The sequence below is a fragment of the Oncorhynchus gorbuscha genome, linkage group LG21 (genome assembly GCF_021184085.1).
Source record: "Oncorhynchus gorbuscha isolate QuinsamMale2020 ecotype Even-year linkage group LG21, OgorEven_v1.0, whole genome shotgun sequence".
NCBI lineage: Eukaryota > Metazoa > Chordata > Actinopteri > Salmoniformes > Salmonidae > Oncorhynchus > Oncorhynchus gorbuscha.
In genome coordinates this window covers 40057877-40202055 of record NC_060193.1, presented here as the reverse complement: position 1 = coordinate 40202055, position 144179 = coordinate 40057877, and the positions used below count along the sequence as shown (strand labels likewise).

Sequence of the window (144179 nt, the reverse complement as noted above, 5' to 3'; positions counted from 1 at the left end):
GTTTCCACTGCTCCAGAGTCCAATGGCAGCGAACTTTACACCACTCCAGCCGACATTTGGCATTGCGCATGGTGATCTTAGGCTTGTGTGCAGCTGCTCGGCCATGGAACATTTTATGAAGCTCCCGACGAACAGTTATTGTGCTGACTGCTTCCTGAGGCAGTTTGTAACTTGGTAGTGAGTGTTGCCACTGAGAACAGATTATTTTTATGTGCTCTGTCGTTCTCTACATACTTTAGTCTGAGACCACAACTTACTTCAATGATGGCAAAGGGGCACGGAGGGTGTTGTACAAAACAAAGTAATCAGTGATAGGATTGCCTTTAACCAATAAGCGTATCATCTTTGAATCGCTGTTTTGCCCACGTGTGTTCTGGCTCTTGTCCAAAACATCCGTTTCTGGACCAATCAGGTGGTCCCGAATGTGTTTGCATTCGGTGAAGGGTTGGGGAAGTACCAGGGATACTTTTGAGGAGATGGGAAACCATTGTAATTGTATTAACGCATATTATGTACGTTGCCCTTCCGTCTTCAAGAGAGCGAGAGTTGCACCCCTTCTGAAAAAACCTACACTCGATCCCTCCGATGTCAACAACTACAGACCAGTATCCCTTCTTTCTTTTCTCTCCAAAACTCTTGAACGTGCCGTCCTTGGTCAGCTCTCCCGCTATCTCTCTCAGAATGACCTTCTTGATCCAAATCAGTCAGGTTTCAAGACTAGTCATTCAACTGAGACTGCTCTTCTCTGTATCACGGAGGCGCTCCGCACCGCTAAAGCTAACTCTCTCTCCTCTGCTCTCATCCTTCTAGACCTATCGGCTGCCTTCGATACTGTGAACCATCAGATCCTCCTCTCCACCCTCTCCGAGTTGGGCATCTCCGGCGTGGCCCACGCTTGGATTGCGTCCTACCTGACAGGTCGCTCCTACCAGGTGGCGTGGCGAGAATCTGTCTCCTCACCACGCGCTCTCACCACTGGTGTTCCCCAGGGCTCTGTTCTAGGCCCTCTCCTATTCTCGCTATACACCAAGTCACTTGGCTCTGTCATAACCTCACATGGTCTCTCCTATCATTGCTATGCAGACGACACACAATTAATCTTCTCCTTTCCCCCTTCTGATGACCAGGTGGCGAATCGCATCTCTGCATGTCTGGCAGACATATCAGTGTGGATGACGGATCACCACCTCAAGCTGAACTTCGGCAAGACGGAGCTGCTCTTCCTCCCGGGAAGGACTGCCCGTTCCATGATCTCGCCATCACGGTTGACAACTCCATTGTGTCCTCCTCCCAGAGCGCTAAGAATCTTGGCGTGATCCTGGACAACACCCTGTCGTTCTCAACTAACATCAAGGCGGTGGCCCGTTCCTGTAGGTTCATGCTCTACAACATCCGCAGAGTACGACCCTGCCTCACACAGGAAGCGGCGCAGGTCCTAATCCAGGCACTTGTCATCTCCCGTCTGGATTACTGCAACTCGCTGTTGGCTGGGCTCCCTGCCTGTGCCATTAAACCCCTACAACTCATCCAGAACGCCGCAGCCCGTCTAGTGTTCAACCTTCCCAAGGTCTCTCACGTCACCCCGCTCCTCCGCTCTCTCCACTGGCTTCCAGTTGAAGCTCGCATCCGCTACAAGACCATGGTGCTTGCCTACGGAGCTGTGAGGGGAACGGCACCTCAGTACCTCCAGGCTCTGATCAGGCCCTACACCCAAATAAGGGCACTGCGTTCATCCACCTCTGGCCTGCTCGCCTCCCTGCCACTGAGGAAGTACAGTTCCCGCTCAGCCCAGTCAAAACTGTTCGCTGCTCTGGCTCCCCAATGGTGGAACAAACTCCCTCACGACGCCAGGACAGCGGAGTCAATCACCACCTTCCGGAGACACCTGAAACCCCACCTCTTTAAGGAATACCTAGGATAGGATAAAGTAATCCTTCTCACCCCCCCCTTAAAATATTTAGATGCACTATTGTAAAGTGGCTGTTCCACTGGATGTCATAAGGTGAATGCACCAATTTGTAAGTCGCTCTGGATAAGAGCGTCTGCTAAATGACTTAAATGTAAATGTAAATGTCAATTGAGCTCGCTGTGCATTCTGGACGATTCTGGGACAAGGAAAGCTCTCCTTCAAGGAGTGAATGGGAGTCAATTGGGTGGAGAAGAAACTATGTCTGTGGACGTGGTGTAGCGTTTGACCGGAGCAAGGAGTCTGTGTAGCCAGGCAACCTAAATTGGGCATGCCTACGAGGCAATTGATCTCTGCCTTCACCTGCCCGCCCGTCCAACATCACTACTCTGGACGGTTCTCACTTAGAATATGTGGACAACTACAAATACTTAGGTTGGACTATAAACTCTCCTTTCAGACTCACATCAAACATCTCCAATCCAAAGTTAAATCTAGAATTTGCTTCCTATTTCCTATTTCACTCATGCTGCCAAACATACCCTTGTAAAACTGACCATCCTACCGATCCTCCACTTCGGTGATGTCATTTACAAAATTGCCTCCAATACCCTACTCAATAAATTGGATGCAGTCTTTCACAATGCCATCCGTTTTGTCACCAAAGCCAAAGTAAGAATTGCTTTTGGTAGTGACCAGAGAGATATACCTGCTGGAGCATGTGCTACAGGTGGGTGCTGCTATGGTGACCAGCGAGCTGAGATAAGAGGGGACTTTACCTAGCAAGGTCTTGTAGATGACCTGGAGCCAGTGGGTTTGGTGACGAGTATGAAGCGAGGGCCAGCCAACGAGAGCATACAGGTCGCAGGGGCTGGCCCTCGCTTCATACACTAGCTTTAAGCACTTTATTTAGCTCCTTTGCACCCCATTATTTCTATATCTACTTTGCACTTTTTTCCCACTGCAAATCTACCATTCCAGTGTTTTACTTGCTATATTGTATTTACTTCGCCACCATGGCCTTTTTTTGGCTTTACCTCCCTTATCTCACCTCATTTGCTCACATTGTATATAGACTTATTTTTCTACTGCATTATTGACTGTATGCTTGTTTTACTCCATGTGTAATTCTGTGTTGTATGTGTCGAACTGCTTTGCTTTTTCTTGGCCAGGTCGCAATTGTAAATGAGAACTTGCCAACTTGCCAACCTGGTTAAATAAAGGTGAAATAAATCAAATAAAAATAAAATACCATTTAATTTAATACTTAAAAACAACTGCAAACATTTATGGATAAGATATTTGGCTACAGAAATGCCACTTATCGATCTCTACAGCTTCCGTCCTAAATTAAATCCTCTGAAATAGCGTGAACAAATATTGGAGGAGTCGGCACAGCAGACTCTGAAAAGGGAGAGATGCAAATCTATCTTTCACATCTCCCTCCCTGCCCAGATACTATAGTGGAATCAGCTATGTTACAGTAAGCTCATCTTCATAGTATTAGCTACTAGTGCTATGTTATCTTACGTAAGCTAACTGTAGCTACAGTGGATAGCTACGATAGAAACCCTCCACTGTCAACTAATACAGTTACTTCCACTCGTCAGAAAAAGTAACTTATTGTCATCATTGATCAACCACCGAAAGCACACCCCAATTTCTATTTCAAAATAAAGAGGTGGAGTTTGACTGTTTTTCATACCCAAAGTTGACATTTAATAGAGTAAATAAAGTGAGAGAAAAAAATAACATGTAGACATTAATAAATGTACACTGCTCAAAGTCAATCACACTTCTGTGAAATCAAACTGTCCACTTAGGAAGCAACACTGATTAACACTGATCCTTCCTGTTTGGCCCTGTCCGGGGGTGTCCACGGATGGGGCCACAGTGTCTCCTGACTGCTCCTGTCTCAGCCTCCAGTATTTATGCTGCAGTAGTTTATGTGTCAGGGGGCTAGCGTCAGTTTGTTATATCTGGAGTACTTCTCCTGTCCTATTCGGTGTCCTGTGTGAATTTAAGTGTGCTCTCTCTCTCTTTCTCTCTTTCTTTCTCTCTCCCGGGGGACCTGAGCCCTAGGACCATGCCTCAGGACTACCTGACATGATGACTCCTTGCTGTCCCCAGTCCACCTGGCCGTGCTGCTGCTCCAGTTTCAACTGTTCTGCCTTATTATTATTGGACCATGCTGGTCATTTATGAACATCTGAACATCTTGGCCATGTTCTGTTATATTCTCCACCCGGCACAGCCAGAAGAGGACTGGCCACCCCACATAGCCTGGTTCCTCTCTAGGTTTCTTCCTAGGTTTTGGCCTTTCTAGGGAGTTTTTCCTAGCCACCGTGCTTCTACACCTGCATTGCTTGCTGTTTGAGGTTTTAGGCTGGGTTTCTGTACACACTTTGAGATATCAGCTGATGTACGAAGGGCTATATGAATAAATTTGATTTGATTAACAATAAATTTCACATGCTGTTGTGCAAATGGAATAGACAACAAGTGGAAATTATAGGCAATTAGCAAGACCCCCCCCCCCCAATAAAGGAGTGGTTCTGCAGGTGGTGACCACAGACCACTTCTCAGTTCCTATGCTTTCTGGCTGATGTTTTGGTCACTTTTGAATGCTGGCAGTGCTTTCACTCTAGTGGTAGCATGCAACGGAGTCTACAACCCACACAAGTGGCTCAGGTAGTGCAGCTCATCCAGGTTGGCACATCAATGCGAGCTGTGGCAAGAAGGTTTGCTGTGTCTGTACAGCATAGTGTCCAGAGCATGGAGGCGCGACCAGGAGACAGGCCAGTACATCAGGAGACATGGAGGAGGCCGTGGGAGGGCAACAACCCAGCAGCAGGACCGCTACCTCCGCCTTTGTGCAAGGAGGAGCTGGAGGAGCACTGCCAGAGCCCTGCAAAATTACCTCCAGCAGGCCACAAATGTGCATGTGTCTGCTCAAACGGTCAGAAACAGACTCCATGAGGGTGGTATGAGGGCCCGACGTCCACAGGTGGGGTGTATGCTTTACAGCCCAACACCGTGCAGGACGTTTGGCATTTGCCAGAGAACACCAAGATTGGCAAATTCGCCACTGGCGCCCTGTGCTCTTCACAGATGAAAGCAGGTTCACCCTGAGCACATGTGACAGAGTCTGGAGATGCTGTGGAGAACGTTCTGCTGCCTGCAACATCCTCCAGCATGACCGGTTTGGCGGTGGGTCAGTCATGGTGTGGGGTGGCATTTCTTTGAGGGGCCGCACAGCCCTCCATGTGCTCGCCAGAGGTAGCCTGACTGCCATTAGGTACCGAGATGAGATCCTCAGACACCTTGTGAGACCATATGCTGGTGCAGTTGGCCCTGGGTTCCTCCTAATGCAAGACAATGCTAGACCTCATGTGGCTGGAGTATGTCAGCAGTTCCTGCAAGAGGAAGGCAAGATGGACTGGCCCGCCCATTCCCCAGACTTGAATCCTATTGAGCACATCTGGGACATGTCTCGCTCCATCCACCAACGCCACGTTGCACCACAGACTGTCCAGGAGTTGGCAGATGCTTTAGTCCAGGTCTGGGAGGAGATCCCTCAGGAGACCAACCGCCACCTCATCAGGAGCATGCCCAGGCGTTGTAGGGAGGTCATACAGGCACGTGGAGGCCACACACACTACTGAGCCTCATTTTGACTTGTTTTAAGGACATTACAACAAAGTTGGATCAGCCTGTAGTGTGGTTTTTCACTTTAATTTTGAGTGTGACTCCAAATCCAGACCTCCATGGGTTGATAAATTTGTTTTCCATTGATAATTTTTGTGTGATTTTGTTGTTCAGGTATGAATGTCAGACATTCTTTTTCAGTTATATAGAACTCCATTATTTGAATGATGCTGTGTCTGGATGTATGTATTAAAATTACACAGCAACAGTGTTTACCACTCCTGCTCCTGGGACATCAATGATTACACATTGTAACTATGCAATAGACTAGAAACATGATTGATTTTTAATTCATATATATGGTTTTGCCTACACCTAGTGACCTAGTGACCTATAAACAAAAAATATTCAATTTTATTTAGAATGGCAAGCTAGACAAAATTAAAAGGGCCTATTTATATAACGAATATGAATTTGGAGGACAGCAATGATTAACTATTAAACATTAGACCTCTCACTAAAGGCATCAGTCATACAAAAGATATACATATATCCAAACTGGTTCTCTAGTAAATAGCATGAGACATCCCTACCAATGTTCAAGAATGGCCCTTTTCCCCTTTATTCAGATTACACCTGCTCACTTTCGGTGGTTTGAAAAATAAATCTCCAAAATCTCGTTATTTTTCAGTTTAATCCGCCTGAAAAGACAGAACAAATAATACACCAAATATTGGTGGTTAAACTCAAATATACTAAATGATTAAAAAATATATATTTTTTGAAGAAAAGTTATAAAAAGGTACCATTTTTGCGAAAGTATTCGGCCCCCTTGAACTTTGCGAACTTTTGCCACATTTCAGGCTTCAAACATAAAGATATAAAACTGTGTTTTCTGGTGAAGAATCAACAACAAGTGGGACACATTCATGAAGTGGAATGACATTTATTGGATATTTCAAACTTTTTTAACAAATCAAAAACTGAAAAATTGGGCGTGCAAAATTATTCAGCCCCTTTAGGTTAATACTTTGTAGCGCCGCCTTTTGCTGCGATTACAGCTGTAAGTCGCTTGGGGTATGTCTCTATCAGTTTTTCAGATCGAGAGACTGACATTTTTTCCCATTCCTCCTTTCAAAACAGCTCGAGCTCAGTGAGGTTGGATGGAGAGCATTTGTGAAGAGCAGTTTTCAGTTCTTTCCACAGATTCTCGATTAGATTCAGGTCTGGACTTTGACTTGGCCATTCTAACACCTGGATATGTTTATTTTTGAACCATTCCATTGTAGATTTTGCTTTATGTTTTGGATCATTGTCTTGTTGGAAGACAAATCTCCATCCCGGTCTCAGGTCTTTTGCAGACTCCATCAGGTTTTCTTCCAGAATGGTCCTGTATTTGGCTCCATCTATCTTCCCATCAATTTTAACCATCTTCCCTGTCCCTGCTGAAGAAAAGCAGGCCCAAACCACCATGTTTGACAGTGGGGATGGTGTGTTCAGGGTGATGAGCTGTGTTGCTTTTACGCCAAACATAACGTTTTGCATTGTTGCCAAAAAGTTCAATTTTGGTTTCATCTGACCAGAGCACCTTCTTCCACATGTTTGGTGTGTCTCCCAGGTGGCTTGTGGCAAACTTTAAACTACACTTTTTATAGATATCTTTAAGAAATGGCTTTCTTCTTGCCACTCTTCCATAAAGGCCAGATTTGTGCAATATACGACTGATTGTTGTCCTATGGACAGAGTCTCCCACCTCAGCTGTAGATCTCTGCAGTTCATCCAGAGTGATCATGGGCCTCTTGGCTGCATCTCTGATCAGTCTTCTCCTTGTATGAGCTGAAAGTTTAGAGGGACGGCCAGGTCTTGGTAGATTTGCAGTGGTCTGATTCTCCTTCCATTTCAATATTATCGCTTGCATAGCGCTCCTTGGGATGTTTAAAGCTCGGGAAATCATTTTGTATCCAAATCCGGCTTTAAACTTCTTCACAACAGTATCTCGGACCTGCCTGGTGTGTTCCTTGTTCTTCACGATGCTCTCTGTGCTTTTAACGGACCTCTGAGACTATCACAGTGCAGGTGCATTTATACGGAGACTTGATTACACACAGGTGGATTGTATTTATCATCATTAGTCATTTAGGTCAACATTGGATCATTCAGAGATCCTCACTGAACTTCTAGAGAGAGTTTGCTGCACTGAAAGTAAAGGGGCTGAATAATTTTGCACGCCCAATTTTTCAGTTTTTGATTTGTTAGAAAAGTTTGAAATATCCAATAAATGTCGTTCCACTTCATGATTGTGTCCCACTTGTTGTTGATACTTCACAAAAAAATACAGTTTTATATCTTTATGTTTGAAGCCTGAAATGTGGCAAAAGGTCGCAAAGTTCAAGGGAGCCGAATACTTTCGCAAGGCACTGTACATGCAGTTGAAGTCGGAGGTTTACATACACTGAGATTGGAGTCATTGAAACTAATTTTTCAACCACTCCACACAATGCTTGTTAACAAACTATAGTTTTGGCAAGTCAGTTAGGACATCTACTTTATGCATGACGCAAGTAATTTTTCCAACAATTGTTTACAGACCGATTAACTCACTGTATCACAATTCCAGTTGGTCAGAAGTGTACATACACTTAAGTTGACTGTGCCTAAAAACTTCTTAAGGATGACGCAGAATACAGTTCCCATGCAGGAACATCACTCAGCGGAATTTCAGAGCGCCACCTATAGTTTTTGATAAAACTCAAACTTTCATTAAACTTTCATTAAAATACACATTCAATGTAGTGAATTAAAGCTACACTCATTGTGAATCTATCCACCAGGTCAGATTTGTAAAATGCTTTTCGGCGAAAGCATGAGAAACTATTATCTGATAGCATGTACCCCCAAAATACTGCAACGTCACCTAACACGACAGATTTTGCGGTAGCCGGTGCTACCCAAAACGCAGAAATAAAATATAAAACATTCATTACCTTTGACGAGCTTCTTTCTTGGCACTCCTAGATGTCCCATAAACATTTATTTGGGTCTTTTTTTCCGATTAAATCGGTCCATATATAGCCTAGATATCGATCTATGAAGACTGTGTAATCAAGGAAAAAACTGAGTTTGATAACGCAACGTCATTTTTAAAAATTAAAAAAGTTGACGATAAACTTTCACAAAACACTTCGAAATACTTTTGTAATGCAACTTTAGGTATTAGTAAACGTTAATAATCTATCAAAATGATCACGGGGCGATGTATATTCTATAGCTCCACGTCTTGAAATCATGTCCGGATATTTCTCAACCAAAACATCCTGTCGGAGACAGGAAGAAATCGGCTGCCTTGTTTCGGTTAGACCAAGAAACAAATCCAAGACAAATGACAAGACTGTTGACATCGTGTGGAAGCTGTAGGTATTGCAACCTCGGCCCCATATAATGTGGGTCACTTTTAACAATTGGTTGAAGTGGCGCATGGATATATTTTCCCATTTTCAGTGATCAGATTTTCTTGCACTTTTCGATGAAACGCACGTTCTGTTATAGTCACAGCCGTGATTTAACCCGTCTTAGATACGTCTGAGTGTTTTCTATCCACACATACTAATCATATGCATATACTATATTCCTGGCATGAGTAGCAGGGCGCTGAAATGTTGCGCGAATTTTAACAAAAAGCTGCGAAAATTCGCAGCCTCCCTAAGTTAAACAGCTTGGAAAATCCAGAAAATGATGTCATGGCATCAGAAGCTTCTGATAAGCAAATTGGCATAATTTGAGTCAATTGGAGGTGTACCTGTGGATGTATTTAAAGGCCTACCTTCAAACTCAGTGCCTCTTTGCTTAACATCATGGGAAAATCAAAAGACATCAGCCAAGACCTCAGAAAAACAAATGTAGACCACCACAAGTCTGGTTCATCCTTGGGAGCAATTTCCAAACGCCTGAAGGAACCACGTTCATCTGTACAAACAATAGTACGCAAGTATAAACAACATGGGACCACGCAGCCGTCAAACGGCTCAGGAAGGAGACACGTTCTGTCTGCTACAGAAGAACGTACTTTGGTGCAAAAAGTGCAAATCAATCCCAGAACAACAGCAGAGGACCTTGTGAAGAGGTGTAGAAGACAGAAAGGAAAAGAGGTAAGAACAGCGGCAGACACAATATGATTCATGAATTACAGTGCTACCCTAATATTCTCTCAGTTCATCACAATTGCGGTGATCAGATGCAGGAGGGGTTCACCTAAACAGCTGATATAACCTAGAGGAGTTAGAGAGAAGGGGGACAGGGATGAAATGAAGAAGAGACTGTTATTGTGTGTGTGTGGGGGGGGGGGGTCTTACCTGGTGTCCACGTTAGTGGCTACAGAGTACTTTATTCTGAAAAACAGACACATGAGGACAAACAATAGAAGATAATGTCAGTAGAAGATCCTGTATGTGATGTAGACACCTATCAGAGTGTACCTGAAACATTTTAAAATAGAGGGCTTTGTGTCTAACCACTTGGTTATTGCAAGGCTAACCCCCAGGAAAATCATGACTTGGCAGCAACAGATAGTCCAGTGAAAATGGTTGTGTTTATGTGGTGTAAATCTGAAAATTAGCATCTGACATCTTAAGTTTTTTTTAAAATTAATGCATGCGAGACAGGTTCCATGTACAACAAGACAGGCAGAGATGGAGAAAAAAACTGGCGCAGTACTAGTAGTAGAGATGATAGGAACACAGACAATTTTCAGCAGTTGGCAACTTTGAAATATAGTTATAAACAGTTTTCAATAAACAAGGTCTAAAAATTGACATTTTGGAGATATGACAACGGAATTTATCGAACAAAAGGACCATTTGTGATGTTTATGAGACATTTTGGAGTGCCAACAGAAGAAGATCTTCAAAGGTAAGGCATGAATTATGTTATTTCTCAGTTTTGTGTCGCTCCTGGCGGATTGAAATGTGATTTAATTGTTTGTATGATGGGGTGCTGTCCTCAGATAATCGCATGGTTTGCTTTCTCCATAAAGCCTTTTTGAAATCTGACATGGTGGCTGGATTAACAAGAAGTTAAACTTAAATTTGGTGTATTGCATTTGTGATTGAATGAAAGTTAACTATTTCTAATAAGTATTTTTTAATTTTGTGCTCTGCAATTTCACCGGATGTTGTCAACGTTCCGCTAGTGGAACCCCTAGCCGTAACATTCACGCAATTTGTAAGTACAAATTTGTGCAGTACTGGTAGTCGAGATGATTGGAACAATACGAGACAATTTTCAGAATGTTGCAACTGTGAAATATAGTTATAAACAGTTTTCCATAAACAAGGTCTAAAAACATGTTTGAAGCCATTTGTAAGTACAAACTAATAATAATAATAATAATATATGCCATTTAGCAGACACTTTTATCCAAAGCGACTTACAGTCACGCGTGCATACATTCTATGTATGGGTGGTCCCAGGGATCGAACCCACTACCCTGGCGTTACAAGCGCCATGCTCTACCAACTGAGCTACAGAAGGACCACGGTACTGCTACTCTCTGTTCATCATATATGCAATAGTCACTTTAACCATATCTACATGTACAATGTACATACTACCTCAATCAGCTTGACTAAACAGTGTCTTTGTAGCCTTGCTACTGTATATATCCTGTCTTTTTATTGTTTTATTTCTTTACCTACCTATTGTTCACCTAATAAATTTTTTGCACTATTGGTCAGAGCCTGTAAGTAAGCATTTCACCTGTTGTATTCGGCGCACGTGACAAATACTTTGATTTGAACTAGCAACCCTCCTAACAGGATATTGATGCCTACCTCACATGCCCCGTAAACACTCAAGTTGTACAACAATTTGCTAACGTATTTCATACAACAGAAAGTTTGTCTGCACAGAAATGTTTAAACAGCCATTGTGCAATTACATTTGTTCAGAGAAAATCTCCATTGTATCACAACTGTTGTGTTCATAGTCAGTCATTACATTTCACAGTAAGCGAAAGAGCTGTGTGCTTAAATACTCTGTGACATTCCCAATAAACCAAATGCATAAATACAACATCCATTTCACTGGAACAAGGGTGGGGCATGGCGCCTTGATGATCTGATCGATATACAGACGGAATCTTTATTTTTAAAGCCCATTATCATGGTCCATCAGGACACATTTCAGGGTCAGAAAACCTCACACAACCAATAGCAGATCTATTCCTCCCTGGCATGCTTGCCACCCTCTGCACACAGCTACTCCAAAACAGAGAGCCAGGCAGTATACAAGTCACAACAGAGACTTGTAGATAATTCTCAACCCACAGGTGCACATCAAAAGTGTTCAGTAAAGCTGAATGTATTTCTCCTGAGGTGCAATGAAGGTGTAATTTGTTGTTTTGACAACAATGGGTTCAGCGAAGCAGAATCCTGTTAAATTGCTCTTCACTGAGCTAGATTCCTGCCCTAACAGCTGGCTCTGAGGCCCTAATGTTAGCCCTCAATCCCAACCTTGCTTTCCCTACTCTGCCAGGGCAGCCGCACAGAGCAGAGTACATCTATCAGGACACGCCATGCAGAACAGACGTCTTAGCTCCGCTGGTTCAATTCAGTGCCTCTGCCATGCTGTCACACACAGACACAAGCACATATAACTGGTAGAAACAACCAACATGACTGTCAGTTCTCACACAGGCACCCAATCCCCAATATACAGTAGTGCACTACTTTTGACCATAGGGGTATGCTCAAAAGTAGTGTACTGTTGGGAATAGGGTGTTATTTGAGGCATAGCCCTTGGGATTGGCCTAAGCATTTCACATTAAAACATTGCTTTCTTGATTTGCGTGATTATTTAATGTTCAAAATGAAGGGAAGTGACACGAGCAATTTTTACTTCTTTCAAGAACTACTTCTAAAATGAGTCAGACAGTTTGAGAGATCAATAGTGTTCTTGATGCACTTAGCTGTTTTCCATCCTTGAAGTGGTGGTACAGTACAGCGTGAGAAAATGGGCTTTCATCATGAATGACAAGAGTTAAAAATAATCAGTATGAACACTTAAACATTACTTGTTGATTGCTTTTCCTTTGACTGCAATATAATAATAAAATGTGAACGGAGCAAGTACTTTGAGGTTGCTCTAAAGCGGAAAGGTGGAATAAACTAGTCGGGAGCAGGATCTCTTACATTGAACAAAGTTCTCTATTGAAGTATTTCTTTCTCCTCTAACAATCCCACACAATCAAGGATGATCTCACAAGGAAAACACCAATCTTCTTTTTTTTTTTACACGAACAAGGAACACAAGTTTTACAACTTTTAACTATAACATAAATTACAGGTGTGTCACTGCCTTAACTATCCGATCGTGGAGAGCTCCCTTCAGGTGGTGGTGCAGATCTGTGGTTGCCATTCCCAAGAGGAAGTTTGTCCTCTTCTTCTCCCTTCCCGTAAGTCCCCTCCTTTGGAGACGCAATCACTCTTTTCTTTTTTTCTCTCTCTGGTCCACGCTTCTGGTTCCCTCCTCTCTCTTTTCGGGGGAAGAGACCAGGTCATTCGTACTGTCAGCTGTGCTTAATTGCCTCTGATCACCTTGACTCGCATTCTGAGCTGGGCTACTATCTGTGGGACCAGACTGCCCCCTGGTGGTTCTTCCACAAATACCAATAACAGGTATTTCTCTGTCTTTCCTACTAAGCACAGACACAAGTCATTAGAGTCTTGATGAGTGGATGTCATTACACTGCATTACAGCAATAACCAAATTACAGAAATGGCTGAATGAGGAAATGTCTCGCTCATAATAATTGTCCATGTATTCATTGCTTCAAAGCACTATCTTAATTAGGACGATTTCTTAGAATTGTTCCCGATATTTCATACAGCGTCATTATATAATCACTGAATCAGCTATACAGTTCAGTTTGGCTCCTGAACAAATTGACTTAATCTCTGAGACAATCCTCATTATGTTTGGTCTACACATTGTCTTTTTGTCTCACTCAAAGGCCTTCATTCTGATCAAGTGCTGCTGCCTATGATATATCAGTTTTTTACCCATACCCTATGGCCCTTCAAATTAAAGGTATTTATACCTAGCAAAAGCAACATGATCTACAGTATGTCATTACAGTAATTGAAGGAAAGAGCTAATGAAACACCTCTTGCTTTGTGTGTGAGTGTGAATGTGTATGTGCATGCATGTGGGAAGTGTGCAGGCGCCTGTGGCTGTGCGTGTGCTAGTGCAGTGTATACGGCTGCAGGCAGGTGTCTGTAGTGACAAACAGGGTGAATGAGCTGCCAGGGACAGACTTATGGGCTAGGTATCATGTTTGCACTGAGATATTGGTTGGGGTGAGATGGTGCTACTTACAGTTGAAGTCGGAAGTTTACATACACTTAGGTTGGAGTCATTAAATCACATTTTACATTTACACTTAAGTCATTTAGCAATCACTCAAGGAAAGACAGACAGAGGAAGGAAAGACAGAGAGCACAAATTATCCTTCACTCCACATTTACTACAAGGAAGGAGGAGTGAAAGATTCCGTCTTGTTATGGAAAAATTCGTACACAGGGACACTGGAAGTCAATCTTAAATGAATCATTGTTTGTCAGCGCGTTGGAGAGGTTCCAACCAACTCAATGCACCATAGTACACATGTCAATCAGGAGCTCTCCTTGGGCAGACCCAGCAGTTGTCTTGTATACGGCTATACACAGACAAGTTATATTTGCATGATTTTGCATAATTAATGAATCATTAAAGTGTTGTTTCATTCATGTGACCAACCAATACTGTTTCATAACATGTGACAGACCAACACCTCACGAGGCTTCGCCTCTCTAAGCTGAGACCGTGAAACTGAGATATCTTTTGTTTGTTCTCAAAACATGGTCGTTCGTTTTCAAAACACGGTCTGGGCGTACTGCCAAAATGCAGCTACTGATAGGTGTGATTTATACAGTCAGCCTCTTGCATGAACACAGAAATTGGTTTATAGAACAGCACATGAATAGAACACCGAAATTCGATATAAGAAATTCCCATTACATTCCATCCTCTATGTGTGATAATAATCATTACATTTTAATATAAGCATTTAGATGTTAGCTTCTATATCAAGATGTTCTATACTCTATTAAAGTAAGGGAAATCAACACAGAAAAAAACAGACATTCTATTTCAGACCCTTTCATTCTGGGTTGTACAATCCACTTAGTATGGTAATACTATAACCATAATAAAGGTATACTTAATTCATGGGAGTGTGTTAAAACAATACACACGTACACAAGGGTTCTGTAGATTCAGAGGTGAATAAATATCTCAACGTTAAGCATTGTTTCCATATTTCTTACCACAGTCGGGTTGCATTGACCTGTTTTCAGTAACTGTCCCTGGGACATCCACCTAGTCAAAATATAAAACCCAGTTGTTTAACGATTCTGCTAAGATCTTCAAAAGGTTGATGCTTGTTCAACTGCTCAGGGTTCCACTTAATGTAAACAAGTTAAGGGTTTAGAACTCTCAATTTGTTAAAAGAAAACATCATTCAATCATTACTCATCGTCCTGTATCTACAGAGGTAATGGGGCTCGTCCAGAATTGGCATCTAACTGTTTCACATCCTCTGGAGGAGTATAAAACAAGATAACTACTGAAATCCTATCAGCCAGAGAGGCACACCGCCATGCAGCATGTTAATAACATTTCACAGGGAAGAGAAAGAGAACACGTTATAACAGTTTCACACCAACCTTGCTGCAAGGTTAGCCCAAGCTACAATCTAGTGTCTCTTGTTGCATTTTTTTTAGGGCACAGCTCCGTCTCTAGAAGCCTTGCCTTTCCAAATCATAATTATTGATATATTATCCAACCCAAATTTAGAATGAATCAACATGAAGCACTAAGGACTCAATCACTTTCATCTAAGACCCTCACTTTTCTCATCACTTTTGGTAATGACAGATTGGTATTTCAATGCATTCTTAGTCTAAATTACTATATTCTGTAGTGTGCAGATCTTCACAATAAATCTGATACCACAAATAAACAATTTTGGATAAGCCAAAATCAATTATGGGCACGGTTGACCAACCCCTTCACTGCACTCATTATTCTTTCTTGCCGTTTCATGTTCTTCTTCAGAACGGTTTCAGTTCGTCCTTTTAATGGCACATGTTCAAAGTGGATGGGCCTTGATAATGTCTCTCACTATCCTTTACATACCATTATGTCTTTGGCCATTTTTCTACCAGTACACCAGCAGCATGAGAGAAGTTTGGCCTGGATCTCTCTCCCATGCTCACTCCACATGCACCCCATGTCGCTCCGAAGAGAAAAAAAAACATGAGAGAAAAGGAAGTTGATATCGTCACCTGCTGTGTATAGGTTGTTGGCTTGGACTCACGGTAGAAGTGGTGGACCATACTGAATGCCATTTTTGCCATTTTCTGCCGGTTAGAGGGGTGTTGAGGTTCACACTGTCCTTCGATCGAATGATCTTCCATGCATCTAGATACCATCTCCGCCATTACCTCGAGAGAGGACAGACCAGAACAACAGTTAAGATTAGGAATTTTGTAATTCAGGAAAACTATTTATTCCCCCCCCCAAATTGGCTTATACTCCCCTACCATCTTGGCGATCTCATTGCGGAGTTACAGGTCAAGGAGTCAGAGGGCTAATCCTTAGGGAGAAATCCCGACCATCCAGCAGACCCAATATGGTGAGATTTGTTATTGAAGCGAGACAAAAACAAATATAATAAAACAACAACAGCAATACATGTATATCACTCGAGGTGGAGAAAACCAACATCTCTTTTTCTCTTTTATAGGCAGACGTGTGAATAAAATACATTTTTGTATGTAACAAAGGGCCTAGTGAAGGGCCCGGAAATTCCCCCTTTGGACACATGACTCACATGATGATCTATGCGTCCGGAAAAAAAACACTGCCTGTTAAATCAAAAATAACATATCAGAATAAATCAAATCAAATGATCTGTGACTCTGTAAGGAAATAATTGTATCCCCTAAGGTAATGGTAAAATAGACTAGAGACAGCACTCCATCTATCTGTCCTTCTTGTTGTCCTAACCACACACAGGACTACTGATAAATTATAAACTTCTTAATTATTTGTTTTTTCATAGCATAATTTTATTTTTTGGGGGCTATCTTCCTAGTAAGGGTGATCAGGCCTCAGCAGGAAGTCAGAACAGAAGTCAGTGAGCCCTGTTAAGTGAGTGTTTGTTTTCCTGTTCCTCAGACATTATTTAAAGATATTTCATACATTTTGTGTACCAGGTTTACATTGGGTTTTTCAGTATATTTCGTCTAATAAAGAGAATGTACATGTGTGCAACCAAAACTCTGACAATAGAAACTTTCATTTGTGTACAGCATCCTTTCTAACCCGTGAAAAATGAAATAAAAATACTTCTAAATCAAACAGACTATTAACCACTAACATGGAGGGTTGTGATTGGGTATTTGTATTTATTATGGATACCCATTAGCTGGTGTCCAACAAAATTAAGGCTGTTTTAATTTTAAAACAATTTAAAAAAACATAACATTTAAAAAAAAAAAACAAGACATTCACAGACTGTGTGCCCTCAGCACCCTACTGCACCACTGCCACATACAGTGTGGAGAACAAGTATTTGATATACTGCCGATTTCACAGGTTTTCCTACTTACAAACCATGTAGAGGTCTGTAATGTTTATCATAGGTACACTTCAACTGTGAGAGACAGAATCTAAAACAGAAAATCACTTTGTATGATGTTCAGAAACATGTCAAACATTTTTTTACAATCAAGCCTCAGGTTGTTTTTACAATATATAATCAATAATATTTCAACCGGGACTGTAGCTACTTCAATAGGAGAGAGAGAGAAAATGGCTGCTCCATGCAGTTGCGCATGCAAAACGCTGCTGGCACCCAGCCATAAAATGACGCGATGTGATCTTTCTTGCTCATTTTTCAAAATAAAAGCCTTAAACTATGTCTAAAGACTGTTCACACCATGGGGAAGCCATAGGAAAATGAATCTGGTTGATATCCCTTTAAATGGAGCGAAGGCAGGCAATGGAACAGAGAGCTTTCAGGAAAAACAGCACTTCCGGGTTGGATTTTCCTCAGCTTTTCGCCTGCGATATCAGTTCTGTTATACTCACAGACAATATTTGGACAGTTTTGGAAACTTTAGAGTGTTTTCTATCCTAATCCGAATTGTATGCATATTCTAGATTCTGGGCCTGAGAAATAGACAGTTTCATTTTGGTACGTTTTTCATCCAAACATCAAAATACTGCCCCCTACACTCAACAGGCTAAGTGAGTTTCAGAAATAGTCAGAATATGAATGTCATCTGTTACTGGCAAATTATTGATTTCATTAACCTTGTTTCTTAACGTGAGCTATTTTGAAAACTTTTCTTCTGGGTTTCTTACTTGTTTCACTGGGAAGCTTAGCAATAGTAGATGTGCTCATGTTCTTTATGTTAGTGCAGGGTGAGCTGCTCACGGTATAAATATGGTTCAGGTACATGATTACTGCATATAACAGCTGTAGGATCAGTAGAGCCATTCAGGGAAGTTAAAGGGACATACATAAAGTTACTTATTTTGTGTCTACTGACGCCCCTGGTGTAGTTTACTATTGCTGAAGCATTATGATAACTGCGTCACAATGTTTGGGATTAGCTGAACTGGGTTTGAGTCATTGATAAGTCATTGTCTCAATGCAGGCTTACAGTGCTGTGAAAGGATCCAGGATCCCAAATGATTTGGGTGGATCCATCCTCCTTATAAAACATGTTTTGTTTCCAAACTTTATCGAAATTGTCAACAGAAGTTACACCCATTGAGCTGCAATAATCTCATAGCCAGTTGTGAAGAGAAAGAATCCTGCTAAGATATGATGGGTATTTTGTTAGTGTTTAGGAGAGAGTCAATCGTCTCTAAAATCCAGTTTCAACTTTTCAGAATTGCCCTTCATAATGTCATCAAAACTCACATGGACTACGATAGAATCGATTTCCATGTCCCGGCGTAGTACATTCGGGAGTAGCTCTGGGATAAGACAATGTTTTTGCAACAGGAATGGTCACATTTCTTACCATGGAGCTTACCACGGTGGACAAGTAGGACGAGGAAATCCGGCCACTGCCACGCTTTTCATGATTAGGAGAACCCTTTATGTACAGGCGAGAGGCAGGATAACTTGAGCCCGTTGCCCCCGGCGCCTGTGGCAGGCCTCTGACAGTTGGAGAAGCCCTGCTTAATCCAAAGCAGGGACGGAAGGTTGTCCACATCAACTTCGAATGCGTAGTTGTAGGCGCTATGGCCATGGACATAGGCACCCCCACAATGAAGGTGCAGGAAGATAAGGCTCCAAGACAGTGAAACTATTTGTTGTTTGTATCCTCTCCGGGCCTCTTAGTGGGAGTGCAACATTTCAGCGTCCTGCTACTCATGCCAGGAATATAGTATATGCATATGATTAGTATGTGTGGATAGAAAACACTCTGACGTTTCTAAAACTGGTTAATTCACGGCTGTGACTATAACAGAGCCTGCGTTTCATCGAAAAGTGCAAGAAAAACTGATCACTGAAAACTGGAAAAGTATCAATGTGCCACTTGCATGTATTGTCTATTGGAAAGCAAATTAGATGGGGCTGAGATTGCAAGTCCTACAGCTTCCACACGATGTCGCCAGTCTTGTCAATTGCCTGCGCTTTGTTTCTTGGTCAAATGAGTAAGAGAGAGCCCATTTCTTCCGGTCTCCGACAAGATGTTTTGGAGTAGAAATTTCTGAACATGATTTCAAGACGTGGAGCTATTGAATACACATCACCCCGTGATCAATTTGATAGATTATTAACGTTTACTAATACCTATAGTTGGATTACAAAAGTATTTCGAAGTGTTTTGTGAAAGTTTATCATCAAATTTTTTAATTTAAAAAAAGGACATTGCGTTCTAAAAGGGTCTTTTTTCCTGGTTCACACACTCTTCATAGATCGATATTTAGGGTATATATGGACCGATTTAATCGGGGGAAAAAAAAACCAATAGTAATGTTTATGGGACATCTAGGAGTGCCAACAAAGAAGATCGTCAAAGGTAATGAATGTTTTATATTTTATTTCTGCGTTTTGTGTAGGCTGGCTATGCTAATTATTTTGTTTACGTCCCCTTCGGGTATTTCGGGGTGTTGCATGCTATCAGATAATATCTTCTCATGCTTTCGCCGAAAAGCATTTTAAAAATCTGACTTGTTGGCTGGATTCACAACGAGTGTAGCTTTAATTCAGTACCCTGCATGTGTGTTTTAAGAACAAATTCTTATTTTCAATGACGGCCTAGCAACAGTGGGTTAACTGCCTGTTCAGGGGCAGAACGTACATTGTCAGCTCAGGGATTTGAACTTGCAACCTTTCGGTTACTAGTCCAACGCTCTAACCACTAGGCTACCCTGCCACTTGGAATTTATTATCTTCATGTGAGAAAATACAGACTCACAGAAGTAGTTTGATCCAAAAAGTGCTCATAAGTTGAGAGCACATCTTATGTTGGGATACTTCCCCTCTAGTAGTAGCTCCCAGAACTCTTCCTTCAGCTCAGTGGTTCCCCTGGATATCTGCTGAATGTCATTTTGAAGGGTGAGAATTTCAGTTTCTGCTAAGGTTGTGTCCAAATTTGGTAGGCAATGACTTCCGCATTTATGTCTGTGCCAAACGAAAAGCACATATATGTACGTGGAAATAGGATCAAGTGATGCAAAGTCAGTGAAACGACTGTCAAACTCAGATAACATGCTCTGGACTTGCTCCACGTAACGTGCACCGTCAAGCTGTGCTGTAACCATGCCCTGACGAGCAGTTATAGGTGCATTTAAAGTGTACACAGAGCTGATCACGACGATTATGTTTGCCTTTTCCTTGCAGCTCTACATTCAATTCATTATTAAGCATGTAAGTTAGGTCAATGAGAAAAGCTAAATCCAGGAGCCACTGTGTGTCCTCCAGCTGTGCATATCCTGCTTGTTTGAAGACCTTGAGCAAGTCCTTGATTTCAGGCAACAACTCGCTTAATCTCCCAAAAAATGTACATCGGCTCAGCCACCGCACATCCATGTGCAGCAGCAGGTTTATGTGCTACGCTTCAGTCTCTTCTAAGTGAGCACAAAATAGACTCCGCTGTAGGCTTCTTGCTCGAATAGAACACAAAATCTTTATTGCAACATCCATCACCTCTTTCATATGTTTAACATCTTCACGCACAAAGTTTACTGATGAATTACGTAGTGATAACTAAGAAAGTCCGGGAAAGAATAATCTCGTTTACAAAATGCAACGAACCCACAAATGTGGCCTACCAGATCGGGTGCCCCATCGGTAGTAACGGAGACAAGACATCGAAGATGGCGCCAACGGAGATGGCAGCATCGCGACTAGCTCTTAGGAAACTTTGCAATATTTTGTTTTTTTACGTATTCTTTTTTACATTATTCGCTCGGGAAATGTTTTGTGTCATTACATACAGCCGGGAAGAACTATTGGATAATAGAGAGGCGGTAATTCACCAGAACCACCAGCATTTACCACCAGGAATACGACTTCCCTGGAGCAGATCCTTTGTTCACTCTCGCACACCACCCACCACTTCAGAGTATATTACTCGCTAATGTTCGGTCTTTGGATAACAAAATTGATGAGCTTAGAGCAAGGATTTCTTTCCAGAAAGACATGTCACACTGTTTCACGGAAACATGGCTCTCTCGGGATACTCTGTCAGAGTCGGTAAAGGTAGGAGGGGTGTGTTTCATGATTAACGACTCATGGTGTAATTCTAGAAACATACAGTAACTCAAATCCTTTTGTTCACCCAACCTAGAATACCTCACATATTATGTCCCAAGAGAATTCTCCTCCGCCATCGCCACGGCCATTTACAACACACCACAAGCTGTTAGCTTGACGGCCCTCAAAAAACTTCACGGGACTTTATGCAAAGTGGAAACCACATATCCTGAGGCTGCATTTATTGTAAATGGGGATTTTAACAAAGCAAATTTGAGGACGAGGCTGCCGAAATTCTATCAACATATTGACTGTACCACTCGCGCTGCTAAGACTCTCGACTATTGCTATATTCAAACATCCAGAATGCTTACAAGGCCCTCCCTCGTCCTACTTTCGGCAAATCTGACCACGACTCCATCTTGCTCCTCCTGTCCTATAGGCAGAAACTCAAACAGGAAGGACCTGTGCTTCAAACTATTCAACACAGGTCTGACCAATCGGAATCCACGCTTCAGGATTTTTTTGATCACGTATACTGGGATATGTTCCAGGTAGCTTGTGAAAACAACCTAGACGCATACACGGATACGGTAACTGAGTTTATAAGGAAGTGCATAGAAGATGTAGCACCCAATGGGACCATTAAAACCTACCCTACCCAGAATCCGTGGATAGATGATAGCATTCACGCAAAACTGAAAATGCGAACCACCGCATTTAACAATGGCAAGACAACTGGTAATATGGCAGAATATAAACAGCGTAGTTATTCACTCCGCAAAGCAATCAAACAAGCTAAACATCAGTATGGAGATAAAGTGGAGTCGCAATTCAACAGTTCAGACATTAAACATATGTGGCAGGGACTACAGACAATCACCGACTACAAAAAAAGCAGCCACATTGCCGAGACTGACATCTTGCTTCCGGAAAGGCTAAACACATTCTTCACACACTTTGGGGATAACACAGTGTCACCGACGTGGCCCGCTCTCCTTCTCAGTGGCCAAAGTGAGTAAAACATTTAAACGTGATAACCCTCGCAAGGCTGCCGGAAATTAATGACTATCGCCCCGTAGCAATCACCTCTGTCATCATGAAGTGCTTTGAGAGACAAGTCAAGGATCATATCACCTCTACCTCAGCTGCCACCCTAGACCCACTTCAATTTGTTTACTGCCCCAATAGTTCCACAGACGATGCAATCAATATCACTCTGCACACTGCCCTATCAAATCTGAACAAGAGGAATACTCTAAGAATGCTGTTTATTGACAAAAGCTCAGCATTCAACGCCATAGTACCCTCCAAGCTCATCATTAAGCTTGAGGCCCTGGGTCTGAACCCCACCCTGTGCAACTGGGTCCTGTACTTCCTGACGGGCCACCTCCAGGTGGTGAAGGTATGAAACATTACCTCCACTGCGTCGATCCTCAACACTGGGGCGCCACAAGGGTGTGCGCTCAGGTGGAAAGTTTCAAGTTCCTTGGTGTACACATCACTGACAAACTGAAATGGACCACCCACACAGACAGTGTGGTGGAGAAGGCACAATAGAGCCTCTTCAACCTCAGGAGGCTAAAGAAATTTGGCCTAAAACCCTCAAACCTTTACAGATGCACACTATAAAAAAACATGTAACCTTTATTTAACTAGGCAAGTCAGTTAAGAACAAATTCTTATTTACAATGATGACCTACTGGGGAACAGTGGGTTAACTGTCTTGTTCAGGGCAGAACGACAGATTTTCACCTTGTCAGCTCACTGATTTGATCCAGCAACCTTTTGGTTTCTGGCCCAATGCTCTTAACACCAGGCTCCCTGCCACCCCTAGTTGAAGCATCCGGCTGGGCTGTATCACCACCTGGTATGGCAACTGCAAGGCTCTCCAAAGGATGGTGCGGTCTGCCCAACACATTACCGGGAGCAAACTACCCGCCCTCCAGGACACCTACAGCACCCGATGTCACAGGAAGGCCAAAAAGATCATCAAGGACCTCAACCACCCGAGCCACTGCCTGTTCACCCCGCTTTCATCCAGAAGGTAAGGTCAGTACAGGTGTAGCAAAGATGTGACTGAGAGACTGAAAAAAAGCTTATATCTGAAGTCCACCATACTGTCAAACAGCCATCACTAGCACATTAGAGGCTGCTGTCTATAGGAATAGACTAGAAAACACTGGCCAATTTAAGGAATGGAACACTAGTCACTTTAATAAAGTTTACATATCTGGCATTACTCATCTCATATGTATATACTGTTTTATATACGATTCTATGGTATTTTAGTCACATAATAATATTTACATATCTTTCATTACTCATCTCATATGTATATACCGTAATCTATACTATTCTACTGTATCTAAGTCCGTTCTGCTCTGACATTGCTCGTCCATATGTATATAGTCTTAATTCATTCCTACTTATATTTGTGTGTATTGGGAATACACTACCTGGTAAAAGTTTTAGAACACCTACTTTCTTTATTTGTACTATTTCTACATTGTAGATTAATAGTGAAGACACCACAACTATGAAATAACACATATGGAATCATATAGTAACCCAAAAAAGTGTTCAATAAATCAAAATGTATTTTATATTTGAGATTCTTCAAATAGCAACCCTTTGACTTGATTACATATTTGCACACTCTTGGCATTTTCTCAATCAGGTTCACCTGGAATGCTTTTCTAGCAGTCTTGAAGGAGTTCCCAAATATGCTGAACACTTGTTGGCTGCTTTTCCTTCACTCTGCGGTCCAACTCATTGCAAACCATCTCAATTTGGTTGAGGTCAGGGGATTGTGGAGGCCAAGTCATCTGATGCAGCACTACATCACTCTCCTTCTTGGTAAAATAGCCCTTACACAGCCTGGAGGTGTGTTGGGTCATTGTCCTGTTAAAAACCAATGATAGTCCCACTAAGCCCAAACCAGATGTGATGGCGTATCGGTGCAGAATGCTGTGGTAGCCATGCTGGTTAAGTGTGCCTTGAAATCTAAATAAATCGCAGACAGTGTCAGCAGCAAAGCACCTCCACACCATAACACCTCCTCCTCCATGCTTACGGTGAGAAATACACATGCGGAGATCATCTGTTCACCCACACCGCGTCTCACAAAGACACGGAGATTGGAACCAAAAATCTCCAATTTGGACTCCAGACCAAAGGACAGATTTCCACCGGTCTAATGTCCATTGCTCGTGTTTCTTGGCCCAAGCAAGTGCTTCATCCTTATTGATGTCCTTTATTAGTGTTTTCTTTGCAGAAATTCAACCATGAAGGTCTTATTTATGCAGTCCCCTCTGAACAGTTGATGTTGAGATGTGTCTGTTTCTTGAACTCTGAAGCGTTTACCTGGGCTACAATTTCTGAGGCTGGTAACTCTAATGAACTTATCCTCTGCAGCTGATGTAGCTCTGGGTCTTCCATTCCTGTGGAGGTCCTCATGAGAGCCAGTTTCATCATAGAGGTTGATGATTTTTGCAACTGCACTTGAAGAAACCTCTTCAAAGTTCTTGAAATTTTCCGGATTGGCTAACCTTCATGTCTTAAAGTAATGATGAACTGTTATTTCTCTTTGCTTATTTGAGCTGTTCGTGAAATAATATGGAATTGGTCTTTAACCAAATAGGGCTATGTCCTGTTTTTTGGTTACTACATAATTCCATATGTAATATCATAGTTTTGATGTCTTCACTATTCTACAATGTAGAAAATAGTACAAATAAAGAAACCCTTTGAATGAGTAGGTGCGCTGGAGAGGTTCCAACTCAATGTACACATGTCAATCAGGATCCTTGGGCAGACCCAGCAGTTATACGGCTATACACACGCAAGTTATATTTGCATGATTTTGCGCAATTAATTAATCATTACCGTGTTTCATGTGGCTGACCAACACTGTTTCATAACATGTGACAGACCAACACATCACAAGGCTTCTCCTCTCTAAGCTGAGACCTTGCAACTGAGATCGGTGGTTTGTTCTCAAAACACGGTCTGGGCATATTGCCAAATTACAGCTACTGATAGGCGTGATTTGTGGTCAGCCACTTGCATGAACACATTGGTTTGTAGAACACTGAAATTAGTTATAGGAAAAGCACAAACATTAATATTCCCATTACTGTCTGCCTGCTGATTTGTGTGGTGCTGATGTCCCTATACCTTGGAGGAGGGAGGAGACCATGTAAGCATGTGTTAGCTTTATCATATGACCACACCTCATTTCTGTTCGTTGGCAAGCGCTAGTGCTGCTAAATTACGAGTCAGCAATATCTCTCCATACATGAGGAATGCTCTGCTCTCCTTATGAATACAGAGTGCAGTATTGTGAACAAATCCTTGCTCTGTCAAGAGGAACCAACTCTGCAATCCTTAGGCTTAATTTTGGCTGTACGCATAAGAGCAATGTATGCTTGTCAAACATTTGTATTAGTTTTAAAAAAGCATAGCCATGCTATTTGTATTCTCCAACTACATGTTATATAATGTTATTGGGAGACAATTCAGCCAGCTGTACAAATCTTTTTAGTGTATGGAAAAAAAAACATGCACCATTCATGTTTCCTTCATTCTCTAGCACTGCTGTTTACCCACTCTGTTTCAGCGATTCTTATGACAGGGCTGCATGATGTATGCAGTTCATCTTGTGTTTTTCTCTGCCCTTTCTTTAGAGAGAGAGAGAGAAAGAGATGGGAATACAGTAGACTAGCCAGTCTGGGTGCACTCAGAATCTCAATCATGGCCAGTTACAGCTTGAGGATGAGGGGGATGGGCTGTAAATCTGCATGGACCTGAGAAAGGGCTAATCGATTTCAAGAGTGATGAGCGTGTTCAGCGGACTGGAATCCCCCAGCACTCCTTTTTATTAAGGCTTGTTTGAAGAACTTTATTCAACTCAGAAAGTGAGGCGAGAGTTAGTCCAGTGGGGTTTGGATGTTCTGATGAAGAGCAGGTTGTTTAGTAGCTAACTTCTAAATGGTGTACATTAATTATGATTTTATACTACTTCTCCATAAAATAAGGTGTTTTATAAACTACAAAAAATGGTTTTAAAGAGACCTTTGCATGGCAATCAAGTAATATTATTCTCTCCTTCTCACCCACTCGCTTTTTTTCTATTCCTCCCCCCACCCCCATTCAATTGCTACACCTGTCAGGAGTCTGCACTAATGCCCAACCGTTCAACAAAACCAGAAATTCCAGAGTACATTATCCCTTCAATATCTATGAGTCCTTATTCAGCATTTCTACTGCACATTTAGCAAGCTGGCAGAATACTGTATAGTCCTATTCGTAAAGAGTTAATGGATTTAATGTCATTACAACTATAACAGTATCAAGGAGGATTTTTGTTGTACAATGGATGGTTACAGCCATGCATTATGATTGATGAACACACGATATCAGCTAATCCAATCAATGCCAAATAGTCAATGTCAAATAATCATACTGAAGTTACTCTAGTAGCCTACAACAGCACTCAATTCATATTTCTACCCATTTCCGTCGAGCGTCCTTTTCACTTTTTCTCTGTGTTAAACCGGCACTATTTTGTGGGCCCAGGCAATTGATTCTCTGAGCATATTGTGGGTGTAATTCGCTGTCTGAGGGAAACAATTGTTTCTTTACCACATTGACAAATGTGAATTCTATTGTGTTTCAGGACAAATGTGGATAATATGGGTAGAAAATTGTCACAGAGAACCAATGTCTTTGATTTCATAGAGAAGCTTTGATGTTATTTAATCAAATCTGAATAATGACTTTCTTCTGGCATGCAAAGATTGTGTAAATAAAGCAGATATTGCTTCTATGTAAGCTTGAAGTCATGTTATGATTGGTACGTGGAAAATTAGGCACATATACACTACCATTCAAAGTTTGAGGTCACTTAGAAATGTCCTTGTTTTTGAAAGAAAAGCAAATTTTTTGTCCATTAAAATAACATAAAATTGATCAGAAATACAGTGTAGAAATTGTCAATGATGTAAATTACTATTGTAGCTGGATGTTTTAATGGAATATCTACATAGGCATACAGAGGCCCAGTATCAGCAACCATCACTCCTGTGTTCCAATGGCCCGTTGTGTTAGCTAATCCAAGTTTATAATTTTAAAGGGCTAATTGAACATTAGAAAACCCTTTTGCAATTATGTTAGCACAGCTGAAAACTGTTGTCTGATTAAAAAAGCAATAAAACTGTCTTTCTTTAGACTAGTTGAGTATCTGGAGCATCGGCATTTGTGGGTTCGATTATAGGCTCAAAATGAACAGAAACGAATTCTGAAATTTGTTAGTCTATTCTTGTTCTGAGAAATGAAGGCTATTCCATGCGAGAAATTGCCAAGAAACTGAAGATCTCGTACAACGCTGTGTACTACTCCCTACACAGAATGGCACAAACTGGCCCTAACCAGAATAGAAAGCGTGGGAGGTAGAGTGGGAGGTAGCAGTGCACAACTTATCAAGAGGACAGGTGCATTAGAGTGTCTAGTTTGAGAAACAGATGCCTCACAAGTCCTCAACTAGCGGCTTCATTAAATTGTAACCACAAAACACAAGTCTCAACGTCAACAGTGACTCCAAGATGCTGGCCTTCTAGGCAGAGTTGCAAAGAAAAAGCCATATCTCAGACTGGCCAATAAAAATCAAATATTAAGATGGGCAAAAGAACCCAGACACTGGACAGAGGAACTCTGTCTAGAAGGCCAGCATCCCAGAATAGATTAGTGCTTGTTGTTAGATCGGGATTAAGTTGGCTTTACTTTAGTTATCCATTGTTTAGGAATTTTCAGAATAGCACATCCTTACAAATAGGACAATGCTAAACATGAATAGTACACCCTGTGTGAGGAGAATCGCCTAGGTCATTTGTGCCCAGTGTGAGAATTCTCCCACCACAGTTCAAATCTACCTCCAATTTTATCTTTTTCTTAACCTCTCTTGGGTGGGTAGGGTGCAGTATTTTCACATCCGGATGAAAAGCGTGCCCAAAGTAAACTGTCTGTTACTCAGGCCCAGAAGCTAGGATATGCATATAATTGGTAGATTTGGATAGAAAACACTCTTGAAATTATGTCTGTGAGTATAACAGAACTGATATGGCATGCGAAACCCCGAGGACAAACCATCCCCCCCGAGAGAAATTCAGCCTACCACTGTTTTCAATGGCTGTCACTTTTATTATAAGGCGAAATCCTCCCAGATTGCAGTTCCTAGGGCTTCCACTAGATGTCAACAGTCTTTAGAAAGAGTTTCATGCTGTTTTTCTTTTTTAAATGAGCCAGAAATTGTAGTTTTTCTAGGTGGCTCCCATTTTGGCTGTAGTGTTTCCAAGTGTGTGGAAGAGAGCGCGTTCTTTTTTATGAAAGTAAAATATTTATAATTCTGTAGTTTGAAATTTCACCGGATGTTGGCCAGGTGGGGTTTTTACTATTTTCTACGTTGTAGAATAATAGTGAAGACATGGAAACTAGAAAATAACACATATTGAATCATGTAGTAACCAAAAAATGTTAAAAGAATCCAAACATTTTTTAGATTTGAGATTCTTCAAAGTCGCCACCCTTTCCCTTGATGACAGCTTTGCACACTCTTGGCATTCTCTTAACCAGCTTCATGCGGTAGCCATCTAGAATGCATATCAGTTATTAACACGTGTGCCTTCTTAAAAGTTCATTTCTGGAATTGCTTTCCCTCTTAATCCGTTTGAGTCAATCAGTTGTGTTGTAACAAGGGAGGGGTGGTAAACAAAATAAAGCCCTATTTGGTAAAAGACCAAGTCCATGTTATGGCAACAACAGTTTAAATAAGCAAAGAGAATCAACAGTTCATCATTACTTTAGGGCATGAAGGTTAGCCAATCCGGAAAATGTCAGAACTTTGAAAGTTTCTTCAAGTGCAGTTGCAAAAACCATCAACCGCTATGATGAAACTGGATCCCATGAGGACCGCCACAGGAATGGAAGACCCAGAGGTACCTCTGCTGCAGAGGATACGTGCATTAGAGTTACCAGCCTCAGAAGTTGCAGACCAAATAAATGCTTCAGAGTTCAAATACATCTCAACATTAACTGTTCAGGTTGAATCAGGCCTTCATGGTTGAGATGTTAGAAATGTTAGAAAATGTATAAAAAAATAAACTGAATTACCTTATGTACCTAAGTATCCTGACCTTTTGCTATGAGACTCAAAATTGAGCTCGGGTGCATCCTGTTTTCATGGATTATGTTGAGATGTTTATACAACTTGATAATCCCTATACCAGTCTGCTGTTCCCACATGCTTCAAGAGGGCCACCATTGTTCCTGTTCCCAAGAAAGCTAAGGTAACTGAGCTAAACGACTACCGCCCCGTAGCACTCACTTCGGTCATCATGAAGTGCTTTGAGAGACTAGTCAAGGACCATATCACCTCCACCCTACCTGACACCCTAGACCCACTCCAATTTGCTTACCGCCCAAATAGGTCCACAGACGATGCAATCTCAACCACACTGCACACTGCCCTAACCCACCTGGACAAGAGGAATACCTACAATAAGTGCATCGACGACGTTGTCCCTACAGTCACCGTACGTACATATCCCAACCAGATGCCATAGATTACAGGCAACATCTGCATCGAGCTAAAGGCTAGAACTGCCACTTTCAAGGAAGGGGATACTAATCCCACTATGCCCTCAGATGAACCATCAAACAGGCAAAGTGTCAATACAGGATTAAGATTGAATCCTACAGCACTTGGTATGACACTCGTCGGATGTGGCAGGGCTTGAAAACTATTACGGACTACAAAGGGAAACCCAGCCGCGAGCTGCCCAGTGACGCGAAACCTACCAGATGAGGTAAAAGCACTTCACGTCTGTAGCAATGAAGTGCTTTGAAAGGCTGGTCATGGCTCACATAAACAGCATCATCCAGGAAACCCTAGACCCACTACAATTCGCATACCGCCCCAACAGATCCACAGATGACACAATCTCAATCGTACTACACACCTGCTCGAAAGGAACACCTACAGTATATGAGAATGCTCTACATTGACAACAGCTCAGCGTTCAACACCATAGAGCTTATGAACCTCATCACTAAGCTAAGGATCCTGGATGGCAACTAGATCCTGGACTTCTTGATGGGTCACCCTCTGGTTGCAAGGGTAGGCAACAACACGTCTGCCACGCTGATCCTCAACACTGGGGCCCCTCAGGGGTGTGTGCTTAGTCCCCTCCTGTACTCCCTGTTCACTCATGGCTGCATGGCCAAACACAACTAACACCATCATTAAGTTGGCTGACAACACAACAGTGGTTGGCGTGATCAGCGACAACAATAAAACAACCTATAGGGAGGAGGTCAGAGACCTGGCAGTGTGGTGCCAGGACAAAAACCTCTCCCTCAATGTGAGCAAGACAAAGGAGCTGATCGTGGACTACTGCGGGCCGACCAGGCTCCCATTAACATCGACGGGGCTGTAGTGGAGCCGGGTCGAGAGTTTCAAGTTCTTTAGTATCCACATCACCAACAAACTTTAATGGTCCAAACACATCAACACAGTCATGAAGAGGGCACGACAACACCTTTTCCCCCTCAGGAGACTGAAAAGATTTGGTATTCTTCCGCAGATCCTCAAAAAGTTATACAGCTGCACCATAGAGAGCATCCCGACCTGATGCATCACCGCCTGGTATGGCAACTGCTTGGCATCTGACCGTAACACGCTACAGACGGTAGTGCGTATGGCCCTGTACATCACTAGAGCCAAGCTTCCTGCTATCCAGGACCTATATGCTCTCTGCTACCGCATGGCAAGCGGTACCGGAGCGCCAAGTCTACGACCAACCTGTACCCACACACATTGACTCTGTTCCAGTACCCCCTGTATATAGCCTCATTATGGTTATTTTATTTTGTTACTTTTTATTTATTTTCTATTCTTGAACTGCACTGTTGGTTAAGGGCTTGTAAGTAAGCATTTCATAGTAAGGTCTAAACCTGTTGTATTCAGGACATGTGACAATTAAAGTTGGATTTGTCTTGCACAGGCACCTAAAGAAACAAGATTCTCTGGTCTGAGGAAACCAAGACTGAACTCTTTGACCTGAATGCCAAGTTTCACATCTGATGGAAACCTGGCACCATCCCAACGGTGAAGCATGGAGGTGGCAGCATCATGCTAAATCAAATCAAATCAAATCAAATCAAATTTTATTTGTCACATACACATGGTTAGCAGATGTTAATGCGAGTGTAGCGAAATGCTTGTGCTTCTAGTTCCGACAATGCAGTGATAACCAACAAGTAATCTAACTAACAATTCCAAAACTACTGTCTTATACACAGTGTAAGGGGATAAGGAACATGTACATAAGGATATATGAATGAGTGATGGTACAGAGCAGCATACAGTAGATGGTATCGAGTACAGTATATACATATGAGATGAGTGTGTAGACAAAGTAAACAAAGTGGCATAGTTAAAGTGGCTAGTGATACATGTGTTACATAAGGATGCAGTCGATGTTGTAGAGTACAGTATATACATATGTATATGAGATGAATAATGTAGGGTAAGTAACATTATATAAGGTAGCATTGTTTAAAGTGGCTAGTGATATATTTACATCATTTCCCATCAATTCCCATTATTAAAATGGCTGGAGTTGGGTCAGTGTCAATGACAGTGTGTTGGCAGCAGCCACTCAATGTTAGTGGTGGCTATTTAACAGTCTGATGGCCTTGAGATAGAAGCTGTTTTTCAGTCTCTCGGTCCCAGCTTTGATGCACCTGTACTGACCTCGCCTTCTGGATGATAGCGGGGTGAACAGGCAGTGGTTCGGGTGGTTGATGTCCTTGATGATCTTTATGGCCTTCCTGTAACAACGGGTGGTGTAGGTGTCCTGGAGGGCAGGTAGTTTGCCCCGGTGATGCGTTGTGCAGTCCTCACTACCCTCTGGAGAGCCTTACGGTTGAGGCGGAGCAGTTGCCGTACCAGGCGGTGATACAGCCCGCCAGGATGCTCTCGATTGTGCATCTGTAGAAGTTTGTGAGTGCTTTTGGTGACAAGCCGAATTTCTTCAGCCTCCTGAGGTTGAATAGGCGCTGCTGCGCCTTCTTCACGACGCTGTCAGTGTGAGTGGACCAATTCAGTTTGTCTGTGATGTGTATGCCGAGGAACTTAAAACTAGCTACCCTCTCCACTACTGTTCCATCGATGTGGATAGGGGGTGTTCCCTCTGCTGTTTCCTGAAGTCCACAATCATCTCCTTAGTTTTGTTGACGTTGAGTGTGAGGTTATTTTCCTGACACCACACTCCAAGGGCCCTCACCTCCTCCCTGTAGGCCGTCTCGTCGTTGTTGGTAATCAAGCCTACCACTGTTGTGTCGTCCGCAAACTTGATGATTGAGTTGGAGGCGTGCGTGGCCACGCAGTCGTGGGTGAACAGGGAGTACAGGAGAGGGCTCAGAACGCACCCTTGTGGGGCCCCGTGTTGAGGATCAGCGGGGGAGGAGATGTTGTTGCCTACCCTCACCACCTGGGGCGGCCCGTCAGGAAGTCCAGTACCCAGTTGCACAGGGCGGGGTCGAGACCCAGGGTCTCGAGCTTGATGACGAGCTTGGAGGGTACTATGGTGTTGAATGCCGAGCTGTAGTCGATGAACAGCATTCTCACATAGGTATTCCTCTTGTCCAGGTGGGTTAGGGCAGTGTGCAGTGTGGTTGAGATTGCATCGTCTGTGGACCTATTTGGGCGGTAAGCAAATTGGAGTGGGTCTAGGGTGTCAGGTAGGGTGGAGGTGATATGGTCCTTGACTAGTCTCTCAAAGCACTTCATGATGACGGAAGTGAGTGCTACGGGGCGGTAGTCGTTTAGCTCAGTTACCTTAGCTTTCTTGGGAACAGGAACAATGGTGGCCCTCTTGAAGCATGTGGGAACAGCAGACTGGTATAGGGATTGATTGAATATGTCCGTAAACACACCGGCCAGCTGGTCTGCGCATGCTCGGAGGGCGCGGCTGGGGATGCCGTCTGGGCCTGCAGCCTTGCGAGGGTTAACACGTTTAAATGTCTTAATCACCTCGGCTGCAGTGAAGGAGAGACTGCATGTTTCCGTTGCAGGCCGTGTCAGTGGCACTGTATTGTCCTCAAAGCGGGCAAAAAAGGTATTTAGTCTGCCTGGGAGCAAGACATCCTGGTCCGTGACTGGGCTGGATTTCATCTTGTAGTCCGTGATTGACTGTAGATCCTGCCACATGCCTCTTGTGTCTGAGCCATTGAATTGAGATTCCACTTTGTCTCTGCTATGGGGATGTTTTTCAGCTGCAGAGACTGGGATCGAGGCAACGATGAATCGAGTCAGGATCGAGGCAACGATGAACGGAGCAAAGTACAGAGAGATCCTTGATGAAAACCTGCCCCAGAGCACTTAGGACCTCAGATTGTGGTGAAGGTTCACCTTCCAAAAGGACAACCACCCTAAGCACACAGCCAATACAATGCAGGAGTGGCTTCGGGACATGTCCTTGGGCGGCCTAGCCAGAGCCTTGACCTGAAAATAGCTGCTCCCCATCCAACCTAACAGAGCTTCAGAAGAATAGGAAAAACTCCCCAAATACGAGTCTGCCAAGCTTGTAGTTGCATACCCAAGAAGACTCAAGGCTGTAGTCAATGTCAAAGGTACAAAGTACAGAGTAAAGTGTCTGAATACTTAAATGTGATATTTCAGATATTTTTTATACAGTTTCTAAAAAACAGTTTTTGCTTTGTCATTTTTGCTTTGTCATTATGGGGTATTGTGTGTAGTTTGATGGTGACACGTTTGCGCCATAACGAACAGCCTGGTGACCAAGAGACTGGAGAGGGTGCACGCACACATGACAGTATGTGATCAACAGAGAGATATATTTTCTTGGTGATTTAAATATTGACTGGCTTTCATCAAGCTGCCTACTCAAGAGAAAGCATCAAACTGTAACCTGGTTCAGTTTATCAGTCAACCTACCAGGGTAGTTACAAACAGCACAGGAATTAGATCATCAACATGTATTGATCACATATTTACCAATGCTGCAGAAAATGTATATAGATATGTATCCAAATCCATTGGATGTTGTGATCAAAATATAGTAGCCATATCAAGGAAAACCAAAGTTATAGTGCACAGCACAGGAATGATATGTATTGTAGATATGCAGTGGTGCAATAATGTTATGATGTATTGTTTTATGTTTTGTTGTATATGAAATGCAAGTGCCATAATGTGTTTGGATCCCAGGAAGAGTAGCTGCTGCAAGGCAGCACCTAAATACAAATACAAAAATAACAGGTCATACAATACGTTTTGTAGTGATTTGTAGTAAAATTGAGCAGGTTGGGGTCACTAAACTGCTTGGAGTAACCCTGAATTTTAAACTGTCATGGTCAAAACATATTGATACAACAGTAGCTAAAATGGGGAGTCCCAAAATAAAACACTGCTCTGCCTTAACAACACTATCAGCAAGGCAGGTGCTGCAGGCCCTAATTTTGTCACACCTGGACTACTGTTCAGTCATGTGGTCAGGAGGAAAAAGAGGAACTTTGGAAAATTGCAATTGGCTCAGAACAGGGCAGCACGGCTGGCCTTTAGATGTGCACAGAGTTAACATTAACCTCTTGGAACACTAGGGGCAGTATTTCATTTTTGGATGAAAAAACGTTCCCGTTTTAAACAAGTTATTTCATCACGAAAAGATGCTCGACTATGCATATAATTCACAGCTTTGGAAAGAAAACACTCTGACGTTTCCAAAACTGCAAAGATATTATCTGTGAGTGGCACAGAACTGACGCTACAGGCGAAACCAAGATGAAACTTCAAACAGGAAATGAGCAACATTTTTGAGGCACTGTTTTCCATTGTCTCCTTATGGCTGCGAATGCGCCCTGAACGAGCCTACACGTTCTGCCATTTCCCCAAGGTGTCTGCAGCATTGTGACGTGTTTTTAGGCATATCATTGGAAGATTGACCATAAGAGACTACATTTACCAGGTGTCCGCCCGGTGTCCTTTGTCGAAATTGGTGCGTAAACTCCAGCTGCATTCGTCCATGTGATTCAGAGGAGAGAGGAGACTTCCAGGAACGATATATCATCGATGAGATATGTGAAAAACACCTTGAGGATTGATTCTAAACAACGTTTACCATGTTTCAGTCGATATTATGGAGTTAATTTGGAAAACAGTTTGGCGTTTTGATGACTGAATTTTTGTTTATTTTTTGGTAGCCAAACGTGACAAACAAAACAGAGCGATTTCTCCTCGACAAAGAATCTTTCAGGAAAAACTGAACATTTGCTATCTAACTGAGTCACCTCATTGAAAACATCTGAATTTCTTCAAAGGTAAATGATTTTATTTTAATGCTTTTCTTGTTTTTGTGAAAATGTTGCCCACTGAATGCTACGCTAAATGCTACACTAAATGCTATGCTAAATGCTACACTAAATACTACGCTAGCTATCAATAATCTTACACAACTGCTTGTTTTGCTATGGTTGAAAAGCATATTTTGAAAATCTGAGATGACAGTGCTGTTAACAAAAGGCTAAGATTGAGAGCTAATATATTTATTTCATTTCATTTGCGATTTTCATGAATAGTTAACGTTGTGTCATGCTAATGAGCTTGCGGGATAATTACACTCCTGGATACAGGTTTTTTTCGTAGCTAAACGTGATGAACAAAACGGAGCGATTTGTCCTAAACAAATAATATTTTTGGAAAAACTGAACATTTGCTATCTAACTGAGAGTCTCCTCATTGAAAACATCTGCAGTTCTTCAAAGGTAAATTATTTTATTTGAATGCTTTTCTTGTTTTTGTGAAAATGTTGCATGCTGAATGCTACGCTAAATGCTATGCTAGCTATCAATAATCTTACACAAATGCTTGTTTTGCTATGGTTGAAAAGCATATTTTGAAAATCTGAGATGACAGTGTTGTTAACAAAAGGCTAAGCTTGCGAGCTAGCATATTTATTTCATTTAATTTGTGATTTTCACGAATAGTTAACGTTGCGTTATGGTAATGAGCTTGAGGCTGTATTCACGATCCCAGATCCGGGATGGCTAAAATCAAGAGGTTAATCATATGCATGTCTATCTCTCCTGGCTCAAACTGGCTCTCACTTCTTGTATTTGTGAGAGGTATTGACATGTTGAATGCACCGAGCTGTCTGTTTTGCACTACTGGCACACAGCTCGAAAACCCATGTATACCCCACAAAACATGCCACCAGAGGTATTTTTACAGTCCCCCAGACTATGGGAGGCACAAAATAGTACATAGAGCCATGATTACATGGAACTCTATTCCACATTAAGTAACTCATGCAAGCTGTACAAATAGATTTTAAAAAACGAATACAAATACACCATGGAACAATGGAGACTGTGAAGCAACAAAAACTTAGGCACAGACATGCATACACACACACGATAACATACACACTATACACACACGTACATATGGATTTTGGATTATAGATATGTGGTAGTAGAGTAGGGACATGAGTGCGCACACTTAATGTATTGTGAAATCTGTCATGAATGTAATGTAATGTTTTAACATTTTTACGTCTGCGTTAATTTTGCTGAACACTAGGAAGAGTAGCTGCTGCCTTGGCAGCAGGTAATGGGGATCCATAATGCATACAAATACATCTAGAACGCTGCTTGACGCTGCTTATTAGCATCATTATAGCTAATTCAATTTTTAAGCGTCTCGCTGTCCGGCTGTTGTTGTATACACAACTTCTTGAATTACGGTTGGTTCTCATTTGTGAGGTTGATGACAATAGCAAAAAACATTAGCAATAGAAAACTTCTTTATGTCCTTGAAACTACTGTATTTTGGATTATGATATGGTAAGAAGCAGTACTAAGCCAGTTTAGGTTTTCTAAGCAGTGTTTTAAAAAAAAACATGAACAAATCAAATATGACTAAATATTACATTTAAAACATCAACCAACCACTCTGCTGTCCTTCTGAAGTTGGCTGTAGAGTTTTGCAATTTTTGATTACCACCCACATGTTCAACAATAACAACCAAGTTATTATTACTAATATGTATATCGGTATGTGAGACTGACTGAATATGACAGTTCTTCTCGCCAAAGCAGAGACTCTAATGTAGAGAGCTGTGCTGGGAGAATCAGAAGAGAAAAATATAATTTGAACAAACACCCATGTTGGCTCTGCTCAGAGGCACAGAGGGGCAGCACAATATATATGCTAATATGGTTTGTATCTGCAGACGAGAATGAGAAAGTTTTGGATGAAAGTGGGCACAGGAACTGTCTTAGGGATGCTGATATGGCACTTTAAAAAAAGCTATCTAGAACCTAAAAGGGTTCTTCGGCTGTCCCCACAGGAGATCCCTTTGAATAACTTATTTTGGTTGCATGTAGAACCCTTTCTACAGAGGGTTCTAAGGTGGAACCCAAACTAGTTTTACCTGGAACAAAAAAAGGTTCTCCTATGGGGCCAGCCGTTGAACCCTTTTGGAACCCTTTTTTCTAAGAGTGTCCCTTTTGGAATCATGTGTTTAGAATCATACTTTGAAGGCCTGCAGGAGGCTGTATTGTCTCTCTCCTTTGCCCTTTCCTGGTCATGTCATACAGAACCAGAATTGTAAATCATCTCAGCTTGCATCAATCGCCTTTCTTTCACACCGGTCATCTCTCTTGCAGTGCAAATGTAGACAGGCGAATAATGACTGAAAGGATCCAATGGTCAGATCTGGGGTGAAGCAGTCTGTCAGAAACACCAGTGACCAGCAAGCAGATGGGATTAAGGGTTTATCATTGTCCAAACATAAGCGTAGGCACAGCAGTGTTCTAAAATATTGGACCGTTGGGCTTTCAAATCTTACTGCTGGCAATGTCATAAGAATCTATGCAGGCGGCACAAGCCCTGCACTTTTAAAATGGCTGTGTACTGTACCAATGGGAATTTGCGTAGGTTTAGAGTGCAACCATAAGAGGAAAGATCTGACAAAAATTGGTGACCATATTTTATCTCAAAACCAGATGTTCAAATCTCTTATTCCCCAACATGGGGACAATTGGGGTTTATCACAGTTTTTCAGAGGCTTTTTGGTTTGGTGTCCAACCTGAGATCGGAAGCTTGGGGTTTCGATCCCGGGTTGAGTAATACCGAAGACTCCAAGAAAGGGACCTGATGTCTCTGCTTGGCACACAGCATTAAAGAGATGGATTAGGGGGAAAGGCTCTGTGATAGACTAACATCCTATCCAGGCAGTGTACTTGTACATCATGCTGCCTCACGCTACAGACGTGACTGGTCTGGCACTGACAAAGCTAACTTGTCCAAGGCTTACTTACTTACCCGGTTTTGTGTTTAGACATAATTTTTGTGTTTCCAGAAACATATTTTTACCTGGGTGTATTCTATCTGGTTATCTGACCTAATTTTGCATCAACAATAACAACACATCAACCAGAACTTTTGTTTAACCCACTTGCCTGCTACCTCTAAATCAAAAGATTAATGTCAACATGGATCAGGTATGACTTGTACTGTCTGAGGATAATATATAATATCCTCCCCAAATGTCTTACATACGGTATATGGTGTCCATGGTATTTTAGCGTGACTGATGTAGCGGATTTGATTTAGGGAGCTGATTGAGATGGCAAGTTGAACTGGAGGGCATTCACATGACACTTTTCCCTCCTCTCCTTCCACTGTACACCACGCCTCTCATCCTTGAAAGGGGTTTTAGAGGTAAGGAATATTCTTTATGAAATGTGTGACCCTGCATGATGGAGTCTGTAAGATATACATTGAAACCCACAGTGGAGGCCCTACATATTTCTGTGGGAGTGCAAGATGCATAGCCTATTTGCAGGGAGTAGTTTGTGTCAAGGTGTTTCTCGTCTTTGCTTTCATACAGATAATAGCAGGAAATATACTAGTAGGCATATTATCTTTTTGTTAAAAGGTAGCCTATTCACAACCAATGTAAATTCAATTTCAGCTAATTAAAAAAATACAATTACAATACTTTGTATGTACATTTGTAGACATTCTGAAAAACTGTTAGTTTCTGTCAATTGCTCTGTGACATCACTGGGGGGAAAACTCGCTAAACTGGTGGCATAGGAATCGATGCGACTGAGTGCACTGGAACTGCGAACCTTGCACACATGGTTAGCATTTTAGATCATTCTATGAAATCATTTTGGAACAAAATGTTCTAGAACAATAGCCCAGTAGCCAATTACATCACAACATTTTGGATAATTTACAGATGTCCATGTCCTACGATTGAGTGATAAATAGATGATGAGGTGATTTGCAAGGTATAGGCATATTCATCACTGAAATGTGCCGGTCATAACAGCTGTAATATCGTAATAATAACACAGTCATTTTGTAATATAACATATGAGACGCAGGAATGGATTGATCAGGGGATGTTCATTCAACAAACAACCCGTTCACTGTCCAACTCAAGGCCTATCCAGGGGAGTAGCGTAGCCTACCCATATGGCTACTGACTGAGAATGTACAGTCAGAACGTTTGAATGACAGTGAGGGGCAGTTTTTTTGCAACTAATGCCGGTTTGCCTGAGGCTGATGCCGTGCAGGTGTTTGTATACATGCAGATAGGATAGGTTGAGGGACAGCTATTGGTGAACTGTGGGGGGGGGGGGGCTTGGAGGGTTTGGGTTCACGTTTTTTTAGCCTGGTGGGAGATCTGTCAACGTGTCCTTGAGCAGGGCATTGACCCTGGATGCTTCTGTGTGTTGCTCTGAATGGGAGTCTGTTGGATGACTGGTATGATGTAGTTGTTGAGCGGTTCACTGCAAGTATATTGTATGTTTAGAATATTCAATAAAAATACAAAATATAGGTCTGAATGCTCCAGTAGCTGTATTTTTCTTTCTAGAATCAGATACCTATATGAATGAATAGGCAGGTCCTTCTAAATCATGGTATTAGGCAACTGGCTATCATTTCAACAAAAATATTCATCCTTTTCCCAGTTATTTCTATGGCATCTGCTATAGTAATATGCTGCAGATCAACTGGTTTCCGAGTGACGTCCATTGATTCAGAACGTCAAGAACGTTCAAAAGCAGTTTTCAAACCGTTGGTATAAAACGAATATAGATTATTTTTAGGGATACAAATAGATTGAATAGATAGAAAAACAATACTATGGTGCCTGGTAAAGGGTTTCCTTCTCCATTACACTTTTTCATATACACCCTTTTAAAGTACATATTTAAACAACAACAAAGCCGTCACCCAGCCACTTTTTGGAGTAAACAGTTGAGGGATGGGTCTGGAGAAGTGCATGCAAAGAATGACCATCCATGGTAATTCAAAATGTATCATGGCTCGGGCTAAGACCCAGATGCAGACACAGGAGGCGGATAGTACGAATTTTTTTTTTTTTACAGTACAAGGGGCAGGCAATCGGTAGGCCAAGGCAGGCAAAGAACACAAATCAGAGTCAGGCAGGTACAAGAGAGGCTGCAGGATCAGGATGGACAGAACTGGAAAGACTAGAAAAAGCCAAAACTAGAGCACAGGAAACACAGGAACATGATGCTGGTTGAACTTGATGGGACAAGACAAACTGGTAACAGGCAAACAAAAAAATTCAGGTTTAGATACACATTCTTGGACCCCGGGCTGTAGGAGATATTCCTGGTTCTTATAGGCCATCACCATAAGCAAGGATATGCATATTCTTGGTACCATTTGAAAGGAAACAATGTTAGGTTTGTGGAAATGTGAAAGGAATATAGGAGAACATAACACAATAGATCTGGTAAAAGATAATACATAGAAAAAAACAACCGTTCTTTTTTATTTATTTTGTACCATCTTTGAAATGCAAGAGAAAGGGCATAATGTATTATTCCAGCCCAGGTGCAATTTAGATTTTGGTTACTAGATGGCAGCAGTGTATGTGCAAAGATTTAGACTCATCCAATGAACCATTGCATTTCTGTTCAAAATGTTTTATCAAGACTGCCCGTATGTGCCTAATTTGTATATTAATAACTTTTCATGTTCAAAATCGTGCAATTTATTTATTTCACTGTAATAGCCACTGTGAATGCAGTTAGATTAACAAGATTTTAAGCTTGCTGCCAATATCAAATATGTTAATGTCCTGGGAAATTTCCTTGTTACTTATAACCTCATGCTAATCTTATTAGCCTACATTAGCTCAAACATCCCATGGACGGGACACCGATCCTTACGATTAACTAACTAACTAACTAACTGATTAACTAATCACCTTCAATAATCCGTGAAGGAAAGTGTCAAACGGGGCTTCCGGGTTCCAGGCACTTTTAGCTGCTAATATGCAAAATTCCAATGTGTAGTGTACCACACAACGGGAGTCTTGATGTAGTTGGAGCAACTAACGAGCAGCCTCCCTCCCAGACAACAGAGAATCTAACACTTTTCGTACATCTGCCACAAACTCCTCCAGACTGAGGAAAATTGCTCTCACACCGCCGTGGCTTGCTGCCTAGTTGGGAATCTGCAGAATTGCTCCAGCAATGTATTGAACACATGGTCATGGCATTCTGCCAGTGTATGGAGTCCCTCCATAAGGCTTTGCAGTAACTCTGTGTCTTCCACTCCATAAGGCTTTGCAGTAACTCTGTGTCTTCCAATGATGGCTCCTTGAGATTAAAACTTTGCAGAGCTGGTCTGAGTCTGATGGTCAGTCATGGCCAGTTCATACTATCACGGCTCAGGCTAAGATCCAGATGCAGACACAGGAGGTGGATAGTATGATTTTATTACAATACAAGGGGCAGGCAATCGGTAGGTCAAGGCAGTCGTAATCAGAGTCATGCAGAGTCATGCAGGTAGAGGACGGCAGGCAAGAGCAGGACAAGCAAAAATCTCAGAACTGGGAAGAATAGAAAAAGCAAAAACTACAGCACAGGAATTACGGGAACACGCTGGTAGGAACAAACTGGCAACAGACAAACAGAAAATGCAGGTAAAAATACACGAGGTAATGGGACGCACCTGGTAGGGGTTGGAGACGATTACAAGATAGATGAAACAGATCAGGGTGAGAAGAAATTGTAATTTAAACAATGTTTTGAAGCTATAATGTTTTTTTATTATTTTATTTCTTTACAAGCAATCGAGTAAAGCAAGGTTATAGTTAGGGGGTCTGATGGGGTAAGACAGTGGAACTCAGCTCATGACACATGAATAAGTTATATTATTCATTATAAACAGGGTGGTTTGAGCCCTGAATGCTGATTGGCTGAAATATGTGTTATATCAGAATGTATACCACAGTTATGACAAAAATAAATCCTCATTGAGTGCTTAAGAACAGCCCTTAGCCGTGGGTTATTGGCCATAAACGAACACTTTCTCGGGCCTTATTGCTTAAATAATATATAGCTATCATAAGTCCAAAAATGTATATATCAATCCCAGATTTCCCCTTTAATTGAATCCGGTTTATATGTTGCGACTCTCTCCATACCAATATAATTTCAAGTTCAGTGTTATCTGCCAGAGTCTGGTTGAGCATATTCTGTCAATGCCCTTTCCCTCTCTACTGTCTAAAATGAGACTCTTAACACAGATGATGCTTTTGTACCCATTGCTGAGTGCTTTGATTTCCAATTGTCGTCTTTGGCATTTAAATGCTCCAGCCGGGGCCTTCTGTGCTCATCTGTCTGCTCTATTAGAAGGAAGGTTATATTACTATCTATACGTCAATTTTGTTGTTGTCTAACAGGCGACTGAGTGCTTTTTACATGTCACTGTGGCATTAGGACAAACTATAATTAGTGGAACTTTTTCCATTTCAAAGGTCTTAGTTGTTGAACAATTTGTTCTTTTAGCTCTCCTTGAATTACCTTTGTCATGACCTCATAGGTTTTTGGGATGTTTATTGGATAGAGAGAGAGACAGAGGTGAAAGATAGGTGAGTGCAAAAAAAATGAAAATATTGTTGGAATCGGGTGAGTAGAAAAAAACCTTCACACCTTTGGGTCTCTAGGACCAAGATTAAGAAACATTGTGGTGAAAAGTAAGGTGCATACCCTCTGGACTATGCACAGGGCCATCAGGCACCTCAGAGGGGGCACAAAATAAGATTAGAATGACTGGGGGTAGTCCGGAGTGGAGCTAGGACCCCCATCTAGAAGTTGGATAATTTTTTATTTTTCAAACACCTGAAACAGCTTTTTCCTGTAATCTAGTGCCATAATCATTATACTTAATTCTATGTAAAAAAATATTGATATTTTTCTGCATATCTTAGCATACCTCTTTAGCTGTGTGTATCTTTCTAACTGATGGTTAAAGTTTGAAATAAACTTAATATTCCTTTCTGCATCTCTGCTAAAATCTCAGTAAAATATTGTATTTATTCTGTTAATGTCATAATTGCTTGCTAATTCTACCAACCTGCCAGCTAAGATAGTTAGACAAGCTAGCTACTCTAAATTGATTTATACTCACATAAAAGGAGGGTTCCTCATTTTTCTTTGGGAAAGGTGATGGTTCTATGTGGAACCATACTGACCCAAAGAATCCTTTGTCACGCCCTGAACTGAGAGATCTCTGTTTTCTTTATATTTTGGTTAAGTCAGGGACTTCTATAGCTGTCCGTCTCGAAAAGATGTCTGGAGAGAGCTCGACCAAAACATCCGGTCGGAGACCGGAGGGAATCGATTCCCTTGATTAGGTTTGACCAAGAATCAAAGCTGAATCAAATGACAAGACTCTAGACATCGTGTGGAAGCTGTAGGCACTGAAACCTCGGCCTCATGTAATTCGGTTCACTTTGAATAATTCCTGTAAGTGGCGCAAGGATATTTATTTCCATTTTCAGTGATCAGATTTTCTTGCACTTTTCGATGAAACGCACGTTCTGTTATAGTCACAGCCGTGATTTAACCAGTTTTATAAACGTCTGAGTGTTTTCTATCCACACATACTAATCATATGCATATACTATATTCCTGGCCTGAGTAGCAGGGCGCTGAAATGTTGCGCAATTTTTAACAGAATGTTCGAAAAAGTAGAGGGTCGACTGAAGAGGTTAACAAAACATATATATTTATTAAACAGGACTTATCTGAGGAGAAATGGGGCTCCAAAAAGGATTCTTTGGCTGTCCGGATCGGATAACTATTTTTGGTTCCAGGTAGAACTCTTTTGGGTTCCAGGTAGAAATCTCTGGGGGAAAGTTTCTACATGGAATCCAATAGGGTCATATCTGGAACCAAAAGGGTTATCATATGGGGACAACCGAAGGACCCTTTTAAATTCTAGATAGCACCTTCTTTTCTAAGAGTTTATTTGCGTGATGCCTCTGAGCACATACAGTAGCTGTTCAAGCATTAACGACCTCAGTGTCTTGAACACATCAGCCTGCGGTAAAATCAATCATTTCCAGGCCCAGGTACATGTACTAGTCTGTGGTGACCTAAATGCTAGAACCAGACAAGAACCTGAAACCCTCAGCACACAGGGGGACAAACACCTGCCTGGAGGTGAGAGCATTCCCTCCCCCATATGCCCCCCTAGGCACAACTATGACAACCTAACCAACAATAATGGGTCACAACTCCTGCAGCTCTGTCACACGCTGGGTATGTACATAGTCAATGGTAGGTTTAGAGGGGACTCCTATGGTAGGTACACCTATAGCTCATCTCTTGGAAGTAGTACTTTAGACTACTTTATCACTGACCTCAACCCAGAGTCTCTCAGAGCTTTCACAGTCAGCCCACTGACACGCCAGATCACATCAAAATCACAGTCTACTTGAACAGAGTAATACTCACTCATGAGGCATCAAAGCCAAAGGAACTGATTAAATATTAAGAAATGCTACAGATGGAAGGAATGTAGTGTGGAAACCTACCAAAAAAACAATTAGGCAAGAACAAAACGTTCCACAGTAATTGTGAAAGTGTAAACTTGGCAGTAGAAAATCTAAACAGTATATTTGACCTCTCGGCTTCCTTATCAAATCTAAAAATGTCAAACAGAAAATCAAAGAAAATGAACAACAATGTCAAATGGTTTGATGAAGAATGCAAAAACCTAAGAAAGAAATTGAGTAACCTGTCCAACCAAAAACTAGAGACCGAGAAAACCTGAGTCTATGCATTCATTATGGTGAATCGCTAAAACAATACAGAAATACACTACGGAAAAAGAAGGAACAGCACGTCAGAAATCAGCTCAATGTAAATGAAGAATCCATAGACTCTAAACACTTCTGGGAAATTGGGAAACACTAATCAAACAACAACATGAATAACACACACATTTCTTCCCACAGGGCGGTGGGGTCAGACAGGGATGCAGCTTAAGCCCCTCACTCTTAAACATATACACTGCTCACAAAATAAAGGGAACACTAAAATAACACATCCTAGATCTGAATGAATGAAATATTATTATTAAATACTTTATTCTTTACATAGTTGAATGTGCTGACAACAAAATCACACAAAAATTATCAATGGAAATCAAATGTATCAACCCATGTAGGTCTGGATTTGAAGTCACACTCAAAATGAAAGTGGAAAACCACACTACAGGCTGATCCAACTTTGATGTAATGTCCTTAAACAAGTCAAAATGAGGCTCAATAGTGTGTGTGGCCTCCACGTGCCTGTATGACCTCCCTACAATGCCTGGGCATGCTCCTGATGAGGTGGCGGATGGTCTCCTGAGGGATCTCCTCCCAGACCTGGACTAAAGCATCCGCCAACTCCTGGACAGTCTGCTGTGCAGCCTTCCAATCTTTGGGGATCTCAGATGATACGAAAGAGAGTTTGAACAGGCTAGTAATAGGGTTTGCAACAATTTGTGCTGATCATTTTCGAGAGAGTCCAGATTGTCTAGCCCTGCTGATTTGTAGGGGTCCAGATTTTGCAGCTTTTTCAGAACATTAGCTACCTGGATTTGGGTGAAGGAGAAATTGGGGAGGCTTGGACAAGTTTCTGTGGGGGTTGCAGCACTGTTGACAAGGGTAGGGTTGGCCAGGTGGAAAGCATGGCCAGCCGTAGAAAAATGCTTTTTGTAATGTTCAATTATCTTGGATTTATCGGTGGTGACAGTGTTTCCTAGCCTCAGTGCAGTGGGCAGCAGGAAGGAGGTGCTCTTATTCTCCATGGACTTTACAGTGTCCCAGAACTTTTTGGAGTTTGTGCTGCAGGGTGCAAATTTCTGTTTGAAAAAACTAGCCTTTGCTTTCTTAACTGACTGTGTATATTTGTTAACTTCCCTGAAAAGTTTTAATGTCTCTATTTGGTTTGGTCAGGGTGTGATTTGGGGTGGGCATTCTATGTTAATTTCTCTATGTTTTGTATTTCTTTATTTTGGCCGGGTATGGTTCTAAGTCAGGTACAGCTATCGTCTATCGTTGTCTCTGATTGGGAACCATACTTAGGCAGCCCTTTTTCCCACCTGTCTTTGTGGGTAGTTGTCTTTGTTTGTTGGCACTATAGCCTTTAGCTAGTTGGTTTTTGGATTGTTTATTGTTTTTGTCGGCGTCATAATAATGAAAAATAATATGTACTCTCACCACGCTGCACCTTGGTCCAGTTAATTCGACAGCCATGACACATCTGGAGAAATTGCAAAGAGCCACATCAAATAACAGAAATACTCATCATAAACTTTGATGAAAGATACATGTTTTACATAGAATTAAAGATAAACTTGTTCTTAATGCAACCGCTGTGTCAGATTTCAAAAAGCTTTACGGCAAAAGCACAATATTCATTAATCTGAGAACAGCGTTCAGCCACAAAAGCAAGCCTAACAGTTACCCGCCAAATTGGGGAGTCAACAGAAGTCATAAATAGCATTATAAATCTTCGCTTACCTTTGCTGATCTTCGCCGGAATGCACTCCCAGGACTCCCACTTCCACAAGAAATGTTAGTTTTGTTCGATTACGTCCATATTTATGTCCAAATACCTCCGCTTTGTTCACGCGTTTAGTTCACTATTCCAAAAGGTACAATGCGCGAGCACTAAATCCAGACGAAAAGTCAAAATAGTTCCATTACAGTTTGTAGAAACATGTCAAACGATGTTTACAATCAATCCTTAGGGTATTTTTTATAATAAATCTTCAATAATATTCCAACTGGAGCAGAATACCTCACCACTGTGATTGACCCAAACTTAAGGAAAGCTTTGACTATGTACAGACTCAGTGAATATAGCCTTGCTATATAGAAAGGCCGCCACAGGCAGACCTGGCTCTCAAGAGAAGACAAGCTACTGCCCACAAAATGAGGTGGAAACTGTGCTGCACTTCCTAACCTCCTGCCAAACGTATGACCATATTAGAGACATATGTTTCCCTCAGATTACACAGATCCACAACGAATTTGGGTTCTGCTGTGATCTGTGCCATCACAGCAGAAAGTTTTGTGACCTGTTGCCACAAGAAAAGGGCAACCAGTGAAAAACAAACACCATGGTAAATACAACCCATATTTATGTTTATTTATTTTCACTTTTGTACTTGAATTAAAACCTTTAACCATTTGCACACCCTTACAACACTGTATATATACATAATGACATTTGAAATGTATTTATTATTTTGGAACTTCTGTGAGTGTAATGTTTACTGTTCATTTTTGTTTATTTCACTTTTCTGTATTATCTACTTCATTTGCTTTGGCAATGTTAACATTTGTTTCCCATGCCAATAAAGCACCTTGAATTGATTTGAGAGATAGCACCTGATTGGCCGGGAAGCGCAGGCTGAGCTGGGAATGTAGGAGAGGTAGCTAGAGTGTGCGACGGCCCCTTCTCCTCCCAGCCCTGGCCATCAGAGTAGAGGGCTCTCAGCCATTGGCTCAGCTCAGCAACACCAAACGCTGTATAAAGGCATGCCTGTCGCCACGGTTTGTGGAAACATCCTCTCCCCAGCAGATGCTCGCCGACCGAGCCGGAGAATGAGCACCTTAGCAAGAGATGAATGAGGAAAAGAGAGCACGCTGCCGTAGAGAACATGAGAGAGAACAGAGAAATAAAGAGATAGTGTGTGAGAGGAACACAGAAGCCCAGAGTGTCTGAGCCTTCTGTTTTGATGGGCTGCAGAGTTTGGAGAGTCTCCCCTTGCTGTGACGAGAGAATCTGAAAAAGCCCTCCCACCTCTCCATCCGCATCTGGACAGCCCCGACTCTCACGCCTTACTGAGTCCATCCTATGCGTTCTGTGATTAGTAAAGTTGTTTACATCCGCACACTTTACTTTACTTTTTTTCTCTCGCTTTACCAGACAGTGTGCATTTTGCACATGGAAGCCACTGGCCTCCAATGGCTTGTTACTACATTGTCATCAGCTCCACACACCTCAGCAATGGACACTTCAGGAACATCAAGGGAGTTTTCCGGGGTCCCCTCAATAAGAATGGCAGCAAGAACTTGGTAAGGCATGCACCATCTCATAAACCTCTGAATAAGACAACATTTTACATTTAACTAATGTTGCATTAGGTACCATATGTATGCATTTATGAAAATATGCGCTATATAGAATCCTGTTTGATTGTGGGCTGAGGAAGCCGGGTATTAGTAATGACAACAGTGATAAAGTGTTACATATTACAGAATATCAGCTCTATAAAAGAGATGAGACACACACACACACACACACACACACACACACACACACACACACACACACACACACACACACACACACACACACACACACACACACACACACACACACACACACACACACACACACACACACACACACACACACACACACACACACACACACACACACACACACACACACACACACACACACACACACAAGCCTCCCTGTGTCCAAACCACGGGCCACTTCTTTATCACAAATTATATTATACATGACAATGATAACAATGATGCGGCAGCAGCCCTGCAGTGTAATTTAATTACAGTAAATTTGTGGATTCCTGGAAGGAAAAAGCCTTGCAAAGCTTTCAAGGCACTATTGAAAATGCACACATTCCCTTGTTCCGTTTCTTTCTCTCTCTAGTCCGGATTTACACCTCGCTAAGGCACTCTGGGGCTTTCCCGGCGGAGGAGCCTCCGCTCTAAAGAAGTGGAATCATATTAGATGAGATATTGATGCACTCACTGTGAGGCTATGAGAGACCACTGCTTAGTAGGAACCCTGTTCCCAGGGTTAAATAGACTAATGCAGTTGGTGTGTTGGGCCTCATCACCATCAAACAGCAATAGATCGTCTCCAGTCAACTGGAAAGCAAAAGGGTACCCAATCCTCCCTCAGCAGACTCACTCTATCCATTTGACAGTTGATTTCTCACTACAGTCAACACATTTGCATGCACCTTATAACCATATAACCATATAACAGTAAGGATCCCAAATGTACCATATGCCAGTGGTTTCGATCTAAACATGTGGAATCAATGTGACTGCTAAGAAGCCACCTCAATGCGGTGGATAAGGACTCTGATTCTGAGCCACTCGGTAAGACTTAGTGAGATATCCTGTAATTAGAGCTATGCTACTCTCACTATGCTACCCTCGCTAAGAATCATCTCACTTACACTTCACTAGATTATGTATTTAGATATGCAAAGCAATAACTTCACTTGTTGCTCTAGCTGTGAATTATATTCTATCCAGGCTATTTATTTAACGGCCTGATTTTCAGATCCTACCTTGTATTTACCTTGTGTTTCATGCTACATTATAGTACATGTACGCTACATTATTTGAGTAGTGACATGTTAGTGACATGACTGCTATTCGGGTCAGGTCCCAAGTCCATCCGGATCCAGCCGTATATACAGTTGAAGTCGAAAGTTGACATACACTTAGGTTGGAGTCATTAAAACTTGTTTTTAAACCATTCTACAAATTTCTATAGTTTTGGCAAGTCGGTTAGGACATCTACATTGTGTATGACACAAGTCATTTTTTCCAATAATTGTTTACAGACAGATTATTACACTTATAATTCACTGTATCACAATTCCAGTGGGACAGAAGTTTACATACACTAAGTTGACTGTGGCTTTAAACAGCTTGGAAAATTCTATTCAATTATGTCATGGCTTTAGAAGCTTCTGATAGGCTAACTGACATCATTTGAGTCTATTGGAGGTGTACCTGTGGATTTATTTCAAGGCCTACCTTCAAACTCAGTGCCTCTTTGCTTGACATCATGGGAAAATCAAAAGAAATCAGCCAATACCTCAGAAAAAATTGTAGACCTCCACATCCTTGGGAGCAATTTCCAAATGCCTGAAGGTACCACGTTCATCTGTACAAACAATAGTACGCAAGTATAAACACCATTGGACCACGCTGCCGTCATACCACTCAGGAAGGAGAAGCGTTCTGTCTCCTAGAGATGAACGTACTTTGGTGTGAAAAGTGCAAATCAATCCCAGAACAACAGCAAAGGAACTTGGGAAGACGCTGGAGGAAACAGGTACAAAAGTGTCTATATCCACAATAAAACGAGTCCTATATCAACATAACCTGAAAGGCCTCTCAGCAAGGAAGAAGCCACTGCTCCGAAACCGCCATAAAAAATCCAGACAATGGTTTGCCGCGTCACAAAGATCTTACTTTTTGGAGAAATTTCCTCTGGTCTGATGAAACAAATATAGAACTGTTTGGCCATAATGACCATCGTTATGATTGAAGGAAAAAGGGGGAGGCTTGCAAGCCGAAGACACCATCCTAACCGATTAAATGTCAGGTATTGTGAAAAACTGAGATTTTGGCTAAGGTGTATGTAAACTTCCGACTTCAACTGTAAATACTGCTAAAAAAAAAGCTACAGGTACATTCATTCATGGTAGCTGAGATCAGACCAGTGCATCTTGCACTCTAAGGGAAAACTCAATCTCAGCATCCCAGTGCAGCACCACTCTAAAGGCCCCAAACTGTTATCATTAGCAGAAAATTATATTTTATGCAGTGTAACTGCTGAGCTTCTGAACACTTACCAGAGTCTGTGCTCACAGAGAGTGGCTGATGGGCACCTAACAGCTGATGTGAGAACTGTGTTCATGAGGAGCGGTGCTCCCTCGCACAGCTCTTTTCAATGTACAATCTCTACAAATAATGCAATTTATTTAACGCAAAATGGCTACAGGACTTGTTTTGGCTTTAGTGGTATACCATCGCTGCCTGAGGCTAAATTATTGATATGTATATTTCCTTTATATAACAGTTATTTCATTGACATATATGGCTTCCAATAATAAAAAACTAAGCTTCTCATATCAACAAATATAAACATTACTTGAGATTATGGTATTTTACTTGGTTCATAATAGGGTTGGGCGAAAGCTAGATTTTCACATAGTCATTACCGTCCTTCTCTCATCCCGGGATTTATGGTATTACCGGCTCAGTACACAAGGGGGAGCCATTAAAATGTTTTAAGCCCATTGGGCGTCTATTACGGGAACAAAATTAACTAAAGTAATAGCAAATTTCCATGGAGGCTGCTAGCTAAATATGCTAACTAGCACAAACAGATTTTTTCAGTTGTTGCAAAGTCAGGCAGTCCAGCTCATAAAGTCATACATATATAGGTAGGAGCTACCGAATATAATTTTTGATTAGTTTTGACATTTACAAGCAAGTGTGAATGAGAGACATTGTTCAAATTAACATTATTGGCTCTGGAGCAGCATGTGTACACACGCTGTGTCTGTGTGGAGTCTGGAGTTGTTAGGGCAATTCACCTGCCTGTTTTGCTCGGAGAAGATGGGGGAAGAGCAGTCGTGCGAGATCTAAGAGGAGAAATCATAAGATGGCAGTAGCAACGGTACAGCTAACTCATCCAAAGGGCTTTGACTTCTCAAACATGTTGTAAACGCAGATCTAAAATGCTTCTTATTATAATTTCTGCTCGGCATCAGACAATTTTTGTGCACCAGTTGCACTTAACGAACTGGCATTCTATCAGCAGACAGCGCTCTGGCTGATGTGTAACTACTTTTCTAGGTGAAGCCCTACTTTTCTCAGGTAAAATACAAGATTAACTTTGTGAAAAACATTAGAAAATGTAGCCAGCTACATTCTTTCTGTGATAAACTGAAATATGATGGCCATGCATAGTTTTTGCAAAAAATGCCTTGCTTTATCATTGTAAGATCATTTAGCTGCAAGCCTAATTGTGTTGTCAACTGATGAAAATTAAGCTATATTGTGACGAATGTGTTGCACTAATGTATTTTCTGTGAAGGAAAATTATAGTTGCACGTCCCTGACCACTCTATTGAAGAAGAAAAAAACACTTGCCTTTCAATATAAAACGCAACCCCTGTCAATACACGGTTGGACTCACCAGCTCCCGCTTTCTATAGTTGTGCTATTTACAAAAAAAAACTTAACTGGCTCAACTGTTCTGGGGAACTACGGTAAGCTTTATAATGTAACAGGTGAAATGAATAACACAATTTGTTTATCTGCAGGGAATTTCTTAAACAAGTAAGCTAGAAATATTAAAATGTATAGAAAATAAATATTTTCATCAGTGGTGATGGTATTGAAATACCATCCTGTGGCTATTATACAGTATATAGTATAACGCTCAAGCCTAGTTCATAAACTTTTTTTATGACATGGTGATGGTGAAGTTGGCTCAAAACAAAGTCGTGTATGTCAAGCATCTGGAATACCGGGATAATGTTCCATGTTGTCACATGCTACTGTTCAGTTTTAGCAGGGCGCTCTGACCTCACCGGTTTTGGCAGTCATGTGACTGGCTATAGCCCACTGCACTCTGGTTCAGTCCAATTAAACTCATCCAATGTAATCTAAATACTTTGCCAGAGTCTTTCTTTTCATCACAGCAGCTGCTCCCTTGACATTTGCTGACCCAATAATCCAGGCTTTATCACAACTGGCCATGATTGGGAGTCCCTGTCACATCTGCTCCTTGACCTGCAGCCACTCCCCCCAGTGCTCTCTCTGTATCTGTGTGTGTGTGTGTTTGTGTGTGTGACTGTGTGGGTGGACAGGTGTGCTGGAGTCAGAGCAGATTCCCACCAGCTGCAACCTGTTCCATTATCAAGACCTCTACAAATACTCAGTCCTGCCACCTCCACACAGCCTGATCGTAATCTCTGCTCAGTCAGTCCATGCTTTTACCCGTTTGTTCCTGTTGTGCCTGTTTTCCCATGCCTGCCGCTGTTTTCCTATCCACTACAGTTCTGCCCGCTCTGACTCTGGTCCCTGTCTCCAGTCCAACTTCTCATCAGTCAAAATGTGTATTGCACCTGGGCTGGATTAATACATTATGCCCTTTCTCTTGCATTTCAAAGATGATGGTACAAAAAAAATAGAAAATAACGTTTTTTTATATTATCTTTATATTATATTATCTTGATATTATCTCCACAGACTTCAACGTGTTTCCTTTCAAATGGTACCAAGAATATGCATATCCTTGTTTCAAGGCCTGAGCTACAGGCAGTTAGATTTGAGTATGTCATTTCAGGCGAATATTTAAAAAAGGGGGCAGATCCTTAAGAGAACAACACACAGGTCTTTCCGTCATTGTATGATTTATTTGTGTGAAAATGAACTCAAGCTTACAGACAATGTCAAATGTGATATAGCGAAGCACCTGATTGAGCTGGGTGCGCAATTATGCAGGTACTTTCCTGAAAAGGATGACACAAACAACTGGATTCGTTATTGTCACGTTCTGACCTTTATTTCCTGTGTTTTGTATTTAGTTAGTATGGTCAGGGCGTGAGTTGGGTGGGCAGTCTATGTTTGTTTTTCTATGATTTGGGTATTTCTATGTTTCGGCCTAGTATGGTTCTCAATCAGAGGCAGGTGTCATTAGTTGTCTCTGATTGAGAATCATACTTAGGTAGCCTGGGTTTCACTGTGTGTTTGTGGGTGATTGTTCCTGTCTCTGTCTTTGCACCAGATAGGACTGTTTTGAGTTTTCACATTTCAATTTTTTTTTTAAATTATATAAAACTTTCCTTAAATCACACATGTAAAATACTCAATTAAAGCTACACTCGTTGTGAATCCAGCCAATAGGTCAGATTTTTATAAGGCTTTTCGGCGAAATCATAAGAAGCTATTATCTGATGATAGCACAATAGTAAACAAAGAGGGTAGCATAGTTCTGTCATGTTTTGTCTTATATTGTCTTGTCATTTTGCTTTTCCTTCTGTTCGTTTTCCCCCTGCTGGTCTTTTTAGGTTCGTTCCCCTTTTTCTCTCTCCCTCCCTCTCTCTCTTCTCTCTATCGTTCCGTTCCTGCTCCCAGCTGTTCCTATTCCCCTAATCAATCATTTAGTCTTCCCACACCTGTTCCCTATCTTTTCCCCTGATTAGAGTCCCTATTTCTCCCCTTGTTTTCCGTTTCTGCCCTGTCGGATCCTTGTATATTGTTCACCGTGCTGTGTCTTTGTATCGCCCTGTCGTGTCGTGTTTCCCTCAGATGCTGCGTGGTGAGCAGGTGTCTGAGTCTGCTACGGTCAAGTGCCTTCCCGAGGCAACCTGCAGTTCATGATCGAGTCTCCAGTCTGTTCTCGTCATTACGAGTGGAATTGTGCTTTATGATTGAATATTTACTTTACTGGATTAAAGACTCTGTTTTCGCCAAGTCGCTTTTGGGTCCTCATTCACCTGCATAACAATTTCAACCCTGCAGGCACTACACAAAATGCAGAAATAAAATATAAAACATGCATTACCTTTGGCGAGCTTCTTTTGTTGGCACTCCAATATGTCCCATAAATATCACAATTAGTCATTTTGTTCGATTAATTTCGTCCATATATATCCAAATGTCCATTTATTTGACGCGTTTGATCCAGAAAAAAACAACTTCCAAAAGACGCAAATTCACGACAAAATATTTCAAAAGTTGCCCATAAACTTTGCCCATATATTTCAAACTACTTTTGTAATACAACTTTAGATACTTTTAAATGTTAATAATCGATCAAATTGTAGATGGGTCTATCTGTGTCCAATACAGGAAGACAAGAAACCATGCTACTTTTCACGTCTTGTGCACTCTCAACAGTGTTACCCAGTTCTTAGATGGCCTACTTCTTCGTTGCACAAATGAGTAACCTCAACCAAATTCCAAAGACTGGTGACACCCAGTGGAAGCGGTAGGAACTGAAAACAGGTTCCCAAGAAATATAATTTGCCAATGAGACCTCAGTGAACAGACAGAGACCAAAAAATAAATCATTCTGAAAGGGGTTTTGCCTGCAACATAAGTTCTGTTATACTCACAGACATCATTCAGACAGTTTTGGAAACTTCAGAGTGTTTTCTATCCAAATATACTAATAATATGCATATCTTATATTGCTGGCATGAGTAGCAGGAAGTTGAAATTGGGCACGCTATTTATCCAAAAGTGAAAATGCTGCCCCCTATACCTTAAGAAGTTAATGCAACCGCTGTGTCAGATTTCAAAAAAACTTTACGGAAAAAGCAAACCATGCAATAATCTGAGACGGCGCTCAGAACAATAGTCAAATTAGCCGCCATGTTGGAGTCAACATAAACCATCAATTACATGATAAATGTTCCCTTACCTTTGATGATCGTCATCAAAATGCACTCCCAGGAATCCCAGGTCTACAATAAATGTTTGCTTTGTTCGATAATGTCCGTTATTTATGTCCAAATACCTCCTTTTGTTAGCGCGTTTGGTATACATATCCAAACGCTCGTTCTAGTCTAGCTTTACCTCGGATAAAAACTTTTAAAAGTTATATTACAGGTCGAAGAAACATTTCAAACTAAGTACAAAATCAATCATTAGGATGTTTTTATCCTATATCTTCAATAAAGTTCCTACCGGAGAATTCCTTTGTGTTTTGAGGAGCAACGGAACGCAAGTGGAAATCATGTGGAATGCGCATGACCAGAAAATGGCTGACTGCCAGACACCTGTTCATTCTGTTCTTATTCAGTCCCACAACACAGTAGAAGCCTCATTCAAATTTCTATAGATGGTTGACATCTAGTGGAAGCCCTACGAAGTGCAACTTCATTCATATCTCAATGGGATTTCAATGGGAACCGACCAACCTCAGATTTCTCACTTCCTGTTTGGATTCATCCTCAGGTTTTTGCCTGCCATATGAGTTCTGTTATACTCACAGACATCATTCAAACAGTTTTAGAAAGTTCAGAGTGTTTTCTACTATGAATATATTAGTAACTGGGACTGATGAGCAGGCCATTTACTTTGGGAACCTTTCATCCAAGTTACTCAATATTGCCCCTGCAACCATGTACCTATGTGAGAGTGGATTCTCGACCCTCACTAGCATGAAAACTAAATACAGTTACAGACTGTGTGGAAAATTATTTAAGATAACTCTGCAATGTTGGGTTGTATTGGAGAGAGTCTGTGTGCATCCTTTCAAGCACACCCTTCTCATTAACCTGTGGTGAGTTAATCACAATTTTTGATGAACAAATACGTTTTTTTTGTAAGATGGCTAAAGAAAGAGCAACATTATTGATCATTATTATATTATTATTTGTGCCCTGTTCCTATAAGTGCTCTTTGTCACTTCCCACGAGCCAGGTTGTGACAAAAACTCACACTCATTCTTATGTTTAATACATGTATCGTATAGTGTGTGCGTGGCAGGCTCACAATGATGTCAAAAAACAGAGTGTGCTGACCCTGGTGCTGGTGCTGAGGGTTGTTTCTACTACTCAGGTCCCTTCATCTAGATCTTGTACTACTATGTCGGTCCATCTACTTTTTGCTGGAACATGCAGTGCCTTGATTGACTCTGGGGCTGAGGGTTGTTTCAGACGAGATGGCGACAGTGGTTGGAGGTACACTTAAGGGGGGAACGTTTTTCCTCTAACCTCATCTCCCTCCTCTGCCTATTGCAGATCTAAGGAGAGGCAACGGATTGATTATTTGTGATAAGTGCTGGACATTTGTTAATTCATGTCCAGTAAGAGGCCAGGTTAAGCGGAGGGCTAAATAACATTCCTTTAATACATGTACGTTAGCTACATGCAGTGCCTGGCAGACTCTGGGGCCATGTTTGCCTTAGATGGTAGTCACAGCTGGAACATTTGAAGGGGTATGGGACTATAAACAGTTTGGGAATTACCGCCCTCTGTGTTCCAATGGTCAGGGGATTAGAACTGTAATTTGTTGAGCAAACAGGACAGATTTTTAGATACTTTCAATTTCTCTCTACACCTCCAGGGTTGTGTTAATAAAGCACCGAACAGAAGAAAACTGACTGAAACAGAGAGGGACTATTTGGATTTGTCCAATAAGAAACGATAATCGTCATTTTCTTTTGTAATATGTTTTTAAACGTTTTTTTTAACTATTCCATACCCCTAATTTAGAAGAAACTCAATTCAGCATCTCCAAGATGCAGTACCCCACCACAGATACGTGCTTTGACTTTCCCACTAGTCTAGAGCAATACAAAGTATCGCTACTGTAAGTATGTGTGTCCAGAGTGATGCATCATTTTAAGGGACCGCATCTTAGTGCAAGAGGTGTCACTACAGAACCTGGTTCGATTCCAGGCTGTATCACAACTCGCTGTGATGGGGAGTCCCATAGGGCGGTGCACAATTTGCCCAGCACCGTCATTGTAAATAAGATTTTATTCTAACTTGCCTAGTGAAATAAAAAATAAAAATGTATACCGGGGAACACTGTCTTGACATGCTGTCATGTTACCGGGGAAACTGAACGAGTGTGCGAGGTGCGAGTGGGCGTTCACACATCTCTCACCTCTGTCAAACCCCGGGGGTATTGTAGGAGGACAGCAAGCGAGCCACCATTGCCGCACAAGTCAATTAGCCTTCTCTCTTTCTCTTCCTCATCATTTCTGTGCTTCAGAGCCCCTGATTGCCAAATTAATGAGCTAGGTCTGAGGAGTACATTCAGCTTCACACTTTTTGAAGAGAGCGAGAACTCCCCTCTCCTCTCCAGAGAGGTGTTTGAAGTCTATATTGGCAGTGGTTAGTTATTCAAGTGTCCTCGCCTTCATTTCTGGGCAATATGCGACAGGTGGAGTTCTCCTTCCACACATACTGACAGTTTTGATGTACCTTTAATAGAGGTGGGACTAGCCTTAATTTAGCTCTCAGCATCACTAGAGTGAAAACTATATTCTATATGTTTGGCCTTGTGTAATGGAACACGCATTGGGATATAGGAGCTGATTAATGATAATGGTTTTATTGAAGACACTACATATAATGTATACCAGAGTACTAAATGTGTGTACAGTTGAAGTCGGAAGTTTACATACAATTAGGTTGGAGTCATTAAAACTCATTTTTCAACCACTCCACAAATTTTGTGTTAACAAACTATAGTTTCGGCAAGACTGTTAGGACATCTACATCTAGACATTTTTCCAACAATTGTTTACAGACAGATTAATTCCAGTGTGTCAGACGTTTACCTAAGTTGACTGCCTTTAAACAGCTTGGAAAATTCCAGAAAATGATGTCATGGATTTAGAAGCTTCTGATAGGCTAATTGACATCATTTGAGTCAATTGAAGGTGTACCTGTGGATGTATTTCAAGGCCTACCTTTAAACACAGTGCCTCTTTGCTTGACATCATGGGAAAATCAAAATAAATCAGCCAAGTCTGGTTCATCCTTGGGAGCAATTTCCAAATGCCTGAAGGTACCATGTTCATCTGTACAACCAATAGTACGCAAGTAAAAACACCATGGGACCACGCAGCCGTCATACTGCTCACGCAGCCGTCATACTGTTCTGTCTCCTAGAGATGACCGTACCTTGGTGCGAAAAGTGCAAATAAATCCCAGAACAACAGAAAAGGACCTTGTGAAGATGCTGGAGGAAACAGGTACAAAAGTATCTACATCCACTGTAAAACGATATATCGACGTAGCCTAAAAGGCCGCTAAGCAAGGGAGAAGCCACTGCTCCAAAACCGCCATTATAAAGCCAGACTACGGTTTTCAACTGCACATGGGGAAAAGATGGTACTTTTTGGAGAAATGTCCTCTGGTCTAATGAAACAAGAATAGAACTGTTTGGCCATAATGACCATCGTTATGTTTGGAGGAAAAAGGGGAGGCTTGCAAACCAAGAACTCCATCCCAACCGTGAAGCACGGGGAGGCAGCATCATGGTGTGGGGGTGCTTTGCTGCAGGAGGGACTGGTGCACTTCACAAAATAGATGGCTCATGAGGAAGGAAAAGTATGTTGATATGTTGAAGCAACATCGCAAGACATCAGTTAAAACTTGGTCACAAATGGGTCTTCCAAATGGACAATGATCCCAAGCATACTTCCAAAGTTGTGGCAAAATGGCTTAAGGACAACAAAATCAAGATATTGGAGTGGCCATCACAAAGCCCTGACCTCAATCCCATAGAAAACTTGTGGGCAGAACTGATAAGGTGTGTGCGAGCAATGAGGCCTACAAACCTGACTCCATTACACCAGCTCTGTCAGGAGGAATGGGCCAATTGTGGGAAGCTTGTGGAAGGCTACCCAAAACATTTAACCCAAGTTAAACAATTTAAAGGCAATGCTACCAAATACTAATTGAGTGTATTTGTCACGTTCTGACCTTTATTTCCTTTGTTTTGTCTTTATTTAGTATGGACAGGTCGTGAGTTGGGGTGGGCAATCTATGTTTGTGTTTCTATGTTTTTTCTATTTCTGTGTTTGGCCTGATGGTTCCCAATCAGAGGCAGCTGTTTATCGTTGTCCCTGATTGAGAACCATATTTAGGTAGCCTGGGTTTCACTGTTGTTTTGTGGGTGTTTGTTTTCCGTGTGAGTGTTTGTCGCCACACGGTACTGTTTCGGTTGGGTTATTTCACGTATTCGTTTATTGTTTTTGTAATCCATAGTGTTCAGTGCTTTTCTTATTGAAATCGTCATGAACACTTACCACGGCGCATCTTGGTCCGTTCCTTACTCCTCTTCAGACGAAGAGGAGGAAATCTGCTGTTACAGAAGCACCCACCAACAGAGGACCAAGCGGCGTGGCAATGGGCAGCAGCAACAGCGGCCGAAGACACAGGACTCATGGACTTGGGACGAAATTCTAGACGGGAAAGGACCCTGGGCACAGCCAGGGGAATATCGCCGCCCCAAAGCAGAGCTGGAGGCAGTGAAGGCGCTGGCATGAGGAGGTAGCACGGCGGCGCGGTTGGAAGCCCGAGAGTCAGCCCCAAAAATGTATTGGAGGGGCACACGGGGAAGTGTGCTGAAGCCAGGTAGGAGACCTTTGCCAACTTCCCGTGCTTACCGGAGAGCGAGAGGGACCGGGCAGGCACTGTGGTATGCTGTGGAGTGCACGGTGTCCCCGGTGCGGGTGCATAGCCCGGTGCGGTACATTCCAGCTCCTCGTATCGTCTGGACTAGAGTGGGCATCGAGCCAGGTGCCATGAAGCCGGCTCTACGCATCTGGTCTCCAGTGCGTCTCCTTGGGCCGGCGTACATGGCACCAGCCTTACTCATGGTGTCCCTGGTTCGCCAGCACAGCCCAGTGCGGGCTATTTCATCTCGCCGCACTGGCCTGGCTACCGGGAGCATGCAACCAGGTAAGGTTTAGGCAGGCTCAGTGCTCAAGAGCTCCAGCGCGCCTGCACGGTCCGGCCTACCCAGAGCCACCTCCATGCACCAGCCCTCCGATGGCAGCCCCCCGCACCAGGCTGTCTCTCCGTCTTCTGCCTACAGGGTCTCCCGCCTGTCCAGCGCTGCCAGAGTCTTCCTCCTCTCCAGCGCTGCCAGAGTCTCCCGTCTGTCCAGAGCTACTAGAGTCTCCGTCTATCCAGAGCTGCTAGAGTCTCCCGTCTGTCCTGAGCTGCTAGAGTCTCCCGTCTGTCCGGTGCTGCTAGAGCCGCCAGTCTGTCCTGAGCCTTCAGTCAGCCAAGAGCTACCAGAGCCGTCAGTCAGCCAGGAGCTACCAGAGCCGTCAGTCAGCCAGAAGCTGCCAGAGCCGCCAGTCAGCCAGGAGCTGCCAGAGCCACCAGCCAGCCAGGAGCTGCCAGATCCGCCAGCCAGGAGCTGCCAGAGCCACCAGCCAGCCAGGAGCTGCCAGAGCCGCCAGCCAGCCAGGAGCTGCCAGAGCCGCCAGCCAGCAAGGAGCTGCCAGAGCCGCCAGCCAGCCAGGAGCTGCCAGAGCCGCCAGCCAGCCAGGAGCTGCCAGAGCCGCCAGCCAGCCAGGAGCTGCCAGAGCTGCCAGCCAGCCAGGAGCTGCCAGAGCCGTCAGTTAGCCAGGCGATGCCAGAATCGTCCTTAACTCCGGAGCTGCCGGAGTCGCCAGCCGGCCAGGAGCTGCCAGAGCCATCAGTCAGCCAGGAGCTGCCAGAGCCGTCAGTCAGCCAGGAGCTGCCAGAGCCTCCAGTTAGCCAGGCGATGCCAGAATTGCCCTTCACTCCGGAGTTGCCGGAGTCTCCCGCCTGTCCGGCACTGCCGGAGTCTCCCGCCTATTCGGGACCCATTTCTAGGGTCCCCAGTCCAATGCTTTCCCGCTTTAAAGAGACCACGGAGTCCCGCTTTAAAGAGACCACGGAGGCGGGCGAAGAGGTGGACTAGAACTATGGTGAAGTGGGGTCCACGTCCCGCGCCAGAACCGCCACCGCAGACAGACCCTCCCCTATAGGTTCAGGTTTTGCGGCCGGAGTCCGCACCTTTGGGGGGGGGGGTACTGTCACGTTCTGACCTTTATTTCCTTTGTTTTGTCTTTATTTAGTATGGTCATGTCGTGAGTTGGGGTGGGCAGTCTATGTTTGTGTTTCTATGTTTTTTCTATTTCTGTGTTTGGCCTGATATGGTTCTCAATCAGAGGCAGCTGTTTATCGTTGTCCCTGAATGAGAACCATATTTAGGTAGCCTGGGTTTCACTGTTGTTAACCAGAAGGGGACTAGGGTTCCAATCTGGGAACCCCCCCCCCCCCCCCCACGTTCAGCTGGAAGGTGGCGCATGGAACGCAAAAATATTCCTAAAAATATTTAACCTCCACATTAACAAGTCCAATGGCTCAAATGAAAGATAAACACCTTGTTTATCTACCCAGCAAGTCAGATTTCTAAAATGTTTTATGGCGAAAACATAGCACATATTTATATTAGATCACCACCGAAACAAAAGGCAAGCGGCGGCCATTTTGTCCCAGAAAAAATAACATTTAAAAGTAGGATTAAAAAATAAATAATTCACTAACCTTTTGAAAATCTTCATCAGATGACAGTAATATTACATGTTACACAGTACATTTAATTTTTTTCCAATAATATGCCATTTATATCCATATAAATCTCGGTTTACAATGACGACATTTCAAAAAATGCTTCTCAAATGTCTGGAGAAATGATGATAGCTCCAACAGATAACGTCAGATAACAAGCAATAAACATGACTAAATATACATGTTCTACACATATTTACAAAGATACACTTCTTCTTAATGCAACCGCTGTATTACATTTATTTTTAACGTTACAGACATCGTTCACTGGGCTATACTATGAGTCAGCGCTCAGATATTAGCACTTTGTCTCCTCTACGTTTGGAGTCCACAGAAACCCCAAATAACCACATAAATATTCCCTTACCTTTGATGTTCTTCCATCAGAAAACGTAGAAGGAGTCATACTTACCCAATACATCGTTTCGTTTCACATTGTGTGTCCCTGTATTAGCATATGCTAACAGCTTCAGTTGAAATGCGTCAAAAATAACTTCTGGTCCAGCACTCGTGCGCATCAAAACTTCCAATTTACATATTATATGTCGATTAAACTGGTCAAACGATGTGCAAAATCGAGCTTTATGATGTTTTTAACATGTAGAACAAAGAGCAACGCTAACAGACAATCCGGCTTGAAATGCTGCATCATGGAAAAAGACGTTCTCCAAATCGGCCACGCGCAAAAGAGTGCATGATTTTCAGAGGGACACGAGCAATTTCGCCCGCCAAACGTGCAGGGCTCGTGGGATTCTCACAATGAACGCGCCACTTGAAAGCTGACATCACGCTGAAGAGATAGAGACTGTTCCTGGATCTGTAGCTCCCTGGTAAGGGTGGGCTCATGACGTCAAAGTTGACCCAACTTTTCTCTTCACAAGAGAGAGTTTGGGAGAAAGGCTGCCCTTTCAGTTCTGCTTTACATAGAGACATAATTTAAACGGGTTTAGAAACTTTAGAGTGTTTCCTATTCAATAATAATTTTTATATGCATATATTAGCAATTTTGGGAAAAAATATTTTCAGTTTACTATGGGTACGCACTTTCTCCAACCGGGGCAGTATAGAGGGGTATCTCTAAGAGGCTTTAACTTTCCTAACTGCCTGTGTATATTTGTTCCTAACTTCCCTGAAAAGTTGCATATCGCGGGGGCTATTCGATGCTAATGCAGAACGCCACAGGATGTTTTTGTGCTGGTCAAGGGCAGACAGGTCTGGAGTGAACCAAGGACTATATCTATTCCTAGTTCTACAGTTTTGAATGGGGCATGCTTATTTAAGATGGTGAAGAAGGCACTTTTAAAGAATAACTGACGTGATGAGATCAATGTCATTCCAGGATACCCCGGCCAGGTTGATTTAGAAAGGCCTGCTCGCAGAAGTGTTTTAGGGAGTGTTTGACAGTGATGAGGGGTGGTCGTTTGGTCGCAGACACATTACGTATGCAGGCAATGAGGCTGTGATCGCTGAGATCTTGATTGAAAACAACAGAGGTGTATTTGGAAGGCAAGTTAGTTAGGATGATATCTATGAGGGTGCCCGTGTTTACGGATTTGGGGTTGTACCTGGTAGGTTCATTGATAATTTGTGATTGAGGGCATCAAGCTTAGATTGTAGGATGGCCGGGGTGTTAAGCATGTCCCAGTTTAGGTCACCTAGTAGCACAAGCTCAGAAGATAGATGGGGGAAATCAATTCACATATGGTGTCGGGGGCACAGCTGGGGTTAGAGGGTGGTCTATAGCAAGTGGCAACAGTGGGAGACTTGTTTCTGGAAAGTTGAATTTTTAGAACTATAAGCTAAAATTGTTTGGGTACAGACTTGGATAGTACTACAGAACTCTGCAGCAGACTGCAACACCACCCCCTTTGGCAGTTCTATCTTGGTGGAAAATGTTATAGTTAAGGAGATTTCTGGATTTTCCTAAACCAGGATTCTGACACGGCTTAGACATCCGGGTTGGCAGGGTGTGCTAAAGCAGTGAGTAAAACAAACTTAGGGAGTAGGTTTCTAATGTTAACATGCATGAAACCAAGGCTTTTACGGTTACAGAAGTCAACAAATGAGAGCACCTGGGGAGTGGGAGTGGAGCTAGGCACTGCAGGACCTAGATTAACCTCTACATCACCAGAGAATAGGTAGGATAAGGGTACGGCTGAAGGCCATACGAATTTGCCTTCTTGCGCGTTCGGAACAGAGAGTAAAAGGAGCAGGTTTCTGGGCATGATAGCATAGATTCAATGCATAGTGTACAGACAAAGATAGGATGTGAGTACATTGAAGGTAAGCCTAGGCATTGAGTAATGATAAGAGAGATATAGTCTTTAGAGATGTTTAAACCAGGTGATGTCATCGCATATGTAGGAGGTGGAACAACATGGTTGGTTAAGGCATATTGAGCAGGGCTAGAGGCTCTACAGTGAAATAAGACAGTAATCACTAACCAAGAGAGCAATGGACAAGGCATATTGATATTAGAGAGAGGCATGCGCAGCCAAGTGAACATATGGGCTAAGTGAGTGGTTGGGCTGTTTGGGGACAAGGCGATTCAGAGAGTTAGCAGGCCGGTGCGAACAAGCTAGCAGTTAGTAGGCCGGGGCTATCCTAACTTCTGGGCCTGAGTAACAGGCAGTTAACTATGGACACGCTTTTCATCCGGAGGTGAAAATACTGCCCCCTACTCAAGAGAGGTTAACTCACTTAAACAAGGAAACTCCTTGACTTCCCTGCCGAAGCAAATTACATCAGAATCTGGGATCATCAGTTACCAAAATTTAATTTGTGATGTTTTTAATAAGCGCTTTATTTCTGCTGGTTTTCTTTTTGAAAGAAAAATTCTATTGTTTCAGCCCCTCGGCCTTCAACTGATGCGGAAAAGAGTAAGCCGGTTTTTAATTTCCAAAAAGTCACAGAAAATGAGGTCTTATCTGCTATAGATTCTAAGAAATCTTTAGGCGCTGACAATCTGGATCCACGTTTACTTAAGTGTGCGGCACCTATCATTGCAAGGGCAGTGACCCATATTTTTAATCAAACATTAGTCATAGGAAAGATTCCTAAAGCTTGGAAAACAGCTTTTGTTTTACTTCTCTTCAAGGGAAGTGATGGTAGTGAATTGGATAATTATCGGCTCATCTCTAAGCTCTCCTGTTTGGCTAAAATTCTAGTGTCATTGGTCTGAAGGCAACTACAATCATCATCAATAACTGTTAACAATACTCTTTCTAGCAATCAATCTGGCTTCAGACAGTACCACTACGGCTACGGTACGTGTTGTAAAGATATGACTAATACCATAGATAATAGAAAGTACTGTGCCACCTTTTTTATAGATTTGTCTAAGGCTTTTGACACTGTAGACCATGCAATGCTTTTGGGTAAGCTGTCGTTAATAGGACTGAGATCGGACGCCTGTCATTGGTTTCATGACTATCTAAAGGATAGAAGTGCGGCTGTTAGAGTCGACGGCATCCAGTCGGAGTCATTGGAGTTGGTTAACGTGGTCCCACAAGGTTCTATTCTTGGTCCATTACTGTTTACTCTCTTCATAAACAATATCGGTGATGAGATAGGAAACACATTTAATGATGTGGGTTGGACTTCGCTGTCCATGAGACGAGAACAACATGCTCTCCTGTTGGTCTATAAAGCACTTCTGAATAAACGTCCTTCTTATTATCATCACTCATCAACATTAGAACTAGAATTCCTAAAACCAGGTCTCAAGCATGGATTACACTTGAGGCCCATGCGATCTCCACAGAGTTGGGTATGGCTGCCTTTTCCTGTTACTCTCCTTACTTATGGAATAGCCTGCAGACCAAACTTAAACTTGAGACTTGTCCCCCTTGTCCCATTTGAAACATTTATTGAAGGATTTTTATTGTTGAAATTGCTTGTAACTGCTTCGGGTAATGCAAGTTCTTGTGCTGTTAGGAGAAAACCTGTGTAAATGTAACAATCTGCTGCTGTCTTTTTATAGCACTGATTGAACAGCACTGTGATTGTTTTGTTTGTCTTGTGTAGTTTCTTAATCATTGTGCCTAAACTGTATGTGTACACATGTATACGCAGGGCCCAGCTGTAAAAGAGACCTTGGTCTCAGTCTGTGTTCCTTGTTGAAATAAAGTTAGAATAATAAAAGGGCCACATTTTTCCTGTGCAAAGAAAGAAGAAGAAATGTCTCTGATTAGAGCTACTCTGCATTGTTCAGAACTGTCTGTTTTGCTGACACTGATTTATTCATGTTATTAGACAAAATTATGACTATGCAATCTACTCATCACATTAGGAACAGTAGCATATGTTACATTAATCTGCAAACGCGATGATAGATGCATGCAATACCTTATTATAAAGGTGCAATTTTATGGGAAATAAATTGCTTCCCCAAACTTGAAACTCACAAGCCTATGGATGTCAGCATTTGAAGTCGGCCTTGCTGTGACATGATAGCTATATAACCCATCAATTTCACATGCACTGTATGTAAATTTGTCAAGTTATGATGAGGTTGACATTGTATATGCTGTTCCACAGACCTTCAACCCAAATATTGTGACGATATTATCTTTGCTGTTCACCGTTTTCACAAGAATGTACACAATAAGCTTGCAGTAAGTGATGTCTTGGACGTCCTCATGTGAACTGATGTAATTGTCATGTTACAGTGATGTCTTGGACGTCCTCATGTGAACTGATGTAATTGTCATGTTACAGTGATGTCTTGGACGTCCCCATGTGAATTGATGTAATTGTCATGTTATAACATGAAAATCCATCAGTAAGTCATATCATGTGATGAGCTCAAATATCCAAATGTAAATAGGGGTATATGGGTACAAAATGGTGTCCTTTTAAGACATACCCCCCCCCCCCAGGATTAGCTTGCCATGATTTGTAAGGGCCAGACCTTCATTAAAATTCTCCCATAGTAAAGCATAGATTTTTCTTCTATCTCCAGGCAGATCCCACAGAATGTACTGTATCTGTGGCTGGACTCACTTCATCTCAACTTGAAACAGCTGAATAGCTAATAGCAGTGGAAGGAACCATGGGAAATGTGTATGGTCAGCTTGGCTGTGCTTTTGCTGGCTGGCTGTGTGAATTCAAGATTTCAATCTAGCTGAACGATACGTTAGATTAAAGAAGGGTTCTCTGGTTTTGTGTGTGTGTGTGTGTGTGTACTACAGTATTTTAGATTTCATCATCAATGACACCTCAGTTGGCCATTCTTCACCACTTGCTTATTTTACATTCTTACATGACCTTTACCCTCCTAATGTAGTTCCTTGACATAGCTGTTCGATATAAGCTAAACTAACATACATTTTTGCCAAGCGGGTGAATGTTCTGAATATTTTTTGTACAGCTAGGGGAAATGTATGGGAATCATATGTGATAAACTATGCTCTCTACCTCCTGCCATAAGCTTGATGGCTTATTATACTGTAACTCTCTGCCTGCTTAATGGTCTGTCTGGTGCTCCCAGCGCTGAGTCACTGCTGTAATGAGGGGTAGTGCTGTTCAGACAACCTCCCCCCAGCTCTGCCATCTAAAGTGATCAGACTGCAAGGGAAAAGGGAGGATGGAAAAGTTGGACAAGGAAAAGGGAGGATGGAGCATTTGGTCAGAACTTCTTGCGACACTAACCTTTTGTGACTGACACCAACTCCTTGTGATGCTGAGGCTGTCCTAATAAGGACACTGTACAGGGGGAAAGGATGGAGAGATTGGACAGGGGAGAAGGGAGGGTGGAGAAAATAGTGTAGAACGGTTGGACAGGGGAGGATGGAGAGATTGGACAGGTGTTTGGGAAAATGGAGATAGGGAAGACTATCTGAGTGAGGTATCAATATATGGGACAGAGGGATCAATGAGTCTGTATCTTGATCAATGAGTCTGGACCTAAACTATAAAGAGAAGGGTTTGACTCCACACAATGCAGTAGACTGTCATGCATCCAGCACCCAAACACAAGCAGGTCCTAAAACAAGTCCTCAGATATGACTTCATCAGATCTTACCATCAGGGTTGGGGTCTAGTCCTTTTCAAGTCAGTCAAAACTGAAATTCTCCTATATACCTCAATGCTTCTCTGAGAAGAAATTGGAATTGAAATTTAAATGTACTTGCTTAAAATGGAATTGACCGCAAACAAGATGGTTACAGAGATGATGATACCGTCCAACGTGTAATCCCATCTAATCTTATCCAACTCAATCTCTCTCTCGCTCATCCTTAATGAACAGGAAGCCATAGGTTTATGTTACTACCGATCATCTCCTCCATTCTCCACCTTACTCATTACGGCTGAAGGAGCCAGATCACTATGTATCATGATGCTTCAACTATCTTCAGAGGTCATTGATGTTTTGCGAGACAAAGGCCTAATAAAGCAGGTGCTTGTCAGTTCGGGTTTATTAAGGCCGAGGGCTGTGGGGGGAGGCATGTGGGCTGGCTGAGTTCAGGTCAGTGACTTGGCACCAAGGCCATGAGCACCCCAGCCCTCCTGTCAGCCTCTGGTCAGTCATGATACATTTACCCTGGAGAGGAATAGAGAGGGAGGTAGAGAGGGAGAGATGCAAGATTAAAATCAACTTGCCCGCTGTATATTACTGCTGTTCATCACAGCATTATTAAGTCAGAAAACACCAAAACACATCGAAACATACAATATCCCATCTTAGCTTTAGAAAAGCTTACCCAACTTTGATACGCAGTGGATGGATGATTAGATTTTTGGGTCAGCCTCAACCAGGTATGAGTTGTATTTGGGCAATCTAACACCAATACGTGCGTGTGCATGTGTGCATACCTGCCAGCCTGTCGCGTGTGTGTGTGTGTGTGTGTGTGTGTGTGTGTGTGTGTGTGTGTGTGTGTGTGTGTGTGTGTGTGTGTGTGTGTGTGTGTGTGTGTGTGCGTGCGTGCGTGCGTGCGTGCGTGCGTGCGTGCGTGTGTCTCTGTATGTGTACACACATGTGCATGTGTGTATGTGCGCACATGCTTTAGTGTGTGGGAAAGCCTTAGGGATTCAGTGCAGCACCTGGCTCTCTTCCAGGCCAGGCTCTGATGTCCTAATGGATAATTGCTGAGTGGTTTATTGCAGAGACAGCACTCGCCCCATCCATCTTGTAGGAATGGAACAAGAAACATCAGCAAGCCTATAAACTGGTATCAGGCTTAAGTTCGCAGATGAAAAGACATTTGATCATTTAGAGGAGATTTTCACAGATTTTGTGCTATTTCCTACGCCAGGCTTTGGGTACACACTTGGTAGAAAATATCAACGTTTTCTCTCTTCAGATAAGACCGACAATACCAAGTAAACAATAAAGTGCTATCAACAAGATTTCTTGGCCGAGATAAAAACCTGTTACGTCTCATAAACTCTCACAGCCCCTATATTTTTCATTGGCAATTACAATGCCTTGAACAAGATTCCTCTCAGAGGGTAGGCACGTCTGGTTATCAAGAGGGTGAGCACAATGTCTGGTGATCTTTTGTCTAGAATATATGAAACGTGTCAGCTTACAGATGGAGAAAAATATATATTTTTAATGAATGTGCACAGACAATGTCCCCTGCTTTGTTTTGATGATGCAGTAGGACTCTGAAACAGACGTGCAGAGCAGTAGAGTGCGTTGTGCACAGTGCTTCAGATGCTCTGCTGATAGAGGCAGTACCAATTATAGCCCAACCACCTCACATCTCTTATCCTTCTCTGATGTCAAGCTCCTTTCTGTCTCGCAATCAGCGGCTGATCCAGTCCCCCATGCTCCCCCCTCAAACACACACACACACACACACACACACACACACACACACACACACACACACACACACACACACACACACACACACACACACACACACACACACACACACACACACACACACACACACACACACACACACACACACACACACACACACACACAGTGTTATGCAGGTGAATGAGGACCCAAAAGCGACTTAACAGAAACAGAGTTTATTCCAGTCTTTAACAAAACGATAATCCTGGATACTATCACAGATGAAGTCCAAACAGGAAAACTGAAACCCTCTAGTCAGTAGAGGGGAACAACAGGGGATGCGACCACAGACTGCAGGTCGCTTCGGGAAGGCGCAGGCCGTAGCTGATATAGACACCTGCTCACACGCAGCATCTGAAGAAGGCAAAAACACGACGGAACAAGAACACAGCACAGCAAACATCAAACAAGGATCCGACAAGGACAGACGCAGAAACAGAGGGAGAAATAGGGACTCTAATCAGAGGGCAAAATAGGGGACAGGTGTGAAAGAGTAAATGAGGTAGTTAGGAGAATGAGGAACAGCTGGGAGCAGGAACGGAACGATAGAGAGAGAGAGAGAGAGGGAGGGGGAGAGAGAGGGATAGAAAAAGGGAAAGAACCTAATAAGACCAGCAGGGGGAAACGAATAGAAGAGGAAGCACAGGGACAAGACATGACAATATATGACAAAACATGACAGTACCCCCCCACTCACCGAGCGCCTCCTGGCGCACTCGAGGAGGAACCCTGGCGGCAACGGAGGAAATCATTGATCAACGAACGGTCCAGCACGTCCCGAGAAGAAACCCAACTCCTCTCCTCAGGACCGTAACGGGAGACGATGAAGAGAGAATCTAGGGCAATAACTCTTATAAAAATGAGACACGGGTAGAGAACTATAAGCGTTAGAGCAATCAGGACCAAACAGGCCAGGAGAGTAACAACTAGGGACAGACTGAGACACAGCAAGGCTAAGACCAGGAACAGGAGAGAGGCGGTGGCTGTGGACAGACTGAGACACAGCAAGAGCAGGAGAGATGCGGTGGCTGGGGACAGACTGAGACCCAGCAAGGCCAGGAGCAGAAGCAGGAAGAAAGTTACCGGACTTAGTCTGCGCGCAGTCCGAACAAGCAGCCACGAAACGGCGCGTGTCACGCTCCTGAGTAGGCCACCAAAAACGCTGGCGAATAGAAGCAAGCGTACCCCGAACGCCGGGGTGGCCAGCTAACTGGGCAGAGTGAGCCCACTGAAGAACGGCCAGACGAGTAGAAACGGGAACGAAAAGAAGGTTACTAGGACAAGCGCGCAGCGACGGAGTGTGAGTGAGTGCTTGCTTAACCTGTCTCTCAATTCCCCAGACATTCAACCCGACAACACGCCCCTCAGGGAGAATCCCCTCGGGGTCGGTAGACGCTACAGAAGAACTGAAGAGACGGGGTAAAGCATCAGGCTTGGTGTTCTTAGTACCCGGGCGATAAGAAATCACGAACTCGAAACGAGCGAAAAACAACGCCCAACGAGCTTGACGCGCATTGAGTCGTTTGGCAGAACGGATGTACTCAAGGTTCTTTTGGTCAGTCCAAACGACAAAAGGAACGGTCGCCCCCTCCAACCACTGTCGCCATTCGCCTAGGGCTAAACGGATGGCGAGCAGTTCGCGGTTAGCCACATCATAGTTACGTTCCGACAGCGACAGGCGATGAGAAAAATACGCGCAAGGGTGGACCCCCTCGTCAGTATGGGAGCGCTGGGACAGAATGGCTCCCATGCCCACCCCCGACGCGTCTACCTCGACAATAAACTGTTTAGTGACGTCAGGTGCAACAAGGATAGGAGCGGATGCAAACCGCTTCTTGAGGAGATCAGTACAACAATCATATGACCGGTGAGGAGGAATGAAGGTGGCTCTAGACCGACTGAAGACCGTGCGCAGATCATGATATTCCTCCGGCCCTCCTGTCAAATCACCAGGTTCCTCCTGTGAAGAGGGAGCAGAAGAAACAGGAGGAATAGCAGACATTAAACATTTCACATGACAAGAAACGTTCCAGGAAAGGATAGAATTACTAGACCAATCAAAAGAAGGATTATGACACACTAGCCAGGGATGACCCAAAACAACAGGTGTAAAAGGTGAACGAAAAATCAAAAAGGAAATGGTCTCACTATGGTTACCAGATACTGTGAGGGTTAAAGGTAGTGTTTCACATAATATACTGGGGAGAGGACTACCATCCAAGGCGAACATGGCCGTGGGCTCCCCTAACTGTCTGAGAGGAATGTCATGTTCCCGAGCCCAGGCTTCGTCCATAAAACAGCCCTCCGCCCCAGAGTCTATTAATGCACTGCAGGAAGCTGCCGAACCGGTCCAGCGTAGATGGACCGGCAAGGTAGTACAGGAACTTGACGGAGAGGACAGAGTAGTAGCGCTTATCAGTAGCCCTCTGCTTACTGATGAGCTCTGGCCTTTAACTGGACATGAAATGACAAAATGACCAGCGGAACCGCAATAGAGACAGAGGCGGTTGGTGATTCTCCGTTCCCTCTCCTTAGTCGAGATGCGAATACCCCCCAGCTGCATGGGCTCAACACCTGAGTCAGTGGGGAAAGATGGTAGTGTCGGGGAGAGGGGGGACACAGTTAACGCGAACTCTCTTCCATGAGCTCGGTGACGAAGATCTACCCGTCGTTCTATGCGAATAGCGAGTTCAATCAAAGAATCCACGCTGGATGGAACCTCCCGGGAGAGAATCTCATCCTTAACCTTAGCGTGGAGTCCCTCCAGAAAACGAGCGAGCAATGCCTGCTCGTTCCAGTTACTGGAGGCAGCAAGAGTGCGAAACTCTATAGAGTAATCCGTTATGGATCGATTACCTTGACATAGGGAAGACAGGGACCAGGAAGCTTCTTTCCCAAAAACAGAACGATCAAAAACCCGTATCATCTCCTCCTTAAAGTTCTGATACTGGTTAGTACACTCAGCCCTTGCCTCCCAGATAGCCGTGCCCCACTCCCGAGCCCGTCCAGTGAGGAGAGATATGACGTAGGCGATACGAGCAATACCCCTGGAGTACGTGTGGGGCTGGAGAGAGAACACTATATCACACTGGGTAAGGAACGAGCGACATTCAGTGGGCTCCCCAGAGTAGCACGGTGGGTTATTAATTCTGGGCTCCGGAGACCCGGAAGCCCAGGAGGTAACCGGTGGATCGAGGCGGAGATTGTGAATCTCCTCCGAGAGGCCGGAGACTTGGGCGTCCAGGGTCTCAACGGCATGTCGAGCAGCAGACAATTCCTGTTCGTGTCTGCCTAGCATCGCTCCCTGGAACTCGACAGCAGAGTAGAGAGAATCCGTAGTCGCTGGGTCCATTCTTGGTCGGATCCTTCTGTTATGCAGGTGAATAAGGACCCAAAAGCGACTTAACAGAAACAGAGTTTATTCCAGTCTTTAACAAAACGATAATCCTGGATACTATCACTGTTATGCAGGTGAATGAGGACCCAAAAGCGACTTAACGAAAACAGAGTCTTTATTCCAGTCTTAGACAAAAGCGATAATCCTGGATATTATCTAGGTGAAAGCAAAAACAGGAAAACTGAAATCAACTCGTCAGTAGAGAGGAATGACTGGAGACGCGACCACAGACTGCAGGTCGCTTCGGGAAGGCACCGGCCGTAGCTGACATTGACACCTGCTCACACGCAGCATCTGAAGAAGGTAAAACACGACAGGGCGGAACAAGGACACAGAACAGCAAACATCAAACAAGGATCCGACAAGGACAGACGCAGAAACAGAGGGAGAAATAGGGACTCTAATCAGAGGGCAAAATAGGGGACAGGTGTGAAAAGAGTAAATGAGGTAGTTAGGAGAATGAGGAACAGCTGGGAGCAGGAACGGAACGATAGAGAGAGAGCGCGAGAGAGGGAGAGAGGGAGGGGGAGAGAGAGGGATAGAAAGAGGGAAAGAACCTAATAAGACCAGCAGGGGGAAATGAATAGAAGAGGAAGCACAGGGACAAGACATGACAATATATGACAAAACATGACACACAGAGCCCCGGAACTGTGAGTGCAGAGGTGTACACCCAGATGAGTTTCACCCTCTGGAGCTAATTATTGCAGAGAGTGCCTGTACCTGACAGCCCCATACTGGATTGATCACACTACATATTGCAGCTGATTTGTGCATGGTATTTACAGTGCTATTCATTTCCTAGAGCTGAATGTATGGATTGAGACACTTTTCAGCACACAACAGTGTATTTCAAACCATGGCCGTAGGGTTGTCAAACAAAACATACAGAGGGGCAAAAAAGTATTTAGCCACAAAAATAAGTATTTGGTCACCTACAAACATGCAAGATTTCTGGCTATTACAAACCTGGAACTTCTTATTTAAGAGGCTCCTCTGTCCTCCACTTGTTACCTGTATTAATGGCACCTGTTTGAACTTGTTATCAGTATAAAAGACACCTGTCCACAACCTTAAACAGTCACACTCCAAACTCCACTATGGCCAGGACCAAAGAGCTGTCAAAGGACACCAGAAACAAAATTGTAGACCTGCACCAGGCTGGTAAGACTGAATCTGCAATAGGTAAGCAGCTTGGTTTGAAGAAATCAACTGTGGGAGCAATTATTAGGAAATGGAAGACATACAAGACCACTGATAATCTCCGTCGATCTGGGGCTCCACGCAAGATCTCACCCCGTGGGGTCAAAATGATCACAAGAACGGTGAGCAAAAATCCCAGAACCACACGGGGGGACCTAGTGAACGACCTGCAGAGAGCTGGGACCAAAGTAACAAAGCCTACCATCAGTAACACACTAAAATCTTGCAGTGCCAGATGTGTCCCCCTGCTTAAGCCAGTACATGTCCAGGCCGTCTGAAGTTTGCTAGAGAGCATTTGGATGATCCAGAAGAAGATTGGGAGAATGTCATACGGTCAGATGAAACCAAAATAGAACTTTTTGGTAAAAACTCAACTCGTCGTGTTTGGAGGACAAAGAATGCTGAGTTGCATCCAAAGAACACCATACCTACTGTGAAGCATGGGGGTGGAAACATCATACGTTGGGGCTGTTTTTCTGCAAAGGGACCAGGACGACTGATCCGTGTAAAGGAAAGAATAAATGGGGCCATGTATCGTGAGATTTTGAGTGAAAACCTCCTTCCATCAGCAAGAGCATTGAAGATTAAACGTTGCTGGGTCTTTCAGCATGACAATAATCCCAAACACACCGCCCGGGCAATGAACGAGTGGCTTCTGAAGAAGCATTTCAAGGTCCTGGAGTGGCCTAGCCAGTCTCCAGATCTCAACCCCATAGAAAATATTTGGAGGGAGTTGAAAGTCCGTGTTGCCCAGCAACAGCCCCAAAACATCACTGCTCTAGAGGAGATCTGCATGGAGAAATGGGCCAAAATACCAGCAACAGTGTATGAAAACCTTGTGAAGACTTACAGAAAACGTTTGACCTCTGTCATTGCCAAAAAAGGGTATATAACAAAGTATTGAGATAAACTTTTGTTATTGACCAAATACTTATTTTCTACCATAATTTGCAAAAAAATTCATTAAAAATCCTTCAATGTGATTTTCTTGATATTTTTTCTAATTTTGTCTGTCATAGTTGAAGTGTACCTATGATGAAAATTACAGGCCTCTCTCATCTTTTTAAGTGGGAGAACTTGCACAATTGGTGACTGACTAAATACTTTTTTGCCCCACTGTAAACACACCATTGCTGGTTGAATCAGCAGATGTTCAATCAGTGCTATATACCTAAGGAACAAAAGTATTAATAAAAGCACTATAAACAGTCTCTTATTGTGAAAAAATACGATCTGAAATAATACGTTTCAAGTAAAGAGTACATTCTTGACCCAGCTGGAATGAGCGTATTCCTTCATATCCATTTGCTGAATTGCTTGGGGTATTGTTCATGCTGTCAAACCTTCATACGCTCAGCTCTCCCAAGATGCAATTGTGTGGGCTTGAAATTGTTAATGTACACAGAGCACTCCCTTTCTCACTGTCAGAAGGGTGGATATCAGGAAAGTGGAAATAGCTTTTCCAGTGACCAGCTTGGCACCCAAAGTCTATCAATTCAGCAATATCACTTTGTACTTGCTGGAATGTTTCTAAATAATGTGTCTTATGTTCTTCCATCTTGGGAGAGAGAGGAAAAGCAATCCAGAAATCCTCCTGCAGTTGATCGTTTTTTTTTTGGCGCGACATTGTTCTCTCCCCCTCTTTCCTGGGATAGAGGGAGCTGTTATGGACCGCTTAAGCAGAACTAAGAGTGGTGCCATATGGGGACTGTGTTTAATAACAGCATGTTTCAGGGTCTTTCTCTGCATTCACTTGCTCAAATGACAAATGAGTGTATGAGGGAAAGAGAAGGCCACTGTGGGTATTAATTTATTTTGTGATGCCAATTAATTTTGCCACAACTGGCCATAGATTGGATATTGTCTCAGGGTGTTGGGTTTCCTTTAAGAGTCACTGTTTGTCATTTGGTCTTCACGTCCCTTTTAAGTGCTTTTACAGATGGTTTTATGCCAGCCATTTCTTTAGGCCCCCACCAGCCAGACACCTAGTTAATGCAGCCTTGTTAGTTGTACTTATACATAGGTACTGTACATAGCATTAAGATTAAGATTGTTAGAACCATCATGCCATTTTTAAATGGAGTTGTTTCCAAAGTGCTAGTGTTCCAAACCATTCGCAAGGCTGCCAATCACAAAGACATTTGATACCTTGATTTTGTTTTGTATCAATCATTGCAGAGAAGCACATTAAGAAGTGAAGCAATTTCAAAGAAACCTTAATAGCAGACTTGACCTTTTTATACAAATGCCTAGTTTTTTTTTTACTGTGGTGAATATCTACATGTACATCAGTAACAGTAGTAGTTTCAAGATGCATTTCAGTTGCCTAAATAACACAAGCACCTTAAGGATGTTCAAATCTGCAACTTTTGTATAAACTGTTTGCTAGTGTGGTATCGAACACATGTTCTCCCTTTGGCATGGGTTGTGTTCATGGTACAGTATGTTAAGCAATAAAGCATGAGAACCCGTGGATCTTTGTGAATAACCCATTACAAAAAGGGCTGTTTTTATGTACGAGAAGTGGAGTGTTGGGAAACAGCCCTTATTAACAGTGCCTTTTGATTTTATAAAACACTTACCAACATATATATTTTTTTAAAGAAGAACATGTTTTCATTAAAAACAGTTTAATGAGTAATCCTAGTCATTTGTTCTATATCTGAGGTTGCAAGCCAAAAGCACTGGTTATTCATTCTATTGGCAAGGCATTTGTATTTATTAAGGATTCCCATTAGCTGCTGCCAAGGCAATAGCAACTCTTCCTGGGTTCCAGCAACATTGAGGCAGTTATATACAATGAAACATATTACATGACATTACATTTCATAACAATTTTCACAACACATTAAGTGTGTGCGCTCAGGCCACTACTCTACTACCACACATATTCCAATGTGCATGTGTGTGTAGAGTGCATGTGCCTGTGTGTGTCTCTTCACAGTCCCCGCTCTTCCACGAATAAAAAAAAATCTGATTCTACTGCTTGCATCAGTTACCTGATGTGGAATATAGTTCCATTTGGCCATGTGCACCTCCCATAGTCTTTTCTTTACTTGCGGATTGTGAGGAGACCTCTGGTGGTATGTCTTGCGGGGCATGAGTGGGTGTCCGAGCTGTGTGTTATGAGCTTATTTTACATTTATTTAACTAGGCAAGTCAGTTAAGAACAAATTCTTATTTTCAATGACGGCCTAGGAACAGTGGGTGAACTGCCTGTTCAGGGGCAGAACAACAGATTTGTACTTTGTCAGCACGGGGATTTGAACTTCCAACCTTCCGGTTACTAGTCCGACGCTCTAACTAGGCTACCCTGCCGCCCCACTTCATACAAAGACAAGTAGTGAATGAAGGCAATCATGAGAGAGTGACATGCATGTTATTAATGTTAGCTATCCGTGCACATTTAAAGGCCAGCCGTGCTGCTCTGTTCTGAGCCAATTGCAAAGTTCCTAAGTCCCTCTTTGTGGCACCTGACCAAACGACTGGAAAGTAGTCTAGGTGCGACAAAACTAGAGCCTGTAGGACCGGCCTTGTTGATAGTGTTGTTAGAAGGCAGAGCAGGACTTTTTTAATAGACAGTCTTCTCCCTATTTTAGCTACTGTTCTATCAACATGTTTGACCATGACAGTTTATAATCCATAGTTATTTCAAGCAGTTTAGTCAGCTCAACCTGCTGAATTTCCACATCATTCATTACAAGATTCAGTTGAGGTGTAGGGTTTAGTGAATGATTTGTCCCAAATACAATGCTTTAAGTTGTTGAAATATTTAGAACTAACTTACTTCTTGCTACCCATTCTGAAACTGACTGCAACTCTTTGTTAAGTGTTGCAGTGATTTCACTTGCTGTAGTAGCTGACGTGCTGAGTCATCTCTCAGCCAATCATCAGTCATTTGTGTAAGTGCCGTACATGTAAGTGCCCTATAAGTGTGCTGAAAGTCTGTTTACTGTCAAATTGCATTGTATCTGGTCAAACACAATTATTTCCGAAAGTTTACTAAGGGTTGGTTGTACGCTGGGAGTCGGGAAGCAAGTTCAGGGAGTGTATTTAAAAACTAAATGAACATAGAACAAAACAAGAAACACGGGTAGCGTACAGACATGAACACTGGAACAGAAACAATAAACAATAACGCCTGGGGAAGGAACCAAAGGGAGTTACAGATATAGGGAAGGTAATCAAGAAGGTGATGAAGTCCAGGTGAGTCTGAGGAGGTGCTGGTGCACATAACGATGATGACAGGTGTGCGTAATAAAGAGCAGCCTGGTACCCCCTTCCTGATGCACGTCTCTAGCTGCAGGATGCCGACCAAAGGAATCAGGAGCGGACCGGTCGCCTCTGCTGAGACGTGGGAGCCTGACGAACCGGCTGAGGCGCGGGAACCTGACGAGCCGGCTGAGGCATGGAACTGTTAACAGGCGTTACCCATGGATAATCGTGAATAACTAACGGATATCAACCAATCAGCGTCCAGGATCAGACTTGACCATTAAAACATTCCTTGAGCACTACAGTATATTGTATTAATCAAGCGCTATTTGCATGTGAAAATGGAAAGCATTAGCATAATTGTTTACATTTAGTTGATTGGTCATGATGGTACCCTATGCAGATCTTGCAAACCATGAGACTAATCCTAACTTTAAATAGCATTTAAGAGATTTGCATGCCACTTTATGCTGGCCATACATTACATGATTTTAAACGGCGACTTTGCCATGATTTGGGATCCATCGCAAATCCTATCATCGTAGGCTCCGACCAAAACGTTGTTGATCACATTAAGTGAGCGATTGAAAGACGTGCGATTATGGGTAATAATGTAAGTGTTCCAACGATTAAAATATTTTTATCGTTGTCTGATGTATGCCTAGCTTTAGTTGTGCATACAGATCGCAAGTGGGGAATGCGTCTTTGGCGAGGTGAATTCTCGCTCCTTGTCTATGCCTAATTACTGTACCTTAATGATGTAAACATATTTTGAGCAGTTTGTATCAGTGGAATTATTCAAGTGTCTTCATAAGCTTTATTTGGCAGTCATCAATAAATAACTAGAATAACAGAGACCACTGTGACTCATTGCAATTATCCATAATGAACCTCCTTTTTGGTTAATGTAAGCACATTTCAGAGCACTTCCCCCAATCTGGGTATAATTAACACTTCTACATTTGGTACCCTTATAGAGTCAGGGATTCTGTAGAATCAATGAATGTTTCATCCTTCATTAGCTGCCGTTATATAAGATTAATTCTCAAGTTCTCCCATGGAGGCAACCTATGCATCCTTTTCATCTTCCAATCCTTATAATGCTGAATGAGAAATAATGAAATGGCTCTTGAAATGTCCTGGTTAAGCCGATCACAATGCCTGGAATATTTATTTTCTATCACTCTGAAAGATGTTGTTGTTGATGATGGTGGATTTCACTGTGTCAATTTTAATTATGAATGACATGCACAGTGCATAATACAGTATGTTTTCCAGTGAAATATATATTTATTATAGTGTCTGACACTACCATAGCATGATTTGAAGAAAAAAGACAGGATGCTTCCAAGCACTTAAAAACTGTAAAAACAGTAGCCTACCTAAATATGAAGTACAAACATACACATGGTAATCAGGAAGTATTAATAAAATATGTGCCAGACAGCAGTGTAAACATAAACACAGCCAGAGGGAGAGATGGAGGGTCAGATAAGATATCAGGTGCTTAGAACTAGCACAATCATTTTGTGCACAAGGTTTTATGATTTACATCACAGGTTTTTAGTCTTTTAGGAGTCACTCTTGTTAGTGCAGACAGGGCATGAACAACATTTTAAATCATCCAAAATATAAGAGGCTTTATTAGCTGCTTAGGTTCGTAAGTGTGTGAATTGCACATATATACTCAGTTAAAGCGCTTCTTACAGGTGCTTAGAAGTATTGCTTGTCATGCGCATACCCTAATAATTTGATTTCCTACTCATCTCATTTACCTTCTATCTATCTATAAAACATCAGAGTTCCTTATCTTTCACAAGATGACTTTATGAAATAGCTTCTGTAATCAGACGCGTAATGCTGCATATCTTACCATCAGCTTGGTGAGCTTCAATCCAATGGGTCAGTGATCCAGATCCTAGAGGAAAATCACAGCCCAGGCCCCTGCTCCCATCCCTGGGGCTGTGTGGCTGGCTACAGGGCCCCATGTGCTGGCAATGGAGCCCAGCTGTCCCTGGTAATGGAGCCCAGCTGTCTCTGGTGGTGTCCTGAGCAGATGTGTCCCCTATGCCTGCCTTCCTCGCTCCACTGCCTTTGGGCTTCAACATTCACACAAAGAGTCCCCACTGCTAATGTCACCTGACAGGGTCCTGATCACGGTACACATTTCTATTTTATTTATTTAACTAGGCAAGTCAGTTAAGAACAAATTCTTATTTACAATTGTGCGCCACCCTATGGGACTCCCAATCACGGCCGGTTATGATTCAGCCTGGAATCGAACCAGGGTCTGTAGTGATGCTTCTAGCACTGAGATGCAGTATCTCAGACCGCTGTGCCACTCGGTCTAAGGCACTGGATGCTTAAAATAAATAAATAAAACCATCAAACAAGCAAAGCGTCAATACAGGAATAAGATTGAATCCTACTATGCTCGTCATATGTCGCAGGGCTTGAAAACTATTACGGACTGCAAAGGGAAACCCAGAAGCGAGCCTACCAGACCAGCTAAATGCCTTTTATGCTCGCTACGAGGCAAGCAACACTAAAGCATGCACAAGAGCACCAGCTGTTCTGGATGACAGTGTGATAATGCTCTCGGTAGCCGATGTGAACAAAACCTTTAAACAGGTCAACATTCACAAAGCCGCTGGGCCAAACGGATTACCAGGACATGTACTCAAAGCATGCGTGGACCAACTGTCAGGTGTCTTCACTGATATTTTCAACCTCTCTCTGACCGAGTCTGTAATACCTACATGTTTCAAGCAGACCACCATAGTTCCTGTGCCCAAGGAAGCAAAGGTAACCTGCCTAAATGATTACCACCCTGTGGCATGAAGTGCTTTGAAAGGCTGGTCATGGCTCACATCAACAGCATCCTCCTGGACACCGTAGACCCACTCCAATTCGCATACCTCCCCAACAGATCCACAGATGATGCAACCTCAATCGCTCTCCACACCTATGTGAGAATGCTGTTCATCGACAGTGTTCAACACCATAGTGCTCATCACTAAGCTAAGGACTCTGGGACTAAACACCTCCCTCTGCAACTGGATCCTGGACTTCCTGATGGGCCGCCCCCAGGTGGTAAGAGTAGGCAACAACACGTCTGTCATGCTGATCCCCCAGGGATGTGTACTTAGTCCCCTCCTGTATTCCCTGTTCACCCACAACTGCTTGGCCAACACCATCATTAAGTTTGAAGAAACCACAGTGGTGGGCCTGATCACCAATAACAAGGAGACAGCCTGAGGGAGGAGGTCAGAGAACTGACAGTGTGGTGTCAGGACAACAACGACTCCCTCAATGTGAGCAAGACAAAGGAGCTGATTGTGGACTACAGGAAAAGGCTGGCCGAACAGGCCCCCATTAAAATCGACGGGTCTGTAGTGGAGCGGGTCGAGAGTTTCAAGTTCCTTGGTGTCCACAACACCAACAAACTATCATGGTCCAAACATACCAAGACAGGCATGAAGAGGGCACGACAAAACCTTTTCCCCTTTCAGGAGACTGAAAAGATTTGGCATGGGCCCCCAGATCCTCAAAAGGTTCTACAGCTGCACCATAGAGAGCATCCTAACTGGTTGCATCACCGCCTGGTATGGCAACTGCTCAGAATCTGACCGTAAGGTGCTACGGAGTGCGTACGGCCCAGTACATCCCTGGGCCAAGCTTCCTGCGATCCAGGACCTACATAATAGCTTGTGTCAGAGGAAAGCCCATAACATTGTCAGAGACTCCAGTCACCCTATAGACTGTTTTCTCTGCTACTGCATGGCAAGTGGTACCAGAGCGCCAAGTCTAGGACCAAAAGGCTCCCCAACAGCTTCTACCCCCAAGCCATTAGACTGCTGAAAGAGTCATTAAAATCGCCACTAAATAATTTACATTGACACCCACCCTCTTGTACACTGCTGCTACTCGCTGTTTGTTTGTTACCTATGCATAGTCACTTCACCCCACCTACATGTACAGATTACCTCAACTAGCCTGTACCCCTGCACACAGACTCGGTACCGGTGCCCGCTGTATATAGCCTCGTTATTGTTATTCTTATTGTGTTACTTTTTATTATTACTTTTTATTTCAGCCTACTTAGTAAATATTTTCTTCTTCTTGAACTGCACTTTTGGTTAAGGGCTTGTAAGTAAGCATTTGTCAGTAAAGTCTACACTTTGTAAAGTCTTTAAAGTTTGATTTGATTTGCCCATGCAAACAACTGCTGTTGGGGCCAACCAGGCATGTCCTATTGGCCAGATATTCCCTTTGATGTGGGGATATAGAAAGTCTGTAACCATAATTGAATTTCCACAAGGGGTGTTCAATCTGGATGAAAGGGGTGCTAATAAATGCCATTTTCATTGTAATGGATTATAAGAAAGCATTTGGGAACTGTCCCAGTGTCTCTTCGGGTGTGTGTGCCAGAAGGCAGGTTGTTCTTTCACATTGGTTTTGTTTGTAATTATAGTGTGGACATTATTTTCAATGACCCATAACTGCAGGTGTGAGTGAGATCATCTCCCGCAGACATCCTCAGATGTCTCTGTAGCTCGTTAACGGTTTCTACAGAAGCCTGTCTGCCCTGGTCTTCAATGAGGTATGCTGAATGGCTGTATCCATCTTACTTTATGTCCAACAAACTCACCTGTATGTCTTTCTTGCCTCAGATGTCCAATTTTGACTTGAATTATGTCCCTTGACTCGTCAACATTATGACATTTACTCGTCAAATTGATGTATTCAGTGACACAATGAAACTGAATTGGAACACCAACATGTTTAAGGTTAGGGCTGTGGTTAGGAGAGAGGATAAAACTGAGAGAAAAAAATATGGTTTCAAACACAAATTTGTTAGCCAGCTAACAGTCGGCTAAAACTAGCAGTATAAATGGATTTCTGATTCGAATAATATTACTACATCTAGATCATACACGGTAACGATAGCTAGCAAGCCAGCAAGCCAAAATTTGTTAGCTAACTAACTGTATGCTTTACCTTGCAATAAAAACAATAAAAACTTTCTGACAAAATTAGAAACTCAAAATGTATCTATACTCTTACCCATATACAACACATGGATGAACACTTCACGGCAGACTCAAACCATGTAACTACATTTTGTTTGTAGCTACATCTTGTTTGGCCAGCATTGTGTGAAATTACTCCGGTTCACACTGACCATGGCGTGTGCAGAAAGTTGCCCATAACTTTTTCCAACTGATTTGTCGATAGTGCCTGTTAAATTCAGATCATCAATGTGGTTGAGAAAAGTAGCAAAACATTTGTAGTTCTCGATGGCATAATTGTCCTGTGATGATGGGTAGGGGACTTGATCATTGTCCATTGATGTAACACAATAGGTTTGAAGTGTGCGCTCCAAGCCACTCTCCGAGGTAATAACTTTGAACAATGACTGATGGCCCACTCTCCCGAGCGCAACAGGTATCTCAGATGACAGATAACAGATACGGTAGACTTACGTTGATTATGAATGATGTAAATATATCACTAGCCACTTTAAACAATGCTACCATATATAATGTTACTTACCCTACATTATTCATCTCATATGCATACGTATATACTGTACTCTATATCATCGACTGCATCCTTATGTAATAAATGTATCACTAGCCACTTTAACTATGCCAATTTGTTTACATACTCATCTTATATGTATATACTGTACTCGATACCATCTACTGTATCTTGCCTATGCTGCTCTGTACCATCACTCATTCATATATCCTTATGTACATATTCTTTATCCCCTTACACTGTGTATAAGACAGTAGTTTAGGAATTGTTAGTTAGATTACTTGTTGGTTATTACTGCATTGTGGGAACTAGAAGCACAAGCATTTCGCTACACTCGCATTAACATCTGGGGGAGAGAAAGAAGCAAGGTCGGGCGGGGGTGATTTCTTCCTTTTAATGAGTTGAGATCTGTTGGACATTTCCACCTGATCTAATTAAAGCACTCTGGCCCAGCTGGCAAGTGGTCATGAATTCAAGGGCAATTCCACCAATTCCATGGGCCTTTTCCACAGCCACCTCAATTATGTTAAATTCCACACTCCTCAAAATGCTCATCCCTCCACATACTTGGTCATCTCAGGGAGAGGAATTATTCGGGCAACTGGACGGAAATACTGTATGTCCGGTTCTATAACCTGGATCTCCATTGATCTTACACGACCATCGATCCCAGGCATTGTATTGGTGATATGGCACATCGGCTAGAAGGCTCGAGGCAGTTGAGTGTCCACTATCATTACTACTTTGCCAGTGTCCAGGCTGGCCATTTCTCTTCGCAATTTCCCTCTGAGCTGTCGGCTTGGTAGGTTATCCGAAATAAATTGGGCTCAGAAATGGTCTGCAGAGATCTGGCTGTGCCGCTACCGGTGTCTGTCAATGAGGTTGGCATCAGCATACATGGCTTAAGGAAATGAAGCGTCTAAGAGCCGCATAAAGAACAGATTCGGTGTGACCGGATCTGGATCAGCGATCTCTGTAAAGATATATTCCAAAGGTTTGGAGTTCAGTATTCCTTCCACTTCTGTCAGGACGGTCCACGAGATGGTTTCAGTGACAGTTTGGTCTGACAGGATGACATGTAAGGCCGTATTCATCGATTTCATCTTTCGCTCAGAGTTCCAATGCGGCAATTGTTTGCTTGCAGAGGATTATAGGCTTGAAGTGGCTTCCATGATAACACAGGTTGCCAGCCTATGTATGAAACTTGTGAAAATGCAGACTCAAACCTTTACCTTTTCTATGCCTGTGGCTGGATGGTGTTCATGCATGTTAGATGCATGTCTTGTCGTTGTCATCTCCTGCCTCTCCTCCCCCATCTGGTAGCGGAGTCGAAAGAGCACAGCAAGAGGAGCATGGAAAATCAACAATTTTCGCATGTCACAAGCCATGGAAGCTGAAAACAGCAGTCTCCTGCAAAGTGGTCTACACACTCAATGAGCGGCCAGGGGTGGAAACAAACAACAAATAATTTTGCCGCCCTGGAGCCTGATCTTCCTACACCTTCGTCGCTGTAGGTACCTGTGTCTGCGGCCACTGTGCCTACTCCTTCCCCTATGATTTTGAAGTCGACGTCGGCAACCCTCTGTCCCTGCTCTTTATCAAGTGGGTCTTCTCCATCTGTCGGAGGTCTGCACCATCCTGTGAAGCGTGGGAGTGGCCGCATTTCCTAGGTCTTCTCGCCACCTGTGACTTTGGGCAGCTCTATGGTAAGAAATGTCACTGTACTTGGTGCAAAAAAATGGTCTTATCCTGGAGCTTGAGTAAATGACATTACTAAGCTGCTCTTGAATGTACTACACCAGGAAATGGACATCAATTCCCATGTGGGATTTAATGACACTATGAAGGGCAGCACTGAACTGTTGAAACTGTGTTTCAAGGAGCTTATTGACTCTCTGCTAGGCACTAATAAAATACCCATCAGATCTGGCCCTGTGTCCTTCCTGAATCATGGCATTGAAAGTTTTAGCAGGATTCTTTCTTTTCACAACTGGCTACGTGATTACTGCAGCTCAATGGGTGTAACTTTTGGAAACAAAACACATTTTATTAGGAGGATGGGATCCACCCAAATCATTTGGGTATCTGGATCCTTTCAAAGCATAATAAGAATGCCTTGAGAAAATGACTTATCAATGACCTAAGCCTAGCTCAATTAATCATAAGGCTTCAACAAATGTATATTTTACCAGGGGCATTGATAGACACAATGTAAGTAATCTAATGTACAGTTCAAGTCGGAAGTTAACATACACCTTAGGCAGATACATTTAAACTCAGTTTTTCACAATTCCTGACATTTAATCCTAGTAAAAATTAGGATCAGTTAGGATCACCACTTCATTTTAAGAATGTGAAATGTCAAAATAATAGTAGAGAGAATAATTTATTTAAACTTTTGTTTCTTTCATCACATTCCCAGTAGGTCAGAAGTTTACATACACTCAATTAGTATTTGATAGCATTGCCTTTGAATTGTTTAACTTGGGTCAAACGTTTTGGGTAGCCTTCCACAAGCTTCCCACAATAAGTTGAGCGAATTTTGGCCCATTCCTCCTGACAGAGCTGGTTTGTAGGCGTCCATGCTCGCACACACTTTTTCAGTTCTGCCCACACATTTTCTATGGGAGTGAGGTCAGGGTTTTGTGATGGCCACTCCAATACCTTGACTTTGTTGTCCTTAAGCCATTTTGCCACATCTTTGAAAGTATGCTTGGGGTCATTGTCCATCTGTAAAATTTGCCATTATATTTGCCATCTGGGTCTTGTTTTAATAATAGAGAAATCCGACCTTCCTGCTGAGTACCTGACAGACTACCATTTCTATAGGAGTAGTTAAAACAATCTAACAGTGGAGCTTTTAGTATATAAAAAAATACTTGATATACCTCGGTATGCCATCAAGCCCTGGAGTTTTTCCAGACTGAAAGGAAAGACTGATAGCCTCAAAGTTATTCCTCTGTAATCTGGCCTTCGCCCTGATATTTCTGTACATTTGTTAATTTTCCATATCTATTCATTATGGCCATTGAAATGCTAGCTATTAAAATCAGATCCAATAACAACATTAGAGGATTAGAAGTCCAAGGCTTGAAAAAAAGGTGTCCATGTATGCCGATGACTCAAGTTTCATGTTAAGTCTGCAAGCTAGATCCCTGCAATGTCTCATTAACTTATTGTGGGACGGTAGCATCCCATCTGGCCAACATCCAGTGAAATTGCAGAGCGCGAAATTCATTAATGACCAAATTCAAATATTTAACTTTTTTGAAAATATATGTGTTATATATAAAAAGTTTAACTTCTTGTTAATCCAGCCGCTGTGTCAGATTTCAAATAGGCTTTACGGCGAAAGCAAACAATGCGATTATCTGAGGACAGCGCCCCGCGTACAAACACATGAAAATCATATTTCAACCAGGCAGGTGAGCCACAAAAGTCAGAAATAGCGATATAATTCATGTCTTACCTTTGAAGATCTTCTTCTGTTGGCACTCCAAAATGTCCCAGAAACATCACAAATGTTCCTTTTGTTTGATAAATTACTTTTTTATGTCCCAAAAATGTCAATTTATTTGGTAGATTAGATTCAGAAATACACCGGTTTCAACTCGCCCAACATGCCTAATAAGTTACCTGTAAACTTGGTCCAAACATTTCAAACAACATTCCTAATCCAACCTCTGGTACCCTAAAATGTAAATAATCTATAAAATTGAAGTCAGAATAAACTGTTTCCAATACCGGATAAAAAAAAATGTGAGGAGCGATCCAGTTCACGCGCATCAAAACAGTAGAGTCCACCTGGAGTGACACTTACAATGAATAGCACTACTTCTTCATTTCTCAAAAGAAAAACATAAAACAATTTCTAAAGGCTGTTGACATCTTGTGGAAGCCATAGGAACTGCAACCAGGTTCTTAATAATAAGGGTATCACATAGAAAACAAATGGAAAATCCTATGACCTCAATTTTTTTCCCTGGATGGTTTGTCCTCAGGGTTTCACGTGCCATATCAGTTCTGTTATATTCACAGACATTATACAGTTTTAGAAACGTTTGAGTGTTTTCTATCCAACTCTACCAATTATATGTGTATCCTAGCTTCTGGGCCTGAGTAACAGGCAGTTTACTTTGGGCACGCTTTTCATCCGGAGGTGAAAATACTGCCCCCTACCCAAGAGAGGTTAAAGATAACTTTTCTGTACTCTCTGGACTAAAACCTAATTATGATATGTGTACAATATTACGTATTGGATCCTTAAAAAATACAACCTTTACATTACCTTGTAGCTTATAAAATGGGCTAAAAAGCTTATAAAATGGGCTGATGGTGAAGGAGATATACTCGGTATTCATATCACAAAATATATAAATAAGCTCTCCACAATGAATTTCAATAGAAAACGTGTAAAAAATAAACATGATCCTGCAACCACGGAGAGGTAAATACCCGTCTACTTATGGAAAAATGGTCCTGTGTCAACAATTTCCCAAAGGAGAAGTGGGTGTGGAGTCAGGAGCAGGAGAGAGCAATTTACTGTCCAAAGAACAGGACTTATAATACTAATAATAAATTGCATATATTAGCAACTGAGACTGAGGAGCAGGCCATTTACTCTGGGCACCTTATTCATCCAAGCTACTCAATACTGCCCCAGCCATAAGAAGTTAAGAACAAATTCTTATTTACAATTACGGCCTACCCCAGCCAAACCCTAACGACACTGGGCCAATTGTGCACCACCCTATGGGACTCCCAATCACAGCCGGTTGTGATACAGCCTGGAATAGAACAAGGTCTGTAGTGACACCTCTAGCGCTGAGATGCAGTGCCTTAGACTCCTGCACCACTTGGGAGACCATTTAAAAGCCATTGAAAAGCCATTTAAAATGACATTGTCTGCTGTATAGTTCCCTGTGCCATAGTGGGCCTTTGATTGAATCCCCCTAAATCAGGATGCTAGTCAATGTGAGCAAGTCAGAGGTAAAAAACAGTCAAATCCATTAGGCAACACGGTTCTAAACAAGTAGGAACGTGCACATGGTTTTACAACCTGCTCTCAGAGCATTTAATATTACTCTGTATCTAAATCCGAGATACTAATTTAGTATGATATGTTGCGTTTGGTATGGTTACACAAGACAGATGGTTACTAAAGGCAAAAACAAAAGGAGGGTGGTTGGTCGGAGTGGATGTGTGGGTGTATAACGCAAACGTCTAGCAACCCAAAGGTTTCAAGTTGGAATCTCATCACAGGGACAACTTTAGAATTTTACCCTTCCCCTAACCCTAACCCTTTTAGCTAACCCTTCCCCTAACTCCTAAACTTAACCCCCAACCATAATCCCTAGCCTAACTAGCGTTAGCAAGCTGGCTAACATTAGCCACCTAGCTAGAATTTGTAACTGTGTAACATATTCTACGTTTTTAGATACCCATTTCATATCACATGTTATGAATTCCAATTCATATTATATGTTATGAATTGGAATTCATAACATATGATATGAAATGGGTGATGGACATCCATAAATTAATAGATACCATACCTATTATTCTGTATGACACTCCATCATACTGAATGGAGTGTCTTGGGTTATGTACAGAATAATATGAAATGCTCTGTGACCAGGTTGGGTTTTAGCTTTAATAAAGTTTGTTGCATTGTCAAGATTTACTGATTGAACAATGATATGCTGCAGAACTCCTGACATCAATATGGCTGTATAGTTGTTCATTGATGTTGGTTAGAAAGGCCTTATCTACGTTTTGCATAATCATAATTCGATCTAGTCACATTTATCATAAATGTAATTTTGAGGATGTCTGAAGGAGACGAGGATAGATCAAATAACTATAATTGTAATTGCAGGACACTGCTTGTGATTGTTCGTAGTGCTAAAAAGAGATTGTGTGAAAAGTGTGCTGTTCGACTTCAGATGAATGCTGGTGAAATTGACTGATTACAGCTTCATAGCACACAACCGGACAAAGGCTACCTTGTTATACTGTTCCATACTGTCAGATGATGCTATCTTGATGCAATGTGACAGTATTCCATAATCTCATATTTTCTTTTACATCAGTTTGGACATTGTGTTATATCAGTATGCACCATGTTGAGACAACCTGGTAGGAGTAATGGGACATTTGTGAAGATACAAATAGAGAAGAGCTCATCCTAGGGCTTTATGCCCTACATCCTACTGTACACCCCAGTGTTATGAATCTGAATGATAAGAAGGCCTTTCTCATGTTCTTGTCTTAAGTCTACTTAATTTTACCCCTACCCTCTGAAGAGAGTACAGATGACGTATCTTAACTTGATAACCCTGTTGTTGTAGGAATTTTCCTTCACAGCAGGATATGATACGTGTATTCAAGGTTTAAAAAGGCTTCTAAAGTATGTAGTTTCCATTTTAAAATGTCAGACGAAAAATGTATCAACCCCTACAAATATCTATTCATTACAATAAGTCACATTTCCTGTTGGTTCAGGGTTATTTTCCTGCTGTAGCAAACTGGCTCAAATTAAGATCCTACATCTGTAGGGGTAAAGGCTATAAATCCTTACAGGTGGGAGAGCAACAGACTGAGTGTATTACACATCGGCTTTGGTGTAGCACTGCTTATGAGAGAGGTTGAGTCTCCAGATGAAGGATGACAGAGAACATAGTAGCTTTTCATTCCAATTCCTCTTTTCCCAGTGTTCACCTCCCACTGAGTGCTCTAATCCAGCCATCCATCCATTCCCCTTACTGTGACGAGAGCTGCACTGGGCAAACCTCCCCACTTGCATCGCATACAGCAGCCACAACTCCACACAACTGAAAATTAGAGCCCCTTTCAAAAGGACTCGCTGGAGTTGAATGTGTGTGTGTGTGTGTGTGTGTGTGTGTGTGTGTGTGTGTGTGTGTGTGTGTGTGTGTGTGTGTGTGTGTGTGTGTGTGTGTGTGTGTGTGTGTGTGTGTGTGTGTGTGTGTGTGTGTGTGTGTGTGTGTGTGTGTGTGTGTGTGTGTGTGTGTGTGTGTGTGTATTTCTCTCCTCAGTGAAGCAAGAAGTGAACATGGTTGAATATGATTAGGAGAGACCTGGGTTAGTTGTCACAGGGTTGGTTGTCACAATGCTTCTTACACAAAATTCAGAGGGTGCTGTATAATAATTTCAAGATAAAAATGTGTGATCCACGTGGTCAATTCAGGTCAGGATCACAAAACATTGAGGTGAGAGGAACTTTTTAATGGGTCAAAAGTAAATATTCACATGCTTGTAATTTCTTTAATAAATATGTGTATGGTGGGAGTAACCATAAACAATTACTTTGATTGAAAAGAGAAAAGGGAGAGCTTTATTTCAAGCACATTTGTGAGTTGCTAGCTTAAGTCATGTGATAGCTAGGAGCATAGTTGCCATTGGGGGTGGTTGTCACGTTGATGCTGGGGTTGGTTGTCACCATCCTCATTGTAACAATTAATTTTGATTCATTTATTTACCATTTTAAACACAGTGAAAAAACACGCGTTGATACAGTACAGTGCTATTCAAATAATCGAGAGTAAACTTATTTAAATTGTGGTCCTTCTCAAAAGACATAAACAAAATATACACAAGAATACAACATGAAAATAAAATGCATCTCATCAATAGGGAGAAAACTGTGAAAGGAATAAAATAGATGACCAAGTAATGCTCATTGAACAGTTATGCTTTCTTTAATCCTGTGCAGTTTTAAATAATTTTGCCCATAAACCATTTCTTGAGGTTTATCTTAAAACTCCCTAGCGTAGGGATGGATTTTATATAGTTTGGTACACCATTCCATTCCTCTGCACCAATAGAGTACAGTAATGTACTCTAATGTACAAACCTGTAAAACATAGACGTCTGATTGGTTCAGATTTGGTCTGGACATTCATTTGACATTCTCCTATTAACTTCACATGTTGGTACACACACACACACTGTTATTTTTTGAAAAAGCATTCCTTGTTTCAATTGACTAAAGTACTTATTCCATTTTTCTCCACATAACAGATAATAAAACAAACAGTAACTAGCTATTGATATGACAATTTGAGTGGAGTAAGAACTCAAATGTCAAATCAAATATTGTGTTGAATTTTTACAGAAATAATGTTTCATCAAGTAAAGCCTTTACTTTTTTCTTAAACTTTTTAAATTGTGAAGCACAAGAAAAACATCACAAATCAACAAGAAAAACAGTTACATTCCTCCACAAATAATTCCCCAATCAGTACTCTAAACTGCCAAACGGCACCCAAGGCTTAAGAGTAGTAGCAGCTGCACTTGATAAATTATATCACCATAATTGTCACGACTCCCGCCGAAGTCGGTCCCTCTCCTTGATCGGGCAATGTTCGGCAGTTGATGTCGACGGTCTTCTAGCCATCGCCGCTTCACCTTTCATTTTCCATTTGTTTTGTCTTGTTTTTCCGCACCCCTCATTACTCTACATGTATATTATCCTCTGTTCCCCCCATGTCTGTGTGTGGTATTGTTAGATTGGTTACGTTACGTGTGTAACGCTACAGGCTGATTTTGTGCCGGGTATTGTTTGTAACACGTGGTTTGGTTACTCATACCATTTTTTTGTATTTGTGCGCTCGCGTTTTCCTTGGGCCGGAGTGTTGTGACGCAGTACGGCTGTTTTCCTCTGCCTAAATAAAGTGTGCCTGTTCACTCATCTCTGCTCTCCTGCACCTGACTTCCTTCGACCAGTTGCGCTCACTCTGACAATAATCAAGGACAGATAAAAGGGTTCATTGAATAATCTGCTTCCTACTAAGGCATGATCTGTTTCTGTAGAAAAAGCCAACATTAAATCTTAACTTCATCTATATATGTATTTTTTAAACATCAAATCAATATCAATCCAAATGCGGGAAAACGTTCAATTGGAGAAGCATCTAATGAATGAACATGTAATTCATCTGAAACATTCTTACGAGAGTTTAAAAACATGTATTTCGTTTTGCCCCATTTTTAATTACTTTATTTTATTTCACCTGTATTTAACCAGGTAGGCCAGTTGAGAACAAGTTCTCATTTACAACTGCGAACTGGCCAGGATAAAGCAAAGCAGTGCGAAACAAACACAGAGTTACACATGGGATAAACAAACATCCAGTCAATAGCACACTAGAAAAATCTATATACAGTGTGTGCAAATGAAGTAAGATTAGGGAGGTAAGGCAATACATAGGCCATAGTGGTAAAATAATTACAATTCAGCAATTAAACATTGGAGTGATATATGAGCAGAAGACGAATGTGGGTGCAAAGGAGCAAAAATAAATAACAATATGATGAGGTAGTTGGGTTATGTACAGGTGCAATGATCTGTAAGCTGCTCCGACAGCTGATGCTTAAAGATAGTGAGGGAGATATGTGTCTCCAGCTTTTTGCAAATGGTTCCAGTCATTGACAGCAGAGAACTGGAAGGAAAGGCAGCCAAAGGAGGAGTTGGCTTTGGGGGTGCCATTGAAATATACCTGCTGGAGCGCATGCTACGGGTGGGTGCTGCTATGGTGACCAATACGCTGAGATAAAGCAGGGCTTTACCTAGCGAAGACTTATAGATCACCTGGAGCCAGTGGGTTTGGCGACGAATATGAAGCGAGGACCAGCCAACGAGAGCATACATGTTGCAGTGGTGGGTAGTATATGGGGCCTTGGTGACAAAAACGGATGGCACTGTGATAGACTGCATCCAATTTACTGAGTAGAGTTTGGAGGCTATTTTGTAAATGACATCGCCGAAGTCAAGGATCGGTAGGATAGTCAGTTTTACGAGGGTATGTTTGGCAGTATGAGTGAAGGATGCAGATTCTAGATTTAATTTTGGATTGGAGATGCTTGATGTGAGTCTGGAAGGAGAGTTTACAGTCTAACCAGACACCTAAGTATTTGTAGTTGTCCACATATTCTAAGTCAGAACCATCCAGAGTAGTGATGCTAGACAAGTGGGCAGGTGCGGGCAGCGATCGGTTGAAGAGCATGCATTTAGTTTTACCTGCATTTAAGAGCAGTTGGAGGCCATATAAGAAGAGTTGTATGGCATTGAAGCTCGTCTGGAAGTTTGTTAATACAGTGTCCAAAAAAGGGCCAGAAGTATACAGAATGGTGTCGACTGCGTAGAGGTTGATCAGAGAATCACCAGCAGCAAGAGAGACATCATTGATGTATACAGAGAAAAGAGTCAGCCTGAGAATTTAACCCTGTGGCACCCCCATAGAGACTGCCAGAGGTCTGGACAACAGGCCCTCCAATTTCACACACTGAACTCTGTCTGAGAAGTAGTTTGTGAACCAGGAGAGGCAGTGATTGACAGAGTCGAAAGCCTTGGCCAGGTCGATGAATACGGCTGCACAATATTGTATTTTATCGATGGCGGTTATAATATCGTTTAGGACCTTGAGCGTGGCTGAGGTGCACCCATGACCAGCTTGGAAACCAGATTGCATAGAGGAGAAGGTACAGTGAGATTCAAAATGGTCAGTGATCTGTTTGTTAACTAGGCTTTTGAAGACTTTAGAAAGGCAGGGTAGGATAGATATAGGTCTGTAACAGTTTGAGTCTAGGGTAACTTCCCCTTTGAAGAGGGGGATGACCGTGGTATCTTTCCGGGCTAGTAATAGGGGTTGCAGCAATTGCGGTGGATCATTTCAGAAAGAGAGGATCCAGATTGTCTAGCGCTGTCATGTTTTGTCATTTATTATCTTGTCTTGTCCCTGTGCTTCCCATTCTATTCGTTTCCCTATGCTGGTCTTATTAGGTTCTTTCCCTTTTTCTATCCCTCTCTCTCCCCCTCCCTCTCTCACTCTCTCGCTCTCTCTTCTCTCTATCGTTCCGTTCCTGCTCCCAGCTGTTCCTATTCCCCTAATCAATCATTTAGTCTTCCCACACCTGTTCCCGATCCTTTCCCCTGATTAGAGTCCCTATTTCTTCCTTTGTGTTCCGTTCCTGTCCTGTCGGTTCCTTGTCTAGAATTCACCGTGCTGTGTTTGTGTATCGCCCTGTCGTGTCGTGTTTTCCTCAGATGCTGCGTGGTGAGCAGGTGTCTGAGTCTGTCTGGTTCAAGTGCCTTCCCGAGGCAACCTGCTGTTCACCTGCTGTTCAAGATCGAGTCTCCAGTTTGTCCTCGTCATTTCGAGTGAAAGTTGTGTTTTTTGTTTGTATTTACTTTACTGGATTAAAGACTCTGTTTTCGCCAAGTCGCTTTTGGGTCCTCTTTCACCTGCATGACAGAAGGAACCGACCAAGGAATGGACCCTACACTGCCGTCGAGATCCAAGGAGCCATGCTCGGCAGACACGAGCAGGAATTGTCTGCTGCTCGCCATGCCGTGGAGAACCTGGCCGCTCAGGTTTCCGACCTCTCTGGACAGTTCCAGAGTCTACGTCTCGTGCCACCTGTTACTTCCTGGCCTGCCGAGCCTCCAGAACCTAGGGTTAATAACCCACCTTGCTACTCCGGGCAGCCCACTGAGTGCCGCTCCTTTCTCACGCAGTGTGAGATTGTGTTCTCTCTCCAACCCAACACATACTCTAGAGAGAGAGCTCGGGTTGCTTACGTCATTTCACTCCTTACTGGCCGGGCTCGAGAATGGGGCACAGCTATCTGGGAGGCAAGGGCTGATTGCTCTAACAAGTTCCAGAACTTTAAAGAGGAGATGATTCGGGTTTTTGACCGTTCAGTTTTTGGTAGGGAGGCTTCTAGGGCCCTGGCTTCCTTATGCCAAGGTGAACGGTCCATAACGGATTATTCTATTGAGTTTCGCACTCTTGCTGCCTCTAGTGAGTGGAACGAGCCGGCGCTGCTCGCTCGTTTTCTGGAGGGACTCCACGCAGTGGTTAAGGATGAGATTCTCTCTCGGGAGGTTCCTTCAGATGTGGACTCTTTGATTGCTCTCGCCATCCGCATAGAACGACGGGTAGATCTTCGTCACCGGGCTCGTGGAAGAGAGCTCGCATCAACGGTGTTTCCCTGCTCCGCATCGCAACCATCTCCCTCCTCTGGCTCAGAGTCTGAGCCCATGCAGCTGGGAGGGATTCGCATCTCGACTAAGGAGAGGGAACGGAGGATCACCAACCGCCTGTGCCTCTATTGCGGAGTTGCTGGACATTTTGTTAATTCATGTCCAGTAAAAGCCAGAGCTCATCTGTAAGCGGAGGGCTACAGGTGAGCGCAACTACTCAAGTCTCTCCATCAAGATCCTGTACTACTTTGTCGGTCCATCTACGCTGGACCGGTTCGGGTGCTACATGTAGTGCCTTGATAGACTCTGGGGCTGAGGGTTGTTTCATGGACGAAGCATGGGTTCGGAAACATGACATTCCTTTCAGAGAGTTAGAGAAGCCTACGCCCATGTTCGCCTTAGATGGTAGTCATCTTCCCAGTATCAGATTTGAGACACTACCTTTAACCCTCACAGTATCTGGTAACCACAGTGAGACTATTTCTTTTTTGATTTTTCGTTCACCGTTTACACCTGTTGTTTTGGGTCATCCCTGGCTAGTATGTCATAATCCTTCTATTAATTGGTCTAGTAATTCTATCCTATCCTGGAACGTTTCTTGTCATGTGAAGTGTTTAATGTCTGCCATCCCTCCCGTTTCTTCTGTCCCTACTTCTCAGGAGGAACCTGGCGATTTGACAGGAGTGCCGGAGGAATATCATGATCTGCGCACGGTCTTCAGTCGGTCCCGAGCCAACTCCCTTCCTCCTCACCGGTCGTATGATTGTAGTATTGATCTCCTTCCGGGGACCACTCCTCCTCGGGGTAGACTATACTCTCTGTCGGCTCCCGAACGTAAGGCTCTCGAGAATTATTTGTCTGTGTCTCTTGACGCCGGTACCATAGTGCCTTCTTCCTCTCCGGCCGGGGCGGGGTTCTTTTTGTTAAGAAGAAGGACGGTACTCTGCGCCCCTGCGTGGATTATCGAGGGCTGAATGACATAACGGTTAAGAATCGTTATCCGCTTCCCCTTATGTCATCAGCCTTCGAGATTCTGCAGGGAGCCAGGTGCTTTACTAAGTTGGACCTTCGTAACGCTTACCATCTCGTGCGCATCAGAGAGGGGGACGAGTGGAAAACGGCGTTTAACACTCCGTTAGGGCATTTTGAGTACCGGGTTCTGCCGTTTGGTCTCGCCAATGCGCCAGCTGTTTTTCAGGCATTAGTTAATGATGTTCTGAGAGACATGCTGAACATCTTTGTTTTTGTCTATCTTGACGATATCCTGATTTTTTCTCCGTCACTCGAGATTCATGTTCAGCACGTTCGACGTGTTCTACAGCGCCTTTTAGAGAATTGTCTCTACGTAAAGTCTGAGAAGTGCTCTTTTCATGTCTCCTCCGTTACTTTTCTCGGTTCCGTTATTTCCGCTGAAGGCATTCAGATGGATTCCGCTAAGGTCCAAGCTGTCAGTGATTGGCCCGTTCCAAGGTCACGTGTCGAGTTGCAGCGCTTTTAGGTTTCGCTAATTTCTATCGGCGTTTCATTCGTAATTTCGGTCAAGTTGCTGCCCCTCTCACAGCTCTTACTTCTGTCAAGACGTGTTTTAAGTGGTCCGGTTCCGCCCAGGGAGCTTTTGATCTTCTAAAAGAACGTTTTACGTCCGCTCCTATCCTCGTTACTCCTGACGTCACTAGACAATTCATTGTCGAGGTTGACGCTTCAGAGGTAGGCGTGGGAGCCATTCTATCCCAGCGCTTCCAGTCTGACGATAAGGTTCATCCTTGCGCTTATTTTTCTCATCGCCTGTCGCCATCTGAGCGCAACTATGATGTGGGTAACCGTGAACTGCTCGCCATCCGCTTAGCCCTAGGCGAATGGCGACAGTGGTTGGAGGGGGCGACCGTTCCTTTTGTCGTTTGGACAGACCATAAGAACCTTGAGTACATCCGTTCTGCCAAACGACTTAATGCCCGTCAAGCTCGTTGGGCGTTGTTTTTCGCTCGTTTCGAGTTTGTGATTTCTTACCGTCCGGGTAGCAAGAACACCAAGCCTGATGCCTTATCCCGTCTGTTTAGTTCTTCTGTGGCTTCTACTGATCCCGAGGGGATTCTTCCTTATGGGCGTGTTGTCGGGTTAACAGTCTGGGGAATTGAAAGACAGGTTAAGCAAGCACTCACGCACACTGCGTCGCCGCGCGCTTGTCCTAGTAACCTCCTTTTCGTTCCTGTTTCCACTCGTCTGGCTGTTCTTCAGTGGGCTCACTCTGCCAAGTTAGCTGGTCATCCCGGTGTTCGAGGCACTCTTGCGTCTATTCGCCAGCGCTTTTGGTGGCCGACTCAGGAGCGTGACACGCGCCGTTTCGTGGCTGCTTGTTCGGACTGCGCGCAGACTAAGTCGGGTAACTCTCCTCCTGCCGGTCGTCTCAGACCGCTCCCCATTCCTTCTCGACCATGGTCTCACATCGCCCTAGACTTCATTACCGGTCTGCCTTTGTCTGCGGGGAAGACTGTGATTCTTACGGTTGTCGATAGGTTCTCTAAGGCGGCACATTTCATTCCCCTTGCTAAACTTCCTTCCGCTAAGGAGACGGCACAAATCATTATCGAGAATGTATTCAGAATTCATGGCCTCCCGTTAGACGCCGTTTCAGACAGAGGCCCGCAATTCACGTCACAGTTTTGGAGGGAGTTCTGTCGTTTGATTGGTGCGTCCGTCAGTCTCTCTTCCGGGTTTCATCCCCAGTCTAACGGTCAAGCAGAGAGGGCCAATCAGACGATTGGTCGCATACTACGCAGCCTTTCTTTCAGAAACCCTGCGTCTTGGGCAGAACAGCTCCCCTGGGCAGAATACGCTCACAATTCGCTTCCTTCGTCTGCTACCGGGTTATCTCCGTTTCAGAGTAGTCTGGGTTACCAGCCTCCTCTGTTCTCATCCCAGCTTGCCGAGTCCAGCGTTCCCTCCGCTCAAGCGTTTGTCCAACGTTGTGAGCGCACCTGGAGGAGGGTGAGGTCTGCACTTTGCCGTTACAGGGCACAGACTGTGAGAGCCGCCAATAAACGCAGGATTAAGAGTCCAAGGTATTGTTGCGGCCAGAGAGTGTGGCTTTCCACTCGCAACCTTCCTCTTACGACAGCTTCTCGTAAGTTGACTCCGCGGTTCATTGGTCCGTTCCGTGTCTCCCAGGTCGTCAATCCTGTCGCTGTGCGACTGCTTCTTCCGCAACATCTTCGTCGCGTCCATCCTGTCTTCCATGTCTCCTGTGTTAAGCCCTTTCTTCGCACCCCCGTTCGTCTTCCCTCCCCCTCCCGTCCTTGTCGAGAGCGCACCTATTTACAAGGTACATAAGATCATGGACATGCGTTCGGGGACGGGGTCACCAATACTTAGTGGATTGGGAGGGTTACGGTCCTGAGGAGAGGAGTTGGGTTCCGTCTCGGGACGTGCTGGACCGTTCACTCATTGATGATTTCCTCCGTTGCCGCCAGGATTCCTCCTCGAGTGCGCCAGGAGGCGCTCGGTGAGTGGGGGGTACTGTCATGTTTTGTCATTTATTATCTTGTCTTGTCCCTGTGCTTCCCATTCTATTCGTTTCCCTCTGCTGGTCTTATTAGGTTCTTTCCCTTTTTCTATCCCCTCTCTCCCCCTCCCTCTCTCACTCTCTCGCTCTCTCTTCTCTCTATCGTTCCGTTCCTGCTCCCAGCTGTTCCTATTCCCCTAATCAATCATTTAGTCTTCCCACACCTGTTCCCGATCCTTTCCCCTGATTAGAGTCCCTATTTCTTCCTTTGTGTTCCGTTCCTGTCCTGTCGGTTCCTTGTCTAGAATTCACCGTGCTGTGTTTGTGTATCGCCCTGTCGTGTCGTGTTTTCCTCAGATGCTGCGTGGTGAGCAGGTGTCTGAGTCTGTCTGGTTCAAGTGCCTTCCCGAGGCAACCTGCTGTTCACCTGCTGTTCAAGATCGAGTCTCCAGTTTGTCCTCGTCATTTCGAGTGAAAGTTGTGTTTTTTGTTTGTATTTACTTTACTGGATTAAAGACTCTGTTTTCGCCAAGTCGCTTTTGGGTCCTCTTTCACCTGCATGACAAGCGCAGTTGATTTGTAGGGGTCCAGATTTTGCAGCTCTTTCAGAACATCAGCTATCTGGATTTGGGTAAAGGTGAAATGGGGAGGCTTGGGCAAGTTGCTGAGGGGGGTGCAGAGCTGTTGACCAGGGTAGGGGTAGCCAGGTGGAAGGCATGGCCAGCCATAGAAAAATACTTATTGAAATTCTTGATGACCGTATATTTATCGGTGGTGACAGTGTTTCCAAGCCTCGGTGCAGCGGGCAGCTGGGAGGAGGTGCTTTAATTCTAAATGGACTTTACTGTGTCCCAGAACTTTTTGGAGTTTGTGCTGCAAATTACTGTTTGAAAAGCGAGCCTTTGCTTTCCTAACTGACTGTGTATATTGGTTCCTAACTTCCCTGAAAAGTTGCTTATCGGGGGGCTATTCGATGCTAATGCAGTACGCCACAGGATGTTTTTGTGCTGGTCAAGGGCAGTCAGGTCTGGAATGAACCAAGGGCTATATCTGTTCTTTGTTCTACATTATTTGAATGGAGCACACTTATTTAATATGGTGAGGAAAGCACTTTTAAAGAATAACCAGGCATCCTCTACTGACGGAATGGGGTCAATATCCTTCCAGGAGACCCGGGCCAGGTCGATTACTAAAGGCCTGCTCGCTGAAGTGTTTTAGGGAGCGTTTGATAGTGATGGGAGTGGTAATTTGACTGCGGACCTCTAACAGACGCGGGCAATTAGGCAGCGATCACTGAGATCCTGGTTGAAGACAGCAGAGGTGTATTTAGAGGGCAGGTTGGTTGGTCAGGATGATATCTATGAGGGTGCCCATGTTTTCGGATACAGCGTTGCACCTGGTTGGTTCCATGATCATTTGTGTGAGATTGATGTCATCTAGCTTAGATTGTAGGATGGCTGGGGTGTTAAGCATATCCCAGTTTAGGTCACCTACCAGTACAAACTCTGGAGATAAATTGGGGGCGATTAATTCATATATGATGTCCAGGGCACAGTTGGGGGCTGAGGTGGGTCAATAGGAAGCGGCAAGTGAGAGACTTATTTCTGGAAAGGTTGATTTTTAAAAGTAGAAGCTCTAACTGATTGGGCACAGACCTGGATGGCATGACTGAACTCTGCAGATTGTATGTGCAGTAAATGACAACAACACCCCCTTTGGCAGTTCTATCTTATTGGAAAATGTTGTAGTTGGGGATGGAAATGTCAGAATTTTTGGTGGCCTTCCTAAGCCAGGATTCAGACATGGCTAGGACATCAGGGTTAGCAGAGAGTGCTAAAGCAGTGAAAAACAAACTTAGGGAGGAATCTTCTGATGTTAACATGCATGAAACCAAGGCTTTTACTGTTACAGAAGTCAACAAATGATAGCGCCTGGGGAATAGAGTTAATACTGGGGGCTACAGGGCCTAGGTTAACTTCTACATCACCAGAGGAACAGAGGAGGAGGAGGATAAGGGTACGGCTAAAGGCTATAAGAACTGGCCATCTAGTGCATTCAGAACAGAGCAGATTTCTGGGTATGGTAGAATATATTCAAGGCATAATGTACAGAAAAGGCTACGATAGGATATGAGTACAGTGGAGGTAAAACTATACATTGGGTGACGATGAGAGGTTTCGTCTCTGCAGGCATCGGTTACCCTAGGTGAGGTCTCCGCATGTGTGTGGGGTGGGACGAAAGAAATATCTAAGGCATTTTGAGTGGGACTGAGGGCTCTACAGTGAAATAAAACAAAAACTAGCCTAGACAGCAGTAGAAAAGGAATATTGATATTAGAGAGAGGCTTAAAGCAATCTCAGGTGTTGATCAGGAGAGCTAAGACAACAACGGGCAGAGTGGGTCAGTTAGGTACATACAGAACCTGAGTTCGAGACTGAGGCCAGTAGGTAAACAAAATGAGGTGCCGTGTTATTGAAACAGTCCAGGGGGCAGCTGTGTAGCCGAGTGATCATAGGCTCAAAAGAGCAGCAATAGGTGAGTCAGGGTGCTGTTCGGTAGTCACTACTACGCTAGGCGAGAAGGGGACACAGCATTCAGAAAAGCTAGTGGGCCGGGGCTAGTAGATGGTTCTTCGGCGATATCGTTACAGAATAGTCCGTTGAGACCACATTGGGCGATCAAGTTGGCAGTCCAGTCGTGATGGATTGGCGGGGCTCCATGTCGACAATAAAGGGTTGAGGCCAATTGGCAAAGGAGGTATTGTAGCCCTATAATTAGCTGGTATATGGGCCTAGCTCAAGGCTAGCTGGTGCTTGCTTCGGGACAGAGGCGTTAGCTAACATTAGCCACTCGTTTTCAGCTAGCTAGCTGCGATAATCTTGAGTAATGATCCAGAGCGTCAAGAATCCGGTGAAATGGTAGAGAGAAGCAGTCCGATATGCTCTGGGTTGATATGGCGCTGTGCAGACTGACAGGTGATTGTCCGAGTTAAGGCTGGCTCATCCCTATTAAGCACAAGTTATACATCAGCAAAGGATTCCTGCATAGCTATACAATCTGACTGTAGTTTGACACAGCCAGATCAACAGTCAAAGGCAATAGCATACATAATAGTATCAGCCACATATAGATGAAGTTAAAAAATGTAACAGATTGACCAATGGTGTTTATATAAATAGTGAAGAGAACAGGTCCCAAAATCAACCCCTGTGGCACAACTTCATGCACTCAGACTTAACACCATCAATCATGATGACCTGGGTTCTGTCGCTAAGATAATCATGAAACCATAAACAGGCATCAGACCTCAGGCTTATCGAGGACAACCTATTCAATAAAATAGTATGATCAATAGTATCAAAAGCTTTTGACATGTCAAACAAAGCAGCACATTTCATTTTAGTGTCTAAAGCATTGACAAGATCATTAACAACGTTATTGGTTGCTGTAGTAGTGCTATGACCATGCCTAAACCATAATTGTTTTACATTTAAAATACATTTATCAGATAAAACAAGAGCAAAGTTGTACATTTACCAAGGATTCAAGAATTTTAGATACACAGTGAAGCCTTGAAATGGAGTGATAATTATTAAGATCACTACTATCCCCGCCGTTATGGAGTAGCAACACAAGAGGTGATTTCCATACTTTTCACAAATTTCCTGATCACAATATTAAATAAAACATGTGGGTTATTGAGCCAACAATGATGGGCGCTGCACACTTAAGCAGAATGGGATCCAATTGATCAGCCCCTGTGGATTTCTTGTTGTCTATTGCTAGCAAATCATCCAGGACATATTTTTCTGTAAGTAGCCTAAAAGGAAAGCTTTGACAACAATGTATTTGATCATTCAGCAAGTTTCCCCTATCAGCATCCAACCCAGTATCATTGTGAATAAGCTTCAAATTTCTTTGAAAGAGAGAGCCCACTGAAATAAAATGGTGAAGAAATGCACCAATGATAGCATTTTCCCGTATTGAGGTCAGAGTCTGAATTAATGTGTTGTGGCAGAGAGGAGGAAGTAGAAACCTTCAGGGATTTGTGATTTTTCAAAACTTTTTCTGAATTCCATTAAAATCTTGATTCCTCAGTTAATTAAAAGCTTGCCTGTTCAGGCCTAAGCCTGTGTTCCTGGCCTTGACCGAAGGATACATTATTTTATGAATGACTTCTGATTATTCTGGCGTGTTCCAGGCATTCAACCTGCCTTTAACCCTTAGTGTTTTGAAGGTAGCATGATTATCCATCGTATTATTTTGAAGACATCTACCAGCAGCATACCACCCTGCATACCACTGCTGGCTTGCTTCTGAAGCTAAGCAGGTTTGGTCCTAGTCAGTACCTGGATGGGTGACCAGATGCTGCTGGAAGTGATGTTGAAGGGCCAGTAGGAGGAACTCTTTCCTCTGGTCTAAAAAATATCTCAATACCCGAGAGCAGTGATTGGGGACACTGCCCTGTGTAGGGTGCTGTCTTCTGGATGGGACGTTAAACGGGTTTTCTGACTCTCTGAGGTCATTAAAGATCCCATGGCACTTATTGTAGGGGTCTTAAGTGTGGTGTCCTGGCTAAATTCCCAATCTGACCATCACCTAATCATCCCCAACTTATAATTGGTTCATCTCCCTCCTCTCCCTGTAACTATTCCCCAGGTCATTGCTGTAAATTAGAATGTCTTCTCAGTCAACGTACCTGGTAAAAAATCTGTTGAAAGATAAATCAGGTTCAAGAAGAACTAAAAATAGAATCAAGGTCACTAAAATAATGTTTTAAAAAAGCCTGCTCACTGAAGTTTTTAAAGTTTGTCTATGTGATGATATGAGGCTTAGATTTCTGTATCTCAAACACAAACAACTGAGCAATGGTCACTAATATATTGGGAGAAGACACCAGTAGCAGCATTAGAATAAGTTTTTAGGGCTGGGCCATTTAGGCTTAGTCACCAGCTGCGTTAGGTTTACATTACGCCCCAATCACGGCGGGTTGTGGGGCGAGCGGTCGCATTTCCGCATTTCGGTCCGCAGGTAGTATAACTTTTCATTACATTTCATTATAGTACAACGGTTTGATTTGTCTAATCTTAGCAATTTCTTCTTAGCTAGCTACATAGCCGTCTTTGTATCAAAGATAATTGCGTAATTATCGTATTTCGTCGTCCTAACGTAGTCTACACTGCTATCTGCCCGGCAGCTAGCCAGCTAGCTAACGTCCACCGTCTACTGAATAGCAGCACTGTAGAAACTATTACACTCAACTGAACGACTTGATTAGTGTAGTGTTAGCTAGCTACATAGTTGTCTTTGCTGTCTTCGTATCCAAGATAATTGTGTAGTTTAGAGTGTGTAGTCTTAGAGTGATTATCTTAATTTACCGAGGTTAGCTAGCCAGCTATATGTCGTCCTTAACGTAGGAGACACTGCTAGCTAGCCAATAGCTAGCTAACGTATACCGAATAGAACTTCCGCACTCAACAACCCGGTCGTATTCCGCTTCGCTCCACAGGTAGTATCACATTTTCATTTCATTTCATTACAGTACAACGGTTTGATTTGTTTGATCGTAGCTAGCTACATAACTAGCTACATAGCCGTCTTTGTATCAAAGATAATTGTGTAGTCTCGAGCGATTTTCTAGGTTAGCTAGCCAGCTATTGTCGTTCTTTTAACGCAACGTAACGTAATCAACACTGCTAGCTAGCCCCCGAATAGCAGCACTGTAGAAACAATTACACTCAACGGAACGACTTGATTAGTGTAGTGTCAACAACGCAGCCACTGCCAGCTAGCCTACAAAGTCAACAACGCAGCCACTGCCAGCTAGCCTACTTCAGCAGTACTGTATCATTTTAATCATTTTAGTCAATAAGATTCTTGCTACGTAAGCTTAACTTTCTGAACATTCGAGACGTGTAGTCCACTTGTCATTCCAATCTCCTTTGCATTAGCGTAGCCTCTTCTGTAGCCTGTCAACTATGTGTCTGTCTATCCCTGTTCTCTCCTCTCTGCACAGACCATACAAACGCTCCACACCGCGTGGCCGCGGCCACCTAATCTGGTGGTCCCAGCGCACGACCCACGTGGAGTTCCAGGTCTCCGGTAGCCTCTGGAACTGCCGATCTGCGGCCAACAAGGCAGAGTTCATCTCAGCCTATGCCTCCCTCCAGTCCCTCGACTTCTTGGCACTGACGGAAACATGGATCACCACAGAAAACACTGCTACTCCCACTGCCCTCTCTTCGTCCGCCCACGTGTTCTCGCACACTCCGAGAGCTTCTGGTCAGCGGGGTGGTGGCACCGGGATCCTCATCTCTCCCAAGTGGTCATTCTCTCTTTCTCCCCTTACCCATCTGTCTATCGCCTCCTTTGAATTCCATGCTGTCACAGTTACCAGCCCTTTCAAGCTTAACATCCTTATCATTTATCGCCCTCCAGGTTCCCTCGGAGAGTTCATCAATGAGCTTGATGCCTTGATAAGCTCCTTTCCTGAGGACGGCTCACCTCTCACAGTTCTGGGCGACTTTAACCTCCCCACGTCTACCTTTGACTCATTCCTCACTGCCTCCTTCTTTCCACTCCTCTCCTCTTTTGACCTCACCCTCTCACCTTCCCCCCCTACTCACAAGGCAGGCAATACACTCGACCTCATCTTTACTAGATGCTGTTCTTCCACTAACCTCATTGCAACTCCCCTCCAAGTCTCCGACCACCACCTTGTATCCTTTTCCCTCTCGCTCTCATCCAACACTTCCCACACTGCCCCTACTCGGATGGTATCGCGCCGTCCCAACCTTCGCTCTCTCTCCCCCGCTACTCTCTCCTCTTCCATCCTATCATCTCTTCCCTCTGCTCAAACCTTCTCCAACCTATCTCCTGATTCTGCCTCCTCAACCCTCCTCTCCTCCATTTCTGCATCCTTTGACTCTCTATGTCCCCTATCCTCCAGGCCGGCTCGGTCCTCCCCTCCCGCTCCGTGGCTCGACGACTCATTGCGAGCTCACAGAACAGGGCTCCGGGCAGCCGAGCGGAAATGGAGGAAAACTCGCCTCCCTGCGGACCTGGCATCCTTTCACTCCCTCCTCCCTACATTTTCCTCCTCGGTCTCTGCTGCTAAAGCCACTTTCTACCATTCTAAATTCCAAGCATCTGCCTCTAACCCTAGGAAGCTCTTTGCCACCTTCTCCTCCCTCCTGAATCCCCCCCCCCCTCCCTCTCTGCAGATGACTTCGTCAACCATTTTGAAAAGAAGGTCGACGACATCCGATCCTCGTTTGCTATGTCAAACGACACCGCTGGTTCTGCTCACACTGCCCTACCCTGTGCTCTGACCTCTTTCTCCCCTCTCTCTCCAGATGAAATCTCGCGTCTTGTGACGGCCGGCCGCCCAACAACCTGCCCGCTTGACCCTATCCCCTCCTCTCTTCTACAGACCATTTCCGGAGACCTTCTCCCTTACCTCACCTCGCTCATCAACTCATCCCTGACCGCTGGCTACGTCCCTTCCGTCTTCAAGAGAGCGAGAGTTGCACCCCTTCTGAAAAAACCTACACTCGATCCCTCCGATGTCAACAACTACAGACCAGTATCCCTTCTTTCTTTTCTCTCCAAAACTCTTGAACGTGCTGTCCTTGGCCAGCTCTCCCGCTATCTCTCTCAGAATGACCTTCTTGATCCAAATCAGTCAGGTTTCAAGACTAGTCATTCAACTGAGACTGCTCTTCTCTGTATCACGGAGGCGCTCCGCACTGCTAAAGCTAACTCTCTCTCCTCATCCTTCTAGACCTATCAGCTGCCTTCGATACTGTGAACCATCAGATCCTCCTCTCCACCCTCTCCGAGTTGGGCATCTCCGGCGCGGCCCACGCTTGGATTGCGTCCTACCTGACAGGTCGCTCCTACCAGGTGGCGTGGCGAGAATCTGTCTCCTCACCACGCGCTCTCACCACTGGTGTCCCCCAGGGCTCTGTTCTAGGCCCTCTCCTATTCTCGCTATACACCAAGTCACTTGGCTCTGTCATAACCTCACATGGTCTCTCCTATTATTGCTATGCAGACGACACACAATTAATCTTCTCCTTTCCCCCTTCTGATGACCAGGTGGCGAATCACATCTCTGCATGTCTGGCAGACATATCAGTGTGGATGACGGATCACCACCTCAAGCTGAACCTCGGCAAGACGGAGCTGCTCTTCCTCCTGGGGAAGGACTGCCCATTCCATGATCTCGCCATCACGGTTGACAACTCCATTGTGTCCTCCTCCCAGAGCGCTAAGCACCTTGGCGTGATCCTGGACAACACCCTGTCGTTCTCAACTAACATCAAGGCGGTGGCCCGTTCCTGTAGGTTCATGCTCTACAACATCCGCAGAGTACGACCCTGCCTCACACAGGAAGCGGCGCAGGTCCTAATCCAGGCACTTGTCATCTCCCGTCTGGATTACTGCAACTCGCTGTTGGCTGGGCTCCCTGCCTGTGCCATTAAACCCCTACAACTCATCCAGAACGCCGCAGCCCGTCTGGTGTTCAACCTTCCCAAGTTCTCTCACGTCACCCCGCTCCTCCGCTCTCTCCACTGGCTTCCAGTTGAAGCTCGCATCCGCTACAAGACCATGGTGCTTGCCTACGGAGCTGTGAGGGGAACGGCACCTCAGTACCTCCAGGCTCTGATCAGGCCCTACACCCAAACAAGGGCACTGCGTTCATCCACCTCTGGCCTGCTCGCCTCCCTACCACTGAGGAAGTACAGTTCTCGCTCAGCCCAGTCAAAACTGTTCGCTGCTCTGGCCCCCCAATGGTGGAACAAACTCCCTCACGACGCCAGGACAGCGGAGTCAATCACCACCTTCCGGAGACACCTGAAACCCCACCTCTTTAAGGAATACCTAGGATAGGATAAAGTAATCCTTCTCACCCCCCCCTTAAAAGATTTAGATGCACTATTGTAAAGTGGCTGGATGTCATAAGGTGATTGCACCAATTTGTAAGTCGCTCTGGATAAGAGCGTCTGCTAAATGACTTAAATGTTAAATGTAAATGTAATTATTACACATCATTTAGATTGTCTGAAGCCTGCTTTTGCCAATCATAATTTTGGTCACACAAGATAATAACTTCTGATTTAGTAAAAGAAGACAACAGAGTTGTTAACTCCTCAAGTGAACAAATGTTAGCTGGACCCTTATAATGTTATGACAAAACAAATCCCCAGACAAAGGTAGCTAAAAGAAATTGGCAAGGGAAATGGATTTCAGTAAAGAGACAGATTTAAAAAAAAAAAAAAATGGCCAATCCACCACCTCTTCTCTGTCTGTCAGCTCTCAACACATTGCAACCCTTAATAGTAATATCAGGGCAAACATTGTGATGACCATCCCCATACTGGTTGACACAAGTGGACAGAGTGTGTTTGATGACTTATGCCATGTTGGAATGAGATATGTGGAAACAAATTTCAACCCAAGACCATGGTCTTTCTCCTAATATTGAAACAAGTCATTTAAGATATACTGGTGCTGTGACAACCAACCCCGGTCTCCCTTACTTTGAATGGACCATCAGATATTTTTTCCTTTTACCATGTTATGAATTAAGATATCAATAAATATCAGAAATTCAGGCACAGGAAGAAGACAACATTTAATATTAAAGTTGAAATATCTCAGCCTTCAAATTTTGGCTCTGCTTTTACAGCTGCCAAAATGTGGAGCAGCTGGCATAATGTGTGTGTCAGGCAGCTGGCATGTATTTATCAACAAACTTACACACTTTTTCTTTAGCAGGGTTTGGGGGACACTCAAGCCCGGTAGAAGAAAATCTATGACACCAATCATTAATGCCTCAAGTCACCCCGCTTTTCAAACATTGGCATGGTTATGACAGGATACAAGAACAGTATATTTGTATTTATTAAACCTGTTAAGCCTACCCCCTACTTTTTCGAACATTCTGTTAAAAATCGCGCAATATTTCAGCGTCCTGCTACTCATGCCAGGAATATAGTATATACATATGATTAGTATGTGTGGATAGAAAACACTCTGACGTTTCTAAAACTGGTTAAATCATGGCTGTGACTATAACAGAACGTGTGTTTCATCGAAAAGCGGAAGAAAAACTGATCACCAAAATCTGGAAAAAATATAAATCCGCCACTTGCATGTATTGTCTGTTGGAAAGTAAATTACATGGGGCTGAGATTGCAAGTCCTACAGCTTCCACACGATGTCGCCAGTCTTGTCAATTGCCTGGGCTTTGTTTCTTGGTCAAACGAGTAAGAGAGAGCCCATTCCTTATAGTCTCCGACAGGATGTTTTGGCAGAGAAATTTCCGAGCATGATTTTAAGACGTGGAGCTATTGAATACACATCGCCCCGTGATCAATTTGATAGATTATTAACGTTTACTAATACCTAAAGTTGGATTACAAAAGTATTTCGAAGTGTTTTGTGAAAGTCTATCGTCGACTTTTTTAATTTAAAAAAATGACGTTGTGTTTTAAAACTGTGTTTTTTCCTGTATCACACACTTTTCATAGATCGATATTTAGGGTATATATGGACCGATTTAATCAAGGAAAAAAAGACCCAAAAGTGATGTTTATGGGACATCTAGGAGTGCCAACAAAGAAGATTGTCAAAGGTAATGAATGTTTTATATTTTATTTCTGCGTTTTGTGTAGCGCCGGCTATGTTAATTATTTTGTTTACGTCCCCTTCGGGTATTTCGGGGTGTTGCATGCTATCAGATAATAGCTTCTCATGCTTTCGCCGAAAAGCATTTTAAAAATCTGACTTGTTGGCTGGATTCACAACGAGTGTAGCTTTAATTCAGTACCCTGCATGTGTGTTTTAATGAACGTTTGAGTTTTAATGAGTGCTATTAGCATATAGCGTAGTGCATTTGCATTTCCAGATGGCTAGATGGCACGCCTGCGTGTCGGGTGCGCTTAAGAGGTTAAAGATCCCCATTAGCTAATGCCAAGGAAGTTCAGGGTAACTCCAAGCAGTTTAGTCACCTCAACTTGCTCAATTTACACATTATTTATTACAAGATTTATTTGAGGTTTAGTGAGTGTTTTGTTCCAAATACAATGCTTTTAGTTTTAGAATTTAGAAATATTTAGGACTGACTTATTCCTTGCCACCCACTCTGAAACTAACTGCAACTCTTTGTTAAGTGTTGCAGTCATTTCAGTCTCAGTAGTAGCTGATGTGTATAATATTGAGTCACCTGCATACATAGACACTCTGGCTTTCCTCAAAGCCAGTGGCATAATAACGATTACCTTTTTCAATGGGCCTAGACAGTTGCCTGTGGAATTCCTGATTCTACCTGGATTATGTTGGAGAGGCTTCCAATGAAGAACACCCTCTGTGTTATGTTAGACAGGTAACTCTTTATCCACAATATAGCAAGGGGTGTAAAGACATAACACATACACTTTTCCATCAGCAGACTATGATCGATAATGTCAAAGGCCGCACTGAAGTCTAACAAAACAGCACCCACAATATTGTTAGCATCAATTTCTCTCAGCCAATCATCAGTCATTTGTGCAAGTGCCTGCCAGTTGAATATCCTTCTCTATAGGCATGCTGAAAATTTGTTGTCAATTTGTTTACTGTAAAATAGCATTGTGTTTGGTCGAACACAATTTTTTCCAAAACTTTGCTAAGGGTTGGTAACAGGCTGATTGGTTGGCTGTTTGAGCCAGTAAAGGGGACTTGTCATTCCGCTACCTAAGGATAGTAGTTTGCTTCGCTCCAAGCCTGAGGGCACACACTTTCTAGCAGGCATAAACGGAAGATGTGGCAAATAGGAGTGGCAATATTGTCCGCTATTATCCTCAGTCATTTTCCATTCAAGTTGTCAGACCCGGGTGGCCTGTCATTGTTGATAGACAACAATAATTTTTGGTTTCATAGTGTAGTTCTTCTTCTTTTTATTCAGTTTAGTCACATGATTTATCAATTTGCAATAAGTTTGCCAATCGGTTAACCGTACAATTTTTTCCTCATCAATCCACAGGGATTTAACAGTTTTTACAGTCATTTTCTTAACTCGAGTGACTCTCCATCCCGCATGCGGGAGCGTAATCATCGCCTGACACTAATTAGCATAACGCAACGGACATAAATATCCCTAGAAAATATTCCTATTCATGAAAATCACAAATGAAATATATTGAGACACAGTTTAGCCTTTTGTTAATCACCCTGTCATCTCAGATTTACAAAGTATGATTTACAGCCAAAGCATAGCATTTTGTCCAGCGAGCAGCAGGTAACTTGGTCACGGAAATCAGAAAAGCAATCAAATTAAATCGTTTACCTTTGATGAGCTTCAGATGTTTTCACTCACGAGACTCCCAGTTAGATAGCAAATGTTCCTTTTTTCCCCAAAATATTATTTTTGCAGGCAAAATAGCTCCGTTTGTTCTTCACGTTTGGCTGAAAAATAGCCCGTAAATTGCAGTCACGAAAACGGCTAAAAATATTCCAAATTAGCTCCATAATATCGACAGAAACATGGCAAACGTTGTTTATAATCAATCATCAAGGTGTTTTTCAAATATCTATTCGATAATATATCCATCAGGAAAATTTGTTTTTCAGCATCAGGTGACCACTTGCGCAATGTAGCCGCTTACGGGTATTCTACAACATAAATGCGTAAAACTACGTCACAATGCTGTAGACACATTCGGGAATACGGAGAAAGAGTAATCTGGTTGATAGCCCATTCTGTCATGTTTTGTCATATATTGTCTTGTCCTTGTGCTTTCCCTTCTGTTCGTTTCCCCCTGCTGGTCTTATTAGGTTCGTTCCCTCTCTCTCCCCCTCCCTCTCTCTCTTCTCTCTATCGTTCCGTTCCTGCTCCCAGCTGTTCCTCATTCTCCTAACTCACTCATTTACTCTTTTCACACCTGTCCCCTATTTTGCCCTCTGATTAGAGCCCCTATTTCTTCCCTCTGTTTTCCGCTTCTGTCCTTATCGGATCCTTGTATGATGTTCGCTGTTCTGTGTCCTTGTTTCGCCCTGTCGTGATTTACCTTCTTCAGATGCTGCGTGTAAGCAGGTGTCAGTGACAGCTACGACCGGTGCCTTCCCGAAGCAACCTGCAGTCTGTGGTCGAGTCTCCAGTCAGTCCTCGCTACTACGAGTGGATTTCAGTTTTTCCTGTTTTGTTTTCTCCTTGATATAGCCAGGATTATTACTTTTGTCATATACTGGAATAAAGACTCTGTTTTCGTTAAGTCGCTTTTGGGTCCTCATTCACCAGCATAACAGAAGGATCCGACCAAGAATGGACCCAGCGACTATGGATTCTCTCTACTCTACTCTCGAGTTCCAGGGAGCGATGCTCGGCAGACACGAGCAGGAATTGTCTGCTGCTCGGCATGCCGTTGAGACCCTGGCCGCTCAGGTCTCCGACCTCTCAGGACAGTATCAGAGTCTTCGTCTCGTGCCAACAGCTACTTCCTGGTCTTCCGAGTCTCCGGAACCTAGGGTTAATAACCCACCATGTTACTCTGGGCAGCCCACTGAGTGCCGCTCCTTTCTCACCCAGTGTGATATTGTGTTCTCTCTCCAGCCCAACACATACTCAAGAGAGAGAGCTCGGATTGCCTACGTCATATCACTCCTTACTGGTCGGGCTCGGCAGTGGGGCACAGCTATCTGGGAGGCAAGCGCTGAGTGTACTAACGATTATCTGAACTTTAAAGAGGAGATGATAAGGGTTTTTGATCGTTCTGTTTTTGGGAAAGAAGCTTCCTGGTCCCTGTCTTCCCTATGTCAAGGTAATCGATCCATAACGGATTACTCTATAGAGTTTCGCACTCTTGCTGCCTGCAGTAACTGGAACGAGCAGGCGTTGCTCGCTCGTTTTCTGGAGGGACTCCACGCTAAGGTTAAGGATGAGATTCTCTCTTGGGAGGTTCCATCCAGCGTGGATTCTTTGATTGAACTCGCTATTCGCATTGAACGACGGGTAGATCTTTGTCACCGAGCTCATAGAAGAGAGCTCGCGTTAACTGTGTCCCCCCTCTCTCCGACACTACCATCTTTCCCCACTGACTCAGGTGTTGAGCCCATGCAGCTGGGGGGTATTCGCATCTCGACTAAGGAGAGGGAACGGAGAATCACCAACCGCCTCTGTCTCTATTGCGGTTCCGCTGGTCATTTTGTCATTTCATGTCCGGTTAAAGGCCAGAGCTCATCAGTAAGCGGAGGGCGACTGATAAGCGCTACTAGACTGTCCTCTCGTCAAGTACCTGTACTACCTTGCCGGTCCATCTACGCTGGACCGGATCGGCAGCTTCCTGCAGTGCATTAATAGACTCTGGGGCGGAGGGCTGTTTTATGGACGAAGCCTGGGCTCGGGAACATGACATTCCTCTCAGACAGTTAGGGGAGCCCACGGTCATGTTCGCCTTGGATGGTAGTCCTCTCCCCAGTATATTATGTGAAACACTACCTTTAACCCTCACAGTATCTGGTAACCATAGTGAGACCATTTCTTTTTTGATTTTTTGTTCACCTTTTACACCTGTTGTTTTGGGTCATCCCTGGCTAGTGTGTCATAATCCTTCTTTTGATTGGTCTAGTAATTCTATCCTTTCCTGGAACGTTTCTTGTCATGTGAAGTGTTTAATGTCTGCTATTCCTCCTGTTTCTTCTGCTCCCTCTTCACAGGAGGAACCTGGTGATTTGACAGGAGTGCCGGAGGAATATCATGATCTGCGCACGGTCTTCAGTCGGTCCAGAACCAACTCCCTTCCTCCTCACCGGTCATATGATTGTTGTTCTGATCTCCTCAAGAAGCGTTTTGCATCCGCTCCTATCCTTGTTGCACCTGATCACTAAACAGTTCATTGTCGAGGTTGACGCGTCGGGGGTGGGCGTGGGAGCCATTCTGTCCCAGCGCTCCGATACTGACGATGGGGTACACCCTTGCGCGTATTTTTCTCATCGCCTGTCGCCGTCGGAACGTAACTATGATGTGGCTAACCGCGAACTGCTCGCCATCCGTTTAGCCCTAGGCGAATGGCGACAGTGGTTGGAGGGGGCGACCGTTCCTTTTGTCGTTTGGACTGACCAAAAGAACCTTGAGTACATCCGTTCTGCCAAACGACTCAATGCGCGTCATGCTCGTTGGGCATTGTTTTTCGCTCGTTTCGAGTTCGTTATTTCTTATTGCCCGGGTACTAAGAACATCAAGCCTCATGCTTTATCCCGTCTCTTTAGTTCTTCTGTGGCTTCTACCGATCCCGAGGGGATTCTTCCTGATGGGCGTGTTGTCGGGTTGAATGTCTGGGGAATTGAGAGACAGGTCAAGCAAGCACTCACTCACACTCCGTCGCCGCGCGCTTGTCCTAGTAACCTTCTTTTCGTTCCTGTCTCTACTCGTCTGACTGTTCTTCAGTGGGCTAACTCTGCCAAGTTAGCTGGCCACCACGGCGTTCGGGGTACGCTTGCTTCTATTCGCCAGCGGTTTTGGTGGCCTACTCAGGAGCGTGACACGCGCCGTTTCATGGCTGCTTGTTCGGACTGCGCGCAGAATAAGTCTGGTAATTTTTTTTTCTGCTTCTGCTCCTGGTCTTGCTGGGTCTCAGTCTGTCCCCAGCCACTGCATCTCTCCTGCCCTTGCTGTGTCTCAGTCTGTCCCCTGCCACCGCATCTCTCCTGGTCCTGCTCCTGCACTTGCGGTGTCTCAGTCTGTCCCTAGTTGTTACTCTCCTGGCCTGTTTGGTCCTGATTGCTCTAACGCTTACAGTTCTCTACCCGTGTCTCATTTTTATAAGAGTAGTAGCCCTAGATTCCCTCTTCATCGTCTTCCGTTACGGTCCTGAGGAGAGGAGTTGGGTTCTTTCTCGGGACGTGCTGGACCGTTTGTTGAGCTATGATTTCCTCCGTTGCCGCCAGTGTTCCTCCTCGAGTGCGCCAGGAGGCGCTCGGTGAGTGGGGGGGTACTGTCATGTTTTGTCATATATTGTCTTGTCCTTGTGCTTTCCCTTCTGTTCGTTTCCCCCTGCTGGTCTTATTAGGTTCGTTCCCTCTCTCTCCCCCTCCCTCTCTCTCTTCTCTCTATCGTTCCGTTCCTGCTCCCAGCTGTTCCTCATTCTCCTAACTCACTCATTTACTCTTTTCACACCTGTCCCCTATTTTGCCCTCTGATTAGAGCCCCTATTTCTTCCCTCTGTTTTCCGCTTCTGTCCTTGTCGGATCCTTGTATGATGTTCGCTGTTCTGTGTCCTTGTTTCGCCCTGTCGTGATTTACCTTCTTCAGATGCTGCGTGTAAGCAGGTGTCAGTGACAGCTACGACCGGTTCCTTCCCGAAGCAACCTGCAGTCTGTGGTCGAGTCTCCAGTCAGTCCTCGCTACTACAAGTGGATTTCAGTTTTTCCTGTTTTGTTTTCTCCTTGATATATCCAGGATTATTACTTTTGTCATATACTGGAATAAAGACTCTGTTTTCGTTAAGTCGCTTTTGGGTCCTCATTCACCAGCATAACACATTCACTGCTCAATAGGGACTCATTGGAACGCAGCGCTTTCAAAACATGGGGCACTTCTGGAATAGATTTTTCTCAGGTTTTCGCCTGCAACATCAGTTCTGTTATACTCACAGACAATATTTTTACAGTTTTGGAAATGTTAGAGTGTTTTCCATCCTAAACTGTCAATTATATGCATATTCTAGCATCTTGTCCTGACAAAATATCCCGTTTACTACGGAACGTTTTTTTTCTTCCAAAAATGAAAATACTGCCTCCTAATCACAACAGGTTTGGGTGCATGCTTATTAGCAACTGGAATAAGCAATTTCATAAATGTATCAGGTGCAGTGTCTGTTTGCTCCTCATTACACACCACAGATCAGCAAATATTCTTTACATCAATAACATAGGAATCGCTACAAAACTTATTGTATTACCTCTTATACACTATATTAGGTCCAGCCTTTTGAAATTTGGTTTTCCTAGATAAGGCTACTATATTGTGATCACTACATCCGATGGATCTGGATACTGCTTTCAAGCTCATTTCTGCAGCATTAGTGAAGATGTGATCAATATATGTTGATGATTTCATTCCTATGCTCTCTGTAACTACCCTGGTAGGTTGACTGATAACCTGAACCAGGTTGCAGGCACTGGTTACAGTTTGAAGCTTTTTCTTGAGTGGGCAGCTGGATGAAAACCAGTCAATATTTAAAAAGTACCCAGAAAATATACCTCTGTTGATATCACATACAATTTAATGCATTTCATACGTGTTTTCCAGATACTGACGTTTAGCACTTGGTGGTCTATATCAGCTTCCCTCTAGAATTGACTTTAGGTGAGGCAGATTAACCTGTAGTCATATTACTTCAATTGTACTTGACATGAGATCCACTCTAATCTTTACAGGAATGTGGTTCTGAATATAAAAAGCAACACCTCCACCATTGTCATTTCTTTCTTTCCTATAAATGTTATAACCTTGAATTGCTTCTACTGTATTGTCAAAGGTGTTGTCTAATTGCGTTTCAGAGATTGTCAGAATATGATTGTCATCTGTTACTAGCAAAATATTGATTTCATTAACCTTGTTTCTTAAGCTACATATATAAACGTGGGCTAATTTTGAGCACTTGTCTTATGGGGTGCTTACTTGCTTTCATTGCTTTACCGGGAAGCTTAGCAGCAGTAGATGTGCTCATGTTCTTTATGTTAGTGCAGAGTTAGCTGCTCACAGTGGACTTCCTACTAGGGCACACCTGCTTAGTGCTAACAGTATACATCTGGTTCATAGGCACATGATTACTGCATACAATAGCTGTAGCATCAGTAGAGGCATTCAGGGCAAATTAGGTTACTTATATTGTTTCTACTGACGCCCCTGGTGTATTGTACAATTGCTGAAGCATTATGACAACTCTGCATCACAATGGTAGGGATTAGCTGAGCTGGGCTTGAGTCATTGATAAATCATTGTCTCAACGCAGCCTTATAGTGTTGTGAGGATGTGTACAGATCCCGTATCTTAATTTGGTCATCCTGTTGTTTCAGGAATTTTCCTGCATTTGAATGATTCTAAAGTTTGTCATTTCCACTTCAAAATGTCATATTTGATTTGCCCTAACAAAAAATGTATCAACCCCTACAAAAAGTTTCTATTAATTATAATCCACATAATAATTAACTTTCTGTTGCTGCAGGATTATTTTCCTACTGTAGCAAACGGGCTCAAATTAAGATCCTATATCTGTACCAAGAAGATAATGAATTAACCATAATTTCAGCACATCAAATCAGACTCTAACCTACTGTGTTTGCGTTACTTTTCAATCTTTTTTAACCTAGGCTTACCTGTGTATGTTCTAAGCCCTTGTGTAGTATTAACATTGTGTATATTCCCCTTGCCCTAAGGGTAAAACATTACCTGCCTTCACTGAACCCCTTAAATAAAGCAGCTTAATTTAATTTTAAACCCCAAATCTAGTTTGCATGAAGAATCAACCGGTCATTCATCACAAACTTTGTGAATATCTGGGTTTTCCCTCTTCACAATGCAGAAAGACTGCATTTAATCAGTGGACACCGCTCATTTTTATTACAACACATCTGTCATAATTGTTTTCTTTACTAAAGTAGAGGTTTATTATTATTATTGCTAAAGGTATTGCAGAGGTATAAAAAAAACTCAAGCGATAGCACTTGTATAGCCTAAGAAATTTGCAGAAATTTGCAGAAAGTAGTTTGAATGCATTTTATTGAAGGAAACAATAACAGTCTTGAACTTGTTTTGCAACATAGTGATATATTCCTATAATACACTGTACAATTAAGAATTCAACTACAAAATACTAGTCTTCTCCCATTTTTTTAACCATTTCCCCACCCACAGGGTGTATAAACAACAACAATAAATAAGAATAAAATAAGATAATAGATACAAAACAAAAATGTGAAGAACATAAATCAATCAACTCTAATTAGCACATGTAGGACAGTATGCATGGGTGTGTGCATGGACTTTGCAAATGTATTTCTCATGTGCAGCACATAGTATTTGTTTTACAGTCCTTCTTTGGGTGGCATAATTGGCATCTCTTCCTCTTGCCTGCCCCAGCTGCAGCCACAGGTGGATCAGGACAATATTCAGCCCCCTGAACAGCTTTCACAAGCGTTGCAGAGGCTGCTGTGCGGGGGAGGCGCTCCCTTCTTTGAATATGTGGAGTTACAAGTGTCTTTCCCAGCTGCTCCAGGAACACCCTCCTCTTGTTCCGCTTATATCAGGCATCCAGGTAGGGTTGATCTTGTTCCAAATCACGAAGGCATTGTATGAGGACACATCAATGATGTTATGGAAGATGACCAGGGGCCAGCGGACAGTCTTCCTCCTGCAGCTGTAAGTTCCAATCACCTTGTCCGGGTTGTCCACACCTCCTTTGTTGTGGTTGTAGTCCAGGATGATGGCTGGCTTCCTGTCCTCACGATTACTGATCTCAGCCATTTCCTGTGGTGTGCTCAGTAGGACCACATTCTTGTTCCTCTTTGGGAGGTAAAAAACTATAGTGGTGGTGGGGGTGAAGCCAAACTTTGATGAGAAGGCCTCTCTCTCCCTTGTTGCGAGGAGTGCAGGGGGAGCTCAGGTTTGCTCTTTCTAACTGTGCCAACCATGCTGTTCTTCCTCTACAGGAGTTCAATCAGTAGCACACATAAATCTCAATTCCTCATTGTGTGTGCGTGCGTGTGCGTGTGCGCGTGTGCGCGCGTGTGTGTGTGTGTGTGTGTGTGTGTGTGTGTGTGTGTGTGTGTGTGTGTGTGTGTGTGTGTGTGTGTGTGTGTGTGTGTGTGTGTGTGTGTGTGTGTGTGTGTGTGTGTGTGTGTGTGTGTGTGTGTGTGTGTGTGTGTGTGTGTGTGTGCGTGTGTGCGCGTGTGTGCGTGCGTGCGTGTGTGTGTGCGTGCGTGCGTTGCGTGTGTACATGCGTAAATTATTTTAGAACTGCCGGGCAAAATGACCCTATGACAATATTTGTACTCTGGTGGTGTACAGGTTTTATGGGAATATTGCCAATGGTAATGTTTCACTTTTTCTAATGTTGGGGTCACTCTAGGAAAAGTCATCAAATTTCAAGTAAAAAAATAAAACATTTTAGGGGGGTTTCTCTGCTGTTATACATAGTGGCAGGTCATTTTTTTACCCTTAAGACAACACAAGGGTTAAGCACTCAGGAGAAGCCAGCACCTGAGTGATTTTTTTAAAGCTCTGTTCTCTTTAGCCCTTTCAGAGGAAAGCATTACAGTGGAGTGAAAGACCAGACATTATTGAGTTTGTAATACAATGTTCTCTCGGGGACGGAAGCTCTATTCAATTCCATCATGCTCTTTTTCCCCGTGTAAGGGCTATAATAGAATACCAACACCTCAGTCACAAAATTCAACCACAATCTGATTGAGTGTGAGAGCAAAACAAATTGCCACACAGCCTACAAAAATTGATTCTGTGGTGTAGAACCACTTTACTACTGCCATTGTTGACAGGTTTCAATAGGTATGTGCTTGTAAAAAATGTCATTATTTCCAAACACAGAGAAGTAATTTTCGCTTACATTTTTCACTTACAGTACTACCAGTTGAATTTTGCTCTGCCTAGAGTACTCCTGAAGTACCCCCTCATGTGCATTTTACCAGTAGGCCTCAAGTATATAGGCCAAGTACCCCTGGTTGGGAACCACTGCTCTACAAACTCCTCCACCTTATACCTTGACTATATTGCAACTTGAAGAGTTGTTTTATAAATCTTTGTAGGGCTCCCTTGTGAAAGAGACCTAATATATACAGTACCAGTGAAAGGTTTGGACATACCAACTCATTCCAGAATGTATCTTTATTTTTGCTATTTTCTACTTTGTAGAATAATAGTGAAGACATAAACTATGAAATAACACATATGGAATCATGTAGCAACCAAAAAAGGATTAAACAAATCAAAATATATTTGAGATTTGAGAATCTTTAGAGTAGCCCTTCGCCTTGATGACAGCTTTGCACACTCTTGGCATTCTCTCAACCAGCTTCATGAGGTAGTCACCTGGAATGCATTTCAATTAGCACATATTTCTTTCCTTCTTAGGCTAGGCGACGGTTGGGCGAAAACAGGGAAAATGCAGCGCAGCAACAAAAAAAAATGATGTAAATATCAAACTTTCATTAAATCACACATGTAAGATACTCATTTAAAACTACACTCGTTGTGAAACCAGCCAACATGTCCGATTTTTAAAAGGCTTTTTCGGCAAAAGCATAAGAAGCTATTACCTGATGATAGCACAATAGTAAACAAAGAGTGTAGCATATTTCAACCCTGCAGGCGCTACACAAAACGCAGAAATAAAATATAAAACATGCATTACCTTTGACGAGCTTCTTTTGTTGGCACTCCAATATGTCCCATAAACATCACAATTGGTACTTTTGTTCGATTATATCCGTCCATACATATCCAAATGTCCATTTATTTGACGCGTTTGATCCAGAAAAAAACACCTTCCAAAAAACACCACTACAAAATATTTCACTAGTTGCCTGTAAACTTTGCCAAAATATTTCAAACTACTTTTGAAATACAACTTTAGGTATTTTTAAACGTTAATAATCGATCAAATTGTAGACGGGTCTATCTGTGTTCAATACAGGAAGACAACAAACCATGCTACTTTTCACATCTACCCAGTTCCTAGATGACCTACTTCTTCATTGCACAAATGAATAAGACTGGTGACATCCAGTGGAAGCGGTAGGAATTGAAAACAGGTTCCTAAGAAATATCATTTGCCAATGAGAACTCACTGAACAGACAGAGACCTCAAAAAACAAATCTGAACGGTTAGTCCTCTGGGTTTTGCCTGCTACATAAGTTATGTTATACTCACAGACATTATTCAAACAGTTTTAGAAACTTCAGAGTGTTGTCTATCCAAATATACTAATAATATGCATATCTTATATTCCTGGCATGAGTAGGAGGAAGTTGAAATTGGGCACGCTATTTATCCAAAAGTGAAAATGCTGCCCCCTATACCTTAAGAAGTTAATTCGTTTGAGCCAATCAGTTGTGTTGTGACAAGGTAGGAGTGCTATACAGAAGATAGCCCTATTTGGTAAAAGATCAAGTCCATTTTATTGCAATAGCAGCTCAAATAAGCAAAGAGAAAGGACAGTCCATCCTTAAGACATGAAGGTCAGTCAATGCGGAAATTGTAAAGAAATTTTAAAGTTTCTTCAAGTGCAGTCGCAAAAACCATCAAGCACTATGATGAAACTGGCTCTCATGAGGACCACCACAGGAATGGAAGACCCAGTGTTACCTCTGTAGATGATAAATTCAGTAGAGTTACCAGCCTCATGAGAGTCCAAATGAATGCATCAGAGTTCAAGTAACAGACACATCTCAACATTAACTGTTCAGAGGAGACTGCGTGAATCAGTCCTTCATGGTCAAATTTCTGCAGAGAAATCACTACTAAAATGACACAAATAAGAGACTTGCTTGGGCCAAGAAACACGAGCAATAGACATAGTGGACCAGTGGAAATCTGTCTTTTGGTCTGATGAGTCCAAATTTGAGATTTTTGGTTCCAATCACCGTGTTTTTGTGAGATGTATCTTGACAAAGGAGTGCTGCATCAGATGACCTGGCCTCCACAAACACCTGACCTAAACCCAATTGAGATGGTTTGGGATGCGTTGGTCAGCAGAGTGAAGGAAAAGCAGCCACCTCGTGCTCAAAAACTCCTTCAAGACGGTTGAAAATCATTCCAGGTGAAGCTGGTTGAGAGAATGCCAAGAATGTGCAAAGCTGTCATCAAGGCAAAGGGTGTCTACTTAGAAGAATTTCAAATATAAAATATATTTTGATTTGTTTAACACTTTTTTGTCCCCATGAGTGACAGAACACTGAGCCAATCACAGCGCAACTAGAGAACATTACCAACCACTACGCTCCATATATTCCGCTGGCTGCCCCACCACCACAGAAAGCACTGAGCTAGGTTGAAACGCCTGCATTATGAAGCTGTCTTACTCAAGAAAACAAAAGAGAGACCATGTTTGTATGCGGCTTTATTGACACAAATAACATTTTGCATTTTTACATTGTTTGCAAACTGATATGTGATATCTGCCCCACCTGCTCTGAATGGGGGGTCGCCACTGGTTATGACATGGTTAAATAAAGTGTTACCTGTCAACATAAGTGAACCAGATAACAATAAAGGGACTTGGTTCTGACATTGATCTTCATTATAGAGATGGACTGAGTTTCCCAGATCTCTGTCTGCTACATTCACCCCCCCAATCACACTCCACGGTGACCCCAGCAGTTGAGCTGAGCGCAACTGTAGATCCAAGTCCACGCGTACAATTGTAAAGAACATTACACTGCTTGCTTAGTGAGGACCACTTCCCCATGATCTGGCACCTACAGTAACTGGTTCGAACTTGGGACATCTGCCTTGCAAACACGTGATAATCCTCCTGAAGCTTACAACCCATCACACCACCAAATATTCATTTTTTAGTGGTGCAATCAGCGATAATTCAGGCTGAGGCTTGAGTTTCACAGATCCCCCCCCTCCCCCCATCTTTTGCACTAACAGTGGTAACAGTCTCTCCACTACAAATAATTAAACACCAAAAAGAGGAACTAGGCCTAACCGTTGTGTAGTAATTGTCCAGTAAAAACTTTTTTATTCAACTTTAAAATCAATGAGACATCTTTTCATTGCTGTTTTCAATATGTTAATTTATAAGGATTAGCTCTTAGTATCATACACAGATGGTGGAATCAGCCCAATCTTCAGTGGAATATGGGCTGTCCGGCCATTTTTGGAATGGTGAAGTTATGGCATGGCAATTTCCAACCGTCCACTAGGGACAACATGTTACCATCTAGTCAAGCTAGGGCATTGGGAATGGGTTTGGTGATAAGCTTAAATCATGAGCTACAGCTCCTAGCATCGCATGTTCGATCCCAATGCTTGGCTTTGTTTTAAGCCTATCCCAAACTTTATCCCTAACCATAACCTCTCTTAAAACCTGTTAAGACTCTAGGGGCAGTATTTCATTTTTGGATAAAAAGACGTGCCCGTTTTAAGCGCAATATTTTGTCACGAAAAGATGCTCGACTATGCTTGGAATTGATAGTTTTGGAAAGAAGACACTCTGACGTTTCCAGAACTGCAAAGATTTTCACTGTGAGTGCCATAGAACAAAATCTACAGGCAAAACCAAGATGTTTGAGTGACCAGGAAATCAACAGGATTTCTGGAGGCACGTTTTCCATGATCTCCTTATATGGCTGTGAATACGACAGGAATGAATGGACACTTCCTATCGTTTCCCCCAGGTGTCTGCAGCATTGTGACATATTTGTAGGCAGTGTCCCGCAGGTGTCTGCGTGGAAATTGTTGCGCAAAAGTCACCTACCAGTATTTTTCCATCCGAATCAGAGAAGAATGCACGCTTCCAGGGAAGGCATTTCAATGAAGAGATATATGACAAAACACCTTGAGGATTGATTCAAACAACGTTTTCCATGTTTCAGTCGATATTATGGAGTTAATTCGGAAAAAAGTTTGACGTTTAGGTGACTGAATTTTCGGTTAGTTTCGGTAGCCAAATGCATAGTAACAAAACGGAACGTTGTGTCCTACACAAGCATCTTTCAGGAAAAACTGGACATCTGCTATGTAACTGAGAGTCTCCTCATTGAAACATCTGAAGTTCTTCAAAGGTAAATTATTTTATTTGATCCCTTTGCTGGTTTTTGTGAATGTTGCGTGCTAAATGCTAACGCTAAATGCTAAGCTAGCTATCACCACTCTTACACAAATTATTGATTTTCTCTGGTTCTAAAGCATATTTTGAAAATCTGAGACGACAGGATTGTTAAGAAAAGGATAAGCTTGAGGACAGGCATATTTATTTCATTTCATTTGCAATTTTCAGAAATCGCTAATTTTGCGTTATGGTAATGAGCTTGAGGCTGTAGTCACGATCCCGGATCCGGGATGGGGCGGCTTAAGAGGTGCCTAACCTTAAGTTTAACCCATCCGACTCTGAAGTAACGCTTAAACTTATTTCAGTTTTGCACAGTTTGACTGACAACTAACAGACAGCAAAATACTCCGGAATTAAAACAGCAACACACTCCATAATCTACAGATGGCACCACACTCCAAAACTAAAATGGCAACACACTCCATAATCTCTGTCGCCTGCAGTTTTGGCAAATGTATCAATTTGCTTTGGAGGTTGCATTGGGTCGGATAGATTTTTGGGCAACATCTTGTTGCAATTTCTCTGTCTAAATTAATTCTGTATTGATCAAAATTATGGGATTTGGCCAGACAATGTGTTAACATTTGGTTTGGGTGGTATACCATATTACCATATGTCGGGGTATTTATAAATAGCCACGGGATGGTTTTTCCAATAAAACTATTTATTTTAAAGTGTTAAGACATTTTCATATTAAGGAGCTACTTTTAAGTAAATACCTGCAGTCAACTTGTGCAATACTTTAGGAGATAAAGCGTTCTCCATTTCACTTTGAACATTATTTTAACTTATAAAGCGTACCAGAGTTCCCCAGAACAGTTGAGCCAGCCACATGCTTGTTTGTAAATAACATAAAGGGAGAAGGCGGGAGCAGGTCAGTCCAGCTGGGGGTCGCATTTTATAATGAAAGTTAAGTGTTTTTTTGCTTTAATATAGTGATCAGGAACTTGCATCTACAGTTCTCTTTCACACAAAACACAGTAGAGCAACACATTCGGCAGAACATTTTAATCAGATGACAACAGAAGTGCAACCACAATTTGGCTGGCAGCCACACAAGTAAATGAGCGTACATTGAAAAAGCAAGGTAGATCATTCATCACTTTACCGGAGAAAAATTGTTTCGATTGACCGAGAAAGTTGCCGGTTTCTGGTCCTTTATTAATCCGGATTGGATTAAATAAATGCAATACAATGAATGGTGAACCTCAATGCTGCACACAGTGCATACATCTCCTCAGAATCAAAACAGATAGTGTACATTCAAGGGATCTAAAAAATGTATTTGAAATAATACCATTACTCCAAAGTAATGATGAAAAAAAGGCTAAATTTTAATCTCATTTGACTCAAAGTAACTTCTTCCATATGTTTGGGGAGTCTCCCACATACCTTTTGGCAAACACCAAACGTCTTTGCTTATTTATTTCCTTCTTTAAGCATTGGCTTTTTTCTTGACACTCTTCCGTAAAGTCCAGCTCTGTGGAGTGTACGGCTTAAAGTGGTCCTATGGACAGATACTCCGCTGTGGAGCTTTGCTGCTCCTTCGGGGTTATCTTTGGTCTCTCTGATTAATGCCCTCCTTGCCTGGTCTGTGGGTTTTGGTGGGCGGCCCTCTCTTGGCAGGTTTGTTGTGTTGCCATATTCTTTCCATTTTTTTATAATGGATTTAATGGTGCTCCGTGGGATGTTCAAAGTTTCTGATATTTTTTTATAACCCTGATCAGTACTTCTCCACAACTTTTCTCCTGACCTGTTTGTAGAGCTCCTCGGTCTTCATGGTGCTGCTTGCTTGGTGGTGCCCCTTGCTTTGTGGTGTTGCAGACTCTGGGGCTTTTCAGAACAGGCATATATATATATATACAGAGATCATATGACAGATCATGTGACACTGAAATAAAGTCCACCTGTGTGCAATTTAACTAATTATATAACATCTGGAGGTATTTGGTTGCACCAGATCTTATTTAGGGGCTTCATAGCAAAGGGGGTGAATACATATGCCCACACCACTTTTCCATGTTTTATTTTTTTATATATTTTTTGAAACCTTTAATTTCACTTCACCACTTTTGACTATGTTGTGTATGTCCATTAGATGAAATCCAAATAAAAATCCATTTAAATTACAGGTTGTAATGCAACAAAATAGATGACAATGACATTTTGCTTGTTAAATTTTTTTATATCATATGTACTTTTGCACTCACGTGAACACTGTACCTCTCCTCAGTAGAATCACTTGAAGATACTGCAGGCCAGAGCAAAATACCAAAAAGCAATCGATACACTCACAATCCATGGATATGGTAAATAAAAAACAAATGAAAGGATTTAGATGAAATATATATAAGACAATATTAATACTCGTTACATAGGCATTATGCAATCTTTGGTTTGCAATAACTTTGAGTTAGCTGTAAAATCAATCATTTCAGTCATCTTTGAAATACAAGAGTCAAACATAATTCCTGTGTGCAAAGCTGTCTTCATAACATTCAACATATGGAAATCAGTAACTACTTCAAAAAGACCAAATATAATTACAACCACAAATTAAATAATGAATAAATAATGAATAGAATAGAATTATCTTTTCACAGTGTGAATACTACAAGGTTAAATGCCTCTAGTCTAAATTCCCTGATGGCAGAGAATAGATTAAAAGCAACTTGACATTTTAAATATTCTCCCGCCCAGAATGAAACATCCATACTTGAGTGACTTGTGATCTTATAAACTTCAAATGTTGTTTTTTTCTGTCAGTACCACAACCACTTAAAACATTTACCTTCTTATACATTGCTTTACTTCTCTTTTACTGAGATAATTCAATTCTCTTTTACATTTACATTTACATTTAAGTCATTTAGCAGACGCTCTTATCCAGAGCGACTTACTTTTACTGAGATAAATTATTCACTGATGATTCACTTTGATTCACTCTGAAACACTGATGTTTCAAAGTCATGTAAGATCATTCTTGAACTCTCAAAACTTTTTTTGGTCCCACATGACCTTTTGTGAGTGTATGAAAGATTCTCTCTACTGCTAGAGCCATGCTGGTCTATATATTGGTTTATCACAGCGTGAGAGTGTGGGTGGGTTGATGTACACTAAGTGGTGTGGCAGGAGAAAGCTGATTGATCTACTGTTTGGTGCTGTCAGAGCAGACATGGTGTTTTCATAAATGACCAGGTCATCACCATGTCCTCAACAAACAGAACCTTGACCCATTCAGCAAACGGTCTTATTCATGGCTGACCAACCTGGTCTCAGACTATTTCGTATTATTCTGTACGTAAACAAGCGACACACCATTCAGGGTGATATGTTATGTTTTGTATGGTATGTATTAATATGTGGATGTCCATCATCCATTTTGTACAATATGTTACGAATTGCAATATGTACAATAATGTTACGAATTTGTAGAACGTATTATATGTTACGAATTACAATTTGTTGTGGCTAACATTGGCTAGGTGGCTAACATTAGGTAACTTGCTAACGTTAGCTAGGCAAGGGGTTAGGGTTAAGGTTAGGAGTTAGGTTAAAGGGTTAAGGTTAGGGGAAGGGTTGGCTAAAATGCAAAAGTAGTTGCAAAGTAGCTATATAACATTGTAGGCTGCATGACCTGCACCAGCATGCACCGGCTTTTTTTGGGCTTGGCCTCACAAAATGTTTTTAATATAGGGCTCATGAAACATATTTAATGTAAGGCTTATCAGGCTCAGGTAGCGTGAGGGTTGAATTTTTATGCCGATCAAAGCTTTCGTCAAATCCAGACGTATTTATATGCGTTTGAATGACAAATGTACTCACCTCCTGAAGTGCCACTGTACAGTCATTGTTTAGTCACTACACAAGGGTTCACATCAGCAAGAGCAGGGCGGGTCAGGGCTCATAATTGGGAATGCCTCTCCATTGCAGTGTAATGCAATGTAGCCTAGTTTTGTATACACACCATCCCAGCAGTGCAATATAGGCTATGGATAATTTTATTGAGACCACATTAGGTACACTTATATTGAGTGCCCAGCAGAGAATCAAGGATGGGGGGCATCATCGGGCAAACATGAGATACTTTAATAAGCAACTGATTCTCAAACACTGAGAAATATGACATGTAATCGACTACAAATTACATGACCCTCCCCTGGACAAAATAAATAAATACTAAACCCTCCCACTGACTGAAATTGAAAAGCAGGACCCTCCTCCATTTTCCTCCAGGTAACTATTGTATAAATGTATATATTTCCATAATTATCTCATAATGTAGGTAACCTACATGTATCTGCGAGCTGTTGGCTAGAGCGCATGTGCCAAGACCAGAGTGTGCACATTTGCTATATAACGCAACAGTTTTTGTGACCAAACCATCAGCAGAGTTGAATGCGATGGAAACCCATTTAACCAGAAGGGGACTGGGGACTAGGGCCCCCCCCCCCCACGTTCAGCTGGAAGGTGGCGCATGGAACGCAAAAATATTCCTAAAAATATTTAACCTCCACACATTAACAAGTCCAATGGCTCAAATGAAAGATAAACACCTTGTTTATCTACCCAGCAAGTCAGATTTCTAAAATGTTTTACGGCGAAAACATAGCACATATTTATGTCAAACCACCACCGAAGACACAGCTAATTTGCATAGCCAAGTTGAAAAAAATATGCAAATAAAAAAAGCAGGATTAAAAGAAAAATAATGCACTAACCTTTTGAAATCTTCATCTGATGACAGTAATATAACATGTTACACAGTACATTTATGTTTTTTTCAATAATATGCTATATATATCCATAAATCTCTGTTTACAATGATGCATCGTTCAAAAAATGCTACTCAAATGTCCTGAGAAATGACGATAGCTCCGGCAGATAACGTCAGCTAACAAGGAATATACATCATAAACTTTGACTAAATATGCATGTTCTACATATATATAGTTAGATACACTTCTTCTGAATGCAATCGCTGTGTTACATTTATTTTTAACGTTACAGGTTTCGTTCACTAGGCTATACTATGAGTCGGCGCTCAAAAAGTAGCATTATGGCTCCTCTATCTTGGAGTCCACAAAAACCCAAATTTACCACATAAATATTCCCTTACCTTTGCTGTTCTTCCATCAGAAGACCTGGAAGGAATTATACTTACCAAAAACAGCGTTTAGTTTTGCAGTCTGTGTCTTTCGGTTCTCAAACACGACACATTTCGGTTGAAATGTAGCCAAAAGTCAAGTGGATGCGCACCAAAACGTCAAACTTACATATTATATGTCGACTAAACTTATCAAACTAAGTTCATAATTAAGCTTTAACATGTTATAAAGGTGTACAGCAATCGTGAGGACGAACAGAAACGCATGCATTGTATAATCGATCTTGGAAAAAAGACAGGACCGGAGCAGAGCGCGCATAAAAGTGACCTGTTTTTTCTCGTGACCGAAAGGTTTCGGCCCGCCAAAACTCTCGTGAGCGCACGATTCTCACAATGAGAATCCCCATTGAAAGCTGAGATCGCGCTGAAGACAGAGAGACTGTTCCCAGACCTGTAAGTGCTTGGGAAGGGTGGGGGCGATGACGTCAAAGTTGGGCCAACTTTTCTGATGACAAGAGAGAGTTTGGGAGAATGACTGCCCTCAGAGTTCTGCTTTACATACAGACATAATTTAAACGGTTTTAGAAGCTTTAGAGTGTTTTCTATACAATAATATTTTGTTATTTGCATATATTAGCAACTTTTGACAAAAAAAATATATGTTTACTATGGGCACGCAATTACTCCAGCGGGGGCAGTAGACAGCCCTATCTTAACTTGTATTTTTCATTTGTCACATTGGAATTTAACCACAAACATTATTGTCATGTGCACTACGTGATCACGTACAGACTTTTTTCCCCCAATAAGTCTGTTTGATGGAAACACATCGCTGGTGGAAAAAGGTGCATATTAGTTCACGCACATTTTTGAATATTCACTTGAAATTAGATGGCTAGTGATATATTATTGAGTTTAGCATTTTTTCTAAATTTTCCCTGACCAGGATTACTCACAGAAGGAGAGGACTATGGCCGAGGCACTTGAGGACCTGAAGGCTAACTTCTACTGTGAGCTGTGTGACAAGCAGTACTACAAGCATCAGGAGTTTGACAACCACATCAACTCTTACGACCATGCTCACAAACAGGTATGGTGCACCTAATACCTCCTACCATGCAATTCATTCAGACGAGTTACATTTACGAGTTACGTTCAACGTTGAAAAAAATATATAATCTACGAATGACAAAGAAAACATCAACATCTCAAAAAAAAAGGGCATATTTGATTTCAAAGTACATATCAGATGAATATGAGGGGATAAAAAGGTGATTGTTCTTCCAAATACTACAGTATTTGCATGACTTGCTTAACCTGAGAAAAATATTTGACCTGTGCCCTGAATGAGCATTTTCCCCATTTACTACAGTGTACACATTTATATCCCCCATTGCCCACAGCAGCTTTTCTCATACCCTGTCCTGGGGACCCCAAGGGGTGCATGTTTTGGTTTTTGCCCTAGCACTACACAGCTGATTCAAATAATGAACTCATCATCAAGCTTTGATTATTTTAATCAGCAGTGTAGTGCTAGGGCAAAAAAACTAAATGTGCATCCCTTGGGGTCCCCAGGACTGAGTTTGGGAAACACTGAACTACAGTGAACACATTATTCCACTAAAGGGGATTCTTGTTCATGCCTTCAACAAAGTTTGTGGTCCTTTGAAGCTCAGTTGGTAGAGTATGGCACTTGAAATGCCAGGGAAGTGGGTTTGAATCCCTGTGGGATGCAGAAACTGACATCTGTGCAACAATGTCTCTGGAAAACGTCCACATTATTTCAAGGATTAGCCGCTTCGATAACCGAGACAGCAGACCAGCTCGGCGGAAGAGAGACAAGCTAGCTGCAATCAGGTCAGTATTTCTGAGGGACAAGTGGGTGGACCGCCTTCCACGGTTTTACAACCCTGGGCCAACGTTACTGCTGATGAGCAGTTTATGCCATTTTGTGGCCGCTGCCCCTTCAGGTAGGACATACCGTCGAAACCTGCAAAATATGGAATCAAGCCCACAAAATATGGAAACAAGATCTGGGATGCCTGTGATGATGCTTCATCATATGCGTGGAACTTGCAAGTGTACAGTTGAAGTCGGAAGTTTACATACACTTAGGTTGGAGTCATTAAAACTCGTTTTTCAACCACCGTTTTGGCAAGTCAGTTAGGACAACAATTTGCAACAATTGTTTCCAGACAGATTATTTCACTTGTATCACAATTCCAGTGGGTCAGAAGTTAACATACACTAAGTTGACTGTGAATTTAAAAAGCTTGGAAAATTCCAGAAAATTATGTCATAGCTTTAGAAGCTGGATGTATTCAAGGCCTACCTTCGAACTCAGTGCCTCTGCTTGACATCTTGGGAAATCAAAATAAATCAGCCAAGACCTCAGAAAAACATTGTAGACCTCCACAAGTCTGGTTCATTCTTGGGAGCAATTTACAAACACCTAAAGGTACCACGTTCATCGGCACAAACAATAGTACGCAAGTATAAACACCATGGGACCACGCAGCCGTCATACCGCTCAGGAAGGAGACGTCTTCTGTCTCCTAGAGATGAATGTACTTTTGGTGCGAAAAGTGCAAATCAGTCCCAGAACAACAGCAAAGGACCTTGTGAAGATGTTGGAGGAAACAGGTCCAAAAGTATCTATATCCACAGTAAAACGAGTCCTATATCGACATAACCTGAAAGGCCACTCAGCAAGGAAGAAGCCACTGCTCCAAAACCGCCATGAAAAAGCCAGACTACGGTTTGCAACTGCACATGGGGACAAAGATCGTACTTTTCATACAAAAGTACAAAAGTAATGACCATTGTTATGTTTGGAGGAAAAAGGGGGAGGCTTGCAAGCTGAAGAACATCATCCCAACCGTGAAGCACGGGGATGGCAGCATCATGTTGTGGGGGTGCTTTGCTGCAGGAGAGACTGGTGCACTTCACAAAATAGATGGCACCATGAGGTAGGAAAATTATGTGGATATATTGAAGAAACATCTCAAGACATCCTTAATGAAGCTAAAGCTTGGTCACAAACTGGTCTTCCAAATGAACATTGACCCAAAGCATACTGCCAAAGGTGTGGCAAAATGGCTCAAGGACAACAAAGTCAAGGTATTGACTCACAAAGCCCTGACCTCAATCCTAGAGAAGATTTGTGGGCAGAACTGAAAAAGTGTGTGTGAGCAAGGAGACCTACAAACCTGTCTCAGTTACACCAGCTCTGTCAGCAGGAATGGGTCAAAATTCACCCAAATTATTGTGGGAAGCTTGTGGAAGGCTACCCGAAACGTTTAATTCAGCCACCGTTTCACATTTCAAAAAGGCTTTACATGACAATCACATTTCAACCCACCAGGCACGACACAAAACTCAGAAATAATTATATAATTCATGCCATACATTTGAAGATCTTATTCTGTTGGCACTCCAATATGTTCCATAAACATCATAAATGGTCCTTTTGTTCGATAAATTCCATCGTTATATCTCCAAAATGTCAATTTATTTGGCGCGTTTGATTCAGAAAAACACCGGTTCCAACTCGCGCAACATGACTACAAAATATCTAATAAGTTACCTGTAATCTTTGTCCAAACATTTCAAACAACTTTCCTAATCCAACTTTAGGTATTTTTTAAAGTATATAATCAATCAAATTTAAGACTGGATAAACTGCGTTCAATAACATATAAAAACAAAGTGGAGCGAGCTTTCAGGTCGTGCGCCCCAACCACAACAGTACACTTTGCTATCCAACCAGATAGGAAATGGCTACTTCTTAATTTGTCAAAGGAAAAACATCAACCAATTTCTACAGACTGACATCTAGTGGAAGCAATAGGAACTGCAAGCAGGTGCCTTCGAAATCTAGATTCATATAGAAAACAATTGAAAACACTGTCACCTCATCAACAACAAAAATCCTGGATGGTTTGTCCTCTGGGTTTCGTCTGCTAAATAAGTTCTGTTATACTCACAGACGTAATTTTAACAGTTTTAGAAACTTTAGAATGTTTTCTATCCAAATCTACATATGCATATCCTAGCTTCTGGGCCTGAGAAGCAGGCAGTTTACTTTGGGCACGCTTTTCATCCGGACGTGAAATTACCGCCCCCTAGCCCAAAGAGGTTAACAAAAAGTTAAGCTGTATTTTGGTGTATTGCACTTGTGATTGTATGAAAGTTAAATATTTCAAATAATTTTTTATTATTAGATTTCGCACTCTGGCCAAACATTCCGCTAGCAGAACCCCTAGCCGTAAAAGGTTAAATAATTTAAAGGCAATGCTACCAAATACTAATTGAGTGTATGTACACATCTGACCCACAGGGAATGTGATGAATGAAATAAAAGCTGAAATAAATCATTCTCTCTACTATTATTCTGACATGTCACATTCTTAAAATAAAGTGTTGATACTAACTGACCTAACACAGGGAATTCTTACTAGGATTAAATGTCAGGAATTGTGAAAAACCGAGTTTAAATGTATTTGGCTAAGGTGTATGTAAACTTCTGACTTCAACTGTATATGGGGAAGCCAGATGGAGGAGCCCCTGAGAAGAGCCAAGGGATGAATGTTGTCCTTGGATGTGACACACGTGGCCACAACATCATATGCAATAACTTTTTAACTTTGCACAAGCTGGGCCAGGAGTTCCTCAAGAGGAAGCTGACAATGGTAGGAAGAGTACGAAAAAACAAGCCAGAACTCATACCTCAGCTGTTGAATACAGCTATCAATTCCTGTAAGTTTGTGTTCATGGCCGACACGTCCCTAGACATAAATATGGAACTCATGAGTACACTGCATAGGGATGGGAGAGTATGTGTCCAGGGACATTAAAAAAACAGAAATCATAATGGATTACAATGCCATAAAAGGAGGGATGGACATTTTAGACAAGCTGGTGACTAGTTACAGCTGCAAAATAAGAACTCCAAGCTGGCCACTTGTGATATTCATCTTGGACATCTCAGCATACAGCACGTTTGTCCTCTGGATGGCATTGAATCCAGATTGGAACAGAGGGAAGCTCCAGAGGAGACATTGGTAAGACTACAAATCCAGAGGAGGCAACATATCCCAAGGACCCCAGCTTCTGCAGCCATCGTGAGGAGGATGCTGGTTCCCCGTCCACCTGACCCACAGAACCAACAACTCTAGTACCGGAAGTAAGTGTGGATGATGTTGTTGCATGTGTGTGTGTATCTGTCTCTCCAACCTTGGCCTGCTGTAACTATATATGTGAGTGAGATGTTAGTAAAATTCCTGAACTAAGTGTTTTCATCATTCTACATTGCAGCCGGTAGCAACAACAAGAAGAAGCGCTGTGATATGTGTTTACCCAAGAAGGACAGGAAGACACAGTAAACATGCATCAAGTGCAAGAAATCCATTTGCAACACACAGACAGTAAAACTCTGTCCCTCATGTGGTGTGTAGACCGGCCTTAATTTGTGTTCAATGGGGTTCATTTATCATTTCCGTAAAATACTGTATGTAAAATGTGTCCTTCCAATTTGTTCAGGTCAAAGCAATAAACATCAATAGTGATGAAAACCTTGTTTCATTTATATTTGTTCAAGATAAACATGATTTATTCCACCCATGTCTTGATTTTGTTTGCAAAAATATTTTTATTTTTTTACAAATAGCTTTATTGATAAATGTGATCTGGCAGAGGTAAATAGCAAATATAAAAGAAGGATTTTTAAGTCTTGAGACATGGACTGTGTATGTATGCCATTTGAAGGGTGAATAGGCAAGACATACGATTTAAGTGCCTTTCAATGGGCTTTGGTAGTAGGTGCCAGGCTGCTGGGTTTTTCACACTCAACAGTTTCCTGTGTGTATCAAGAATGGTCCACCACCCAAAGGACATCCAGCCAACTTGACACAACTGTGGAAGAATTGGCGTCAACATGAGCCAGCATCCCTGTGGAACGCTTTCGACACCTTGTTAGAATCCATTCCATGACAAATTGAGTCTGTTCTCAGAGCAAAATAGGGTGCAACTCAATATTAGGAAGGTTTTCCTAATGTTTTGTACACTCTGTGTATATTAAGGTTTTTGAGGTTTGATCAAATGTGACCAGATATCTCTATTGAATGTCAAATTTAAGTGGTTCCCTTAATTTTTTATTTGATAAAAGTACAGACTCCGAGCTTCAAAATGGTAAATACACTGTAGTTGGAGGAAACATGGGAAAGTTATGCTGCTTTGAAAACTTGATATCCCACTTAGGAGACAAGCAGAAAATACCCATGAAAGATTTTGATGAGGTTTTCACACTTGCTAAATAGAATTTCTTTGTTTACTCCCATTCAGCATTGTTCACAACATCTTAATCATTAGTCCCATCCATCTCTTTAAGAATTTACATGCAGATGCATGACCAACAGTCACCATAGTCAACCTCCATGATCTCAGCCAGTCTTTGTTAGCCAAGAAGTATCCTGTCTTTCTCCATATAAAGCTCAGCGCTTCTCCTTGGCTAAACTAGGCTCATAATCATATTTACGGATCACAGACAGGTTTGTAATTAAGGCCTAGAAAGTTCATACGCAATAAGGCATTTCTGGATTATTTTTTTCTCTTTCTTTCTTTCTTTCTTTCTTTCTTTCTTTCTTTCTTTCTTTCATTACTGTGAGGTAGGAACTATTGTCAAACATCCCCAATTCTGTAACGAGTCACAAATGTAATTAATATTTGTTTAAAGATCACCTGCTAACCTAAGCTGAACTGTATCTGCATTATTAATTTAGTATTAACATCCATTCTCACTTAACAAGCACAGGTCAATGAATAAACCAGTTTTCAGACATATACATAACACTGACAGAGCTAATTCCTCTAGCTGGCTGTGTTATCCTGCACACAAGGAGTAGGGTGAAGTTTCCCTTTGATCTTGGGTCAGAATTGCATTGTCAGTATTGCAAGGTTAATATTGGGGGAGGGGAAGCTGATCCTAGACCTGTGCCTAGTGTAAAACTACTTCCCGGAGCAGCCTACAACAGCATAGTTGGAACAGTCTAAATATCAGTTCCACTTTGACAGCTAAAAAGCAGATTCATGAGAACCAAAAAGACAGTGGCCTGGTTTAGATCTACATGTGATTTAGCAAACTCCTGTGACCAGGGCAGTTGTAGCTAAAGCGTCACACAGATCTGGTCTAGGCTAGCAGGTGAGTGTTTAAAGGTGTCAAAAATTAGAGTACTTCTGTGATGGTTCTCTCAACAGTGTCCGTTAACAAAAAAAAACGTTATTCTGCAAAACAATAACATGACAATGTCACATGCATTTCATTGTGCATTGTGTATTTCCGTGTAAGTGATAATGCCCAATAAGCTGGTGTTTGGAGGATATATTTGTTATGCGGGTGAATGAGGACCCAAAAGCGACTTAACAGAAACAGAGTCTTTATTCCAGTCTTTAACAAAAACTATAATCCTGGAATATCTCAGGTAAAGTCAAAACAGGAAAACTGAAATCCTCTAGTCAGTAGAGGGGAACCACTGGAGATGCGACCACAGACTGCAGGTCGCTTCGGGAAGGCGCAGGCCGTAGCTGATATAGATACCTGCTCACACGCAGCATCTGAAGAAGGCAAAAACACGACAGGGCGGAACAAGGACACAGAACAGCAAACATCAAACAAGGATCCGACAAGGACAGAAGCGGAAACAGAGGGAGAAATAGGGACTCTAATCAGAGGGCAAAATAGGGGACAGGTGTGAAAGAGTAAATGAGGTAGTTAGGAGAATGAGGAACAGCTGGGAGCAGGAACGGAACGATAGAGAGAGAGAGCGAGAGAGAGGGAGGGGGATAGAAAGAGGGAAAGAACCTAATAAGACCAGCAGGGGGAAACGAATAGAAGAGGGAGCACCGGGACAAGACATGACAATCTATGACAAAACATGACAATATTGGCATGGGTGGTGTTAACTGTGCCAATATATCCTCCAAACACCAGCTTTGAGGGCGTTATCATTCTTATCCCTTTATTACTAGCTAGCCAACTACGGCTAATTTACAGTCAGTCAAAGTGCAGCCAGATTAATAGCAAAGTAGCTGCATTTGTTTAAGCTGTTTTCTAGTGACATTTATTTGGATATATCCATACTAATGAGCTAATGAGTTGCAATTTCGCCTGGCATAGAAAATGTGCTTTCTCGTAGGGACACGGTTGTAGCCAACAACACAGCTAATACAATCACTTCAAACTGAATCTGGAAAAATGCAAACTAACTGACATTTTTTCAATTGACAATTCTTTGTATATATCCATAAAAATGATGCTAGCAGATTCATGATTTCGACTGGGTGGGAAATGTTGCCTGTCTGTTCTGATGCGTTCATTATTATGGGACAGCTGGAGATCGAATTTGAATATTGAAATAACATTGCAAAAGTCGGAGAGACAGAGAGCAAGGTTTTTTCAAATCTCGGCTGTTGAAAACGAAATGTTAGTTCAAAAGGAATGTGAGATAATGTCTAGATGCTTTTTATAGTGGAGATCAAGTGTATAAAGTGCCTGGCTATGCTGGATTGGATTGCACAGTCAGATGGAATAGAGTAAATAGGCATTTTAAAAGATTAAGCCGGTGGTGACTTGTGGAATAGACACAGGATGTAATGCGATTTTAACCAATCAGCATTCAGGATTAGACCCACCTGTTGTATAATATATGAATAAGTAATGTAAAGACTATGACATTTGGCTGAACAAAAGATTGTGTCTGCATATACAGTCATTTATCTACATTACATTCTACCTTCGAGGGCAACATTTGCATCAATAGTCACTCGTACCTACACCTCACTTGTAGAATGAAAAGGCTAAACATTTTGGAGAGCCTGCAAGAAGTAGAAGCTCAATAACATGTGTCTATTGGACAGGCACATCCTATACTGTAAGCCCTGCACATTAACAATTGCCTGGCCCCTCTGCTCGATAATCCTGAGAGAAGAGGCTGCTTAACATGACAAAATTATCTCGGATGCATACAAATAATCTTCTGGCTTTGTGACCCAGCCACTCTAAATGCAACCACCAGAGTACTTCAAAGAGGTAAGGTCACATAGCCTTGCTGAGTTGTGTGTAATACAAAAGAGCCTGTGTAGAATACATAAGGTGGAGCCATTCGTGGGTTTGGGTAATTATAGAGCCCTATAGATGATCTATTCTATTAGGTGAAAAATAAAGATATATTATGGAAAATGTAGGGTTAGTTCACTCAGGGGTAACAACAGTTGTACACACAATAGTTGTGGCGAGTAACGCTAAACACTTATTTAACGAACACTAGGTGCATAAACGCTAATTGCAAAATGTGCATAATCTGCATTTGTGTTTATGGTCCACCACATCCTTGGTTGTCACACAACAGTTGTGGGAAAAATGCATTGTATAACTTCTGTTCCACGGAGTGTGAACTCAGTCCTAGGGTATGAGTCTATAATTAAACATGTTGTAAATTGTGAAGCAATGTGATCAATAAACCTCACTTTCCCAATCACTGCAATATTGTCTTGTTTTGATATGTGCTTCGTTGAACTAAAAACAGTTGTAAGGTTAACTGTAAGGATATGGTAACCAATTAGCGAACGTCAGGATTGCTGATTTAGAATAAGTTGGACAAGGTTAGCCAACGTGAATGAATGAGATGTGAGTTTGTTGTGGCATAAAATGTGTACATATAATATTCTTACAACACGTGCCTCCAGAGATGTACAGCACTGTGGGTGGCTGTACAGTTAGTTTAAAACCTTCTCCATAGAGAAATGATCTCTCCATTGGGATCCAATGCCTTATATTGGAGAGGACCATCTAAGGAAATAAAAAATGATCTGAAAGAGTAATATCACTTAATTCAATTAGTTTGGCCGGAAAAGTAAGCTACTCCAATGGCTGACTCTGTACAGTAGATAATGAGTCTGGTGATATTTCTTCTCTCTGCCAGAGACTGAAAGAGCTGAAGCAGCGGGAGTTTGCCCGGAACGTGTCCTCCAAATCCAAGAAGGATGGCAGAAAGCAAGAGAGAGCACTAAGACGTTTACATGAGCTGGCCGAACAGCGGCTGGAGGGCCAACGGTGGGTGGAACAGCCAATGGACTCGTATGTGTCCCTATATGACAGAATTGCAACAGGCTGTAAATTAGTTTTAGAACGAGTTGGGATTGTAATTTACGTAAGTTAAAATACCTATCAAAATAAATGTTAGATGTATTTATTTTGGGGGGATGAATAAGACGATGAGCACGGTTACATGCACACAATGTGATAGTAGTGTGGATAGTCTAGTTAATATAATAGTTCATTTAGGACATGTCCTACTTTGCAAGAAGAACAATTTCCCTAACAATTATGTTTACATGGACACATCTCAAATCTGGCTGCTTGATGGGACTTTTGATAAATGCAGAAAATCGGCAATAAAAATAAATGTTCTACCACAGTGACCATGTTATTGTGTTATAATAACAATAACACTATTTGATTCTGAGTTCAGACATATACAGTTTGTATGAAAACCAGGTGTTTTAAATCGGTGTATGTTTACTTTGATTATGACCTTACGCCGATTACGATAAGCAGAGTAAGGTGTTTGCATGACTAATGCCATACTCTGCCTTCTGCCATAATCAGTTTAATATATAATTATTATTGTGCATGTAAACATACTCATTGTCACCAGTTGTTTTTTGGTGTTGATTTTTGGATGTTGGCTGCTATCATACTGATTCTAGTGTCAACTCCTTTCTGTGCAGCGTACCTGGTAGTGGACCCATGTTCCGATCTACCACTGTGGCCGTGGAGGGAGGCTACAGGGGAGCCCGTGGTGACAGAGCCAGCAGCCGGGCACAGAACAGCACCCAGGAACACACAATGTGTCCAAACGTCACCTTAGACACACTTGCAGATAACACCAGCACCATTCAGGCCCAGGAAACTCCCAGCACTGTGGCCGGAAAGTGTGGCCAAAAAATCTCTTTCTCCTTCCCTAAAAAGGCCTCTCTGAAGCTGGAGTCTTCGGCGGCGGTGTTCTGCCAGGCCGGGGAGGACGGGTCAAGCAGGCATGCATGTAGACAGAGGCTCAGTGTGCAGCTCAACTCCCCACGGCCTCCCACTGGCCTAGACTCCCCCAGCCCCCCTGCCAGCGAGAAGGCTCTGCATAACAAGGGGAAGATTCACATTGCAGGCTCACAGGTTCAGGGGTTAACCAATGCACCACCGGGGTCAGACAGCTCGATGCCCCCAGCTGATTTGTGCACTATCCTCGTTTATTCTGAGGATGTGGCTTTTCCCTGCACAGTCCAATCTTCCATGTTTCTCTCCCATTCAAACACATTAGATGACTGTGAACAGGACATGTTGCAGGGAAGTCTAAAAAGCAACTTGGCTGAACAAAAACAGGAAACTGAGTTGGAACAAGGACAGAGGACAGAGCCTGACAAAATCATGTTAGCAGATAATGTCTCCCATAAGGGAGGACACCCATTGTCGAGCTGCGCTAATCATTCGAATGAAGCAATTTACACTCAACCCCAAGACAAAGATCTAAGTGTGTCAGAGGATGAGAAATGGACAGTTGCAAGGCCATGTAAACCTTTCTACTCTATCCTCAGTAGAAATGGGAAAACGGTGCTCCAGTGGCCCTCTGAGATGTTGACATTCACCAGGACAAGTCCATCTATTTCCTTCAGCTGCAACCCACTCCATTTTGACTTCAGAGCCTCCACTAAAGATGCTGGCTGCAGAGTGGTGGAAAGAGATGTCGAGAAATCAGCTGAATTAGCTAAGAAGTCCTACAGCGATGAAGCAACCCTGGAAACACGTGAGCTGTTTAAGAGCTTGCCAAGCCCAGAGCGCATCCTTGTTCAGGAGGATTGCGAGAGGCCTAAAAGTCATGGTTGCGAGGAGCCAAGCAACACACTCATCAGAAAGTATGAGCAGTGTTGCAATTATTCAGCACAGTTGGCAACCACAAGCTTGACACATACAGCTATGGCTGTGGACACACGCAGGTGTTGTAGCACAAGCCAGAGGAGGAGAAGGCGGCAGGGGCACAGACGGATGACTCACCAGGGGGGTGACAAATATGAAGGGGCAACAGAAAGATTTGGTAATTGCCTGACACTTCCCAATCATTGTGAAAGACTTGATGACCAAATAAGTGATAGCAGTGCAAAACAATTTCAGCCAGACGAGCCCAAGCAATCACCCTCAATTGAGGGCAACGAGGGGAGAATTGAAGCTTACAGAGACACAGCAGGTGTTGTGAGGCAGGCATTGGCAGAGTGTGTGAATGGCACAGCAGCTAGTCTGGCCCACTCTGATGAGGCTCTCCAGGGTCCTGGACAGATCAACGAGGGCAATATGCGCAATCAGCAGTCCAAACACATAAATGCCATAGAACACACATCTCTCAACTGTGGATCTCTCCAGACCAACCCGGTCATCACAAGTGCAGACCAGACGAATAAAATATGTCCCACACTCTTAAAACACCAGCCACTCCCTGAATCACTGTTACAGGAAGGTGGAAGATGTCGAAAAAGGACTATGGATGACCAAACTGTCGGTAGTACTTGTGTGAACTCTTTGCATAAACCAAACAAGAGGCGAAGAAGGAGGAGAAGGGCATGTGGAGCTCATCAGAGTTCAGTGGCTGACGTGAGCTGTGGAGAGAGATATGAGCAGAGTCGAGGAGCAAATGGCCTTAGCCCATGCACTGGCTCTGACTCCCCTGGACCTGAGGATAAATTGAACCCTGATGCACTTGAGAAGAGTATTGACAGTGTAAATGTCAGATCCAGCTGCAAAGGCCAGATCAATGGGTCAGATCTCAAGAGGTATATTTTTGATTCCGGAGCTAAGGGCTCAGATGTTATTGTTGCACATAAGTCTGTGCTGAGCCCAGATCAGCCCAACGTTCACAGTAAGAGTGATGGCTTTCTACCAATAGGCAATGGGAAAATGTCAGAGACCTTGAATGCTAGCTACACAAAATTAGAGCAGCAATCATTTAACTCAAAGGACTGTTACAGGTCCACACTGGACAGACTGGAGAAGCATTGCCTCCAACATATCCAAGCCCACAGGAAGGCTATGGACTATCAAACGTTCCCTGACAAACTGAAACCAGTTTTAGCCAGCCCTCACATCCCTGTGTCCTCCCCCATAGTACTACACCCTGTACAACTTCCTCTACCATTATCTACCTCCATCACCATCCACCAGACTTTCCTGCAGCACCATGCTGACTTCCTCCAGCCACAGCCCCTACTCATGTCACCTATCCTCCCCTTCACTCACCTGCCACTGAGGGCAGAGGTTTGCCCACACAGTCGCTCTCCCTTTATTTACCAAGACCCAATTTCGGTCATGGCACGACCGAGCCTGCACCCCATGTCCTTTCACCCCCTGCCTCGCACTATGTTTCCTCATATATTCCCACATCACCACACTGTCATCCCCCTACAACCTCTGTTTTAAAACTCCATTGTCCCCTATAGAATTATAATTACTAGTGTAGCCTTCTTTGCTTTGTAAAGTCTGGTTTTGACGACATAGTATATACACTATATGTACACAAGTATATGGACACCCCTTCAATATGTGGATTCGGCTATTTCAGCCACACCTGCTGCTGACAGGTGTATAAAAATAAGCACACAGCCATGCAATCTCCATAGACAAACATTGGCAGTAGAATGGCCTTACTGAAGAGCTCAGTGACTTTCAATGTGGCATGGTCATAGGACGGCTCAGCCGAGAAGTGGCCACACAAGCTCACAGAACGGGACCGCCAAGTGCTGAAGCACGTAAAAATCATCTGTCTTCGGTTGAAACACTCAATACCG

General features: G+C 42.8%; 1 protein-coding gene across 1 annotated transcript; it reads left to right on the top strand.

The window, feature by feature from the left end:
- The first annotated feature begins 48452 nt into the window (after positions 1 to 48452).
- LOC124008020 (zinc finger protein 804A-like) lies at positions 48453 to 143811 on the top strand. Its single transcript, XM_046318932.1, has 4 exons — positions 48453 to 48877; positions 131245 to 131388; positions 140276 to 140406; positions 141084 to 143811. The coding sequence occupies exons 1-4, from the start codon at positions 48767 to 48769 to the stop codon at positions 143809 to 143811; spliced, it is 3114 nt and encodes a 1037-aa protein (XP_046174888.1). The 5' UTR covers positions 48453 to 48766.
- The last annotated feature ends 368 nt before the right edge of the window (positions 143812 to 144179 follow it).

What these genes read in the sequence shown, in the direction of transcription:
- LOC124008020 (XM_046318932.1), top strand. Translation starts at nt 48,767, where the DNA reads ATGGCTTGTTACTACATTGTCATCAGCTCCACACACCTCAGCAATGGA. An exon ending in AGAATGGCAGCAAGAACTTG is followed by an intron (nt 48,878 to 131,244) that starts GTAAGGCATGCA and finishes TTCCCTGACCAG; the next exon opens with GATTACTCACAGAAGGAGAG. An exon ending in ACGACCATGCTCACAAACAG is followed by an intron (nt 131,389 to 140,275) that starts GTATGGTGCACC and finishes TCTCTCTGCCAG; the next exon opens with AGACTGAAAGAGCTGAAGCA.